Source organism: Melospiza georgiana, chromosome 5 (genome assembly GCF_028018845.1).
Source record: "Melospiza georgiana isolate bMelGeo1 chromosome 5, bMelGeo1.pri, whole genome shotgun sequence".
NCBI classification, from domain to species: Eukaryota; Metazoa; Chordata; class Aves; order Passeriformes; family Passerellidae; genus Melospiza; species Melospiza georgiana.
The window spans coordinates 35,331,851-35,476,029 of NC_080434.1; the positions used below are offsets into that span (position 1 = coordinate 35,331,851).

Below are 144,179 nucleotides of genomic sequence, written 5' to 3' on the forward strand. Positions count from 1 at the left end.
AGCCTAGAGAACTTGGACTCAAGGGCTTCCTTTCAGAAGCCATAGCAAATGCATATGATTGCTATTTGATGGCACAAATAATAAAAATACTATTTTCCTTTTCTCTGGTTCTTCTCCACCTTTATGGCACTCCATCCTACCAGGGTGTTTTCCTTAACTCCTGCAGAATTATGCAGAGCACTGAGCCAATCACTCAATGGAAAAGCACTGCTCCTGAAGACAAGCAAACTGCAAGAACATCTTGGAATTTGAAAGACTTTTTCCTCCTCTTCAGGCAGAACTGTTTAAACATAGGATCTGACAACACCCCAAAGGCTTAGAGAATGTGCACATATTCTAAAGTAACCCTTACCTTCCTTAATGAAACTTTATCCTGCTACAGACTATGCAGAATAGGGCCCAGTGACCCTGGTATCTTTCAAACTACATTTTCTTCTAGAAGAATGATTCTCTTTATCCTTTTTCTCCTGAAAAGGGCAGCACAGCCTCAAACACTCTCTTCAGAGCTCAGTAATTACTTCACAACAACACGGCAGCAGTTCCCATGCACTGGAATGAAACATGTTTTCAATTAAAATGGCATTATCCCATAAGTGTCTCAAAGTCAGTGCTAAATGGAACTTAATCACATAAAAATTGTTCATCATAGGTCAGTAAAACACACTGCACCATAACAGGCAGGTTTGTGTAGTGCTGAATTCACTGCAGTGAAAACACTTCCATAGAAAGATGCAGCTAATAAAGCACACCTTGAATTCTGCATTGGCTTATGGAATTTTCTGCCTCAGACCTTACACATAATTTGCTAATTTACTTTTTGCAAAATACTCCAGTAAGTGCAGACACAGTTCCTATTAAGTACACAAAGTTGATTTCACATTATGAACAGCTCATGAAGAAGAAGCAAGATCCATGCAGAAGACAAGAGCAACAATGACAAAACCAATGATTCAAAACATTGCTTAACCATTTTTCAAAAAACCCCACAAACCTTAGTATTCTACCCTTCCAAGAAGAATCAGAGCAGGCATAATTTTTTATGAAACATTTGAACATGGAGAGGATAGCAGTTGATTGAAAAGGTTGTTGTAAACATATTCCAAGCATTAGTAAGAAATATGAAAGAAATTAGAGAACAGGTGTTTCAGTACAGCTACAGGTATGAAAATGTTCATAAAAATGCACATAAAAAAAGACAAAATATAATTATTTCAGAGGAAGAAGTCAGAATACATTTACAGAAAAGCCACTGGCAACAAGATTAAAGATGACCCCAGGCAGGAAAATGGTAACAAATACCAAAATAAACCCTTGTGTGCATCTGTAAAACACAGATCTGTAGCTCAGTCAGTGATGAAAATGCTGTGTGACTCCTGCAACATTGAGGAAAAATATTTAATGCAATTACCTTTGAACATTTGGATGTCTCCTAACTATGTTAAGACTTTTCTTTTGGCATGTAGCTATCCACAAATGTGCTTTACCCTGGATGGACATGTGCAAACCCCAGTGCCCTGGATGTGCTCAAGGATCTGGACAAGTTTCCCCTCCTTTCCCTCCCAGCTTGGTGTTTTGTGTCACATCCTCAGTGCTCCTGCTTCAACCCCTCTCCATCAAATGTAGCACCTCTCCAGCTCTCCATCAACTCTCCAGTGTAACAATCTATTCACTAATAATACCAAAGTGTACTCATAAACCCACAGAAACATTCTTCTGCATCATGCCCAGCACATATCCTGCACTGCCACAAAAGGCAGCAGGAAATCATTTGCCCTGGTAGCATTGTTTTGTGCTATTTATTCTAATTTTAAAATTCTTCTGCTACCTCATTCAGGGCTTCCTGTGCTGCACCTGTGTCACCCTCTGCCTGAACTGCTCTCTTAACATTCAGTGCTAGAGAATCTTAAAATACATTATAATTAAAGCTCACAGACCACACTTACTCTGAGAGAAAAAAAAAAAAAAAAAAAAAAGGGAACAGAAGAAACCAATATAAATCCTAAGGGACTTCTAAAGATTAGTGGCAAAAACAAATCCGTGCTGAAGAAAGGGCAGAGGCAAACATGAAAAGCAGAGTTCAGGGAAAGCAAAAATATCAAAATGAGGTCATAATCCCACTTTGGGACACACAGATGCCTTTGCTTGACTGGCTTTGCAGAGAAGCAGTGCAGGGATCAAGGACTGAACTGACACCACCCAAAACAATAAGCAGAATGCTTTTTATAAGTGTACAATAACAAGATGCACAAACACAAAATTAGATTTTTAATTGCCATGTTAACACACTGACTTTCCACAGGTTTTTACCCTTAAATTTCCAGTGAGTGTCTCTCAATAAACAGTTAAGAAAGAACTATGCAAAAAAGTAGAGCCAGGATACTGTATAAATCTTGGAACAATGGATCAGATATTCAATTCCCTTAAAAAATCACAGATTCTAAGAAATTTTAAGAAAACAAGAGACAAAAAAAATTGTATCCATCAAAAACTAAAAAGAATCCAGTGAAAACATCTTAATGCCTCAAGAAAAAACATTTTATACAAATCCTGCAGTAAGCAATTCCAGTTTGTGAACATGACTCTACAAATCACTGAAAAATGTGGCTATCTATCTGTTGATCTATCTATCTAGCTATCTCTATATATATGTAAAGACAAAAGTCTGGAAAACTTAATGAAAATCTTACCAAAGAATCACCAAACCAAAAAGCTGCTGGAAAACATTGGAGAGTGAACCTGCTAAAATGGCTTTGCTAGTGGGGCTTTTACACTGGCAGTACAATGGAAGAAGCAGTAGCAAAAAGTAATCTGAGGAAAATCTATCTATTAAAAAAAAGGGGATACAAGAACAACAAAATGTACTATTTAAGGCAGTGAGCTAATTTGATGCAGTGCCTCGTATTCCACACAGTCATTTTGCAATCTGGATGACCTGAAGCAGATACAGAAAGGGAACTCTACAGGGAAATTATTTTATTTACTATTGCAGAAGATGCTGTTGGAAAACTGAACATGCTCTCAGGCACAGAAGCACTTTTTCATCCCTAGAAGACTATCAGAAAGACAATTGGAAGACAAAAAATACAAGTTGTAACCATCAGCATGTGCCAAGGACTGATGTTGGGTGTGGTAGCACCTAAAATACTACCGCTAACCTAGAAATGAACTGTGTTAGTGAAATCTACATGTTTATCCGGGGAAAAAAAACATAATAGTGGAATATAAAAGGTACTTGAGCAACTAGAAATATGAGCATTTGTGGATACGGAATTCCTATCTCAAATAACAAAAGGAAACACCACTCCCTGGCCAACATAATAGATTAGATAAAAATCAGATGGAACACAGCTTTGGGGCTATGACTCTGGGGCAGGTGATAGATAAATTAATAATCACATAGGACCTTTGTAGGCCGCATGGAAGCCAAACGCAACTGCGAGGGGGACTTATGCTTGTGTGGGCTTTGGCTCACAAGCCACTCCGTGCCAGCGCTATTGCACGGGCATCTCAAGGAAAGCCAACGTGCACGGCCAAATATCCTGGAATGAGAACTGGAAAACAATTGCTGGAAAAAACAAGCGCCGCAGCGCTCACTTGAACGGGTTGTTGACTCCAAACTCGAGCACCTGAGGGGCACCTGAGAGACTCCTGAGGGGCACCTGAGGGGCAATCGCTGTGCCCTGTCAACCGAGGGCGCCTGTGCCCTCGAATCGAGACCAGGCGGGGACGGAGCAGCGGGGTTGTGACAGCCCCTTACCCGGCCGCATTTCCCCCCTCACCTTCGGCAGGACGCGGAGATCCGGGATCCGAGCCCCGCTCCCGCCCCATCGCCTCAGGCGCCACCGCCGCCCCTCAAGAGCCCCCCGGCCTCGCACACCTTCCCGCGCGCGCATCGCGCAGGCGCGCCGGCGGAGGGCGCGGCCAAGGGCTCCAATCGCCGCTCCCCGCTCCTTCCCTCCCTGCCCCGGCTCGGGAATATCCGGGACACCGCTCCGGGAGCGCGTCCCGGCTGCCGCCACAGTGCGCAGGCGCGGCTGCGCCAGGCTGGGGAGGGGAGCTCGAAGGAGGAGCGGGAAGCGGGGGAAGTAAAAGTTGCCGCGAGGGCGGGGCCGCGCCCGGAGTCGCCGCCGGGAGGGGGCGGGAGAGGAGCTGCGTGAGGAGCCGCCGGTGAGCCGGGGGTCCGCGGGGACTGAGGCGGGTGCGGGACAGGGGGTAAACTGCGGTGGGCAGGGGTCGGCTTGCGTCGGGGAGCGGGCACGGTTGTGGCCGCGCTCCCGGCGGGGGAGGCGGTGGCAGTGCCGAGGTGCGGACGGAGTGCCGGGGCACGGGACAGCCTCCTCCTCCCGGCCGGGGTTAAATCCCTGCCGGGGCTGCGTGGGTGCGGGTCAGCGGCAGCTCCGGGGCCGCGGGCGGCGCTGCCCCCGCCGTTGTGTAAGCGGAGCCGGGGCCGCGGGGCGGAGCGGGACCCCCGAGCCGAGCGGCGGAGCGCGGTTAATGTTCAACGCGGGCGGCACATGCCCGGCAGCCAGCGAGCGAGCTCTCCCTCCAGGAGCGCTTCCAGAGGCTGTCTGCCTGGAACAGGAAATGCCAGTACAGGTAGTGCTGGGGCTCTTTGAAATTTCATCGCTTTGCAGCGTTTCGGTGGCGGAGTTGTTTGCTGTGTGTTCTCCTACAGATGGAGTTTCGGAGGCATGTGGGTAGGTGTATGGGAATATATGCAAATCATATGCTTAGCATCAGGTCTAAGTTTACCTATATCCTTTACTTTGATTTTCAATGCAAATGTTTTTAAATCAGCTTTTCAGAGGAACCATGACTTGTTCTTTCAACCTACATTTTTCCCTTCCCAGAATAAGCGTGAGTTTTACATATCTCTACTTAGTGCTTTATTTTGCTCATGCAACCCCCTACCAAAACCACCAAACACTGAAACACTTAAGCTTTTTTAACTTTGAAGCTACTAGGATTATTTTAAGAACAACAACTTAATCGTGCAAACAGCATTGTGCCTGATTCATGATGCCCTTCCACCCCAAGGCAATGGAAAATCACTTGACTCATTTTATGATTACCTGATCTTATAGAATGAAAGGGTGTTTTTTGGTGTCAGAATAGTGAGACCTCATGTTATAATCTGACTGTAAATTAGCCTTGTCAAAGTGTAAATAATCCTTTCTTCCCCTAACAAGTTGTTGGAAAGCAAGAAGTACTTACTAGTTATTTTTTTGGAGTATCAAATTACTTGCATCAAAAGTTATTATTCTTGACCAGTGGGATGTTGACATTAAAAACAGGAAAAATATGCACTTGACTTTCATATCAAGCCTTGATAGTGCAGAATCTTTTTTGGCCATACAGTATGCATGATGAGCTACTGACAAAATTATTTGCATGTGTGACCCAGAAGGTGTCAGGGTATTGGCACTGTCCTTGCTTATTCCTTGCCTCTTGATAGAGTAAAACAGTTTAGTCACTGTGGGATGTAGTGGTGGGAGCAAAACCCATTCACAGGGTTCCTCACAAGCTTCATGGTTGGAGCAGAATCAAGTAGGAGTTTGTTGGGGCCAGGTTAAATGATGTTGGGTTGAGGCTGGATCAGGATTTTAGATGTTCAGACTGAGCGAAGTGTTTGTAGGAAGGTTTCTACAGGATATGTTAATGAGGAAATATATGAGGTGTAGTGATTCAGACATTCAAACTCTTTTTTTGACAAATCTATAAAATATGTGTGGGTTTAAGGATGATGCTGACATTACCATTCCTTGTAACTCAGTTTTGCATTTTTTCCCTGGTGACTTAAGAAATCAGAAAGCTTTTTTGAGGCAGAGCGGAACTTGACATTTTGCACTTCTGTTAATGATGAAAGATCAAACTGAAAAGCAAGGCAATTAATCTGAGACAAAAGGGCTAGTGTGAGCATCACTGCAAAGATACATTCTATCTTTCTGAGGCTCAGGAAAAGGTACATTGTAGCCTTTGAATAATCACGTGTAAAGCAGTAGGAAGGCAGAGAAACAAAAATCTTCTCCGTGGTGTCTGTGTGATGATTCATTGTAAATGCTGGCCCATGTCATGGGCTGGGAATTTGTGTTCTCCAAGATCTTTACTCAGAGTTCCCATTGCAGCTATTTCTAAAGTCAGTTTCTCCTTGTGACAGATGAGGGAGGCTGAGCTGTGAACCTGTTGTTTTGCTTTTGATGCAAACAGGAAAATTTTTATTGGAACAGCTTAAAGCAAAAGTTGTGCACTTGCACAAAAGCTGTCTGGGATAGCATCTACACTCCTGGTTCTCCGTCCTGGAAGGGAACAGAGACGTGTGACCTGCAGGAGCAGTGGTTTGGAGTAGGAGGGACAGCTAAATAGGCAAGGGCTCCAGAAGAGACAATAGAGATCCTGAAAAAAGAAAAAGTCTGGGTTGGAAATCTACAGGGATTGTTTGGAGGAATTTCTAAAGGAGATACATCAAATGCTCCTTTGGTGTCTTGAGGGCTTGTTGAATCAGAATGTGTCTTTCTTGTTGAGAAAGAGTGTGTCAGACCAATACCAGCCAATGGTAAAGTACTGGTATTGGCCCTTTCTTGTAGTGTTTTTCTTGTTTCTTCTCATGTGTGTTGCAAGTGTGTGCTGTTAATGGAGTTTTTCTCCCTCTCCGATGTTTAAAATAGTGGGAATTTGCATTGCTGTAAATGTATTTCTGTGACATCTTCCAAGGACCAAGACTGGTGGCTACTCAAAACATTTACATGTATTTTATGGTGCATGAGATTAGTTGACAAATATATTTAACATGGTAGAAGGGCACAGGATCTGTGCAGGGGACAAAAAAATTGATTCAGCCTCATTGAGGTGGGTGTAAGAGATTATTTCTTTCAATTTTTGGTCTTTTTCTGCATTTTTAAAGCAGTTTCACTCTTTGTTTCTTTCTTCAAATGTAGGGGAAAATCATTACAACCTCCAGCACTGTGACAATACAAATCAGATTTTTGTTCAGTTAACAGAATTTGTCAATTTTAAATGACAACCTTTTGAACTGAGGAAAGCACTCCAATTCTTGCAGTGGCAAGTGGTTGACATTTTGATGAATTTCATTCTGTTAAGGAGGAGACAGTAACCCCAGTCCTAATAATATTGGCTCATTGCAGAGAATGTTAGTGGTTTCCTATCACAGCTTTATTCCCTCATAATATATTTCATCGCTCTCCTTCGCAATTTTTTTGTCTTGTGTGTAAATTCCGAAGTTACATCAGTTTAGGAACTGATTTCCAGAGTTGTCACTGTGTTGGGTGGGGTTGCCAGGCTCAGCACAGAGGCATGAACTGCAAGCAGAAGCAAAATGCTGTGTGGCTTAACAGCAAACCCAGCACTGGGCATGAGCAAGGTTTGCCATTAGTAATTTGTGCAGCACACTGAGAATAGTTCCAAAGTGAAGCTGAGGAGATCTAAATAACTATTCTTTGGCCAAATTTCGGGGATAGAAGCAGTCAACAACTTTTGAACTTGTTGGCAGGTTTCCACTCAATTTGACAGAAGGGATAGAAGCCTCAAAGATGATTATGTACTTAGAAAGTGCATGAATAGAGGCAGCTGGCTGGAAGAGAGAGACCTTGTAAGATGATGTGAGGAGCAGAGTTGGCTTATGCCCCAGCTAAGGAGAAAACTGCACGAACTCAGCCATGAGGCAGAAAATTACCAAGAGCCCAGGCATTGGTAGTTCCAGTGTTCACAGAGCCAACTGTTTATCCCATCAGTTTTATCTTGAGGGATATCAGGGGTGCTTAAACCCAAATGTGCTTGTAGAAAGTGATTGTTTAGGCAAAATATCAGCTGCGCTGATTTCTAAGCTTCTTTAGTGACACTGCTTCTGAAACTAAAGGGTCTGTGCCAGGCACAGCTACGTGCTGGGATGTACCAACCAAGCAGGTGATAACGTGCAGGTCTGCTGACAAGTGGATTTGTTGTTCTGGAAGCTGTAAAGGCAAGTGCCAGGAATTTTTGCCAGGCATGTGTTTGGTCCTGTAAGGCTGCACAGCTAAGGGTAGCAAGGTGCTTGATGAAATCACCTGTGACTGAAGAACAGTGACTGAAATTGGGCAAGGTGGAAGGAGTTAGGCTGGTAAATAGACATTGGTTTGAGAGCTTATAGCCCTTGCTTAGTGTCTTTGGTTGAAAACAGTTGTCCACAATCAATTCCTGTAGTCTGAAGGGTAAAAGTATTCCTTTAATTCTTAGCTGCTAAAAATCTTCTGCAGCATGTCAGTAACACTGTGTGAAATAACTCCTTTCCTGAAATACTGCACTTACTGTAGACTCAGTATGGTTCAATCACAGAATGTTTGGGTTTGAAGGGACCTTAAAGATCATTGTGTTCCAAACTTTCCACTAGACCAGGTTGTTCAGAGCACCATCCAACTTGCACTTGAACACTGCCAGGGATGGGGCAGCCACAGCTGACTGATGGTTTAGGCTCTGTCACTCACACTTTAAATAAAGATCTGGTAAACCCCAGTGATTAATGAGTGCTACAGTGCCCTTAGCAGCACTGGCTTACCACAGACAAGAAGTAGTCTTTAGGTCCTAATTATGGTGCTATTGACTACTGAATTTAGGTTATGGGAGTCTGGTCCAAGTCCCTGAAAGTAAACCCAAACTCATGGAAGGTGAAGCAACCAAAACTGATCAGCAGCATCACTTCTCTGGTTTACAGAGCCATCTGTGATGAGGACAGGTTTGTCAGCAGAGCAATCATGGGTTTTTTTTGGTTTTTTTTTTTTTTTTGTTTGTTTGTTTTTTTTTTCTTTTTTTTCTTTCTTTTTTTTTTTTTTTTTCAAATCAAAACTGAGATATTTGTCCAATATAAATTTCAAACCAAAATGCTACTCTAGCTTTCTCACCCTATGGAGAGGCTGTGATGACAAATTAATCCCATTGCTCCTGGCACCCTTGGAAGGCTCATCTACAGTGCCTCTCTTAGTGATGAATGAGAAGCCATGAACCTTAGTATTTAATGCAGTGGAACTTCTGCATACGAAAACTGCAATTAATGTGTTCTGCAATTGATTAGAGTAAGATTGTGTGATAGATGGAATTGTTTGTATTCACAGCTTTGTGGATGTGAAATTCAGCAGGAAGCATTTTAATGCAATGGGACAGTAATACAGAGCTAATCCAGAAACACTTTTTCATTAAATTCTTGCACTGAATATTTATAGCTTTTCCTCACAGCCAGTTCAACAGCTAAATGCTTGGTGCATGGAGTGTTGGTTGTAGGGCATCCTTGAAATGCAAGAGAAAATTACTTCCTGCAAGTTCTTAGTAAATGAATGCTCTTTGTCATTATCCTAAATTGTTCTGGATGAGCTCTTGTTTCCCAAACAGGTTGTATATTTCTAATAAGATCTGAAGCTGGTAGACATTTCCAGCTACGTTTTCTTTTCCTATTCTCTTTCTGGGTTAACTGAAGTGAACATAAAGAAAACAAAATTGTTACATGATGTTCTGTCAAGGTCAGTTTCCAGCTACATTTCAGACTCCTTGCTCAGCGCTGCCACAAATCACACTTCCTATCTCCAGTATTATTAAATCAAATTACTTACGGGTGAGATACAGTAACATCAGTAAACAAACAGAACTCATCTGATTATTCATGGGGCAAAAGAGACTTTTGGTTAGGTTCCAGTTATTGATTTTATTTTTAAATACAAGCAAGTGCCAATGTTTGTCTTAAATAAAGGGGAATGGTTTTAGGGGTGCAAGACTTCCTCTGGGTATTTTTGAAAGCCACATATCCCAGCTGTGCAGTATTAGAGAGCTGTAGAGTGGTTTTTTGTGAATGTGGTGTTGCTTGTTCTGAGCTAAGTTCTCTTCCAGTTTATACAGTATTCCAACTAAACAATTAATTTTTGTCTTTTAGTACTCCTCATTAATCTTGCTAAGCTTACCCTGTGGAAAAAACGGTAGTGAGGAGCTGCAGGTTTTGAAGCATACTGATGTGTCTTTAGTATCTCGCATGCTTGTGAAATCTAAGGTGAATATCTCTGTTGAAATGTGATGCCCAAATTTTACCCCCCCTTTTTTTTTTCTTTCTTTCCCACACATGTAACCCCAATTGTGTTGGTTTATTTAAATTTATTCTGTTCTGTTCCACCCAAATGTTTGTGTGGGTGATGTAGTAATGCCAAACAGAATAATCCATTGTTGTGTGAGGACCACAGCTTGGGCTGTACATGTGGTTGTGGGGATGTTCTGGAAATGGACTCATTTAACCTTCAACATGCTCCTTCAAGAGCTGGAGAAACAACCCTTATTGTTGCAATTTGAAAATCTTAGAATTGAGGCAGTGACCAGAATGTTCTTGCCTTGCTGCTAGCACTGTTTTTCTGGCTGCTTAGAGAATGCAGCCAGGTTAATGACACATTTATGTAGTGTTTGGTAGGCAGAAGAAACTTCTGAAAGCTGAGTACTAGCTGACAATCCATCCATAAAATTGAAATAAAAACCAGCATAGCTTTTTGAGTGTTGAATAAAATGACTTACTTCTTGGTAATGTTTTTATTAGACTTGGAGTTTCAAAGATTGAATAACTCATGTATTATATGGTCTTTTTATAAGCTGTTGCAGGTTATTAGGAGTATCTTTACAACAATTTTATTTTGATCTTTAGAGATGTGTAAGAAATTAGAAGATAATAGATTATGATAGATAAAATAACTTTTATGGCTTAAAAACAATTATTGGGTGGGGATGTTTTCTTCTCTTTCCTGGCTACTTCATCTTGCTTTTAGATTTAGAGATTGTTTTAGCCATGATCTTTTTTTTAATTTGGAAACTCTTTAGCATTTTGGATTTTTCTCTTTTTTTCAATAATTTCTGTTTTTTTCTTATTTCAGGTTCACTGGAAAGAGAATGCAATAAGCATGACATCTTCTAAACTGGAATATATTTCATGGGTTACAGTTAGAAGTAAAAAGAAGATGGAACAAAATGAGAGAACAGGAGTATAATACCTGACAAGAACTTTCCAGTCCTGTGATATATACACACACACACTCACACAAACTTTCAATATAATACAGCTAATGATTTATAGTAATACTTCATTGATATCCCTGGAAGAAGTCAGTTACTGTGCAACTTGCTTCATAAGAACTTGTATTCTAACAACCTTTAACATGTTTTAACCTTAACTGGACACCTTTATTTATTTATTTTTTTAAGACTGAAGGTTAAAAACATTGTCCAGCTGTATTTTTACTGGGAGACTGCTCCTGAGGGATGGCTCACAGCTGCTCATGGAAAATGGACTTAAGCCCATGGTTGGTTACAACTGCACAGAATTGAATGGAATGCAATGACTTTAGAAATATTATTGTAGAACCACCTTCTTTGCCTTGCACCCATCATATCCTTAAATATTCAAGTGTGAACATTGTGATTATAAACTCTAAAAAATAATGGCATGGGTGAAATTCCTAAGAAAACCTGGGGGTAACCTTGGAAAAGTTTATCAGCCTGGAAGTATCCTGTCCCTGGCCCCTACAAAAGGCTTATTAAATGAACCTGGACAAAACAGCTGCTTTCTTAATAGTGCTGTTCAGGTAAGAAAAATCTTCATCTATTAAACATTTTTTGAGTAGGCTTTCCTGAGTGTGTGTGGGAAGTAAAAATGGCAATTGTAGGAATAAGACACTGTTATGAAGGTAATTTTATTCAGCATTTAGCTGTAAAGAGTTGAGAGTTTTAATATTTTATTTTGCACAAAATTTCATTTGCATGCATCAAGAATATCTGAAAAACTGTCCTTTTGTATTTGAAAATGTAGGAGTAGAACTTTAAAACTTTCTTCTTGGATTTTAGAAGTAATGTTTCTGTCAAGCATAGCAAAATAACTTCGAAAATTTATATGACACTTTTTTATGTGGGTCAACAATTACTGCTTGTATTGACTAGGACACTATTTTTATTAAGCTCTCATTTTCTCAGAATCAGCACATGAGCAAGCCTGTGATGCTGGGATATATCAGAATATGCACATATAGTGAAGGCTTTGATTCTAATCTTAGCAAAGATTTGTGGAATTAGAGTAGGAGATACTCTTGGTACCCAAGAAATATGACTTGGAATTCTTCTTCTAAGAGGAATTCTTCTAAGAATTCTACCTTCTAAGGTACTTCTTTTAATGCTCAGATTTTGGATCTGAATGTTTTTAAATTGTGCAGAATGATTTCTCAAACCGGCAGAGGACTTAATAGACATGGACTTCCTAAAGTCTTCCTAAAAATTGGAAGACTTAAAATCGGCATGGATTTAAAACTTGGAGATGTGAGAGATATAGCTATGTGGTGTGTATAGTAGCTGTATGTATTTCAAATAAAATTGTACTGTGGTTTTAGTGGAGTGTTGGCTGTTTTGCATCCAATGGGAGCATCATGACCTATATTCTCCTGCAGTTCTGCTATTTTCACTTAGGTGCCCTAAAATGAAGCCCTAAGTAATTTTTTAGTTCTACTTTCAGACAATCCTACAATTCACAACCCAGTGCTGTTTATCAAGCAGGGGCAGATGGTTGGTGACTGCCCTTTTACAAGGAAGAATGTGTTCCTTTCTTTTCTTTTCACCTCTGCTCCACCTTCAGAACTGAGCTTTGGACTTTTGGTTTCCAACACATCCTATTTCATTTTAGCTTTTATATTTATAGATAGGATATCTTTTCCCCCCTGAATTTGCAGCTGTTGTCTTACTGTGCCTCTTGACAACTCATTTTTAGGGGTTTTATTTTTATTTCTTCAATGGACAACTTTCTGAACTGCTTTACTTCATGTGTACCCAAGACATTAGATATTGAAAGCAGTGGGTGTAGCCAAGCTGTTATTACATTTTTGTGGGATATTTACCCAAATAAGAGTAAGCACCTGGATTATTTTGATCTGTGGAAGAACAAATGTATTTCAGCAATCATTTTGATAAGAGACTGTAAGGATATCATATAGGACTTAACTCTTATGTAGAGCTTTAAGAAAACTGCTGCAGTCCCTGTACGGGGTTTACATTGCTGCTTGTTTCCTTGAGAGTACTTCAGCTCTTTCTCCAAAATACATTGTGTTAAAAAGTTTAAAAGGCAGATCTAAATTTTAAGTGCTGAATGTAAAACTTTCATTTCCACCTCCGTAAGTTACCAAATAATGGAAAGAACCCACATTTCCTGCAGCAATGCTGATAGTTAAGTTGTATGTTATGTGAAATTAAAAAACTATTAAAATCTACTGTACGTTGTGTAAGCAAAGAACCTTCAGAACTGATTACTGATTTTCTCTTTGTTTTTATAGGTATTATGGCAACTTGACATATTTCGACGAAGTTTAAGAGGTTTAACTGGACACGTGTGTCAAGGAGATGCCTGCATATTTTGTGCTTTAAAGGTAGATTAAAAATTCTGGAAAAATCATATTTCACAATGAGGGAAAATCAAATTTATTTTTTGGAAGTGTGTCTGTAACATACCTATCCCTGGGTGACCAAGTAATTCTTTTTGTAAAGAAGCAATTTAGATTTAAGGACATGTTTAACAAATGTTTGTTAGAGAAATATTATCTTGTATGTAAAGAAATTTTGCAGGGTTCTGGAGTTGGTTAGAATGGCATAAGTTATCTTTTTTAACAATGTATTTGTGATATTTAACTCAATGGCCTATGTACTCACCTCAAAAAAGAATACTTAAATTATTTGCAAGGGTCTGTCCCCTGCTGTTCTGTACACTACTGGTTTTGCTTTCTTGGCTCTTTAGGACGCTGACTGAGTAATTCTGTTTGTTCTGTGTTCAAAATCTTGGACATGTTAATTTCCATGCAATATATACACTGGATGAGGATAAACAGTGACTTGTTTGTGACTTGAGTGGATTTTTTGGTTGGCTTGGGGTTCTGTTTATGCTCTTAGGCTATTGTAACCCTTCTTATATGTTTAACAATGAAGGATATTTTATCTCTGTCAGCTTCTCCTATGAACTAAAAGCATAGCCAGTAAGTTCTGGAACTTGGACTGTGCAGGCCGCTAAACTGAGCATACCTGTCTGCACACCTCCTTATCTGTACTGCTTGTAATTTTTTTTTTTAAGCTGGACATATAAAGCTATGTTGCATAACAAAAAATGACCTGGCAGCCAAAATAAGGAGTGATAAATGCTTTGAAAGCAGATCTGTTAAAAACTTCATTTTGAATGTTTGCATGGAGATAGTAATGGCTGTAATTTTTGTCAGTAGTCCCTGCTTTTTGTTTTGAGAGGAAGGATTAAATACTTGAGAGACACCCTGGAAGGCATCATGGTTAAAACAATACTTTTTGTTAGCAGTGAAACTTTGCTTCTCTGTTTTATCTTTGCCTTCTATCCAACAGATTTTAACCATAGGAAGCCAATGTGAAGAATGCCTATCCTTATTTATGTTTTACATGGCTTCTCCTGACTTGCTTTGTCATTAGTCTCTTCGGTTCTCTCTAAAGTTTGACTTAGAGTTCTTGACTGGGGAAGACACCTTTAAATATCTGCAAATCTGTAATTCATTTAATAGCTTTTAACTTTCAGTTCTTTCAGAATCAACCTCCTTTACTTGCTAAATGATGAGCTCATTTGGATGGATATCCCTGCCAAAAAGAAAAGTAGCAGCCAGCTCTCTCTTCTGGGAAATGAATTAAAAACCAAGTGCAATTTATTATCATGTCCCAGAACTGCAGATATTGACCTTTTCTCTTGTGTTGTGTGCACTGGTTCAGCACTGAGCTAATTTCATAGCAAGGATTGTTGGCATTCTATCTAATTTATGGGAGGTTCATAACTTTAATAAAGATACAGTCCCCTCCTAAGCAGTAAATATCACATTATTTAGTGAATCATGAGTGGTATTAGATTATGCCCTAAGAAATATACTCTGTCTGTAGACATGAGATACATCTGGATGAACTGCTATTCCAGGGGCCAAATTAAAAAAGCTGTATAATTACAGAACAGGGCTTGTGATGCCTCTGGGAGCTCAAGTCAATCACTTTTAGCTTTGTATTTGTATGTTGTTGTTCTACAGGTTCAGTGTTTAGTTTGGTACCATAACTTCTTATAGAGGAATCAGCAGAATACAAATATAGTAACTTGAAAACAGTAATTTTGAAATTTATAAGCATTATATTTATACACATTTCACATGTTTATGCAAGAACTGATGCATTTGTGCAGAAGCACAGTGTCTAGCCAAGTGGTTAATGAAACTAAGTAAGCTCTGCATTTGCTCCTAGGCCATCTTTTCCCAGTTCCAGCACAGCCGAGAGAAAGCCCTCCCGTCGGACAACATGAGGCACGCCCTCGCCGAGAGCTTCAAGGATGAGCAGCGCTTCCAGCTGGGCTTCATGGATGATGCGGCAGAATGCTTTGTAAGTGTCTTCATGAGAGTTGAGTTGACTTCTAGTAGAGTTAGTTTAGGGGTTTTGTTAGCTCCAGGCTCATGGGTAGGATTTAAATAACATAATCCTGCTGAGCTTCTTTATGCCTGTTTAGGGCAACAGACACATGGAGTAACAGTGTCAGGTAAGGGAGATGGAGTACTCGATGGAGTACTCTTGCATTTGTTCCATACTTTGCTCCCTTAACTTCATAGCTGATGATGAACTCTGAGTCACTCTCCAAAATATTTTGATGGAGAGAAAAGTTGTCTTCTCAGGAGAAGCACCTATGGATTTGAATATATTGTCTGTTCCTTGAAGTATTGGGTCACCAGCTATTGAAATACAACTGGCCAGCGCATTGCTGAATTCTGCTGCAGAAGAGATTTCCATTGTCTTACCCAAGAGTGAACAAATACTGCAAGATTTTCCTGTAGTTACTTTCTGCTTCAGTGCAGTGTCTTACTGAAAAACACAAGCCACTGCTATGACCCTTAAAGGTGACTCCAGATGTCACAGAAGTCTGCTAAAGAAAACTTCCTAAAAGCTCCTGTGTTAGACAGTGAAAATGTTCACCATGAAACACCTGCAGTATTAACATTCAGACATGGATTTGAGGGGCAGGAAATATGGTTACTGCTTCAGTTACTTTTAGCTTTGGACATCCTTTGGGAGTATCCACAAATTAATTCCTACCTGCTAGAGGTTTCTTCACATATGTAGGAAAATCCAGTGCAGAACTCCTGAAAGAGGCTATTTGGGATCTTGCAGTCATGAAAGAGAGCCTCTTATTACTGTTCCATCTACTCAAAATGCATTTGGACTCCTGAACGAATCATCTATCTGATCTACCTGAATAGATTCACTTCTTTCCTTTACCTTTGATGTTTTTGACAAAAGGAAAAAATGGCCTTGCTAATTCAGAGGACAAGCTCATTGCAGCCACAGCATTTTGGAGCCAAGGGGCATAGTTGGAGTACTACATTGTAATGTTCATCATGTGTTCTAACTTCATCAGTTCAGTTTACATTTATATTATTATTTCTTTTTAGGAAAATATCCTTGAGAGGATTCATTTCCACTTAGTGCCAAACAGTGAAACAGATATGTGCACTTCGAAATCCTGCATTTCTCACCAGAAGTTTGCTATGACCCTGTATGAGCAGGTCAGGCCTTCATTTGGTTGGTTTAACAAATACCTTGTTTTCTCTTTCCTTAGTAAATTAAAGCAAAAGTTGTTTTTATTTTTGTTTTTTTTTTAGTGTGTGTGTCGCAGTTGTGGAGCATCATCAGATCCATTGCCTTTTACGGAATTTGTGCGTTACATTTCCACCACAGCCCTGTGGTAAGAGCTTTTATTCTTGTTACTCATTTTTCTATATGCACCCTTCTAATAATATGCAAAAGCATGCCCAGCTTTTAAGTGTTAAAAATTAATATGAATTTTTTTGGTTGCAATGTGCTTTTGAAATACTGTTCAAAAACAGCATTTGGATTTCAAATCAAGATGTAGAGAGGGCTTGACAAAAAAATTTGCATTTCTACTGTTTTACTGCTGTGTGTCTTCTTTTTAGTTATACAATACAATTAATTAAAATCTGTTACTCTTTAGAAGGGAGATCCATAGGTATGTAATTTATTTTTTGCAGTAATGAAGTAGAAAAAATGATGGAGAGGCATGAACGTCTCAAGCCAGAAATGTTTGCGGAATTGCTGCAGGCAGCAAATACTGCTGATGACTACAGAAAGTGTCCTGTAAGTAAACAAAAATGTTTCATGACTTGGGAATACAAGGGAGAACTTTTTGGGATGTTAAATCAGGCCAGAAGTATTCCTCTACAAGCAGGGTGGAGTTGCTGCTTCAGAGCAGTCAACTTAGGGCAAAGAAAGCTCTTACACTTATGTTTTATTGTTCCAGTTATAGAGATTTGTTTTGAGGTACTGATTAAATATAGAAGGTAAGCTGTAGTCTTCATCAAAGTGTTTTTATGATGAAGAATGTTATCCTTTAATTGTTGGGAACAAACACCATAACTAAATTTTGGGATTAAAGACATTGCAGAGTTGTTTCTTTGAACTAATTCTTGTGTAGTGATTCACCTTTGGACACTTTTGTTTTCCTTCCCATCATGGTTTTTGTTTCCTTTTTTCTAGAGTAATTGTGGTCAAAAAATAAAAATTCGTCGTGTTCTTATGAATTGTCCTGAGATTGTCACCATCGGTTTGGTCTGGGATTCAGAACACTCCGACCTGACAGAAGAGGTTATGCGGAATCTGGCAACACAACTTTATCTTCCAGGGGTATCTGACCTAAAATTTACTCTTTGCTTTTTCTAGAATTTCATTTTACTTTTTATTTTATGTATATGTGAATATATAAAAAATAGAGATATTCATATGTATTTTTTATAAGCGCAACTTAACTTGACATAAAGTAGATATAAATATATGAAGTTTATATCTACTTTTACAGTTCTTTATAGTGTGCTGCTTGATGTAGTTTCTGTGAGAGGAGAAGGTCCTGTTGGAAGTGTTTTGTCCCTAACTACAATGATTAATCAGGAGACTTCCTCATTGAAAATCTAGGAATATCAGTTTGAAATTTGTGGAATTATTCCAGAGCATTAATACTTTACTCTTTCAAATACAAAAAAACCCAAAAAAGTCAAAGTAGACATAGTAAGTGCAAAAATGAGTATTTATACTCAGGAACATTGTATAATACAACAGTACATTAAGTAACAGTTGCCTTGGTGAAATGCTAGCAGTAGGTCAGGAAATTGAGGCTGTGTTTTGCACGTGTTTTAAAATATGTAATCATTTTTACAGCTGTTTTATAGGGTTACAGATGAAAATGCCAAAAACAGTGAGCTCTTCCTGGTGGGAATGATTTGCTACACGAGCCGACATTACTGTGCCTTTGCCTTTCACACCAAGAGCTGCAAATGGGTGCTGTTTGATGATGCTAATGTCAAAGAGGTAACACGATCTGATTTTTAGCCCTTACAGTGCTAGTTCTGTCTTTTTGTTGCCATTTATGCAACCCATTGTGCTAAAATGTTGTATTTTCATGTACATTTGGAATTAGGCAGTTGGTGTCTCTTGCTTAATGAATTACTCTTTCCATATTTGGGTTCAGCACTGTTGATAAAGTTCTGGGATTTTGGTTTTTGTTTTTTCTTAGATTGGAACAAAATGGAAAGATGTGGTGTCCAGGTGCATTCGGTGTCACTTCCAACCATTGCTGCTATTTTATGCTAACCCAGATGGCACAGCTGTGTCTCCAGAAGATGCACCAAAGCAGATTATTCACTGGTCTCAATGCAAAGCAGCAGGAGGAAATGGGGAAGACCTGGGTAATTAGATATATGGGGTTTTTTAATAACAGTATCAGCTGTATTTCTGAAATGGGCACTATAACGGAGAAAAAATGGATTGGCTGCTTTGTTCTGAAATACTGTTATCAATAATTATCCAAAGAGTCTCAAAAGAAAAGAGATTAGTGTGTATACTTAGTATTAGACCTGTTAATAAGGGGATACAAATTGAGACTAATGGGTAATGGGAAAAAGAATCCAGTCTTTTGGTTCTGTAATTTGTACTGCTGTCTCAGGTTGGCTTTTTTAATTTCGTGCTAAGCAGAACTTACAAGGAACTTAAATAAAAAGAAAATTGCATTTGACATGTTATTCTTCACAACATGTGCAGCAATAGAACATAGATTACTTCAGGCAGCAGAGAATTGAGGACCCTGTTTCACTGCAGGCTACCACTATAAATATGGCAGTATATAAAATATTAGAGAACCTTATTGCCTAGTCTATTGAAATGTAGTGTGGTTTTTGGTGATGTTTCTCTTCTGGCTTTTTAATTCAGAATGAAAAAGCTGTCTCTTTTTAAAATTTTACATAGTAGAAATTTAAATTAGGAAGCTTTTTATTTCTAAAGAAAAATATGTTGTTTCATAGGATTTGAAAAGCATTTGGCTGCTAAATCAGACCACGTGAAAGAGAATGGAATTGGAGATTCCACTAATCAAAGGAATAATAAAAAACTTCAGCCAGATAATCCAGCATTCACTAGAAGCCATATTCAAGCAAGTGGTGGTAGAGGTCCAGGTGAGTATTCCCTACTACCACCCCCAAAAAGCCAAACCAGATGTGTTTTATATGAAACATTTCAGCTGATAGCATTTCAGGGGGGTTCTAACATCAGGACTAGAACTATTTCTAAGGGAAAAAATTCCATCACTGACTCAGTTGTTATTCAAAGATTTTCTCAATGTATAAGTAATATCTGAATATCTGCAATGGAATGTTAACTTTTCCAGAGAGGGCTGTAAATGCAGAATATTTATTACCTTTGTTATGCTTTAACTTCAGTGGCTCTTGAGGCCTTGTTCCATTTCTCAAACACTATCGAGCTTTCCAGTGATGTTGCTGATTAAAAGGCACATCAGTGACCTGAGGCTGAGGTGTGGCTCTGTTGGTCACTGGCTACTTGAGTACACTTTTCCGCAGGAATACTCTGATATCAGCATGATTTCTAGTCCTGGATGTAAATGGACTTGATCTTATGGTTGGAAAGAAATCACACACTCCTAATCTGTGTCAAACAATTCATTAGTCAGTTTATGTAGTCCTAACACTAAAACCTAAATCTTACGCCATAAGTATGTTTATGTGTTTTGGTGGTGAATGACTTTTGAGCAAGGATGTTTGACAAGAAGTATTTTTTGCAGCCAAGTTAGGATACAGTGAGCAGAAGGACAGGCTGAAGGATTTATCCAGAGAGTGTGCCCAGAAAGCTGCTGACATGAAAAACTTGACATCTGTACGGAAAGATGCAGACAGAGGACTAAGGAAAGAGTCTGGGAGACAAAGAGGTACATTTTAAAAATACAACCAGAGAACCAATGGATTAACTAACTTTTAGCATCAATGCTGCTTGTGCAGATTTTTTTCTCCTTTTAAGAGACTGTACTGTAAGATCACACTTTCCCAGTTTTCAGTATGCTAAAACACATACTGGATTTGTAGAGACACTGTAAGAAACATTAAACAATATCAGTTAAATGACTGCTTCCTCCCTGGAAGTGTTCAAGGCCAGGTTGGATGGGGCTATGGTGGAAAGTGTCCCTGCCTGTGGCAAGGCAGCGGGAACTTTGATGAACATTGAAGTCCATTCCAACACAAATCATTCTATGAAACATGAATGAGAACTGTAATGGAAGTTTTTTCCTTTTGTTCTTGTCAGACTTGGTTGGGGAAGAGCGTTCCAGTGCCAAGTCAGGGTCTCCTCCGGTCGGCAATGGACTGAGGCACTGTGTGGATCAGCGCATCTACGGCAGCCAGGGAAGGGGCCCCTACAGGCACGAGAGCCAAGCACCTCAGCAGGCAAAGCTTTCTGCACATGGGCTTGGATCAAGCAAACCAGAGCCTTCTCCTGCAGGGGACAAAGCAGTGACAAGGATTCGGAGTGATGGCGTCACTGGCTACGACACGGACACCAGCCAGGACTCCAGGGACAAAGGAAGTATGAGGAGCAGGAGTAAAGGTTGGAAACCAATGAGAGAGACACTGAATGTAGACAGCATTTTCAGTGACACTGAGAAGAAGCAGCACAGCCCAAAGCACAAAGCAAACCTGAGCAGTAAATCTAAGCACGAAAAGGAGCGGGGCTTTAACCACTGGCCCAAGGAGAACCAAATGCAGAAAGGTTTAATGACTATCTATGAAGATGAGACAAAACAGGATACAGGAAGTCGAAGTTCACTGGATTCTGAGGGAAAAGGGAATGCTGAAAAAAGCAAGGGATTTACAGAGAGAAAAATCCATGGTGATAACTGGCAAATTCAGAGGACAGAATCTGGGTATGAAAGCAGTGACCATATCAGCAACGGCTCTGCAAATCCAGACTCCCCTGTTATTGAAGGAATCAATACAGCAGATGCCAAGAATGTGAAGGAAAGTGCTTCCTGCAGGTAATGCTAGTTCTCTTAGAGCTTGCATAGGTTGTATTTATGGAAAAATAACCTGTTCTAACGTTTGTGTGTTCTTCAAAACCAAAACCATCCAGGAAAACATGCATTGAAACTTGCTTGAAGTCAGGTATGTGGAAAGCTAAAGTGTATCTAGAAATAAGGGTGTGGGCAATTAAATGTTCAATCTACCTTCACTCTGGTTCTCTTTGGGAGGCACTGAGCCAGTTACTGAGGCACTGAGCCAGAACTGCTAAGCCCTGCTGAGGGGCAGGGTGTGTTCATTTGTAGTAATTGCTACACTCCTTTACTTACAAGATTTTAGACTGTGTAACTTTCCATCCGCTGTGGAATAATACAGTGTCCCTTTTAATCACACCTGTAACATTGGTTCAGGCCCTGACAAGGAGATGGGAGTGGCAGCAGGTGAATTTTGGGTGCTGTTACCAGTCATAGTGCAGAAATTCAGTTTTCTAGATCACATCAGATGTGTATTGAACACTTGGTAATTGATTGACCTGTCTGAAATAAATCTTTGCTGAAAAGTGTAAAGTTACTAAAACTGGTTGATGATCTGAAGAGGTCCATTCCAACTTAAATTTATGTGATGATTGAAATAAGAAGTTATAATCCTTCTACATGCAGTTTTCAGTATTGTGTATCTCAAACTGTGTGTAGAATGCAGATCCTTCTATAACCCATTCTTCTTTCAAATCTAATTTGCATACATTAAATGGAAGAGCACAGTTGGGAGCCCAAGCCCAACTCTCTTTGATAGATCTGATTTGCTAGATCCGAGGAAATTTTCAAATTTATATTTTCATGGCAACTTATTTCACTGGAAAAGAGAAAGGTCAAGGCCCTTTCATATGCTGCTATTTGCCATTCTCCCCTTTGTGCCTCCCACCAAATTGTACAAAATTCCACTATGCAAAAACCTGATGGGCTTTCATTAGTTAATGACATAATTATGTATAAAGCTGCTCCAACTCATGGTTGTATTTTCAGTGTTTGATGGTTGCCTCAAACACTGATTTTGGACAGTTGAAACTCTGATTTTAAGCATGCCCAAGAGACAATGGGGCACTGAAATGTATCATTTTGTGAGAGAGAATATGATAAATTTCTAACAGTGTAGTTCATTAAGAAGCTGCTTACATTGTTGTTTCAACAACAATGTCAAAAAAAGAAAGAATCATACTTTATCAAAATAGAACTGACTTCCTGGGACTTCCAGACATGCTTTATATGACTGGTAATTTCAACTGGCTGGCAATACCTACTAGTTCCCTGCTAACCTTTCAGACTCTGTCTCATAAACCCCCAAAAATACAAATCAATTACTTGAAAGTCCTTTTAGAAAGTGGAAATATTACTGTTTTTCATTCCTCATATTTCTTTCAGTATTTTTCTTGGTTTTGTGTCCTTTTATTAAAAGTTTTTTTTTTTTTTTAAATTGAACTTTTGCCCCCATGTATCTTCTTCCCTGCCTTACTCCTGTAGAAGGTAGAAATTGGCAGTGTGTTTGTCAGCTTCTTATCTGGATTAGTAATGCATGTTTTCTGCTTATCTAAACCAGCAAGATTTAGTAAATCCTCTGATAATTTTTTTCCCTCTCCTTTTGGGTTTGTAGCTGTGATCTTCCAGTTCTATTCAACTTTTAGGGGAAAAAATCAAATGACAATCCCTATGAACGAGATACCAAGTGGCAATCAAAACTTGAAATAATATTTGTTACCAGAACAAAGAATTAATAAATAGCAAATTATCAAATTAGGAAAATGGACAAGATGGAATGCTGGTTAACAGGTTACACTTAAGATATTTATGCCTACAAATAAATTGGATTAGGTGACCAGTGGTGTCTGTTTAACAGTTTCAATGCTGTAATCACACATGTGCTTCTGTTACAGTGAACAGAGCTTGCCAACCAAAAAAGCTGACAGTGTGGTACATTCAGTACCCCAGCAGAACAGAAGCTTCCATGGTAAGAACCCATATAAAAATGAAGTTTTCAAAAACTATTGTAGATATACCAGAATTTCTCTTCCCCCCAGCCCCAAACCCCAAAAATCCCTACCAGAGATGACATGGTAATTTGGCTCACTCCCTGTGGTTTCCCCAGAAGCTTCTCCAGGGGATTTCTTGGTGGATACTAAGCAAGACTTTTTTTAAATGTCTGGGTGGACTGTGGCACCATTTGTTTTCCTCCTAGATATGAAGCAGTATCAGGAAGAAACACTTGTAATAAGGAAGTCTACTTCCTTTTACATACTAATATGTCTGCTAGGGTTTTAGAAAGTTGATAAATGCCTTGGCATATAAATATTATAGGTCAGCCTGAGGCCAGCCAAAATCATTATCTGCTGTTGTTGAAACAATGGGAGGGTGCTTGTACAAAGAGGGGCAATGAATATTAGGCCACTTCCTCAGGAAACATTTGATTTTTATAGATATCATACTTCTTTTCAAATAATGTATAGTATAGTTTCTCCTAGGACCTAAAGTGGGGGTGGGGATGTTGCCATGCCACTTCTACCTTCTCTGTCCTTTTTCTAATTTTGTTTTTAGTGCAGAAAGAAAAGTAATTTCATATTTGTTTATTTTGACAACGCAAAACAAGGAAACAAAAAAAAAAAAAAAAAAACAAAAATGAGTAGCATGGAATGCAAAGATCTGATTTGCATGAGGTTTATTCTGCTTTAGTTCTGTACTATACCATTTCTATCAAATACAGCTGGATAGGAAAAAGGGAAAAAAAAACCAGTGAAAAATACTTAAATACTCTTTAGGCATTAAAAATGAGTGGGTTAAAGCAATGAATTGTTCTCTGGAGAGAGTATTTAAGATTACTTAAAGCTTTCAACATGCATCCTACATTTTCTTTAAAAAAGTATAGTGATTCTATGTGATCCTCCAAGATACCATAAAGAAATTGATGATAGGATCCCACCTATTCAATTATTCTGATTCAGTAGATAGTTGTTAAAAAGCTTCTTATAAAAATTGCATGTATTGAGCTCCATTTTAGAAAATAGTAATTCTAATGGAAGTGACCAAAAAGAGATGTGAAGAATTTGATAATTTTACATTTACGTGAGGTTAAGAGTTTATTTGGACTCAGTTTTTGGGTTGTGAAAAAGTGTGTCAGGACACCTTTAGCAAGGACAACAGCAGTCATTTACAGGTATCAGTACATTACCTTGTGTAATATATCAGGTATATTACCTTGTGTTCCACCTCTGAATATGAAGAACTCCCAGAAAATAGAACTTTAAAAAACAAATGCTCAGTCCTTTCTGAGAGAGGAATGGAATGTAAGAAATCTTTGTTAGGCTGTCATGGCAACTCCAAAAAAAAAAATGTCAGAGTTGTTTTCTTGTGTGGAAAACTTCTTATGGAAATAATGTTGGACTTCTAATTATGCCCACTGTTTGTATAACTGTGCTTTAGTAGCTCCTTGTTTTTTACTGGAGCTGAATGAGGTTACTGTTCAGCACTTGTGGAATCCTGTCCCTGACTTAACCAAAATAAACTTATTGTCAGAACATTATAAAGATGGAAACACTGGATCACATGGTGGCTGGGAGAGCAAGTGGCTGCTCCTTACAGGGGCAGTTAGCAGTGGATAACTGTAGTACTGAAACAAAGGTCCCACAAAGCCAATCCCTAAATTGTGTGGTCAGATTTTGACAGGAAAATGTAAATATTGAGTAAGCAGAGGTAGTATCCATTATTTATATTAATCACTTTGTGTTTATAAAGTTTGGAATCAGTGAGCTGAGGAGGCAAAATTTTTTGAGTATGAAAAACCTGAGACATGAGCAGTGTGAGGGCAAGATTTCCAACCTCATGTTTTGCAAGATAAAGAAAGATTATTAATTTTGATGGTTTTCCCATTGTTTTTTAATTGTTTTCCCATTGTTCAGTTCAACAGCATGTGCCAACTCAAACTGAAATCTAGAATCATTCTGAAGATCTGGTTAGTGTGTAAGAAGAAGCCAAATTGCCTTTGCTTATGTGTCACATCAGAAAACCCCACAAACCAACCACAACTCAGGAAGACAGCTCATATGCTTAGGAAAACTGAACATTTATAGTAATAATTTAAAACATGCAACTGCTCTTAAGGAAATCCAGTTCTTACCCTTATGTGCAGTCAATGTACATTAATGTCACATTTTAAGACATGAGTAGAGAATTAAAGCTTTGTAGCTACTTAATTTACTTACCATGAAAGAGAAACAAATAAAGGCTTTACTAGGGTATCTTCAAATGATAAAATAAAGATACCTATGAAAGGTTTTGCAGCTGAATGTTGCTCCAAAAGTAAAGTTTCTAGAATAAAAGGATTTCTTTTTACTTTTTTAAAAATAAGATTGCTCACTGTATTTTTGAGATAATACTGCATTTTGGACAAGTTACAACATATTTACTTCCTTGACTGAGAGGCTGTTATTCCACATTTCCAAAACTTCCAATAAGTTTGCCTGTTATTTCAACTGAATACAGACAATATCTGGGCTAAGAGAGAGGAATTTGCCCACAAATATTTGTTACAATAAGTATTCTGCTTTGTTGCTGGGTTTTTTTACTGACAACTTAGGAAATCTTAAAAAAAATTCCAGGAAGCATGCAGTTAAAACCCATAAAGAGGAAGCTGAATTTAATGTGGAGTTGAGTTTTTGTTGGAGGTTTCCATTGGGGTTTTGTGTTTATTTTTATTTGGGATTTTTTTCCCCACAGAAGCTGGACTTGGTAGATTTTTGCACATGTTCTGTCTGTGTAAATGGAGATATATTAGACAAGACCTTGCTGGTCCTGTCTGTGGGCCTAGTGCTACCTGTAGATTGGATGTTCATCTCTTGAAAATCTGGATTGACTACCCAGCTGTGAAAATAGATGTCTGTAAATCTTAACAGCAGACTGGTTTATATATCAGAACACAATTACCTTTCGTTTATTGCTCAGCTCTTAATGACCCATTGATAAGGAGGCCGGGCTCCAGCCGAGCAGGGCTTGTGTGTCCCATATTTAGGTTTGCAGAGAACATAGAGCCAAAATTCCCAATCGAGCCGGCGGCTGGTTTTAGCCGTGCATGGCTGTCCTGTCAGCAGAAGGAAAATAACACATCTATTTTTAATTTGGCTGGAATTCCGCAGGCACGGAGCGCCTGGCGCGGCTGGGTGTGCCTCTGCTGCCCCCTCCCGGTTCCTCCGGGAATCGGGATTGCAGGGAAATCATCCCAGCCTGCGGCAGAATGAAATATTTCTGTGTGAAATACTACCTCAGTGCTGGTTATCTCTCTGCTAGGCAGCTCCGTGGCACACAAGCTGTTTTGAACTCTCAGGTTAATTACTTGTGCCTCGCATGAGCTCATTAGTAAGAATATTTTCCCATAAATGTTATTTCTAAGGTTGTGGTATTGTTTATTATGACTTTTTAAAATTTTTTCATCTCAAGACTTGAGGAAAGCCATATGGTGGCTTTGTCTCTTGAGCTGTGTGCTGCTTTAGCCTCCGCTACCTGTGTTCTTGGTGAAAGATTTCATGTCTTTAAAAGTCTCACATCACCTAAACATAGGGCAGATACTGACCCTCAAAACAAGTGTCACCCAACAGCAACACCCACAGTTTTCACTTCAGTTCTGCTCTGTTGTTGGGGTTTTGGCTCACATGTTCACGAGTCTAAAGACTTCCAAGACTTTAAATATTTAAAACTTAAGGAAATAACAAGTGAAATAGGTGTAGCAGTTATGAGTGTAGTCTGTACACAGCCAAAATAAGCCATTGTATTAATAATAATAATAATAAAAATAAGAAGCCATTCCTTTGAGTGACTTCAGAGCAGGTGACTGATATTAATGGGCTAATCATGGCATTAGGAAGATGTGGAGTGTCTGTCTCTAAACAAATAGACTGCTGCTTGTCACTTGCCAAGTGAGTGGTTTATGCTGTGTGATGTTGACACGAACACTTCAATGCTTCCTTTATTTCCTGCTCACTAGGAGCTGCCTTGCTCAGAACTTGTGTATTTTCAGGGAAGGATTCTTTGCCTGGGAATAAAAGGAGCTTGAGGAGTGGGAGTGCAGTAGTGCTGGCCCAGGCACTCAGTGCTGTGTGTCTGGGGCACGTGGGTGACCGTGCTCTTTGTCTGCCCAGTGTCTCTGTGAGCCTTACAGCCTGCTCTAGGGTTTGAGCTGCTAAAACCCACAAACAGAACAACCTAAACCACCCCCCATCTCTGCAGTATTCATTCTGTTTAATTACTGTAACACATAATGAATTTTTAGAAGTCATAGTTTTATTTTGTCATTTAAATGACTTTGGATGTTTGAATAAACACCCTTTTAAGAAAAGCTTCCTTTGAAAATGTGCTTTTCCCCAGATTAAATATTAAGGTGATCTTGAAAATATGTCTACAGGACTTCAAAATTGTGATAATTACCTATTTCCTGGTAACAAGAAAATGCAGAAAATTTCCTCCAAATTCTAAGATCTGGCCATCTGTGCAGATTATCTTCAAAATGGTTCTTTTGATTAATCTCAAATCTTGAAAGAGATTGCCCTGTTGTATTTTCTTTGTTTCTGTAATCTCTGAGGAATTACAAAGAAGGAATTGGATTTTACATGTGTTAACTATGAAATATTTTTTTTTCTAGCCCCAGATTTGAGGAAAGACCAGATCAATTCTGAAGTTAACTACAGACCTCATCCTCATGTTGGTTTCCCAACAGAATTACATTTGCAGGTGCCCAGTCCTCCAGTAAAGAGGTAAGCAGTACTGGCATATTCCTCTGTAATAGTTTAAGAAATACTGATTTCTGTTGTGTTACTATGATCAATATTAAGCATTGACAAGTTAAAGCACTCAATAGTTTTGACAGGCAATTCCTTTTGAATTTTGCATAATTGATAAGTCTAAACTCTGTCTTTAATTTTGATGCTGACAACGTCACCAATTGGCTTAGATGGTTTGAAACCATCTTACCAGAAACAGAGGGATTTAACATTTTCCTGTTTGGAATTTTATGCTACATGCAGTAATTAACCAATTTGTGATTAGTGCAGTCACCCCATAAAGCTTTGAAAGATTTGCCTGGAAGGGGGAAAAGAGTTTATTTGTGTTTAGAAGCTACTGCTGTATCTTGTTGTTCTAATATGAACTCTAAGTGCTCAATATCTCCTAAAAATGAGGAATGTAAATACAAATCTATCAACTTAAAGTAGCATCCAGTATTTGAAAAAGGATGTATAAGAGTCACAAGGACGTTTAGAAGAGAGTGGAGTCCTGAATGTTGAAGGAATTTGTCTTACCTTCTTGGGGCACATTTACATTTCAAATGAAAGGAACTCTGGAGTAATTTAATCCAACTCCAAGGGCTGTATCCTGTTGAACAGATCCTAACTCTTGTTGGTTTGAATATTTCAGCAGTTTTACCAAGAGTGTATTTGAAAAAATCCCTGTTATCTGAGCCTTTTCATATGTTTTTATGGATACTCACATCCTGTGTGGTTTTGTATTTTAGAGTTGAAATGCCTGAGACCAACAGGAAATTTTTCCCATCATCAGTTCTGCAGCCAGCTGTCAAAGAGATTGTGAAGTCAGACAGCAGGAACAAGGCAAGCGAGCCGAGCCCTTGCGAGTGGCTCCACACAGAGAGGTTTGAGAAGCTGAACGTGCCGGTGTTCTGTGCAGACAGCGTGCCCCACCCCTTCCCAGACAATGCCTGTGGCAGGAAGCCCATCCACAGCGACTTTCCCCCCCCTGCCCAGCCGCAGTCCCACCACCCAAGGAGTCTGTCCCATCACACTCTGGGCCCCAAGGCGGGGCTGGTGCCCTGTGCACCTCAGGGCCTGCAGGAAATCCCGGCGGTGCCGCCCGTCCCTCCCAGTGAGCACATGGGGCACCTGCTCCGGAGGGCAGATCCCCTCTGGGTGCCTGAAGCCGTGTACCAGAACGTTCCTCCCCCTTTACCCCCAAAGAAATATGCTCTGAGCACTTTGGCAGGATCAGAGAATAACTCGCTAGCAGATGTGAAATCAACAGAAGCGTTGCGAAATAGTCCCTTGAGGCAAACAGGTGCACCTTCAAAGTCTGCAGCAGAAGCAAGTGCAGTCCCAGCTGAACAAAGGCTCAAGGAGCCCTTTCCAGGGAACGAAGTGTTTGTTCATAAACCGGATTCTCCACCTCGCTTATCAGTTAATGAGTTCTGGACCGTGTCTGAGAACATGCTGAAGAAAGGATCTCGCCACACGGGACCCAGCCCTGCCTATGCGGATGGGAGTGACAACGTGTCCCTCACCACTTACTTCTCAGTAGACAGCTGCATGACTGACACCTACAGGCTCAAGTACCACCAGAGACCCAAGCTGTATTTCACAGAGAGTGGAAGCTTCCACAAGGAGAAGCATTCTCCAGCAGCTGCAGTAGATCTGAATGCCACATACCCCGCCACTCTGGAGCCCAGGCATCCCACCCCTGAACAGAGGTACAAGGCAAATGCAGAAGGAATACACTGCAGTCGATAGGTTCTTCAAGAAGCCCACACCTTGATGTGACTTCAGCGTTTCATGATGTCTGTAAAGGGGCACAACCTCAAATCTGTGTGTGTGTGTGATAACCAGGTACCCAGCTGGCTGTACTTGCTTAGGAGTTGTGACTGTTCAAACAAATATGCAAATAGAGGCAAAGAGAAGAGGTGCTAAACTTGTGGTTCTTGGATTTGTTACTCTAGTTGCCTTAATGCTTACCTCTGTTACTCAGCTTGTCTTCTTCAGTTTGTATCCATGTGGTCCCTTGGGCGTGCACACCTTGCAGCAGTGGGATCAGCTGGATGTCACTAACTCTGTAAGAAGATGTGGTTAGCTGCAGTGTATGAAGCGTTCCTTCAGGCTGTGGTCACTGTTCTTAGACTAACAAAAGGGAGAAGCATGCTACCACAACTAATGCAGTACATGAAGTCACGACAGAGCAGTATTTATCCTCAGAGGTAGCAGGAGGTGACATGGTTTTTTCAAGCGATGTCTCTCGTAGTCTGTGCTTTCACAAACCTTCAAGTGTCTTTAATGCAAGTTTACCCAGAGGATTTCTTTTTTATTTGAAAAGCCTTAATAATAATACTTCTTTAAAAACCATTTTGGTTTGCAAGTGTTAAATTAGACTTTCAAAGGGAATTGAAGTAAACTGCAGTAATGCTTTCCTATTAATACCTCTGCTCTGTTAGTGTACATTTTTAAACATGTTTATCAGATTTTTTCCTTTAAGCTGTATACTTTAACTTATTAAATTTAACTTCCTAAGTTACAAACCAGTATAACAGAATAGGATGCTAATTTTAAATACAGAGTTATGCAACTATGACAGATTAATTTTGTAACATTTTAGAAGTAATTCCTACTTACGTTCAGTTCTGACTTATTCTACAATTGCATGCCAAGTCAATGCTGCTATTTATTAAACTTCCCTTTATTTTCCAGGTTCATGGGGATCACACATTTTGACTTTTTTTTTTTCATTTTTCTTTTTTTTTTTACCAACATGTTTTCCCATTTGGATCAGTCCTACACGTGGATATGGTCTGCATTAGCAGGTCAGGCTGAATGTGCAGCCAGACTGGTGGCTAAGGGAGTATGGAAAGAACAAGTTCCTCTTTCTCTGCTCTATCACTCTTCTCCAGTTTTGGCAGCTCTGGAATTTACCTTGTCTTTTGTTAACCTGACTTATCTCAGTAACAAGGAGGAAAATTTATTTGGCTTTTATCTGTTTAGGTAAATCAGTGCACAGAACTATCTACTGAGTGCTGAGGCAGCATAGAAAAGCCTGGCACAACCTAAAAAGGTAAAATTTTTCCATTTATCATATTGGAGTGTTAACTTGGGGTGCTGCTGATTACACCTAAACATCAATGCCTTTTATTATGAAAATAATAAGAAATCAGAAAAGCTTTTTTTCATGTTCATAACCTTATGTACATGTGTTTTAGTGGTTCAACCAAATCATGGCAATTGTTTAGCACAATTATCCAAGGTAAACATTTAAACAGTAGTTTTGGTTATTCTGTGGCAAGGTCAGTTTTTTTTTTCTTTTAAGTAACATGTACCTTACAGTAGAACTGGAACATGATATATATGCAACAAACCAGGTATCTCAGATTAACCTTTCTACCTTCTTGATCAAAATTTGTTGTAGCACTTGGGGAAGAAATGAATTCTAGAATTTATAGTGAAAATACTATGCATGTTTCTGTATGGCTGCTAGTAAACAGCAACTTAAACAATGATCTTTTTGTAGGAAAATATATTGAATACAGAAGAACACTAAAAATGTAAGAACTTGGGTGATTCCTCTTGTAATATTTTTAAGAGAGATTTCAGAACCTGTAAATTAAACTTTTCTAGTTCACCTAGCCATGTTACATAATATACACAGCCAGTTAAGTACAACTGTCCTCTAATACCTGTGTAAAAACCGAGATTATTGGAATTTGTAAATAATGTATAATTTGTAAAATTATGTTTTGCAAAAAACAAAAAAAAATCTTGTATTTGAAATGACAGTATTTTTATGTATGGATAGTACAGCAACAACTGTGAATGATGTCAGAACACTTATTTTTAAACATGCATAGCAATGTTGATACTTCTGTACCATGAGCAATATGAATGCCTCTTACTGATACCAATGAACTCTGCTCCCAGTAAGCACAACTGGTAAACTCCTCTCTAAAGTAGCTGCAGTAACTTAGGTGTACTTCAGTTTCCTTGCTTAGCTTGGAGCAATCTCACCAGACAGCTTCCTCTGTGACCCATGTTTACCAGGTATTTCATGATTAAACAGACAGCTAATCAAGGCACCTTCATTTTTATATTTGCCTCTGCACTCCATGTATGTATGTATGTAATATTTGCTAACTAATATGTGATAACTTGTTTTAACTTACCTAGGGTGCCTATTTATTTTTTTATAAATGTCCCCTCCCAGCTATAGATTTGTATAAGAGCCTAGACAATTTTTGTAACAGTAAAGAAATTAATGAGTCTTGTAATTAATATATTTTTCAGTCTTTAGGAATATTTACTTGTAAAGTTCTACTTGTTCGAAATATCAAGATAAAAATTTTAAATCTTTATTGTCTGTTCTTTTTGTGTTTCTTGTTTAAAAAAACCAAAAAAAGTTGTCTGTCCAGAACTAGATTTTTAACATGACAGATAATGCTGCTAACTGATGGTTCAAAGTTTTTGTGGAGATGGTGGTCTGGTCACCTTTTCTGAACAGGAAAATTCATCTTCTGAAGTATTTCTACATAAAGCTGTTAAATAGATTAAACTTTTTAAACAGCTATGAAATGCATGAAGCCATTTTCATACCATAATCCCACAGATTTGGTGACAAGTGATTGACAGATTCATGGGATACCTTACTGTCTTTACTAGGGATAAGCAAAATTCACCTGGATCTCTGTGCTTAGGAGCTCCATGTGCCTATGGAACAGCTGGAGCCCAGTGCAGCACCAGCCTGCACTTTGATAGCTCTTATGTTTTCTGAGATAAGCAAAACTTTTCATGTCAGATCTGGCTGAAGGAGAAAACTAAATTAGTGGAAAATAGTTTGAAATTCAACTTCCTAAGCTTTAATAGCCTTTAAACCTCACCTGTCTCCCTTATGAAAAAAGAAATGCAGTAACATTACAGTCTTTTCCCAATAGGTTGTTCCCTGGGGATTTCATGCCATCCCATGTGATATCATGCCAGAAGGGGGATAAAAAAAGGTAGTGAATGTAGTGAGCTTGTCTTTTTAATGCCTGATAGGAAAAACTGCAACTCCCCTTGTGGTGTTTGTGAGAATGCAGTCACAGCTCAGGGCTCCTGTGCACCTTGAGTCAAGATCTCTGAAACCACCCTGACCTCACAGGTAGCTGCAGCCATGATGAGAAATGCCAGCAGGGCACAGCATCTCTGTTCTCACAGCACAGGGCTGACACATGGAACAAACCACTGCCAGCAGCAAAACTGTCTTCACAATTGAATAAAAATAAAAGAAAGAGCACCTGTCTATTTTTGCATCCCAAATCCTATTTAACCTCATTCTGGGCCATTTTCATTTATTGTGTGAGAAGACACTGAACCACTTAGCATTGCAAGTATCTGCAATCCAGTTATTTTGTTTTATGCACTCCTGGAAAAAAAACAACCACCAGGCAGGGACTGTACTTCTCAGAACTAGAAATTAGTATTCCCAAGGGAAAAATGCTAAAGAAAACTGAATCCCCTTCACCCATAGCTTGAAAATGCTTCCCCCAAATGTGCCCTGGCAAAAAGTTCACTCCATGTGCTCAGCTCCTGTTTCTTTCTCTGAAGACTGCAAAAGACTCCTTCCTTTAACACAACTTTGAAAGTCTCCCTCTAGTGAGACAGAGGAAATTGATGTTGAAACCTTTTAATTACCTGCCACTGTCTATTATACCATCCATGGGTGGGGAGGAGGAGGGATCTTTATGTGTCATCTGCCAGTGACTCAAGGCTGCTTTTGTAAGCTCCTCCTTCACAGTTTCTAGCAAGGAAAGCAGAACCTGATTTATCTTAATCAGAAAGTGAGGACAAGACACTGCTGCTGGGTTAAACACTGACATGTTTATATATGTGTATATTTATATCTATAAATACTGAGCCTCAGAGGGTGCAGTAACTGCTGAAAGTAAAGAAAGAAAAAACAGAGAGATGTATTATAGAAAACCAACCAGCATCAACCCATCAGGCTTAACTTTTTGGAAGCAGAACAGCTGGCCAAGCTTCATCTGTTGAGGGCACAGGTCTGAGCTACAACTTCAGTGTACAGAAGAGCTGGGTTTTATTCTCAGCCACTCTGCAGGGTGTTCTTTCAGTGGATTTTATTCACACAGTGCACACTTCCATGTCTGCCCAGCACACCTTTAGGCACTAATCACAAAGCACAGTCAGTCTGTCTTACGGGATCTCCAAGGCACGGCTCAGGACACAGGCCAAACCCAACAGTGACACTTGTGACACACAGAGCTCCATCACGGTATAGCACAGTACAGAAATGTGCCTCCTCCACCCACACTCAAGTGGAGCCGTGTTCCCTGTTGGTTATCCCGCACAAATTGTCCTCCTCTCCACCGCCGGTGTTCGTAAGGTGCGAAATAGGTGAGAATTCCCTCGGTGGCGATGGCCCTACAGGGAACAGAAAAGGTCTGGTTATGCTCGCAGCGCTGCACAGCCTTTCAGAGCACACTGACATGTAAGGAGCATCAATTACACCTCCTGAAGAGACGGCGGATAATAAATCTCGCAAACAAATAAACAAAGCTGGCTGTGGCTTGGAATCATTTCCATTTTCCTGAGAGGAATTTGTGCTCCTTCAAGGCGGGGCTGTGGGAATGCCAAGGCTGCTCCCAGGGGCTCGCTCCTGAAGCGGACCCTTTCCTCCAGGGGCACAGCCCGTCGGAGCTTACCGACCGACGGACCGACCGACAGACCGACCGCCCCCGAACGCGGCTCCTCACCTGGGCCGCGCCTTCAGGGCAGCAGGTAGATAAGCAGGAAAAGCGCCAGGTCGAAGAGGATGAAGAGCCACAGGTCCAGCCAGTAGGACTGTCCCGATAGGGATGGGGACATCACCCGCCCACCATCGTCCCGCTCCCGCCGTTCCGGCTCCCGCGGCCGCCGCCGCGCCGCCGCCTCCATCTCCTCGGCGGAAGGGGGATGCAGGGCGGCGGCCCCACCGCGCAGGCGCCAGCGGCCTTTCCGGGTACGGGGCCAATGGGAACGGAGCGCACGTACCACGGCCACGCCCCCAAGGTCACGCCCGGCGGCCCCGCCCCTCCCGCCTCAGGCACCGCCCCGGCCCTCCCGCCTCAGGAAAGGCTCCACCATTCCCGCCTCAGGAAAGCCCGCTATCCCCGCCTCAGGCAGAGCCCCGGCATTCCCGCCTCAGGAAAGCCCGCTATCCCCGCCTCAGGAAAACCCAGCAGTCTCCGCCTCAGGCACAGCCCCGCCACTCCCGCCTCAGGAAAACCCCGCAATCCCCGCCTCAAGCACCGGCCCGCTCCACCGGCCCGCTCCTCCCAGCCAAAGCTTCCCCCCCATTCCCGCCTCAGGAACGCCCCGCAATCCCCGCCTCAGCCAAAGCCCTGCAATCCCCGCTTTAGGCACCGGCCCGCCATTCCCGCCTCGGCCAAAGCCCCCACTATTCCCGCCTCAGGGAAGCTCCGCAATCCCGGCCTCAGGCACAGCTCCACCGTTGCCCCCTCACGCACCGCCTCCCCGTTCCCGCCCCGGCCAAAGCCCCGCAATCCCCGCCTCAGGCTCTGCCTTGTAGGGTGGGCTCTTGAAGTAAAGGCGCTGGAGGCGGAGAGTATTTCTGCTTGTCCGTCTGTTTTTGGGATAAGCGGTGCTTAATGTGGATTCCGCAGTGCTGGTGGCTGACATTCCTTCCCGGGCGCTGCTGGCTGCCGCTCCCTGCCAGGTGAGATGCGGACACTGGGGAAGAGCAGGCGGTCAGTCCTGTCACCTGCGCCGGGGCTTGTGTGGAAATAAACATTGACCAACTCCTCCCGATGCGGTTTCATGGAGAGCAGATGATGCTCTGAGAAAAACTAGAAGACCTTTTGGGAATCCTGTTGTGAAGAAGTTTAGGAAAATTAAAATTGTTTTAAGATACACTCCTTAAGGTTAGTCGGAGCTTGTGCACCGGACGAACGTGGAAAAGTTCATGTAAATAGTGTATTCTGTTGTGCTTTATGTGCCCAACACCCAGCTGCAGGAGTAAATAAAAAAAACCGAAGTGGCACAACGTGATGCCACCCTCAGTCCTTCCAGTGCACTCCATATTGAAATCAGGGCTATCGTTTTTGTGTCCAGAAGAATTATCAGAAACCCAGGAGTGTGTGAAACAAAACCTTTCTCTTGGTAGCTATTACCCCTTTTTAGCTTCAATATTAGGAGATATTAAGAGATTTTATTAAGAGATTGCAAGCAGGTGCTTCTGAACAGAGCTTACTTTTCTTAAACAAGCACTTAAGGGTAGCAGCTTTCCTTTATAAATTCTGTCAATAGAAATAAGGATGGATTTGTCTTTATATAGCAAGTATTGATTAAGCATGTGTAGTAGATGAAGTATGTTAGACATTTGGGGCAAAACAATGACAGTACTTCCCTTTTAAGCCTCGTCCCCATCTGTACTATCTCATTTATTTTTGGTTTTCCCACAATTTTGTGCAATATTAGATGCACAGAGAAACTGTTTCTCAGTATAAATGCCTTTGCAAGGAAACTAAGTTTCCATTTGCGAGCTTGTGCAAAAAATATTGTAGTTCTGCTTATGCAAAATAATTTCTGCAGCCTTTGTGGCGCTTCAGTAGGACTTGGTACAGAAGACATTTTAAAAAGCGTTTGGTAATGGGAATTTGTTCATTCGAGGCAAAACAGGAACATGAAGAACTAGCCCACGTTTTTAACATAGGTAACTGCTGCTAGGGAGGTGCTGTGAGGGGATGGAAAGGGAAAGGAAACCACGCAGAGGATGTGTAGAAAATGGTCTTTTATTGTTCCTTCATTGTGGTGCAGTTCTGTGTGAAGTGCTCAGCCCCTTTTGAAGAATCTCTTGGACTCAACTCCTTCGTATAGGTAGGTCTGTTAAAAAATTAGGAAGGAAAAATCAGTGGCTGGAATTGCAAAGTTTCATTTCCCAGTTATGGTTCAGAGAGTTTGAAATTCTTTATAGGCAGCTGAGAATTTTAACTATAGATAAATGAAGTTATTTGGTTTGAAGAAAATATTTTCTACTTTTAGAAAAGCTTTTAAAACTTCTTCTGTTGATTCTATTGCAAACTTGTGTGTAAATGACTTCTTAACTCACCTGAACGAGTTCATCACCCACGATTTCTCTGGTTGCTTTAAGCACTTTTCCATTGTCTTTTCTGGTAAATGTGGCCACAAGTTTATTTCCTTCCAGGGTCCAAGCACCCTATAATGGGAAAAAAGCCCAAATGTTTTGCAACAGTTAGGACACTGATTTGGTTTAAAGGCTGTAGAATGCTTAAAAGTGAAAAAAAGATTAAAACAGTGTAACAATGCTTTTTAGCAAGGCTGTAAAAATGAAATTTTAATGAAACCCTTGGCTTATTTAAATGCATAATGGCCAACCTAGGTGTTTTTTACTGGTCAATACACTTAATTTAAAATAATTATATCAACAGAGATTTGTAATTTCTTACAAATACCCACTCTAGGTGGTGAACTTGAGTATTAGAAGAAGTAAAATTGCAAATCACCTGGATTTCACCTTATGAAAATTGCTACTTGCTCTGCTTTTTGGGCTCTCTGGAACCCTGAGATCCATGGTACAGTCTTGAACCTTTAACAGTGAAGACTCCCTTATGCTTTGCTGTATAAGCTGCAAGCATTCCTGAACAGTCACGTTCAGGAAAATTTCATGTAATTCAGAAGGAGAATTGAAATGACAAACTCACAAGACACATGATTCATTTGGAAACTGCATGTTACAGAGTCATTGTCACACAGTGAATACTGAACTGTGCAGGAAGGCCCTTACAGTGAGCTCGGTCCCATCCGCCAGGCTGTAATCAAAGCTGGCTCCCAGAGTAAATTCAATCTCGATGGTTCGGAAGTTGCTGGCTTCTTTGACATTAAATTTGTCCCCATTTTGCTGGATGGTGATCTTCAGATTGTCATGGGCTCCCAGCTTTCTCTTCATCATGCCAATACCTAAAAAAATCAGTTAACATAAATCAGAAAAAAACCCCCCAAACCTCTGGAGCATCATATTTGTCTTTTTTTAAATCAATTTTATGTGGCCAAGTGAGTTTATTCCAGGGTTCTGACTCAAATATTTGTCCTTCAGTTTTCATTGAGGCCGTGTTCACTAGTACACATATAATACAAATCACTGCCTTAACTGGAGTAGTTAGGTTTATGTCCATATAATGCACACTTTGTACAAACTTCAAGTAAATATTAGGATGTTAGAATTACTTGAATCAAATGTTTCTCTGAAATTGTAGAATGATGATTTCCTCCCTGTTGAATGTTTAAATTGGTTTGATGTTTTCAAAATAGTAGTCCAGCTATAGAATTAGATTTAAAGTTTATCCATTCAAGTTGTCTGAGCCTTTTCCTCAAATCTAGACATAGAGATTTTTTTTTTCCGCTGAAATAAATTTGGAATTGCTTAAGATTAATGCAGAGTAATTAAAACCAGAATATTTCTCAGCATTTTCCCCCCGACCTCAGAATATTTTGAAATTACATGCAGGGGCAGAGCAGAGAAGAGTGAAAGGGCATGATGGCCCAAAGGTAGTTGTCAGGCAGTCTGGGTTTGTATTCAGCTGAGTGACGTTCTTCCTGCAGAAGGGATTGGAGAGCTGAGCCTTACCCATAGCCTCCATGAACTTCTCATAGTTCTCGTTTCTGTCCACTTTCCACGTGCCGTCGAAAGCCATGGCTGTGCTGCAGGAGAGCTGCTCTGCAGGGCCCAGGCTCTGCTCAGGGAATTTATCCTCTGCCTTATCTTGAGGGCAATTTACTGCATGACGAGGCTGAGTAAAGCTCAACTGATACACTGACCTCTCCAAGGAGAGGTTTCCTGTTACTTAGCCAATTCCCAGTCCTGACCACACTGCTTGCTGAATCTCTCCTCTTGCCCCCAGATCATGACAGAATCTTAACTGCTCATCTCAAATAAGAATTGCTAATCCATTCATTCTGTCTACAATGTGGGATAAAAATCAGGTGTCTAGTGAAAGTAATAATTAAACTAACAGCATTGCTTGACATTTTTTATCTCAGTTGCACCTTCCAGCTTGTGGGAGAGTCTTCAGGCAACTGGAGATGATATTATTTACCCAACAAAGCAAACACAAGTCTCTACTTTGTCCATTATAATTTGTTTGTGGCCTGCTCTGCTCAGCACAACAAGCATGGGGCAGAGGATTTACTGAATGTCTGCAGGTTGATTCAGAAAACTCTCCTCTTGCTGCCTGTCCTAACACTGAGCTGTGAAAATTGGGATGGTAGTCTCTATTCATGTCATCGCTTTTTTATATATATTGTTTAAATTCTTAGCAGCATCTGCAAATTTTCTTCATTATAACACATTCAGTGAAGAAAACAGCCAGATGGAAGGTGTTCAGGCTGTTTGCTCCTAAGGGTGATGAGGGAACTACCTCACAATGTGCATTTCACAACATCAGTTAGGTCTCTGTGTGTAGTTTTCACATCGAGGTTTTCCCCACAATTTCATGCAGTTTTTGATCACCTGAATAACTCAAAAAATATTGTAGCTGATGTCCTGTGCTGTGCCAATAATGCATGCCCATCTGCCAGCTCAGAAAATGGCCAGACTTTATTCTGAGAGTCAGATTATCTGTTTTTATTGCACTGGTGTGTATCTTGACCTTTGTTGTTATCACTGGCTGTCTTACCTGAACTGTGCAGTGTATGCACCTAAACACCCAGGGCTGAGTTACAGTTCATCCAAGGTGTTACATAACAAAACTGGTAACTCTCCTTACAGTCTTTGCAGAAAGGTTCCTTCTGGCAGTGCTTGTAGTGCAGCTTCTGCTGTATTTAGTAGAAAATCAAGGTCTAAAATAATGTGAGTTGCTCAATATGGCAAAATATGACTTTGGTTTTTCACATGTATTAGAATCATATAATCTACACGTCATTTAGTGTTCTTTTGTCCTCCTATAGTAGCTGGTTTTCCTTCTAAAATCACAATTAAAATTGGTTTTGTAGATTTTCTTAGTTGGGACATTCCACAACCTTATTCTTACTTCTGTCTCTCTCTTCCTTGTGTGGTTTGCAGAACTCTAGCATTTTCTTTGATGGTGCATTGAAATCTTGTTGTCTAGTATTGCTGTTCCCATGACAGTTTTAAAAGCTGAGGGTGTGTTCTTGGCTTTGTGGCTTTCTCCAACATGCCAGCTTCAGAACACTGCAAATGGACAAACGTACTGACTTTGAAGTTTGATCTTTAGATGAGGTGGATGGCAAGAAATTATTAACTTATATGGTGATGCCAACCTCATCGTGCCAAGCTGTGATCATTGTAGCAAGGTGTAGTGTGATGGCAGTGCAGTTCCAAAGATCAGGGTGATAAAAAGTCTTTTGCAGTGGGTTGTGTTCATCTCCCCTGTTTATTATTTTGTGGCTTGTATTCAAGTTGTTCTGACTAAAATTAGCCAGGCCAGTAGAACTGTTGGGTTGGTTAAGGCTTGGTGCCAGCATAAACATGATACACTCATGGAAATATTGATTTCTATAACAGGAGACTAATCCCTGATAAAACCATGCAGATTGTGCAGGATTTATGAGTGTTTTCTACTGAATGAGTCTTCATTATGTCTTGCAAAGATGGATCCCTTGCTGGGAAGTTTCACTAAGCATTTGAACCACAATGCTCAATTCCATATCGATGTGGTAAATAGTCAATTCTATGCCAGTAAAGCCAATTTAAGCCTAACAGTGGGTGGCCAAGCAACCAGGAGCTTGATGGAGCCTAACTAATGCCTTGTCTTGGATAAATAATTTCAAAGTACATATTGCAGTTGAGTGTTGCATTGCAGCAGGATTAGATCCTGCTTGAGCTGGATGTTGTCCTGCTCCAGCTGCCTGTTTGCTGAATTTCTGCTTTTATTTTGGTTCAAGGAGAATCTCCTGGATGCTGCTAATGTGAAATCTGTTCAGCATGAGAATTGAGCATTTGAGGATTGCCTAGAAATTTCCAGTGAGTATAGATCCATCTGTGTGATCAGTTAGTAGTGGGCTGTGGGTTTTAAAGCTTGCTCTTAACTGTCTGTATCCATTGCTTTCTAATTCCTGTGTAATGGCTCTGATCCATAAAGTGCTGCATTTTTGAGAGTTTTTAATTGGAGAGAACTGAAGTGCAGGAGTTAATAAGATCCAGGCTGAAAAAATCTGGAAGCAAAATTCAGGATTAAAGGAGTAACAACCCTGGTATTTACTTTGTCAGTTTCTGTATGCTAAAATGAATCCTAGGATTACATAGAATAATGGAATCTGGCCTTGTTTCAGTGAAAAAGGGCGACAGTGAACACCTACTAATAAAAGTGAGTGTGCTTTTCCAGAAAAGGTGAAATGAATCTCTGAGTATTAGTGCCATTTGACACTTGCCACACAGAGACTGATATGCCAGTTGTCCTGTGGGGCTTTTTGTCTGGCTTTTCTAAGGGTATTTAAATTTATATCTGAATATTCCTGTATTACCCAATTTCTTTTTTATAGAATATGAAATGTGATCATAGAGTGGGGTCAAGTTATAGTCCAGTGAGTTCAGAATGTACAGTATTGAAAGTCTGCATCAGTCATTTCAGTTTCTCCAAAATCTGAACTGCACTTTTAGCTCATTTCAACATAACTTTTTTATTAACTGTGAACTTTTTCTCTTGGTTATAATATAGCTCCCAACCCCACAAAAGTTTTTTGTGGATATATCGAATCTAATTTAATCTGTAAAATAGTGAGCTTCAGAGTTCTTCTGAAGTGCAATGTTATATATCTTGCTCTTGAGCAAGGGAGCACCCTGTATGGCTAAGATATTTAAATACTTGTATTTGCAAAAGGAAAAGATGGTTTCAGATTAAAATTCCTTTCTTAGTTTGGGCATCATGTGTCTTATGTAAAAGCAGAACAGACACCCAGGTTCTGGTGCTCTTTCCAGCTCAGAAATGGACTTTCCATGTGACCTTGACCAAATTAATCCCTCTACTTATCTGTAAAATGAACTTTCCTTTCATTAAGAAGCTCTATATATCATAAAATAAATTGCCAGTGACTTCATTAACTACTACAATAAAAGTGTCCTGAATGCTTCTATGCAAATGTATCACATGTAAACCATTGGTATGACTGAACCATGGATTTTACTCCCAGAATTTGATGGTGGTGCACAAGAGAAGCCTGTGTAAACTGTGGATTTTTCAGCCATTATGAACTGGGGTATTATGCCAGTGACCTGGGGTATTTTTCAAATGAAGTGGTTCTAAAGTTCTGTGTGTGCTAAGAAATGGTGCTGTTCTAAAGCACAGTGACTGTCAGATTCCATAAGTCTGTCCCTAAAGCTTACTGTGGCAACAAACTCGCTCATGTGAGACTTTTCCTACAAGTCTTAAAGGGGAGGTTTCATGGGATTGTGGAATGCAATAGCTGTCACCACCTGCTGCTGAAAATGTGGCTGGAGGAAAAAGCTTTTGTCTTCTCCATTTGTTACTGAGGCATTACATCTGTGCAAGAAAGGAAAGACTTTGTGTGATGTTCGTTCACCTCTTCAATAAAAATGCCCTTGCTCAGGGCTGGGTAAGGAATGGATCCCACTGCTCCTGCTGCAAACATTGCCACTTCTCAGCAGGGAGTTCAAGCCTCCAGCAGGCCAGGAAGGCTGAGCAGCAGCAGACTGGGCTGTGAGGGGGTGGAAATGTTGGAGTCACAGCAGCAAATGGTGACCTGATGTTTGCAGATCTGCACGGGCACTTGTGCAGTTTCACTCATAAACTGCAGTTGGTTCGAGCAAACAGTGCTTGTGTTTTGTGCTGAGCTAAATCTGGCCCTTCATAACTTCTTGAATGAGCCTGCTGTTTGTCAGGAGTGTACATAGTTCTTGGTTTTGCCTAGAGCTAAAAAAAGTCGAGCCAGAAGTGTTGCTGTGAAGGACCTAATAGGCAAAGAAGAGAAAATGCCAAGAAGCCCACTGGTCCAGAATTACTTCTAGGATCAGCAGTTTGTGCAAGATGAGGCTTTGGTTGTAGAAAAAAAACTTTTCCCACAGTTTGGTTGGAGTCACTGGGCTGACTATTTCTATCTCTCTTGCAATTGTTATCCCCCAGGAACTGATCTGTGGGGGCAGAGGATCAGGGATCACTCTGTGTAACTCCTGCATTTGCTGGTTCTGCTTTCTATCAGAAATGAACGGGTTTCTGACAGCTCTCAGGAGGTGCAGCTCCAGTGCTCTCTAGTGGTCAGTGGCACTGAATGATTTTTTTGTGGTTTTGAAACAAGAACTGCTTTACTGCTGGCTGATCTCAGTAGTACTCAGAAGTATCTTGATATTAACGGATATTTTTCTCTTCAGGATTTCTAGGACCTAGAAAAGTTGCTATGAAATACAAATTTACAGAAGCAATGATTTGAATCAGGCATTAAAAATTACACCTCAGTAATATAACAAACAGTAAAATTTGACACAATCCTTTTTATTTTAGAAAGCATGAAAACAGTACAAAGAGAAGAATGAAGAAATGAGTTATAAGCAGCAGTCTGACCACAGAAAATTAGCTGACCCTTACGTTCTCTAGCAGCTGTACGGTAAGTAGGGCTAATGATTCTCTTAAGTAATGTAACTAGCTTTGTTCTAAGTCAATGGACAGAAGCAAGAGAGAACACATGACATTCAGAAGACTTTAATAGTGTTTAAAGGCAAACATAATATACAGAGAAATCCCTTAACCTAGTACAAAAATACTGTGCCCAGAAACTATATATTTGTTCAGGTATTTTTAAAAGATAGAAGAATACAAATGGACAAACTCAGTGACTAGTGACTGTGATTAAGGGTTTTATTAAACTATAATGGGAATGTGTGTTAAAACTATTTACAGTGCTTTTCAAACTACATTCTTTAAGAGACACATGCAGGTGTCTGCCATGTGAACACAAAGAGGACTCAAATTCTAACTTCAGTTACATCTGTAAGGTACCTTGGGCATCGGTGGCAATAGCTGAACCAGCAAAGAGCAAGTGAGGCAGCTGTCACCAAGGATAAGGGTTTAGTCCCTCTTCACAGGTAAGAAAAGATGGATTTGACCCATTCTTTCACTTTCTATACAGCACAACCCAGCTCCCCTGAGGTAAATGGGAATCACAATACTGACTTCAGGTGGGCATCTGAGCATGCGTGAGGCCATGGCATGCCAAGCTCGTGCTGTGGGAGTTAGTGGGAACCAGCAATTACAGAGCATTGTCACATAAATACACATTTACAAACACTGGTACTCAGATTTGAGTTTCTGTATGCAAACAACCTTCCTTATGTGGAGAAGAAACATGGCATTCACCTCGCAATGACCAAGATGAAATATCCTGCTGTCACAATTTGCTGCATTTAGCAAGTGTCACTCATTACCAGCACAGAGTCTGTGGTGTTTCTTCTTCTTCTTAGCAAAGTCCAAACCAAAAAAACTCAGCCCTCATTATTTACCATACTCTGCCCAGACTCATTCTGCCGTTCAAGCTTATGTTTTAAATTAGTGCAAGCCCCTGAAAAAGTACAGCAGGGAACTGGGAAATAAAGCTGAAACCTTGTGGAATGTAAACTGCATGTAATTTAACATGAAGAAAACACCCGCAGCATCACAGAGATAAGACTCTGAATTAATGCTACTATATTAATTTGCTTGAAATATGAGGTCTTTATAAAAACCTTTAAAAACATGTGAATTTATTATAAGCAAGGCAAATATTTTCCATAAAAAGTCTTTGCCATGTTTTTATGCATGACTGGAAGGGACAGCAGCTGGATCACTCCTCTAATTTTAAGGGCCTAGACCTGATTCTTCATTATCTTTCTGTATAATGAGCTGGAAAATCAATTACCTGCTAATTTTGACAAACTTTATGTATGAATTAGTTAAGTGCCCTGAACGTGTCAGTTCATACCACTACCAGGTAAAATGTGTGGGGTTGGAAATCAAAAGATGCATGCAATTGTCAGAGGGTGATGCATATAAAGAGGCTTTGGTTCTCTCTTCTGAGGAGAAATCAGCTGATCATCAATGAAATTAATTGTTTCCTTTTATCAGTAGCTCACTTGTATATGTGCACAGTGAAGATATGAGTAATCTGCTCTTAAGTATAAACTGCTTCTTAATTAAAAATTCACACCATCTCCAAAGTCAGCATTACATTATTCCCCCCCTCACTTTCTTTAACTGTATGATAGAATAGAAAACCTAGGCCCTCAGCTAATATTGCATGTGTGGCTAATTCCTTGGAAAATTCAGTTACTTGGAATTAGAAGAGGTAGGGTTAATCAGTAATTTTGTGTGTGTTAACACAAGTAATTTTTTTCAGAACAAATCCAGAAATAAAGTGTACTTCAAGAATTAAACTGTGCTATGGAATGAGTTTGAAAGAAATCATGTTTGTGTCTGAGATCAAGTAGGATACTGACTCAGTTGTCCTCACTGAGAGACGTAATAAGAATTAGTGGAACAAATTCTTGTACCCAGAAATTGAAATCTCAAATGCGACAATGGTTTCAGGCTGAACTGTCAAAGGGATAAACTCCATTTCAGCTGGTTTCTTGTGTAAGCCACTCTGATTGTTACAGCTAGACAGTATCGTGTCTTTGAGATCAGACTGAAATATTGAGATACACAGCTCATGATGAAATAAATGACAGCTGCATAGCTGTAATCCACCAGCTGGCTTTCAAAAGGTTCAATTCTGCAGACAGTGAACTTGTAGCAGGAAACCTGCTGGAGCCAGGTTAGGTTTGGATTTTTTTCCCATATTGTCCCCTATCTACATTATGAAAGGAGGGAGCGGTTTCTGCAATTGAGTCACACAAAGCCATGACATACTTGGATTTTGCCTTCAGGCAGAGTAAAACACTATGTAAAGGCTTTGAATCTCATGAAATACAGCACTCTATGCTTTTAAGGTACTTAAACCAGTAGTTTAAAGGCTTTGGTTTTGTTTAAATATATGCAGATACAGGTGTGTTATGATATTTAAATGTTTATTTACTAGGAACTGTATTTATATGTGTGTTCCAACATTTATGGTGGAAAAGATTCTATGGGATAAATGTGTACAGATATATAATTAAATATATGCACATACTGTATAACTGTTCATTTTAAGTGAACCTTTAAAAAAATGTAACATCATGCCCTTCTTTTCAAGTCAAAGGTATGAATCCAGCACTCCTTCATAGCATTTATAAATTCAGTTATAATAAAGCTTTGCTGAACACAAAATATAGCAAAGAAATACTGGAATATTCATGTCAAAGTTACATCACTACACTGTGATATCATCATAGTTATCAGCTGTGTTGTCACCATGAGTTACTAGTCCAAACCAATAGTAAGAATACACCTTTATATACATATATTTTATTCCTATTTATATTAAATATGTATCTCATCAGTATAATAATTATATTTCAGTATCTCAAGCACTCAAGAAAAAGACTATACAAGGGCTATGCAAATCCTGAAGCAAAGTTTTCTATTTATCCAGAAGTACCTAAAACCTTTTTGGGGGGGTGTGTGTTGGCAGGGTCAGGCTGCTGTCACCTGCATACTGTGTATGCACAGAAATACATATACAGAGTACTGCAAAACAGCAGAATTCTGAGTGAGTGTTGCAATCCATCCTTTTTTTTTTTAATTTGTTGGGACAGAATAAGGAGAATACTTCTGTACTAAAATGTTTTCAAATTCACAGCTGCAATCATTTATTATTGGTCCTCACTACACAAGTCTGAGATAGGACTTAATCAGTGACAAATAATTTAGTGTGTCAGAAATACTGCTGACTGTCAGAATACCTTGTTCTATATTAAAAAAATATCAACTCTAACTTAGTATCATCAAACATTTTGAAACATTTGCTTCATCTTTTCTTAGCTTGTGGCATTGTTTGTCTAAATGAAGAAATTGAAAGGGTGAGTTTTTCCTTTTTGACCAGATCTTATGACTTGGGTTGACAATCTCCTGGGAAGAAGAATTTATTGCAGTTTCTAACTAGAATTTCCTGGAATATTGTGATAGAACTAAATTCCCACACTTAAAAGTCCAGTGCCAAATGTGCTGCTTTTGCCAAATGATGATTTTAACTAAAAAATAATGATTACAGATTAAAAAAATGGAACATTTTGTGTGTCTCTGTGCAGCCAAAGTTATGTGTGCTGCTAATGCATTTTAGACTACTGGCATGTATCTCCTTATTCTGTCCATCTAAATAATAGTACTCTCCTTGTATTCCTCTTCTGGGATTTGTCCAATGTGTATATTTTCTATAATTGTTTCCAATTCAAAACCATTTTTATTACTTATCTTCACTTAAATAATGCACCAATTTTATTTTTTACTAGTGCAAGTTAATTGATTTCTTACTTTACAGAACATTAATGCCTCACATACAAATGGCAAATAGCACTCTTGGCCATTTTTGCTTTTGGTATTATTATTTTCCTATTTCTTCAAGACACTATGATTAATCATTTTAAACTAATGTTAAAATGATTTTTAAGAGATGTTAACATAAAACTTTCTTCAAAGTGGTCATAGCCATTTCATAGTAACACTGGCCTGAAGAATCAGTCATTGGTGGTCACCAGGAGTGTGCCCTTCCTGCATCATTCTGATTCAGCTTTTCACCTCTTGCAGTCATTCTCTTCTGCCTGTGATCCAGTCTGTTGGTTAGATGATGTTAAAATCAACTCCCAAATGAAGTTAAAACCAGCGAACAAAACCAATCCTGCTTTGTTTCCATTTCTCTGGGTGCTTCTTGCAGCTTTCCATGGCAGCCTGTCAGTTATGTTGGGATATTTCATCTGTCTTCAAGCAGTTTCCATTGGGCATGGAGAGCTCGGACACCTCTACCACACCTGAGACTCTGGCTGCCTAGTCATTCACAGGGGTCTTAGACATTTCTTCAGCTGCAATAACACATTTGCTAAGGCATCCACCTAATTTGGAAAAAACCAAACTCTACTGGGTGCACGGATTTGGGGGTTTTTCACCTCAGAGCCCAGTTCTGCTGTCTGAGAGAGGTTAGCAATAGTTTGTTTTGAATAGGCTCCCCAGAGTGAGTCCCAGTCTTTCCTCCGAACCTCTGGAAATAGACCAGGCAAGACTGCTCAATATTTTTATAACTTAACACAGCAAGATGGGAGGAGGGAGAGAAAAGGTGCAAAATGCAGTAGTCTTTCAGATACTGGCCACAACATGATCACTAAACAACTATGTACATCTGTAAAGCAACAGGCTTTCGGGCACAGTCAGTGCCTGCACCAGTACCTTCTTGTGGGCTGGGGTAGCAAAAACCACCCCTGCAGGTCATCTTCCATCTCAGTCAGATGTAAGAACATATTGTCTTCAGATAATCTTGGGATCTACACAGTCATGCTATATCTTGAAATGTGGAAAAAATAATACAGCAGTGGCAAAACATAAGCCAAATTCATACAGTGTTTAGCAAAATGCAGTACTCTCTTATTACTGTGTCTCCTACGTGAACTTGAGCTTATGGTGGTGAAATCAGCACATCAGTTCCGTTTGCCTTGGTTGCTTTCTCCATTAATCAGGTTCTCTTGCTGCTCAGCCAAGGCTTGCCATTTCTGCCTGTTTTTTCTGCAGCCATCCAGCAAAGGGGAGCAGGCCTCTGACACATGTGTTAGGGCCTGAAATGCATTGAAAACATGGAAAACAAATTGTATTCAATTTTTAATTTAAAAATGGCAAATGAAACACATCTCATATTTTTTTCAGATTTCTGAACTTAGAGGAAGGCTTGTAGATCATTAAATGCACTGGTTAGTTAACACAAGAGCTGGGTAGAGTTTGGACTAGGATCACTTGGTAACTGTAGATATAAGCAGCAGTGCACATTTTAGAGTAAATTATTCCAATTTTCTGATCTTTTCATAAATAGAAAGGCAAAGCTCCACTCTAATAGGAAGAAATATAGATGTTCAGGCTCTAGAACTGTGGGCATTCAAGTCTCCTCAGGCGTTCTGTTAAAGTTTTCTGTTTGTCCAATCTGTATCTTTGCAGAGACACTCAGTCTTGTTTCAATGGCCTACCTCCTACTGGAGACAGTTTTCTGAGGCTTCAAAGCAAAGGCTGCCTTATTTTCCTGACAGTTTCTACAGCACAGAAGCACTTGATTTTCAGGGACAGCAGCTAGTAGCTCCCTTTCTCTATCCCTGTTTCCTTTGAACTGGTGAATGTGTGTTCTTTTCAGAAAAGCTAATTGTGTCAGAGGGAAAAATTCAAGTAATCATCCTGTTCCTTGCACTGGAAGGTTCTTAAGTATTCGGTTTTCTGTTCATCTCCTTTCTTTTTCTCACCTTGGTTTCTCTAAAATACTCGGTACAGGTCAAATAAACAGACCTTTGCTCCAATGTTGTACTGGGTTAAAAAACCCCCAGAAATCATTATGTTGTTTTTCACACTGTATTTGACCAAGCAGCTTCTCATACAGTTTGTGACCAGGACAAAAAAGCATTTCAGTGGATTATCTCATGCAATGCTTTGGTGTGTGATGAGAGAGAAAGAAATGAATGGGTTGGGAAGTGTTAAAATTGGTAAAATTGGGTCAATTTCCTATACATAGCATATCACATTTTGTATAACAAATTCTGAATTCTTAAAAACTTGTAAACACTTTCTATCAATGCACTACCTGGATACCATTCTTTCCCTAGAGGTCAAAGCATTAGTTTTGTGACTTTCCCTGATAATCCAGAATATAACCCAAGGACATAACATCAATTGCAGAGAGCACAGCATTTTAACTAGGTTTAAAAAAATTTTGACAAAACATATTAACCAGACAAATTATAAATACTAAAATAATAATTTCTTCAACGGAATAATGAACCATGTTAATATAAAAAATATTTTCTAACTAAGGGGCTAGTTTTTAATTTGATTTTTATTCTAATGGTAAATCTGTGTCTACCAGTGAGCAGCTCTGGTTTCAGATATTTCCTGTTCTTCCTTAGGCACCATACCTCATACAGCTGCAAACAAACAGCATCTATGAATCCAACCTGCATGCTGGGAATTTTGTTTTTCTTCTCTCTGTTCATTAGATCCTGCAAATAATAAGAGAACAAGTTCTGTGTTTAAATGCATTCAATATAAAACCCAACCAAAACCAGAGTCTGGAATTAAAAAGCAGCACCTTAAAGAGCGCAGCAAGCTCAGCACAGTGGGGTGTCATCACAGGTGTTAGAAGGAAGGGAATTGGACTGCATGACTTCCCTCAGGAGACTGGCTTTGGGTTGACAGAGCCCAAATATCCAGGCAAACTTACTGGGTTTGGATAGTTACATATAGGTACCAATTTAGGAATGCATTTCCTAGCCAGTTAGTAATAATGACTTAAAGGAAATAATCCTGTCTGTTCTTCTGGTTCAGAAATAACGACACACTATTGGTGTTTTGGAACCACAGAACAAAACTGGCTTCTAGGAGGCCAGGGAAGGAGCTAGTCCTGCAGTGTGGTCAGTGGGAGAAATTTTAAGTGCTGTTTCCAAAACACATTGAGCAAGAGGTGCCACTTACTGTGGGTTCTATGTTGAGTTCCTTCCGCTCTTTATCTCCTTGATCAAAGAACTCAGTAGCCACAAGCTCAGCAATCTGTAAGAGATTTCACTCATTGAGAAGTGTAAAAGTTTGTTTGCTACCTACAAACGAGTAGTTCCTATCTCTCCTTAGGATATATCATATTAGCCCCCACACACATCATGAGACTCCAGTTCAGGATTCCACCACTGCTTTGCAGTAAGGACTGGGTGGAGGAAACAAACTTTAATGCAGTTTGCATTTAGAAAACCTTAAAAATTAAACACATACCCGTTGCTGAACTGGCCATGGTTTGGTTATGGCTGATAAGTCACAAGCAGTCATCAGCATTGCTCTGCAGAACAAAGAGAAAGAAAGGCATAAATTACTCTCTGTGAAATGTATGTAGCCACCAAGTCAAGTGACTGGTAAAATAGAATATAGAATTCCAAGGAACATCAAGTCAGAAAAACAAGTGAAATTAGAGCAAAGTTATAGATGTAACGCCACATGCTATTTAACAAAGTTTCTTATACAGGTTGCACACTTAGTACTTCAGACCCAGGGAGTTCAGTGATCTGTGTGACAATGCCAGGTTGTACAGGCCCAGGGCAAAAAGATCTGCTAGGTTTAATCAAGTTCACAGCAACATGGCATGGGAAATTGGCTACCCAGTAATATTAACTGATTTCATGATTATTCTGCTTTTACTTACAGAAATAGCTCCTTTTGTGAGGGATCTTCCATATTAAACTGCTTCTTCCTTAGAAGTTCAAAAAATTCTCCTCTCCTCCTTAAAAAGAAGTTAAAACAAAAGATTTTGCAGGACACTGACATGATGCTAATATCCAGCAGTGATTATTCAGCCAAAGTTTCTTCTGACTTACTTGATGTAGAGTGCCAGGTCTGTGGCAAGAATGGCTTGTTTTATCATTTTCAGTGTAGCCTTGTATTCTTCAATGGAAAGGCTGCTGAGAATCTGATTTCCCTTTACAAAAAAACCCCAAAACCAGTGCTATCAGTAAAAAGGGCAACAGCACACCAGTTTGCTTAAGTATCTCTAAGTCACCAAATCATTATGAGTTACTTGCTGATATCTGAGGTCATTCTTTTACCCTCCCTCCTCTTGCAGATTGCCTAGTTTAAAAATAATACTTCCAGTCTTCCCAAGTAATGGCAGAAAGCTGCACAGCAGCAACCTCATCACTCATCATCACTGACTATTACAAAATGAAACTGCAAGCAGAGCAACATCAAAGCCTTTAAGTCCATTTTATTCATTAAAATTAAATTTGTCACTGGCTGTATCACAGCTTCTCTTTCCTCATCGTTCCCCTCCCTGAAGCAGAGGAATTATTCCCATACCTGCCCATACACCTCTAGTAAATGAAAATATTTTCCTTTTATGAAGCAGCATAAATAAGTTATTAAGTAAAAGTATGAACTCAGCAGCCCCCTACTAAACCAAAGCACTACGGAGCAGGTGAAATGGAACTCACCTCAATTGTTTTTCCATATTCGCCTACATGAATAGGAAAGGATCGCTATACTACAAAGGATGCCAGAAGTACCACAACCTGTGACACAAAAGGAGCAGTCCTTTGGAAGGATTGTGAATGCTAAATAACTGGTCCTGAGTATTAGTTAATAGCATCAAACAAGAAGAATGTAGTTTTATTTGCATATTTACTAAACTTAGGTTTGGCTTCACTTTGGAATGTCAACACAAGCAGTGTTTGGTTTGGTCTCATCAGGGCTGCTTTGTGTATGTGTAGGCTGGAATGTTTTTGAAACGAGAAGGAGGACTGGGGTTTGTTTGATGGTTCATAAGAGGTCCTGAAAATGGTACAAAGCCTTTTGTTTCCTTTGGTGCAAGGAAGCAGGTACTCAGAAGGAGTTAGCAAGGCTTCCCTTATCAGGCAGCACTTGGAAGGCTTTGGTAGCACTCAGCAACAGAACTGTGATTTCCCTGTTGCTGCATTTGCTTTCTTTACCCAAAAAGGAATAAAGAGCACTTTAGAACATATAAGGGTGGGATTCTATCCAGAAGCTAAAAATAGAAAGTAAAATAGTTTCCTTCAGCATACACAGCAATGTGGCACTCACTGGACTATTCAGGATCATAAGGCATTGATCAAAATGATGATGCTCCATGATTGAGTGGCAATACAGCTGAGCCAGTGGATGTTCGCTTCTGAGGAGGAAAGAGATGGAGAAGTCAAATTAGACAAACATACTAGTGATCCAGATATAACTTCCCTTTTAACATTCACCTTGTAGGAATATGGATAAAAAGATAATGCTGTTCCTTTGTCAGAGCACTTGCAGCTCTGGTATTCTGCCTTCTCTACCTGTAGAGACCAGCTGCATGTGAGGAGTGACAATGTAATAAAAAGTTACATAAGGAGTGAAAGTTCCTCTAGAGAAAGCAAAGGCAACACGAAGAGTTCATTCACAAGCACAGTTTAGGAGACAGTTTTGGTTTCTGCAACATGTTCTTAAATATTCTTAAACCAAATGTTCTTAACCCACCTGTCATATTTAGTTAGCTCAGCTGCTGAGCTTGTAAGTAATATGCAAACCTAATAGGAAACCCACCGATACCAATGGAAAAATTCCTGCAGACCTCAGTGCAATATGGTGCTGGGCCCAAAATGTTGATCAAGTAATTTCCTTGTGTTAGTAACTATACTGGTGTTTCATCACCACTCTTATCATGACCAAACTACTGCAACATTGTTACCTACCCTTTGCCCAGGGTAAAATCCAAAAGGGAAACTGCTTGGAGGCCAACAGTGATGTTGACTGTTCTACAGGCAGTGAAAAAAATCCAGCAGGAAACCAAACTGTGTAGGTACAGAACTTAAAAATACCTTAGTGCAAAACTTAAAAGCATCTTAAATAGCAAATTCTATTTTCTAAACTGAGTAGCATTTGAGTAGAATTTGAGCAGCTTTAGTCAAAATAGAGAGACTCCTCTCTTGAGGATTTCCAATTTCTCCCTGTTCCTTGTTGCATAATACAGTTCTTGGTTTTTGCTGCTCTGTCTTAATTTTCAACCCCTGGTCCCACATTGCTCATGTAGTCTCTTCAACTAAATCTGGATTTTTTGGAAGTCTATTTTGCTGATGGTCCTGGATCTATTACTCCAACTATAATCTGATTTACAAATGTTTATCATGTCAGTAGCTCTTTTAGCATATAATTCCATGAGATTTTCTGTATGGTTAAAGACCATTCACAAGACTTAATGGCTGCAGGATTGGGCCCCCGTGTCAGTGAGTGCACAGAGGCTCAAATAAAAGTCATAAGAGAAGACTCTGGGGATTTAAGAAGCACAAAAATGCGGAGAGAAAGATGGAAAGACAAACAAAAACCCAGAAAGGAAGATTAAAGGATGCAAGCCCCTGAGGAATATGGGCTGGCTGCCCAGCACCTCCTCTGAGACCACCACAAAAGGGGCGTAGAGCAAATGTACTCTTGTATTTCTTTAAGGAAACAAACCACAGGATGGTGCCAACACATGCTGGGTGAAATTCCCACTGAATGAAGTGGGATGCATATTCTGTGTCCCAGAGTTCATCCTCACTGGAGAGAGAAATATGTGAGAAATCTCTTAGGTTATCTTCCCAAGTATTGCTCCAAGCTAGAGCTTGCTTAGTACTCGCAGACCCTAACTGGGGCTGGAAATAAATTCAGCTCTGACTTCTGTAGAGGCACTTCAGTCAAACCCCCACTCCAGGCCAAAGGACACTGTGGCTTTCTGAGCATAGGGATTTGGTTATGCAGCTTTCTGTGCTTCCTACTTTGCATGTGGGATTGGAGCAAAAAGAAAATAACCCCCTTGCATAAATACCAAAAGGCTTTCAAGCAGTTTCCCTTCTGTAACTTCTACTGCCAGGACCATTTCAATTTTTGAAACTGCTGCTTAAGAAAAAAATCATACACTGAATATCCACCCTCCCTGCTTCAAAGGAAAAAACAAAAGGGATCTGTTCCTAGAAATAACTTTTGTATTTAGGTTTAAAAAAAAAATCATGGAACTTTCTGTTGAGAAAGGAATTATTAAGCTATAGTCATCTCAGCTTTACAGCATGTGTAAACGTTAGATTTTGCTGTCTATGACACTTTCCCAGGACATTTTTGAGAGGAGATGACGCATCTCCAGATGTCTTCCAGGAAATTTATTTTTAAATAAATAAAGCAAAAAATAGCTAACTATTTCCAATCGCTGTGAGGCTACAGTTACTGCTGGAATCCTCTATTACCAAGCTAGAAAAAGATCACTATTCTAATGTTGTGGAGTTTGGTTTTTTTTCCTTTACATATCAGTCAGTGTTACTCCAAACACATACATCTGAAATGCAAGAGTTCTGCTTCAGCTTACTTTTTTTCTGCCTTTCAGTATTCTGTACCTAAACAAGTTTTTCCTCCCTTACGATCTTACTTTACACATAGCGAGAATGGCAGACCACTTCTTCACAGGTCACTTCAAGACCATTCTCCAGCTCTGCCAGAAGATGATGCACATTTCTGGGTATCTTTTGCCCATCTCTTTCCCAGGACACACTGCCATATCACAGGAATCACCTTAAGCCACACTTGAAATCAGCTGAAGACTCATATGTTATTTGAAGTGTTACCAAATTCACTTGATTGGGCAGATTTCAAACTACTAATAAATTTTAAGTAGCTTTAGTTAAAACTGAAAATATGGGGAAAATTTTAGTCTTGTTCTGATATTTCATTCTGATAACTTTAAGCCAAAATATTTTGTTTAGTAAAAATATTTTTTCAGTGTTTTAAATATATTTTGCCTTTTTGTATTGTAAAGGCCTTTCTGTAATTCCAGATTGGATCAAAGTTAAAGAGTACAGATAACCCACAATCAATGCAAAACAACCATACATTTTTAATATGATTTTAACTATGTCACTTATTCTAAACAACTTAGAATTCTGGAAAAACATGACTAAACCAAGAGTAAAACAATCTGAATTCAAAACAATGGGGAGACCCCTCTGTACCAGAGGGGTGCAGACCTCAGTGCTGTGTGGGCCTGGACAAGAAGTGAGCAGCTGAGTAGGGCAGGGAGTGATCTGAAAAGCTGCACGTTTCCTACACACTGTCACTTGGAAGCTGCAGCCTTTTGCTGTCACTTGATGGGAAATCAGGGAGGGGACTTTGGGAGCAGGAAAACGTTGTCCCTGCACAGCAAAGAGTTCACTTAATCTGCCATCATAGTCAGCAACAGAGGCGGTGCATCTACTTCAAAGAAGTTGGGAATGGTTCTGCCTCTTCTTACGCTTTCTGCTTTGTGAAAACCTGCTCCTTTGCACAGCTCCACAGCATCAAAGCAGTCAGGGTGTACCTAATTTAGCTCTGTGCTAGTGTTTGTTCACTCACTTGTTTTTATTTAACTTCTCTCAGACCCACTTACCTTTGTATGTAAGAGTTGTTCACTCCCCTGTGATCCAGATCATGGCTCAGAGTTGCTATCAGCAAAGCCAGCGTTTCTAAGTCAGTCAGTTTGCTCTGTATGCAAAAAGTAATGCCACAAGTGAGTTGTGGATTTATTTACTACAATGTGTTTTACATCTGCTTTCTGAATAATGAGAACTGCTCTTAGTACACAAAAGACAACTCAGTTTGGAAATGATTGATTTTATGTTTCTGCTAGGAAGATGCATCTCCCAGTGCTTGCCTTTCCCTTTAAACTAGAAAAAAATTGAATTATGTTCAATGCTGTTCAGACTCCAGAATCTAGGACATGAGAATCAGCAGGGAGTGAATTCAGTGTAGTTAAGAATAAACAATTTATGGAAGTTGCAGTGGAGACTGTCAGGATTCCAAAAATAGCAGGCAAACTATCAGGATCATCAGAGATTGCTCGACCGCACACAGAGCTAAACTACCTCATGCATTCCAACAGGGAGGGAAGATGGATGTCCTTGCCTTGGTCTCTTTCAGCACCTTTTGTCATTTTCATTAGTGAGATAAAGTTTGTAGCGGAAAGAAATGCCTCTTTTCCTCATTGGTATTGGATTTTGACATACAAATGTATTAAAGACATGTTTATTCAGAATGAACAGAAACATTCTGTTTCCTAAAAGAATATAAAACCAAAACATATAGCCTGTTTTGCAAGAATATAGAATCAGTATTTTATTTTAGAGAATCATGTAGCCCTAATCAGAATGATTACATTGTTTTTTAAATTATTAGGTGTCTTTTTAAGTGAAAGGTTGAAAATTTGTTCAAAAGCTTTGGAAGGAACATTTAAATATTTCTATGTTTTTATGTACTGTTATGTATCTAAAGCTGTACTCAGCTTTGCATTTGAACTTTAAAAATTCCTGTAGAAAATTTTAAGGAAACATCCTGAAAATGGGTCAGCCTTTTTTTCTCTCTACTTTTTTGACTTGCTTGTAGCATAAGCATTAACTTTAAAAGGACATAACCATGTACATGCCTTATTAGAGATATTCCCGTTGGGAACATCCCGATAACCGCTTCCAGAGGATTTAACTGAAACAGGGAACCAAAAATCACAGCAGCAGTTTCACAAACCAAGCCCTCATAGCCAGAAGTCTTCAGCAGAAGATTCCACTGACAATACCATGGAATGATGAACATCTTACTGACCTGACAGTCAGAGCTGTGCATCATTAGAGAATTTGTCTTAATAGAGGAACTGGAAATGTACCTGAATTTTCCCAGATTTCAGAGCAGCAAACATGCACTGTGCTGTGTTGAAGGCATGTCTCCAGTTGTGATAAGCAACATTTTTCCGATAGTTTTTCTTCACACTTAAAATCCATCTGCAGAGAACCTTTAAGAAACAGCATCACATAAATGTGTTTTCATAAGAACAGATTTCTAATACATTCAAACTTTCTTAATCCCACTTGAAAACTCTCTTATTAAAAAGAAAATAAATCCATTTAACTCAATTTCAAGTTCAACTGTAACACGCTTGTAACTGTGAACATTGATAAGAACAGGCTTACACCCACTAGTACAGCACCTATTTGAGTGTGTCATACTTGTGGGTTTGGGGTTTTATTGCTAAGGGCTAAATATGAATGTCAGAAGCACTGCTGTTAATTCAGAAACTGTATGTTGAGATACCCGGGAGAAAAAATCCTTGATTATCATATTTGATGGAGAAAATTTATTTAGTTATTGAATCTGCTTAAGATCTGTTTTGAAAATAAACAGACAGCTTTTCCCTCCTATCAGTTTGCCAAAACCCAAGCAGAATTGGACTTTGGAAAGCAAATAAGTATGATAGAAAGATTACTACATTGCAGGGTATTTTCTTTTTTATGCTGGAGGAAAGCATGTCCTGGATGTTTTATTCAACAGTATTAGAAATTATGGGTTATATACTTTTTTATATATATATATATATATACACACACACACACATATACACACACTTTCTTCCTACCTTTTGTTTGTAAGGAAGTGACAGTATGAAGGTCAGGTAGTAATTTGATATTGGGATTAAGGTTGTTCACCTTAGTACAGAGGTGAAGCTAAGTACTAGGACCTTCAAGGGATCAGATTAGATAATACAGCACTTTTGGCCCTTGGACACTACTAATCTAAATTGGTCTATAAACTGGTGATCTAGACAATAAATATATGCTTTCTTTAACTAATGTTAAAGAAATGTTGTAGGGCCTATGAAGCCCTACAAACTGATCTTGCATTTTGATATAAATTTTGATGGCTTTGTTGAAAATGTTATAAAGCAAAAATAAGGTATTTAGAAATGAAGGTTTCTACAAATATATGTTGTGTGCACTCAATGGAAGAGGCTGAAGAGATTTTTCTATTTTACTTGTCTTGATCACCTTTGACAGATGTGTTGGTAAAAACCTTTAGGGAAATTCTCACAGCTCATCTATGTAATCATCTGCTTCAATCTTTACTATCTCCATATCCATGAAATTCCTCCTAATCTGTAATCTGTTATTTTGTAGGGAAAGACTAAGGTAATTACTACCTCATATGGACATAGTGAACAATGTTATTGTCCTCTTTGTAAGAGTTTTTCACTTCCTGAGAAGTTGCTATCCTCTCTCTCCTCAGTATTCTGTTTTCCAGTCCATTAATCATAGACTGTAAAATTATTTATCCTTCAGTAGAACCAATCTCAGGACAGACCCCAATTCTTCATATGCCCTCCTGGTTTGCTAATTACTCCTTAATACAGATGTCCAATTCTATTTACAGTGAGATCATCTCACTACTCTGAATTCCTAATAATTAAGGTGCCTCTTTCTGTGGGGCAGTATTTGGCAGTAACCATACCTCGTGTTTCATTTGGAAATTTTGCACCAGGTTGAGGTCTGTGAACATTCGAATTGTGCACAGTGTTGTTTCAAAGTCTGACAGCTCAAAGTCACTGAAGTAGAAGTCAGTCAGGTTGAGAGTTTGTGCAGATGGCACTACAGCAGCCTGGAGAAGAATGAGAGAACACAGCTTAGTGCTGGGGCAGAGAGCAGAACAAATACCTGTTTCTTCAACAGGCTAATTAAAAAGAGACGCCCAATTTTACCTTCATGTGATACTGAAAACTGAGGATTGCTTCGCATTTACTTCTCCATGCCTCTCTTGTTTAACATTACCTTGGATTTAACAAGCACTTTTCCATAGATCAGGAGAACAAGGGTAGAATTACCTGGTCAGTCTGGTTGTCTAAATCACCAGAGGCAAATTGTAACCAAAAGTATTGATGAAATTGGGAGAAGGAGAAAATAAGGCAGTGGAGTTACATGTTTGTTTTTATGGATATGCAGACAGCAAAATCTGTAACTGTTGGCATTTTTCTAAAAATGGTGAGGAAAGAGATGTCAGTAAAACAGTTTTGCTAACAGAATCCACATTCAGCACGATGGGAGTCAGAACACGTCCACAGGCAGAGCTTTCTCAGGGCTAGAAACCTAAAAAATGAGAGTTCATTTGTGATCAGTAATCTTTAAAACCCGTGGTCAGTGGTTTTGGTGCAGTTTGCATACAACCATAAACCTTCAATGTGAAATTTGAAACTACAAGGTACACAATACACCTGCTATCCTGCGTATTTTTAAATCTGGGTTTTTCATTGTCAGTAATATCTCCACGTATTACATCCCACTTCTACTTGCAAAATACCGAGTATTTATATCTGTTGCCCTTCAAAATACCAGGTGGAGATTATGCTAAGTCTTACATTAACTCTCATACTAACAAAATAAATGCTAAATCTTATACTATAGAACAAAATGTAGTGTCATTTTCTGCAGTAGAATAAAAGGTGGGCTTCTCAGTGCTACTGCTATAGAGCTATTTCACCTCAGTATGAGTGTGTCCAAAGAAAATCAGGTAAATCTGAAATGGTGAAGGAAATAAACCTTTGTGTTTATCTTTCTCTTTGTAATTCTGGGGGAAAACATTTCTCCAGTGTGGGCAGCTGTGTCCCAGAAGGTGAGGAACTGAAAAGGAAGATTTGTCATAATCTACAACATTAGTACATGTAACATGCAAATCCATGGAATTGTGTCTGCCAGCCTCTGTTCCATATCAGTTCACTGTCCTCTCCCTTGTGTGTCAGAATCAGGAAGTCACAGAAGATTATGAAAAAGAGTATCGACACAGGGAAAAAATGCACCCTTTTTGCACATTTCTTCTGCCACTAATTTTATGTCCCTGTTTGGATTCATGTGGGATTTCAGCTGTGAGCACATGAAAGGCCTGCATGCTCAGTGGTAAATAATGCAACTGTTCAGCAAAGCTACTGACATAATTTTGAAAAACTGCAACTGCAGGCTGGTGTTTCACAAGGAAAGGGGCCGCAAGGACACAGAAGGAGCTCAAAAGAACACCTCACACCTAACTTCATTCATAATTTATCTTTCCCTTCCTTGATCTTCTGCCTTTTACAGCCACAGCAGTAAGTTTCATTTCAGCTGAAATATAAAAACCCTGCACTCTATGACAGTTTATAGTGTTGTTTAACCAGATTAACTATTTCCTTTTTCACTTAATGAAGCCACTAGAGCCTTCTGCCTCCTGTTTTACAGTATGAAAGTTCATCAGCTATTTTAATTTCAATTTATTGAGCTATGGTTTCTGTAAATACATGGGCAGCAAAAAGAAGTCAATGGAAAGTGTGGGACCACTGTGTGGCAACTACAGAGAGATTTGCTTTGTTTCATCTGCTTTGGATGATAAAACACAGGTTGTAGACAGTACCCAGGCTCAAAGGAGGTGACTGATACAATAGGACAGTTCTGTAGTATTTGGAAATGATGATTAAAGAATTGACTGCAGCCTACTCCATAAGGCAGATAATAATAGAATAGAATAGTGCCAGTTGGAAAAGCCCTACAACCATCTTCTAGTCCAACTGCCTGATAAGTATATATGTTCAGATTATTTAGAAGCAAAAGGTATATCCAGAAAATAATTCACCTTATTTTGGCCATCTTTATATGACAATATGAGTGCAAAAAATAAAAACTAAACTAAAAATTTAATGAGTGCAAATAAAAGGCCCATGCTTGTGCTCTGGTATCACCTTAGAAGCAGTGGCTGACACAGGCCAGGACTGTGCTAGGAAGCTGTGGACAGTTAAGCCATGCCAGTGGACACTGCCCCAGTTCTAGGTTTGCTGTGGTCCTGTTTCATCGAGCAGTAACAGTGGAACCACAAAGGTTTCATCACAAGCCCTGAGGAGAAAACCTTAGGAGAGGAGTTGCACTCTGGTCTTGTCATGGCCCATTATTGATGAGCAGCAGTGTGGTAGGACGGAGGTTCAAAAATCCATGTGACACCATTCTAGAAATATTCTTATTCCCACACCTTGTTGTGTCACTTGGCCAGACCATCCCATGCTACTCAGCTCGTGGTCACCTATGCCTGCCTTCCTCTCCATCCCTCCTGTTTGTTTTCATGCAGCAGGGGTGATGCTATTTCCCTGGAATAGCTGCTGAGGGCTTGGAGAACCTAAGCACATGCTGTGCTTTGAAATGCACTTGAAATCCTAGCTGTAGTTATTCCTTAGGCAGTGGCTTCAAAACACAGAATTAAACATGAGCAGAACAGGACACTGCACAGAAAAGCAACTAGAAAGAAATTTAAAATCATTGCATTAAAAATTCAATACAGAATTTATAGGTAAGGCCATAAAGCTGCAGCCGTACTTGGGATATTTGAAAGGTACCAAACCTGTAAGATATACAGCGTTCAGACTTAGCTGCAGAAAGAAGAGTTCTCAACATTTTGCTTCTGGAATACTTAATCATTATGAGTTTGATACTGACATTGCACCAGTGACTGTCTCAAACTCCCGAGAAAAATCAGTTAGCACAGGTCTGGGTCTCACAGTGCTCTGGCCAGCTTTTGTCTCTCACTGTAGACACTATAATATTTCCCTTTTATGTGATTCAGCTCAGGAACCCATCAGTATGGGCTTCAATGTCATTTTTATTTCTGGAACATATGCTTCTGCCCCTTTAAGGTTGACATCTATGTACAGGACTGCTCTTGGTTGTTCTACTAAAGCAATATTTCTAAAGTAATAGTAAAAAATGCAATTACCACTGTTACCTGCAGCTCCCTCGTTTCCTCCTCAGCAGCAGAAGCATGGTATGAGAGAACCTACAGGAAGAAAAAGCAGCCCTTAGTACAAAGAAAAAAGCCATGAGATAACAAGGTACTTTTCATAGAGCAGACTTTCCAGCATTCCACTGGATTTGATGATGAAATTTTCTGTCCATGCAGAGCCTGAGCCAGTTTTAGGGAAGCTTTCTGAATGCATATGGGGAGATATCTGCATCTTTCACAAATCTCCCACAGCACAGAATCTTCTTGAGATAATTAGGCCAAGAAAACATAAATAGCTTCTATGAAAGAGCAAAGAATCTGATTTTCTCTTTGAAATTTTTTCATGGCCCATTTTCAAAGGCAAATAATGCACAAAGCAGCTCTTATTATGAGCCTGACATTATAGCCATAGTAATTCTTTCAAGAGTTTATTCAGACATGAAAGTTTTACCCTAACTGAAACTTGGCACAAAAGTCTGAAAGACAATACATTCATTTTAAATTAAAAAAAAAAAAAGCTCAGATTTTTAACTATTGAGAACATACAACATGAAAATGTTACAGAGTTTTATTTTTTTTTAAAGAACCCGTTTAATACGCTAACCTATAATCTGGCTGGAACTTCTTATAGCATCTATGAAGTGCTATAGTTGGAGACAGAATTGCTAATTTGCCATATAAGCAAATTATTTGGACAATAGTTTTACAAGCTTTTTATTTAACGTGACCTAATACAGGTTTATTTGAGAACGGTAATGTTTCTGTTAGAGGCCACAGGGCACATAATCCCATTTTAGGAGCTCTGCAAACACTCTGTTTACATAATGGATGTTAGGAGATCCAAAGTCTACACATTTTTCACTTTCACCTTCAAGTTATCACCCCTGAGTATTTCAGTTTCTCAGACTAAAGCCCTCTTCAGCTGTGAAGCTTAACAGGAACCAATTTAAAGGCTGTGACCAGATATGGTTTGATGGAGTCTGAGGGAATTGCTGAGAGCCTACAATAATGCTGCAGTTAACTCCTCACACTGCTTTGTCTGAAGGACTGAGCCAAAATCATCACCAAAACCTTCAGACAAGAAGAGGAAACCCCTTAATCTGCCAAACCATTTCTCCCTTCCTACGCAGCAGAACGCACCCACTGTGCTGCCAGCGTGCAGCCTCGTGGAGAGCAAGAGCCTCCAGCTCCTCAGTCAATCTCAGCAGTAAAGTGAGGACACAGTACCAAATAAAGAGTCTGCTGGCAGAGTCAGAAACAAGCAGAAAATTCCTGAGCAACTCAACAGTCCAAATGCTGCTCTCCTGAGGGATAACAATCTCTGTTGAGTGTCCCTGGGAGTAGCTGCTCTTACATGCAGAACAGAGAAGATCTGGGGAACATTAGGATCTGTTTGGGGCTAATTAAGGACCACCTAGATTTAGGCTCACCTCTAGTGTCACCATCTGTTTGGCCATGGCTCTTTCTACAGCCTCATACATCTGTGTGTTCTGGATCCCCAGGCCACAAAAAATGACAAATGCTTCCAGAAACTCCTCATCATTTCTGTTGAAAGCCTTGATTTTCCCCAAGTTGTCTTCCATCTTATTCACAAGCTGGCAAACTCCTATGTCAGGACACAGAAATGAAAGGAAGTAATACAGAGAACATATCACTATCAGGAATTAAGTTTAGGCCAGATAATCCTACAGTATAAACCACCAACATGCGACACATAGGAATTTTGTAGGATTTTCCTTTTTTTCCCCCCAAAGTGCAGTTTCAATGTATTATAAAATAAATGTTAAAATTTTATATATACATAATAAATTCAAAAGTACTTAATAGGATTTGTAAACCAAAAATGTAGGGCTTTAGAGGTTTGATTGTCCTGTCAAATTCAAGGGTCGTTTTCATCCTAACTTTTATTATTAATACTATTCTAGATTGATATAATCCCTAAAGACAATTTGTCCTTTGGAGGCTAATTAAATTTTTGCAACCATGCCAAAAGAACATTTATCAAAGTCAGAACAGTGGTACACAGAGTTTTCACTTCCTCATTTGAGCCAGTACTAGGATTTTTTTCAAGTAAATGAGCTAAACAGGGAATACCCAATATGAGGTTCAAAGCTGAAGTACACTCAACCTTTTTTTGAGGATGTGGTTGAATTACAGCCTCTTGCAAACGCTACTGAACTCCTTGAGAAACAGCTGACTGAATTCAACTTAGGTTCAAATGTGCTGATATTTACATTCGTTAATTTTGTGTTAAGAATTTCTGGGCCTTTCTGCACGCATGTCATTGAAGAAGTCTGACAGGTAGCTTCTACCACACCTTGCTGCAGTTTAAAGTGAGCAGGGAGAAATTCAGAAACACACCTGCCCTCAGTTTTATCTGCTAAGATCACAATATTAATTAAAGCAGCTGAATTACAAGAATATGTTTTCTTTGGCAATGAGTATTGTCTTAACAGACTCCAAATGCTTTCTCACTGCCATGAGCAAAAAAGTTGCATTTTCCTGGCCAAGTGCCAAGATAGCCCAGCTGCAAATTAAAAATTCTGAAAAAACTTACCATGTGTGCATCTTCCCTGTTACAGCTGATAATAAAACTAAGGAAAAAATGCAGCACACACAAACTGTGGTTTTAGAAGAATGTTAGCCTCACAAGTTTTGATGTCTGGTGACAATGGAACATTGTCCTGTTTCCAAATTGTATTCTGTTTGAGAAACTTAGTATCAGAGTCTCCTCTAAAGAGACCAAGACTGTAACCATTGAGTGTAATGGCAGGGATTGGGGTATCTGAATATGGCAAACAGAATTCTGAACCTTTATGGAATGAGATGGAAAGGAATGGATCACTGAATCACATAATCCCATTAGAAAAGAATTCATTCAAATAAGAAACAAGATTAACTTTCCCTGGGAAAAAAGAAGCTGATTTGCAAAACTCTTCAGGAAAATCCCACGAAACTGACCTTCAGATTTCTGTTTAGTACAGTTTATGAAATTATAATTATTTCCATAGCGACTGTGATGCAAGATTAAGACAGTGAATATGCCACACAAGTAAATGAATTCTTAAAAGACACAGTATTTGCACGTAAATGTCTCTTTAAAAAATAGAGAACTGCAGTAAATATACTGTGTATTACTTAAAACTCTTTAACCTCTTTCAAAAGCTTCCCCAAAGCACTGAGAGGTCCATTGATTACAAATTAAGGAACTCCAAAGTCTTTCACTGGGACAGAGTTATAAAATCACAGCAGGATTCTGTAAAGCTTTTATCACATACCTGAGAAATGTACAGGTCAGGAGAATAAAGTTCTTTTCATCTTTCTTGCTAGTAAGATTTGCTTGGGTTTCATGTGGACAGTTTTTCTTACCCCCATCCCACTTCCTAAATTCTGGTTTGGGGCATCCTAATCTTAAAAATAATTTTAAAAAGAAACCAGACTTATAATAATAGTCATACATGCTTTGTAGTATTGTAAAGGAACTTCTGAGTACTATCCCAAAGAAAACTTCTTGACCTTGCCCTATTAAATAATTGAACATGAAGTAGCTGTGAAACCATAAAATACTTCAAAGAACATTTCCCAATGAGAATGACTCAGATTTGAAAAGCCCACCTAAATGGGTGGCCTGACTGAAACTTTCAGTTTGAACTTCAATAGACAATCTCAATAGAAAAAAAAAGCAGATGCAACTGTTTTATCAATAGCTCGCAGCATGGTGAAATATCCCTAATTAAAGCTCTACAGTTCAGTCTTCATTTTAGTCTTCTAGGGATTGTTGGAATATTTAAAGTAATAAAAGAACTCATGACAGAAGCTAATAGCAAAAGAAATTTCAGAGAACTCCATTAGATAAAGATGAGGTTTCTTGTACTGCTTCAGATGTTTAAAAGCTAAATCTGTCTTCACAAAAAAAGACATCAAATTTACTCTATAAATTGGGCCATGCAGTTTAGCCATCATTCTCAAGGAAAATTATTTCAAGATCATTAAAAAGTCATTCTTGGAACTCTTAATATTTACTCGTCAATTTTTTTTAAAGCTGATGAAATTGGATCCATTCTCCTATCTAAGAATGAGTACATTTTATTTTCTGTTTGTGGGGCTTACTGATCCCATAGGCTGACACTCATTTTCTACTCTTTAGCAGCTTGTTAGGTGAGCAATTTATATTCATGGTTGCAATAGACTTACTAGTTGAGAACATGATAATTAAGGATCTTCTCTCCTGTCTTCAGATTGCACGTTGCTGTGATTTTATCATGGAGCACATAAATTTATCTATAAAATGTACAGCATTATTTTTGTTAAGATACCTACCTATCACTTTATTCTTTTTCCCATTTTTTATTGGTGTACACAGCAAACTCTTTATGTTCCGACTTAGATTTTCTGCATTGTCATTCTGTTAAACAAACAGAAAAATCCAGTTACAATTTTAAAAGCTGCTTTTCAGGTGGCTGAAGTGAAAAAGCTGTAGAGCTGGGCTCTACAACTACTCTAGGCTTACATCTTCCTTTGAAGAGCAACCAGGTGATCAATGAGTTTGCCCACAAACAGCAGGCAGGAAAAGTACTACAGCTGGGTCAGCATTCTGCACTCTTCCCAGGACTTTGCAGCATGTCCCATGCTCCAACAGAAGGAGATGAACTCATTTGGGAAGAGGAAGGATAGAACAAAGAGATAATGCCTCCTTTTCAAACACCTGGGGAGAAAAGGGCACAGCTCTGCTCTGACTGCCCCGGGAATAATGTGGCAGTTCTTGAGCAGTACATTGGGTCTGACCTCCAATTGTGTGTGGCACCAAAAGAAATGGGCACACGCTAATATTTCTGATCAAAAGGTTATCTTTTTTTTATATTGTTGCTTTGTGCTCTGCTGCTGTGCAAGGGCTATAGAGAGTATCTTGGCAGGATTTTCATGAGGTAAGTGTGCTGTTGAATGTCCTCCAAAGAAAGAGGCAAGCCAAGGTTTCTAGGGCACTGGCAACACCTGGGATTTCCCTCATGTCAGGGTGCATCAGCTTTCAAAACATTTATCCTACTGCCCTGCTTCTGCAGTAGTGCACGAGCAGTGTCTGTGTTGCTGAAAAACATTTCCAGATTCCTTCTAAAAGCACTAGTCCTCTTTTAATACTTAAGGTGAATTCCAGGAAAAAGAAAAGAATCAAAATAACTCTAAGTCTACTGGACAGCCTGTTTCCAACAAACAGTTGTTTGGATGATTCTCAAGGTATTATTTTTAAATGTCTTCAAAATCATCATCTTGTTATTAATCCATAAAGTATATCCATTGGATTCTGTCTGTACTTCCAGTCCTGCTCATAAGACAGGCTTAGTCTGAGAACTCAATTCCTGTGTTCCTCAATCTGTCACAGAAACCCACTCCAGAACATCCAAGAAGCCTTGCACAGGAAAAGAAAGGGAAACAACCCAGCTCCCCACCAGGAGCCTGCCCCTCCTTTCCAGTTACTGGAACAATCACACTGAGCACTGTCTTTTCTGATCATTTTGTTGTGTATCTCAGAACAAATTTTGGTAAAAAGCCATCTGCTGGACCACAGTAGCTCCTCTCCCCTCTTGTCAACAGGCTTAAACAGGAAGAGCAGACATATTTCTAATTTGTGCATTGAAAATATGGGAAAATACGTAATTAAAAATTTGCTTTTTGTGGATGATGACCATGAAGCAAACCTCAATGGAACCTGAGCCTTGCCAAGTGACCTTCCCTCCTCACTGTCCAGTATCCCTGTGCTCAGTCATCCACTGCATCACCAGCTCACACTTGAGGAAGTGTTAGGCAAAAGCTCCCAGAGAAAAGTGAAGTTGATCCATCTCAACTACAGCAAAGAACTTGCATCTATAACATTCATCTTTGCCAGAATGAGAAGGGAAAGGAAAGGATAAAAAGGAAGGAACTTCTGAGAGCCTCCCAACACTCACTCTGTGTTTACACCATTTTAACTGGAGCCACCCTGCCAGAAATAAGAGGAAAGCAAAAAAGGTTTAAAAGTTAAACAGAAAAAAAAATTTCCATTTCTGAATTTCAAACTTAAGCTTATTTTACGTACTGTCCATGGAAATCTTCTGTCTTTGCAGACATCTGGGATGTTGAGCGGCTCCATCGTATTCTTCACATACTGAGCGTACATGTAATTGATTTTGTTTGTGTCATAGTCCCTGAAGGATACAACATTATTATTATGTGCTTTGCATAAAAGTGAGTAATTTCATTAGGCTAAGCAGGTAATAGGAATATCTTTCCTATATGAGAGAAGGATATATAGATACAACCAGTAGATATATAATGGAGTTGAGTTCAAATCCTGTATCCTAATCCAGCTGTCATCACAAAAATGCAGCATGGATTGGTGCATGCTTTCCACCATGTTTTAGTGTTCAACAACATTAACACTGAACACCAAACTGAAGAAATAAACAATTCCCTACAGTTTACACAGATGAAGGATAAAGAATGAACAGCTGGGTTTATACAGAAATGAACAGAACTATTTGAAAACAAACTGCATTCACAAATCTGGTACTCCTGAAAAACCAGTGTTGGGTGAAATTCACATATTAGTTCAAGAGAGTGCATCAGGTGTCACTTGTGAATTTTCTGCTGCTAAGTTAATTTCAAATTTGTTCTAAAAGTAAAGACAGTCACATGGAGGTTCTGTTACTGAAATAGAACTGTCTATTCCAAATCAGGACATAAAGCATCTTTACAGAATCAATCACCTCCACTTTTTTAGCCACGATTTATTTAAGGTATTTTAATTCTCTTGGACCCTTTGCCTGCCTTGGAGGAGGACATATACCCTACTTATAAACCTATTCCCATCAAGCTCCTGTAGTTTCCCTCCAACACTTGGCTTGATTTTTGTTATCCTCCTGGTGTAAGGATGTTCCAGGGCTGGAGGAGAGGAATTATTCTTTTGTTATTTCACACATACAAGGCAATGCCCCACAATTCTGAAAAACAATTTGATTTGGGGCTTGATTCAGTGTCCTTGATTGCATAACAAGCCTGAAATGTTATATTATGTAAAGTAATACTTCCCATCTAATCCATGTCATTGTATTTCTGCTCTTGCCTGAAATTGTGCCCTTCAAGCATAGCAGAAGTTCTAACTGCAGTGGTTGACTGAATGCAGTCCTAGGCATTTAATTGTGCTGTCTCGTGAACAAGCATCTGATAGGCAGCTAAGCCTCCAAGACTCCTCTTCCCTATCAGATGTGAGAAAAGTTTCTGACAGCCCATGCAAGCAGTAAATAATATTTTAAGTCCATTAACAAGTCACCATAAAAGGGGTAATGAGGAGGAAGGCTCCCTTCTTATAGAGAAGAAGAGGACTAGAGAGTAGTTTTCTTTTTCACCTGTGATCTTACCAGGTTGTTGTACCTGTGTACTTTCTGGTGAAACACTGTCTAAAACTGTAACACAGCTCAACAGCTTTTAGTTGCTCAAATCACACACTTTGGACATCATTCTCTAATATAGAGAATTAAACTTAATATGATAAATGTTTACTGCAAAACAACATCAAAGGGGCTCAAAATCTGTTTGCTCCCTGCACAAAATAGCTGTAGTAGAGTATTTTATATCCAACCGTCTCTCTTTCTGACAGGATTTGAAACAACTGTTTGAGTAATTTTCAAACTTCAAACTAGAGAGGTTCAGGCTAACTTTGGGAAGTATTTTAGCTGGGTATTTTAACTCAGCTCTTTATCTCTTTTTTTTCCTCCCAGTTGAACTCCTTAGGGGTTTCCCAAAGATGAGTGAGCGTTAGAACTTTAGGACTCCAGTCTTGATTTAGTCAGACATATTCTTTGAGTAATTTTCCTTATCTATGAGTTGAGGATAATCATTAAAATAATTGATTAAAAGCATTATTTTGGTTATTATCTACTAATTTGCATATGTCTCCTTTATAACATAGTCATCCACACAGATTTCTTTGAAATCAGTTTTAGGGCAGCTCCTCTGTGCATTTCCATAGCTTAGTCTTGAAATACAAATATGTTTTTAGACTAGCAAAGTGAATTGATCAAGCCCTACTCCTGCTCTGCTCAGTGGGACCTTTTTAAGGCAAGAGAGTTGGTCTCTGCCCACTTCAGGGGAAAAGCTGCTCTATAAAAATAGCAGTAATACATGGGATCCAGCAGAAATAATTCTGTTATTATGAAAAGAATATTAAAAGCCTAAGTTTCTTCAGAATTCTCCTAGGATGAACAAAAGTCAGAATTAATTGGTTTACCTCTTCAGATTTTCAGCTGAATCCTCTAATTCATCAGATTCCATGTGAAAGACACTAGAAAATGTATCCTGGAATATCAAGAGGATGCTTGAATACACAGGTGTATAAGTTTGTCATTATTTAGAACAGTATTACTCATTAAAACTTTGTTGCAGTTATCAAGGCCTATTCTGTACTACAGACAAGTGTAAAAATTAGCTTCATCCACATCTGTCATCAAGCGTACTGGATCCTACCATAAGGGTATCTTTTGATACAACTTTAGGTATCACAGAAGTGTCTTGAATCTCTACTCATGACCCAGAGAAGATTGACAAGCTGTGCCAAACTGATACGTCAGAACAGAAATTCTATAATTACATAAAAGCCAGAACCTCTCATGTCAACACCCAACCTGAGCAGATGCCACAAAGGAAAAGATAGAAAATGAAATGACAAGAGAACATATGAGAATGGAGGGAAGCCAACCTCACTGCCAGGGAATAAACACTTCTGCCTTCAGACAGAATAAACATACTCACTGGACAATCTTCATCCACTATGAAGATGGTACACTTCTGCACCTGCATGAAGGATATTATAGTGGCTGCTATCTTCTTCAGGATCACCTCCAAAGACTGCTGCTCTTCAAAAATCAGGCTGGCAAGGTCAAGAAGCACCTGAAGAAAAGGTAATTTGTGAGGGTTTGACTAATTTTGATTTATGCAATCACTGTTGTTACTAATGTCTTTAAGTCTTCTTCTCTTCCCTGAATCAGGAAGTCAATGTTTATGTCTGTGACCAGAAGTAAGTTTTGGCTCTCACAGATTTCAAGGTAACAGTCAGTATTAGCCAGTTTGACACTTTTTTATAATATCAGAAATAGAAATATCAGACTATCAGCTGTCTGATATTTTCAGTCAGAGAAGCAGAATAGATTTAGGTCAAATGAAACCTGTGAAATCTAGAAAACAATTCCTTGCCCTTAGGAAACCTATTTTCCTATGGCTCACGTGCACATTCTCAAACCACTGAGTTTTTAAGACTTCTGAACACAGTTGTTCTTGGTTGTAATTCTAACAGATCCTAATTAACTTATTTGGTGAAAACATCATTTAGATACACTCTGCTGTTTTTCAAAGCTGCTGTTGAAAGATTTAGCTGCTCATATATGCTCATATTTTTTTCCTCACAAGAAACATGAAAGCATTTAATAAACTGTCCAAATTTGTACCAATTTACAGACACTGATAGTTGGAAACTCAGACCTACTAGGAAATTTTAAAAAGAACTGCTGACTAGTCTTTTCTTTGAAACATTATCACATGATACAGGGCAAGCATATTCATCCATAAGGGCTATGGCATTAATAACCCATCAAAACCAAGTTGGCAGCAAAGTAGAGCTATAGCAATCAGAAGGAAATTCAGTTTTCCAGTTGATCATTACTGAAAACATGGTTAGTGACTGTTATACTAAAGGAACAGTCTGTATGCCCTCTGCCATTCCACAGGGATATTCCTCCCTGTAATTTCTGGAGTCTGACACCTCTGGTTGTTAAATATATACAGTGAACCACAGGATAACTACAGGCAATATAAATTATATTAACATGGAACAAATTTTCTGACATTTCACTCTACCTGCTTCCCCTAGACAGGCCATTTCTCACAGCCCAGCTGGAATGCACCCAGCCTCTTCCCAGTGCAGCCCAGGAGAGCTTTATCAGAGCCACCCAGCATTCAGTCACTGGGATTAAAAGCAGCCAAGGAATAACTACCACATCACAAACAGGAAGAGGAGGTGCTGATGACTTGCAAACCCTCCTGATTTGTGTATCCCTGGACAAACCTGTTGGCCGTACCTGATTGCGCCTGTTCTCGAGCAGAGACGTCTCGTACAACTGCGCATTGTGAAGAACGATTCCACAGAATGCCAAATATGCTGCAAAATCCTGGAGACAAATGAACATCCACATCTCACAGAGATAATGTCCCACAGCATTTGAACTCTATTAAAGATAAGCTACTGCAACGTTTTGTTTGCACTCTGAAGTATTAATTGATAATTTTGTTGGTTTTGGCAACCGCACATTCAGGATCTGGGTTTTTTTCAGCTACTCATAATTTCTTATTTCCTCAAGAATCCCTTCTCCTTTTATTTAGCTAGAATCTGAAGATCATTATCTTGGTACAAGTAGGGGTCATCTGAAAAGCAGCTTCAAGGAAAAAAATAATTGTGCAGCAATGCATATTTTAGCAAGAAAAACTGACCACAGAAAACCAGCCTCTCTGAGGGAATTCAGTCTCTTGTGAAGTGGAAAGAAAGATTTTCTAACATAGCAAACCCACAGGTTTTTCCTCATTCAGGATGGGATTAATTCTGATATCCTACAAATACTCAGTGTACATTTTATTTGAAAGGGGGATTTTTCAAAGAGAAAGGATAAATTCTGATTCTTTTATTGCTGATTGTTAAGTCAACTTCTTCAGCCTGAGCACAGCCTGGGCTTTGCCCTGCCAATCTGAACGTGAAGTCTGGAAATTTTTGGAATGCAACCACACTGGGAGAATTAGGAATCCATTCTATTGTCTGCTCTCCTGATTCTCTCATATATTCATAATTTATCTGAAGCTTTTTCTTTTCCTGCAAATGCTATACTGAGAAGTCACATGGTATTTAAAAGACAGTCACTCCACAAATGTCATTGTTCAAATTGTGTTTCTTGGGCTTGCCAGGAGAGTTAGAACCAAGTAATTAAAAATTACGTCCATTGAAATTTATGAAAGTGTTTTACAATGCATTTCAGTAGAGTAGGCCTGTGTTTCAGAGATACATGACATGTGATCCAGAAATTAAATTATTTCACAGCCACATTTCTCATGGCCGCATAAAGAAAAATGTCTGCAGTATTTCCAGGAACGTTCTCACAGATGTTTAATTTTAAATAACTTAAAAATTTCTGAGTAGCAGGAATTTGTCTCTTCCCCTATGAAAACAGAAGAGACAGACATGCAGCTTTTATACCTTTTCATCTTGTTCAGTGAAAGTGCCGCCAATTCCAGATTTCTTGTTGATTGCTTGAGCCACACCAACAACCTAGTGCATTAAAAATGGAGAAATTAGCTAATTTTAGGGGTCTGGCACTGAATTCCATTTCCGGGCATAATTATGTAAGATAATAAATGATCATTGTAGGTATTCGCTTGGTTCACTATTGAATCAAATTGTTGGATAATAAATGTTACTCTCTCATGCAGAAACATTTCCTAGATTACGGGATTTGAAGACCTTAGCCTTTCCCTAATATAATTCTGTGTTTTCATTTCTTTTGAGACAAAGTATAATGCAAAGCTTTTAGATATTTTCAGATTTTTAGCATGATTACAACAACTGATAGAAAAAGCTGCAAAGAACTTTTTTGTTTGAAGTGTAATTAGTGTAAAACCAATGCAAAATGCTAATGAGTTTTTTTAATCTTGCTTTTTTAGGATATACACTATCAAAGGAAAACTGTGTGGTGAGCATGTTTAAAAAGTTGCGTTTAACCGTTCATGGTGAAGCTGTAACTGCTGAACTGATGGAAGACATGTGGTTTTATTTTTGTAATGGAAAAGAGGACAATTTACTATCTCTCAGTCCAGCATTCCCAAAATTCTGATGCTGTAAGTAAGGCCATTGTTCTTTAACATGAATCACTGCCAACTGTGGGCTCAAAAATGTCTGAAATAAAGTTCAGCTGTCAGCTCCATTCCATACAACCCCAGTTTTCCCACAGTCAACCTCTTACTTCAGTGAGGAATATTTCTTATCCAGTGGACTTCCTTTCTGTAATAACGGTGTACCACCAGCCTGTATGCTCCTCTGGCAGACTTTGAATGAAAGAGTTATTATGCTTTTATGTTCACCTACAAGTGAAGAGGTTAATGTTTAGGCCTCTTCTCATGCTACTGTCTCTCCTGGGTGTGGATTTAATTTTTTTTTTCCAGTTTTGATCCAGCATGAGCTAAGACAACTTTAGCAAGGCCAGAGGCTTTTCACCCAAAAGATGAGTGCTTTCATGTTGGTTGTTTAAATACATCCCCTCCATGAAAGGAAAGTCTGCAGTGCTTAAAAAAAAAGCTATAAGAAAACAGTAAAACGACCATATTAATATAGAAAAAAAAGACTATTTAGGCTCCTTTCATCAGCATTCCAGGTTTCAGATACATTAACAAAGGCAGGTGTTCCAAGAGCAGTGGCCAGTTTTAGATCTTTGATAAGGTCCTTCAGTAAAGGATTTTAATGGAAGGGGAAGGATGTAATGAGGAGAAAAAAACCTAAAAATCCATGTTGACTTGATTAGGATGAAAATTTTATGCATATACAAATGTTTCTCATTTTAGTTGCTGTTTCAGTGGCATTCTAAGCTTCCAGACAACTTTGTGTTGTGCCCATTTCTTTTTCATACAAAATGAACAGTTTGAAAAATTAAACTGTCCCAAATTCTGGCTTCATTTGCGTCAGTTAAAATTTCAGTGCACTTTTCAGAATTCCATAGAATATAGTACAGAGACAGTAATGAGAAAAACTTCAGTGGGGCATTTTTATGCCATTGGAGTCTTGCCTGCAACCAGGTAATTAGGAGAAGATGTAGGAAACTCGAGAGGATCTGCTCCTGTTACTAAAGTAATTATGTAATTAGGACAAAAGTCAATCATGTGGTAGCATTTGGGGCTATGGAGAACATACACTTGCATTTTAGAGAATTCTAAGCACAACATGAAACTCAAATCCTCATTTTTAAAACTTATTCTACACAAATCACAAATAATAGGCCAAATCTGATCTCCAGCTGGGAGTTATGATTGCATCAGCAGAAAAACTGAATCAAAGGTGATCAAGTGCTCTAGGCTCAGCTAGACAGGGAACTAAAAAAGCTTTAAGATATTACTCTGGACTGAAGAAAACCAAGGCTAAGGAAAGACTGAAGTCATTAGGATCTGCTTATGCTTTGACACTTGTGAGTTGATGGCCTAATCACTGAAGTGAGCAGTGGAGTACTACAAGCTCCTTTTCCTGAGCTTTCCCTCCAGTTTGGACTAGGCAGATGGGGTTATAGAACCCTGTCTAGAGGAGTCCTGCAGTTCCCAACAAGAGCCTTCTTCCAGGTTTGCTCTGTTGAAAGAGCTTAAGGGGTGAGCAGAAGGAAATTCCCCTTGGATCAGAAACCAAGTACTTTGCTCTTTTCCATTCAGATCACACAATACAGACATAGACCACAAAGACAAAAAGCAATTTTGATGATGGAATTGTTCCCTTACTTTCTATTCCAAAGAAGAACAAACCTTTCAGCAATTGCTGATTCAATACCCACCTGTGTTTTACCACATCTGAACACAGCTTTCCTGATTGTATTCTTGCTGATAACACAGGTGATCTTCCAGTGCTCTACCTGTTCTCTAACCTTTTCTAGTTGTGCTACTTTTCCGATTTAATAAATCCTGATCCACATTACAAGGAGAGATTTCTTCTAATTATCAGATAGCTTTGTAAGAAAACAGTAAAAATTTAGTTGAGTGCTGCCTCTGAAAGTAGCAGGCTACCTTGAGTGCCCAGTAGGTGACAACTGATGGCTTTAATGCTCATGGCTGTGCTCTGGATTTTCTATGGATGGTTTCATGCTGCAATATTGTGCACATTAAAATCACAGTCCTAACTGTGTGAAAGCTGTTCCAGCTCTAAAGGCAGGTGGTGCCTTTTTCGGTAGGTTCTTACTTAAGCTGACTTCTGATGTAATTAATATTGCTTCTTAAGGAGATATATATTTTATTTACTTTACTTTACATTAAAGCCAAAGAATAGTAACAGAAATGAGAAAAATAACATTTTTGATAAGAGAAGATACCCACTACAGAAGACAAAGCAGTGTTGACTTTACTTTGCTCTCCTGGTTTTGTAGAGGTTGGATTCAAACTTATAAAATTATCCTGCAGTGACAGAACTGTATTTACAGACTTTCATTTTTTATCAACAAAAATTTCACATCCCTTTCTATCGCTCATGCCAGCATCAGCCTCCACGCTTTGCAGCAGTCTGGCTACTATAATGTGTGTCTCAGCATAAGCTGAAAATCCATCCAAGAAGCAAATTACTGATCTCCATAATGCTGCAGCAAGATTGCTGCTGGAACTGAGTTTGTTTAAAGTCAGCTTGGCTAGACCTGCTGTATCCTACAATGATTGGGACTTGCTATCTGAAGGGCTTTCTGAGGGAGAAGATGACTTAGCTGGCTAAAGGTGACATACCCAGTCCCATTTTACACCATAAAATTTAACAGGGGATTTTCAAAGGCTGTTGTAAGTAGCAGGACCCCTGATTTTTTGGGAAAAGCTTCCCTGTGACAGGAGATAGGTCCCAGTAAGCAACAAACCAAACAACTGAGTAAACATTGCCCGAAAAAAACCGCCAACATTTCCCTAGACAATTACTAGGAAATTCAGTCCTACATGCTCACAGCATGAGAGAGGTGTCTCAGTTAAGTCAGCTGAAAACTCCATATGAGAAAAACCCATCGATTTTAGTATTTTAGTAGAATATAAACTGAGATTGCTTTTTGTGAAAATTACTATGCCCAGCTCAAAGAAAAAAAAAAACAAAAAAACAACAAGAATACCAGCAATAACAGAAAATTGTATCACTCCTGGAGATGTTGTGTGGTAGTTGTGGTGGCTCTGTGCTTCAGAAACCATCCATTCTCTAGGTATCCCAAACCTGCTGGAAAGCTCCACAAGTTGGTTTAAGCTGAGGAATGGACTAAGGACGTCTATTCCCTATCCAATCTTGTCAAAATGACTGTTTGTTTACAAGTGTCTACAAAACTGTATCAAAGGTAAAGTCCTCTTACTGCACTGCAATGTGTCTCATTGTTGCTAATTCCTGGGTCCTTTCCCTGAGCTCTTCTGTGAATCAAATTGTTTTCATTTATGGAATTTCTTACTAGCAGTTATTTTTAAATGAGACCTTGGTTTCTCACATGCCTCGTAGAAATAGAGGCAAATGTGAAAAACATCTACTGGAAAAATCTCCGTACTTCAGCAGGCCCAGAGGATTTAGTAATCAGCATGAGATTTTCCTCCTCTCAATTACTGACTCTTTTGTTTGAAAAAAATAGCACTAATACTAAACAAACAAACAGAAAGCCCCAGTTGCTCCTCTTTCTCAGCATTTATTTTTGGATGTCTTCCAGAATCATCTTTTAACTGTGATTGCTAACATCCTGGGCTAAGGCAGCATTCACAAGCCTCAATATTTCTAGAGGGGCTTTGGGAATTTTTAAATTTTATCTATTTATTTTTTTAATAGGGAGGAACCAATGTTCTGGTTCTGTTGTTTGGGGGATTTTTAAACAGAAAAAGCAGCAGGATACAAATGGAAAATTAAGGACTGATTGACTGACTCCAGTGTCTCTCCAAAAACATGTCAGTCATTTGTTACAGTGAGAATGAGAGAAACGTTCTGGTAGAGACTGTAGAACTCTGAAAAAATTTAGTAACTGCCATCCTTCCCTGTGAGAAACCTTACAGTTTAACACCTTCAAGTTATTGCTTGTGAGTATAAGACTCCTCAAATTTCAGGTTGGCTGAACTTGTCAAAATAAACAAATTCCCGCTTCATTTCCGCTTGCTGATGCACTCAGGAGGAGGAAGCTGGCCGAAGACACGGCCCGTTGCAGGTTTATTCAGCCCTTCAGTCATGGAGGACTGGATAAACAGACTGCAGCTCTCATGCCTTCCCCACCCACCACCAGCACCTGGTGAGAGCTGAGCACTTCCACACTCCCCAGGCAGCAAGGCTTTGTAGCTCATTTCTGTACCCAGTTCTGTGGGGCATACCATCTCTTTCCATTTGACAAAAAGAAAATGGCATGGCTTGGGTGAAATTGGAAGCCTTGCTTCAGCCTGACATGGACCACTGATCCCTGACAATTCTTCACATGGCATCTGCTTTGTTCATCTTCTGGCCCAGGGCCAGCAGTGACTGCTGCCAGGGGGAAAGAGGAAGACTTTTAAGCAGGAATGGGAGGAGGAAAGGATCAAGTGCTGTCCTTGGAAGAATGGAACAAAAAATTTAAGCTGAAATTTGCAGAATGTGAAGAAAGGAAATACCAGCTGATCATCTGGGTTGGCTAGAATGAGATTCAATAAACAAGTTAATGCAGGAGTTTAATAAATTTACTTTGTAAAAAAAAAGGTTCAATGCAGTAGAAGTCAAGGTGACACTCTAGAAGAGGAGTGAAAGATGGAAGAGCAGAAAAAAGGTATGATGCCTTCAAATCAATCTTGGCAACATTTCTTTTTGGGAGCTCGAGCTTTCTGGAAGCAAACTATGAACACTCTGAAAAATAAATGAATTCCAGGAGAGAAATCCCCATTTCAAACCTCTGACACACTGTGTGGAGGGCCTTATATTTTATGAGTATTCTAGAACTGATTAAAGGCCACTGCAGTGAGGATCAAAGAAAATCCAACCAGACTTTCCTTACTCCCAAAGAGTGCATCTCCTCTTTTCCCAATTCATTGGCTTTCATGGACTTCACTGAATTCACTCTTCAAATAGTCAGGGTAAGAAGGTGTTGTTAGCCCATAGGAAAAATTCTTCCTACTGCAATAGGATGAGACAGGATGAGAGAGCTCCCATGAGATGCAGCATGGAGAGGAAATATGGGCAAGAGTTCAGTGAGCAGATTCACATTGTTTCAAATTAGGAGTGATTTAGGAGTGATTTAAGTTATGACTTGAGGATGACTTTTCTGAATCACATTGACACTGTGTTTTTCAATGCCTGATGTCAGGCTCTTAGCTCATAAGTAATAAATTAGGAACCATGTTAAGAGAGTGTAAAAATAATCAGGTTTTCAGAAAATTATAAAACCCAGTTTGTGCCCTCTGAATTAAGCAATATAGATACAAGCTAAGCTGAAGTACAGTAACTTAATCACAATTTGAGATAGACCAGTAAGTGTGCAGAGAACTTCAATGCTGACAGATACTGAGTACAGGAAGTAGGAACAGCACTTCTGGAGTTAAATATATATATATATATATTCTACTGCTGCTTTTGGGAATTAAAGAATTAAACTCTTCCTGACAGTTGCCTTTGGCTTACATTACTCAACTAGATAAGATAAAATTACAGTCTAAACAAACATAAGCAGTCTTGTTAAAAAAAAAAAAAGATGGTTGGTAGATGATGACTGCCAGCTAATGAAAGTTTAAAGCATCAGCATGGAAACAGTGTTACATGAAGTGATCCCAAGATTACAACTTACCTCTTCCCTGTGATTCTTTATTGGCATACAGAGAATGCTCTGAGTCTTATACCCTGTGATCTGGTCAACTTCTGCATTGAATCTTGGATCCTGATACAAGAAAAAAAATGCTATTTTTAGACTACTAGCTTAAAGACCGGTTCTTTTCCTTCCTTGGTTTATGAATTAAGAAAAGTTTAATATTTTATTTGACTGTAACCCAGGATAACAAAGGTTCCATTACCAGCCAATAGTTATATAAAGTTGTTCCTATCAGTGTGGTAACAACAGAAAAGCATTTGTGTGGAACATGAGTGCCAATAGATTAAGACTGTTGCTATAAACAACAAAAAACTCAAGCCCTAGGAGAAGCCTTGTTTTTGAGCCTAGACCATCATTATAATAAATATGCTCATGGATTAACCATCCCTAGTTTACCTTTTATCATCAAGAAGAAATTGCAGTAATACACTAAAAGATCTGTGCCCACAGAAGAACAGTCTCATAATGTGGTTTGTGGTTTTGTTTTTATGAGAGATTGCTTGTTTCATTTTTTCACCTCAGTATTGAAAACTGAATAATGACCTCAACAGAACTGATTTCTTTAGTCCCAGCTTCATGTCTCTGTACGCACATGTATCTACAATACATGTATTATAACCAAAACCAGTGTCAAGTTTGCATCTCAGCCACTTCAAGTCAATACAGCACCAAATACAGGCACTAAAATGGCAATATTCCAGCAGCTGATGATGTAGCAGCTTCTACTTTTTCAAGAGTTGCTGAAGACCAATTTCCTTGGCTTACCTCATAGGCATTCTTGATGTTGAGAGGCTGCCCTATGGCTGCCACGTGACCCACAATGCCCTTGTTCCACTCCAGGCGAATGCAGTTGTTGGAAGCTTCTTCCAGGGTGGATCCTTCTGCCACATCAAAGAGCCTGCTCACGAGGAACTTCTCGTTGGAGCTGTCCTCACACACCAGGAACAGGGAGTAGCGATCGGCTGCGATCAGCTCGTGGATGTGTAGGAAGATCTTATGGCAAAGAGCTGTGACATCTAAGTGACTAGAAATATCTTTCACAAGTTCTAATAGTCTGGAGCACTGATCCCCTGCACTGGTCTCAATCCTTGGAGATGGCAGAGGCATCTGTTCCTTCTTGTCAGAGCCAGAGAGGAAGCTCACTGCTCCTACTGAGTCCTTGACAAAAATAGGCCTTAAGGGTCTGTCAAATTCAGAAGCGGAGATTTTCCTCGCTGGTGTCCCGGAGTTGGTGGTCTCGGCACAGGCAGGCTGGTGACAGGCACAGGCCTCACTCTGGGACTTGTTTCCCTCCTTGCAGGCTGGGATGGTGTGAACTCTCTCAGCAAACCATGCATTAACCATTTCTCTGTCAAACAAAACCAAAAATACAGCAAATGACGTGAATTGAAAATCCTCCAGCACATACTGGAAGCTAGCGCTGTGAGAGGATAACTAAACCTTTTCACACAGAGGATACTGATGCACCTTTAGACTCCTCTACATCAATATTCCCCAGTTTTATGCAGCACTTAGCCCAGATTAAGCAGTAACATTTTCTGCCCCGTAAAAAAGCTATTTTTGCCTAGAGGAAATACCTGAATAGGGCAGAGAACGACCACTTATGCTTTGGCTTTCAGAGTACAGATCAGAAGTTTGCACCATCATTTTGTGACTGAAATGTTCCAGTCTTTTCCATTCCCAAGATTTGGATTTCTGTATAAGATATATATATGTTCATATTCATTTGAAGACAGAACTTTCTGGTTTTAACCTCTAAAAAGAATTTCAAACTTTAATTCTCTCAGTCAATCACCTGCAATCACCAGCAGTCCTTCCTATTTTTCTGTTGCAATATACTGTTTCTAAAGTTAACCTCCTTGCCCTCCAAGTTAATAAAAAATACTAGTTGGACTCAAAGCATAAAAGCTTTGCTTAAAAAACAAAGAAACTTTATTATTACCAATTCAACCCCTTTCAAAATAAGAACAGACTATTCTCATGCATCTCTCCTATTTCCTTTCCTTGCAGATGACACTCATTGTCTAACTCAACCCCAAATACTGAATAACCCTAAAACTGTATTTTTAAGTGTTCACCACCAATCAAAAAATGCCATGCATTTCTAGTATTTAACTGTGCTTCTCAAATTAACTTAGTACTAGAAAGCCAACCTTAAAAATGTCCTCACTAAATACAGCATATCATAACATGAGTCTACATTTTTTATCACAATATCATTTTCTCATCCAAAATCTGGGGGTTTTTCTTTCAGGCTTTTTTTTGTCTTTTGTTTGGTTGAGTTTTTTTTAAATACTGGGCTTTTTATTTTATTTGCTTAGTGTCAAGGATTCCTCACAGCAAATGCCCTAATCTCAGAAGAAATGGGTTTTTGCTATATTACATAACATTTGAGCCTCAGAACAGCAAAAATCCTATTAACAAGTCTGATCTTTTGGAAACCTTTCATGGTGGTCATGTTTTAAATTTGGGATATTTTTTATTTACTCAGCAGACCACAGGAATTTGAAGAGTGAAGCTGAATGAAGCCATGGAAGTGAGTCAGGTTAGTCAGCTGCTGATCAGTTACACACATCAGTGTACATTACATATGAAAAGCACTGTCTTATTTTCGTTGGAGCACACCTTTATCTTTGCTGTAAGATGCAATGCTGCAAACACAATTGGCCCTTAACTCACAGCAAAGTGATCAATTAAAATCTAAAGTCCAACAATATTATTTTTAATAGCAAGCCATCCACAAAAGGAAACTCATTTGATTTCTGTTAGGAAGGCTTGAAAGAGTTTCTTCCATCGCCATTTGGAGACCTCAACTATATGAAAACAAAATGCTATTAAAAAACTGAAAAAAACAAAAAATGCTATAAAAAAATTGAATTCATAAAAACCAATGATCCTCCTTTAGTTAAAGCAGTGATACCTATTTTTGTGCAGTAACCTCATGCAAGTGTTTCTTGCAGTGAAGAACAACTAATATATCGTAACAAATTTGACTTCAACAATATTACTTTCCATTACTTAAACAGGATAAACATTAAATGTGGGAACTGTGACCATTCATTACTGCAATGCATAATATGATTTGCATAGGACAGTGTCACATGTGCAAAAGTTGTTTCACTGAGAGCCAAAATAAGAACCTAGCATTTGGTTACACTTAGAATTTTCATTTATTAGACTGAATGAGAAAGAATAAACATTTTCAATTAAAATGACCCAAAATATCCTTAAGAAAATTAAAAAGCTAAAGATAGGAAAATCTGTATGTAAATACAGTACAACCTCTAAAATCAGTGCAGCTAACTCTTGTTAGCAGGTGCATTATTGGTGGGTCCTTTTTGTTTTACTCTGATCACCTCAAAATAAAAAATAACCTGGAAATTTTGGCTTCTCCGAAACAAAACTATCATCCAGCACTAATGCTGCAGAAAGGAACTTGCAAATGCCAGCTGGAGGCATTTAAACCTCAGACAGAAGTAGGTAGGTATAGAAAATTGATAGTTTTAAAGAAGATTGCTGACTTGACCCAGATTCACGTGTGTGCTGACTTCCTTTCTGAGCACTGAGGACTGGCATTAATGGAAGGTAAGATTGAAAAGTAGCAGTAATGACATGGTACCAGATGGAGGGGGTTCTCCAATGACTGATGAGGCTCAGAAGCTGTGTAATTGAAAATGCACATGTTTGAAGGCATGTCTGGAAATGAACCTGTGCTGTTGTTGGGCAACTGCAATTTGCAGAGCAATCTGATTCACTGCCTACTGACTCCTGAGGAAAGGCGAATATAAAAAGCTATCCTTTTCCCTTCTCTTGATGTACACTGAATTTACATACACTGATGTGTTGATACAAGATGCAAGGCAGAGAAAGAGTCTGTTACCCTTCATGCATAAAAAGAAAAAACTACAGCAGAAATTTAATTTATCAGTAGAAACCTGTCATTTTGTTTATTCTGCAGTGTTGTGTTATGATTTCCCCAGGCCTTAATGGTGTAGCAATAGCAATCAGTAAGAACAATGTACTCTGAATGCTAATACCTGTTCTCAAACTGTGGCCGTGACAGCATTAATTTTTTACCCTCTTGCCTTTTTACTGTGTAAAATAACCTCCATTTCTTATGGAGGTTATTGAGGGATGTGGAACACAGCTATAATACCTTTCACATGAAAGGAATAATGTTTAACAAGAACTGAACTACTTGTTGGGTATCAGCACTGTTTATGAAGCACTTAAACATTGAACAGAGCTGTATGTGAAGCTGCATAATTATGAGTAACATATTCATGTCCTTTGATTTCTCTTGGGTGATGGTTCAATAATTTGCCAACATACTGCATGATTCTCAGAAAGCTCTTTAGATTAACACCAACAACAAATCCTTAACTAAACCGGTTAAAGCATGGCTTTCAACCTCAAGCCTGTTAAGTATTTTACTTTGGGCAACAGGAAAGCCATTCAAATTCAACTGGAAAAAGAACAGTGTTCAGTGACCTTTACCAAATGCCTCTTCTAACAAGGAAACTATTTAGCTCCTTTTACTCACCCAGTTACACACAGGGGTGGAAGAACCAGCATTTCGCATGAGCTGACGTATTCTAACTCAATTTAAAATCGCTAGGTGCCTTGACATGCGTCCGCTTGTTGGCACTCAGGCCTATTTAACAATGCATGACAAGAAGGGTATTATGGCTAACACAAGTACTCTCAGAGCACAGAAATAGCACAGCAGATATCTGACACTAGACACGTCCTGAGCCACGAGTGAGGCTCCTGGAAATTAGCACCGAGTTCCATGTACAATTAAGATGTTATTTGAAAGGACTGCAGGAAGAAACCAACACTTGGGACTATTCATAGGAAGAGTCTTCAGTAAGCACTGGCATTGTCAAGAGCTGATTGTAAGGACAAGACTCTGGCTTTAGTTTAGAGGTTTCAGGAGCAGATACTGATCCACAGTGATCCATGCAGTTAAACTCAGTGCAATGTCTCTATCCCAGCATGGTAATCACTGAGTTGAAGAGCTACAGGACCCACATGCCTCACAACTGGAATGCATCCTTTACTGCACTGTGACCCTTTAATATGAGCCTTCACTCAAGAAAGACAATTTATTCCACAGCTCATGAACAGGAATAGTAGAATATGAAGTTAGCAATTTTTAGTCATTCCTATCAGCCAAATCCAATCTTTCCTCTACAAAGCATGACAGTAGTGACTGCTGAATTTGGCCGGTGACTTCAGCAGATGACAAAACTGGAGAGGAATTTTTAAGTGATAGTGCTAAGAAGGGGATAAAAATGCAATGGCAGGCAAAACATTGAAGAAAAAAAGAAAAAAGATGGTGTGATCCTCCCCTCTCTGTCACTGCTTATATACAAGAACAAGTAATCTGCAGTACATGAGACCTTGCAAGCTTCAGAAGAATTAAGACTTTGGCCCTGAATTGTTAATTGCTGCACAGATAGACCTGTCCCTAAAGCAAGAAGTTTTCAGTATTAATAGGCAATAAAAGAAACAAAAAAAAAAATCAATGGTTGAGAAAACACAGACACAAGGAAGCAACATGTCTTGAGCCAGATCATGCAGGAAGGCACGTGTAGAGCTGAAGAGGACTTGGCTGCATTTCCTGTGCCGTGTACATCAAACCATACTGACACAACACTAATCACTATGCTACTCATACACCAGGAACATGAAATAATTTATTGTACCCATCTTTGCTTCATTGTGATCATCTTCAAAGTACACAGCAGACTTCTCAAAAAAACCCAAAAAACAACAACCCAACCTAGTGGAGACGTTTAATAGCCAGGTTGCAATTGTCTTGCTTACATATAGCCTATGTAAGAACACACCAATGTGAGCATTCAGCACAACTACTTGGCACCTTTGGTGGAAACGTACAAAAAACAGAATGCAAAGATAAATAACGCTGAGGTGCAACAACAACAGTAAAAACTGAGTGCTACTTACCTTGCACAAAGAATGCATAACACTCGCAGTTCCATAACAGAACACAGTAATAAGTAGTTTTCAATGAAACAGCAAATAATTCCCGGTTTTCCTTGTCACTCACAAACCACTCATATTTACCATGTATGATGTTTTAGTAGTTGTTTTAGCTTCTCCAAACTGTTCTGCTAATTTTTCATTCAAAGCAGCAGTTATTGGTAACACTTCAGCAGAGGGATTACAAACTTGCCTACCAGAAAATGCCAGCTTTCAAGTGTCTGAATTCCTGTAGCCTAATCCTGACAATGCTGAAATCAATAATATTTCAAGCTAAACTTCATAACTGTTTTATCAATTGCCTTCCATTAAATAACCACTAGATGTCTTAATATTTCTCTCCAGCATCTTGACATAATTTAGTCACAGAAATCATTTAAAGCATTAGCAAAAACTCCAAAACTATTCAGTTTTAGCAAAGGAGTTTGAAATACAAAGCTGCTTGGTTATTATACTTGCCTTCCCATTTTCTTTCTAGTATTTCCAGTTTCACAATCACATTCTAAGTGGTTTTGTCTCTTTTCTAGCAATGGAAAGATTTAAAGAAATTGTATAAGGCCTCGTTAGATGAAAACAGCAAACAGACTGTAAACTGTAAAAGGAATGTTTTCAAACTGACTAAAATAGTAGATTAACAAAACACTAGATGTTTTTCCTTAAACCCCTCCCAATTACAGTTACTGGAGGTGTCATTTCTCACAGTGGTAGGCAAGCAGTTCTGGAATATGAAATACAACAGTGCCAGTTTTTTAGCACAACTTGGTCAAATATATTAGCATACATTTAGCTTTAAACATTTCAATTGGCACAAATGACTTCTGTTTGAATACAGGTCTTAATTTAGAACATTAATGCCTGATTCAAACCATGCTCATGAGAGACTGAAACAACTTTTTAGAACGACGGAATTTTCATCTTGTCTGAATGCTCATTTTTAAAAAAATAGAAGGCAGAGGTGGCTTTACTAGTAGCAAAAGTATTCAAATTGGAAAACTAACACTGATAGGCTATTCTTGGCTATTTTCAAGTTTTCTTTAATAACCTAACTTCAAGCTTCACTTTTTACAAGAAAGCTTTCTTCCACTAAAGAGACTTTCTACTTGCACTATAAATAAAGACAGAATAAATCCTCAGGGATTAAAGTTAAAATTCTAAAACCTGACCTTTATTTCTCCTCCCTATGTTTGCTTCTTGTTCCCAGCCCATAAAAAAAGAAAAAAAATAACAATAACTAGGTACAAATGATTTTGTTGGGAAAGCAGTAAGACAATACCAGTAATTTCAGTGAAAAATGGATTAAGAGTTAACATGTGCTTGGAGACCTCACATAAATCTTCAGCACTGGTTAATTTCCACCTGAATTCCTAAACCAGAATTTAAGTATGACTGAAGTGCAGAGGCTCTGGGATGGCTCTCTCTGCTGGGGTGAGTGCACATAATGCACAAATAAGTGGGAAAATACATATCTTTTACTAAGCAAATATACTTTGTGGCGATATTTTCAATGCCAAACCCAATGTGAAATTACACTCATTGTGTTATACATGAGGGCTGTTTGAATAGGGCTTCTTTTCTGGCAGTTTACAAATAGCTCCTTCTGTATTTAATGCCCTTTTTAAAATATAGTTTTCTTCAAGTCAATCGTATAAATGAGAAAGCATTCTATATAAATTTATGTACGTTTCTTTTCCAGTAAGGAAAAGAAGTACTTCTATACTGTGCTTTTATTAACTATATTTTTCAATGACAAAACCAAAACAATTTAAGGGTGAAAATGAAAGTAGGTGGTAGCATATTAGTTCACATCAAGAATGTATTGCCTATATCCTCTTTACATGAGGGTTCTTCAGCAGATACCCAATACAGAACCTCCGTGATCCTCTATAACTTAGAAATCAAAGAAAGCTGTCGAACTTTCATGAGTCTCCTGCAGATGAGATCAAAAGATCAAAAGTACTGTAATATGGTAATGGTTAGCCTGAAACAGAAAGAGGCAAAAACTGTCAGAGTGGTTTGCCCCATCTTATTTTCTACCCATACTCTAAGACTCACCAGTGTATTTTAATTAATGTGCACACCCATTTGTTTCTTTATTGCACAGGGCAAGTGGAACTGAGTGAAAGCACATTCTCCTTGTAGCCACTCAGTTTCTGCTGACTTGTTCATCACCATACCAAAGATACTGTGTAGGAGTTCAGTTTAGAGCTTTGGGGGAATTTAAGATGTAAATTGCTAGTAAGTCATTTCTTATCATTTCTCAAATGACAATTTCTTCAGTCTACAGTAATTGCTGTTTTAAAGATTGTTTCCAAAATACTCCAGCTTTCACCTCACTTTATTTCCAACAACAAATGCCAGATGTAGTCAATCACATTTGCAACTAGGTGAATACTGGTAACATTCCTCAGCTTCCTGAATCAGTAGTTAAAATATTTTGGGAGCATCTTAAAGCTTTGCTGTTATCATGAAAGGCATAAGGAAGGATATTGATACATTATTTATAAGTGGGATACTATGAGCATCATTATACCAACAAGAAAACTTTCCAAGACTCAAACAGAAATTGATTTTTTTCCCCTGTACTTAGATCTCAGAAAAGCTTGATAAACATCCAATAAAACCAAGTAAGTGGGAGAAAATATTCTGACCCCCTGCATTAACACCACTGCTTCCTGTGGGTTTCAGGCTGTGGTCCCAAGAATCAGTGGGTCTGCAGCCCTCTCATTAATGCTTTACACTGGGTAACTTAGAAAATGCAGTCCCCTTGCAGCATATCCCAACTATCTGCACAGGATTCTGTGCCTCCATGAAAGCTACTGGGGTCCTTCAATCATGGAACTTCAAAGCCCACTATCTACTCACCAAGCTTATGTTAGGAGTGCTTATAAGAGTTCATATCTGTGCATTTTTAGGATTAATACTTTTTTTGGTATGCAACACCTTTTAAAGAAAAAACACAGGCTACAGCACATTTCAGTGCAGAAAACATCCAATAGCTTTATCTTTGAAAATCAGAAATTTCATTCAATTAGAAAAAATAAGCACACACTCAGTACCAATGCACTGAACACATGTGACACATAATATTTAGGAGCTTGAACTTCAGATAGCTGGCTCACACTGAAAGACATTTTTAAAAGCCCTCTAGACAGAGACTAGAAGGCAAATGTCCTGACTAATGCAGTACCACAGGCAGCACACTAGAAATTGATTGTCCACTAGCCATCAAGAAGAAAAAAAAAAAAAGTCCCAAAAAACTGTGCTTGAGTTTTCTCCAAGTAATAAATGTAACTGATATATTCAAGTAATGCAATATCTGAATTTTAGCACAGTTTCCCAGTAAACACCAGTTCTGGAATCCTCGGGGAAGTACTGCGAAGTACCATACTGTTAAGAACATTTATTTTTCCAAATACAACATCACCTTAATTCATTTGTAAATATTTCTCAAACCTGCTAATAAAACAAGATGTATTTATAACAAATTAATCTTATTTCAACTGAAGGGCATGTAGGATTTGGGTCAATAATTTATCTTCAGCACACCATACATTTAGGGAATCAGGTAAAATTCTGCCTGTAAGAATACAGTTACCTCCAATTGAGAGAAAAAATACTTTTGCTGTTTTGGAGTCTGCTGCTTCTGAGAGCCAAGAGCACTAAGAATCACTCCCATATTTTTAAAACAGGGACAAGCAGGAAGTCAGAAGTACAAAAATATTCCGTAGCGGGTTGAAATAAGTGTGATGTTATAGCATGGCAAGGCATGCATTGTTTTTTTTTTAAAGGAATGTAAAAAGACAAAACTTCAGAAAGACAAAAAGGCTAATGAATTTAGCCATAAATGTGACCCAAACCCCAGCAGATAATGCCTTTATATCATCTAGTTAGAACAACCATAGTTGCAGCAGCAAAGCAGAATCACCTTACTTGAAAATGTTTCTGCTTCTCGGAAGCTGGAATACGATAAGCAATTCTAAAACTGTGGGAAGGGGAAAATAAAAAGACACAGGGAAAAAAGAAAAAAAGCTTCAACTTCATAGGAGCAAGGCATTTGAAAACTCTTGACCCTTAGGTGTGCAGTGCCAAACTCTCCAGCCAGAAGCTTTGTCAGCCACCCCAGCCTCACTGAGTGAACCAAATTCATCCCGTCCCCAAGTGTGCCGGTGACACACTTCCCCTTTGTTGTGCTGCACTTTGATCATCTTGGAACAGCACCTCACAGATAAGAGCTATTTATATTGCCTCCACATGCCACTCACCTGCCTGGTACAAGATAAAGTAATAAATATCTGATTTCATACCTTCCTACTCATGGGATCCCAGTTCATTCACCTCCTCAGAGGAGGGAGGACTCCAGCTATTCACCTGGATTACAGGCGTGTAGGATTGCAGCCTCGCACTGCTCCCGTGGAAGTCAATCAGCGCAGTTTTATCGGACAATATCCATAAAGGGAGCCCAGCCTGGAAGGAGGCCGGGATGTGGCCTTCCTGCAGCCACTGCCAGCCTCGAGGCATTGCAGATCAAAATACAAGGTGTGAGCCCTTGGAATGTGCTCATCTTCTGCAACACATCGGAGGGGAGAGAGAAACACAGGTGCAGACTTGTTAAGCTGACAACCTGCAGCCCTTCTCTCCAAGAAGCCAGCACATGGGCTGGGGAGCACAGTGACTCCAACAGTTGTCACTTTATGAACATATTGTGAATAGAAAGAAACATCTTTTTAAAGTGCCACCTCACCAAAAAATACAATTTTTATTCAAACCACAACAAGGGATACTAATATAAAACTGCCCTATGCAAACTGGATCAGGAGGCAACTATTCAATTATATGAGATGATAACCCTAACCCCATACTTAAAAAATCACAAAGCATACACCTTCTAGGTATTTTTTAGACACTTAATTAAAACTTCTTTGTGTCTGGAAATTACCAACAGAACTAACATATCAAACACTGTGGGAATTAATTAATTGCAGAAAAAAATATATTAACTACTCAAACTCATTATAAAATTTCTAAATTAGGTTCTAATTCAAAGCTCATTAATGTGAGTGGAAACAGCTTGTATTATGCAGTCAAAAGAGATGAAGCAGGTGATCTTTTCCTATTCCTATGTAGAAATATTTGAGAAACAGATACAGAAACTATCTTTATCCCTTAGCAATTGTGCCTCACAACATGCAGCTGAATATGCCTCCATGCTCTGCAAAACACCAGATTAACTAACTTCTTGGTCTATTGCTTCCAGGACCTGTGAGAACTTTGGCATATTATGAAACAAAACAAAAAAAAGAGAAGCAGTAAATTATGATTAGAAAAGTGTTGAAACTAGTTCAGGGAACCCTGCTTTACTTGAGAGAGTAAATATAATGCTAAGTAGCAAAACATTAACAGCATAGTCTTTGTTCAGTGTTTGCTGCACTGCAAAGATTCAGCTAAAACAAAGCACAGTATTAAATGCTAGGATTTTCTTTTTTCAAGCCCCAAATAACACTACCAAGTGGAACACTAAACCAATTTAAAAAGTACAGCTGTTCTTTCAAACCACTCAGGTCTACATGTTACCATCTTTGTATCAACATACAGTGAAGTAATTTGTCATTTGTCTTTCTAAATACAAACTTACATATAACAGAGATATTCCTTATTAAATATAGTTTTCTACTTATACAATAAGGACAAAGAACATTCTATGCAAGACAGCAGAGAAGAGAGTTTTGACACAATTGCAATGTTTCCGTCATTTCAGAAACATCACAGAATTGTTGCCAAGCGAGGGCTCAAAAGTCCACAGTGTTTCTGCAAACCCCTCTCTAACTGCAGAGGCATTATCTCGGAGACTCACTGAATTGTTTTGTCTGAAGTACTTGCCTCTCTCAGAACGGCACAAACGCAAAACTGTGCCTCAGAGTGGAAAAAAAAAAAAAAGCTAACCCATCCTGCCCATGGGGAAAACAAATCTGACACAGTGGTTACTATTAATTAGCATTCCTATTTGTTCAATACTACATCCAGTTTCCAAAGGAGGCGTGATAGGCTGAACCAGGAAAATGTTACTTCTTAAAGCTGCTAGTACCCTATTTCCTGGGCAAACAAGCTGCCCTTCAGTGCCACACCATGCACTGGTGCTCGGGAGAGCAAACATCAAGGTTAACGACTTCCATCTATGCATCCTGCACCAATGTACAGCCTTAAAAAAAAAATAAATCCACATTTAAAAAACATTTCAAAGGTTTTTCCCTCCCGGTTGAATAAACCTAAGAGAGCAGCAGCAGCAGAAAGGGGACTGCCTAACAGATGGTCACAAGCGAGCAGGTGACCCCTGAAGCTTTCTAGCTCTCTGCGAGTCAATTATTAATGGGGATTTCTCTTCTTACCGCCCCATCCCATGCAGAGAGGAGCAGCAGCAGCAAAACCCCATTCAGAATGCACCCATCCCCGCCAAGTGACTCGGGGAAGAAGCGGCGAGCAGATGGTGCGAGCGGCTCGGGAGCGGGAGCGCAGCGAGCCCGCGGAGACGCCGTGTCCGAGGAGCCAACCGCAGGACTTACTAACCCGAGCTCCCGCTAAGATATACCGTGGGAGTGCAGATCGCCCGGGCTCTGCACCCCCACGGCTTTGTTTATCGGAAAATATTCAAAATGGAAACCTGACTCCACTTCTAAAAATAGCCGAATTTACTCCAAATCAACTTGAAGTCCCGCTCTTGAAGTGTGTGACAACAGTGAGCAAATACCTCGTCTTATCTCCAAAAGGCAGCATGTCAAGTCAAGGGGGGGAAATGCCCAGACGAGCTCTTCAGGTCCTCAATATTGGGTTCTTCGTAAGAACCGGCACCGAGAAGGGGCGAGCGCGGAGCGGCCGCCCCCGAGCAGCGGCGGCGCCCGCCGGCCCCGCGCCGCCCCCTGCCGGCAGCGCGCCCGCTCCCCGGGCAGCGATCTCTGCCTGCCCGCCGCCCTGCCCGGGCTGCACCCCGCTCATCCGGGCAGCGATCCCCTCCCTGCCCGCCGCCCTGCCCGGGCTGCACCCCCGCCTCCCTCCCGGGGGAAGGCGCAGCGTCCCAGAGGCGCTCTCCCCACTGGACGGGCTCCTGAGCCCCCTCCTCGGGCGGAGCTCCGGTCTCGAATACTCTGCCCTCGGCTCAGCAGCGCTTAATCCGTGGCCCTCGCTGCGGGGGCCGCCCTTATGTCAAAAAAGGTGATGAACTCACAGGGTGACGGAGCCCTGGAAGAGCAGCCCTTTGTTTTGAGATGACTGAGCACTGACATAACCCGCCCTCCCCAAAGACATCAGATGCTCCTTGAGGCTTCTACCTACTTCGCAGGGCGGGGAAATGCCTAGTTGCTCACTACTCACGAGAAGTTAACTATGTCTGGTTTGAACCGAGAAGAACACAAAACAAATAACTAAAAGCTCAGAACGGGGAGCTCTGGGGCTGGGGCAGCTTCCCTGAGCAGCTCGCGGTGCCGGGCGGGCGCTCCCCGCCGCAGAGCGGCCGCGAACCGGGAGCTGAAGGCGAGAGCCGGCGGGGAAGCGCCGCATGTGCCCTTCGGTGGCAGCCGGACGGAGCTGCTGCGTGGTGGTTTCAGTTCTTGCTCTTTCGAGAGCGGGGGCGGCGGGGGTGGGGTAGGAGACGCTTCTTTTTATTTTCTTTGGAGGCAGCAAAGTGAAATGGAACAGAGCGAGGTTTTCCTGTAAAAAAGGAACTGCCTCTATCCGCCGCCGCTCCGGTCTTACCTCGTAGCTTTTCTAACAAAGTAAGAGCGGGTGAAGTCGCCGTGATCGTCCAGCCACGCTTCCACCGCTTCCTGCTCCGGCGCGGGGGGAGAGCAGCGCTCCATGCTCCCGCCGCCGCCGCCGCCCTGCCGCCTCCCGCCGCGGCTGCCGGCCTGGCCCGGCCCGGCCCGCTTTACAGCTGCGGTACCCCGAGCTCCCGGCCCCGCTCCGCTCCCAGGTGTGCGGGCAGCAGGAAGCCCGGCCCGCGGCACCCCAGCGCATCTCCGGCCCAGCCGCCGGTCCCGCAGCGGGCAGAGCCGGCTCCACCTCCACCGCGGCCCCGCCTGCTTCGAAAAAGTGTCTTTTTGACAGATCGAGTGTCGCTTTAGAGGGTTCCGCTGTCGGGTGTCAGAGTGTGGTCTCTGACAGACCTCAGCCTGGATGCGAGTACTAAACCCCTGGTTTTACAGTCGTTCATGCCTACAGTGCGGCTGTTAGATCCCTTTTAGATTCTGAATAAGCACAGCCTAGCTTTGAGGATGCTCAACGCACAGCTCCTACTTTCTCAAAATTAGACAGCTGGGACTGCAATTTTGGTTGACACTGAGCACCACTTTCATGTATTGTAGTTCAATTCTATGATGTGCACGTGCACATGTTCATAGCAATCTATCCTCTGCATTCACAATGCACCTTTCACAAAGGCTAATGCATATCTATGGCTTCCTGTGCTGCCACACGTGCAGTGTCTTTGAAGGTAAGATAACAAATAGCAGAATGTTTCCGGGGAGGGGAATCTACAGAGTCCTGCAAATTATTCTCCTCTGTAGTCAATTGAGAGCTATTGTATGAAATATTTTCTGCTGCTCTTAACCCCCTTTCAGGTGTATGTAGACTTCTGATACAGAGATCTGTCTCCTGTATGTAGAGAGGTGGGGTTCTGCAGCTTGAGAAGGGGCTACAGCAGGAACTTCACAGCAGAGGAATTCAGAGCCTATCCATGAGCTCGAGGGAAAAGTTTTATCTTCTATGTCTTTGTGTCACATCTCTGTGTAGCACTGACTTGGACACATGTATCTTTTGGCTGTCAGAGTTTGTGTGTAATATGAGGCACACAGAAAGGGAGGTTTTACATGAACATTACTCTGCTGTAAAGAGAATCTCAGGGGAAATGTTGTGCATGGCGACCAGAGAGCAAATGTGGAGGTAAAGCATAAGCCACTTACGTGCAGCACAAGTCAAGCTGCTGTTCAAGGCAAAGACAAATCTTTGCCTTCAGCAGGGAAATGCAGAATTACCAAGCAAACTGCATAAACAGACAACATGGCAATAAATGAAGCAGATGTTTAGTGCCAAAACCTGGAAAGAGTGATATGTTAGGAAAAAGAATAAAATAAACCCGTTGTGTAAATCATAAATTTCTGCATTAACCATTTCAGAAAAAGAGTTCTGAGGTTACAGTAGACATGGCAGTTAAAGCTCCTAAGCTAGGCAGAAGTTTTGGAAAATGACACTGTGTTAAAATGCTTAAGTATAATAGCAATGTAAAACATGCAATTATAGAATGCAGATTTTATAAATAACTGAAATGGCCTTCCCTGAATGGTCTCATATGGAATATTGATCATGGTACTGCTCATCCAGTCTCAAAAAGCAATTGCAGAAGAACCAAACACATGGAAATATCTTCTTTGTTAAGAGCAGAAAGAGTTTGTTTACAAAAGGAGAAATACAAATGTATAATTTAATTACTGGTATTTAAAAAGTAGGACAGTATTTTCTCTCTGTCTCATAGGAGAATAACAAGGTAATGGTCAATGCAATTATGTCAGCTGCAATAGATAGCATCTCATTTCATGTAATTAGGAGTAGCGCTAATAGAAATAAGCATTTATCCTGTGGTAACATCCAGTAGGCCCCTGTCAGGAACAGAGGTTGCACCAAGGAGCACTGTAAACATGTACCGTTAAATACCAGGCCAGCTGAGGTGCATCCAGCATCCCTGTACTCGGTGCCGCAAGGAACTGGGACTGTGGCTGCAGCTGCTGCTGCTGGGGCCCCTATTCAGCCTGCAGATAAGAATCAGTGAAGCCAAATGATCATCGTCCTGGTGGTCAGTGCTGAACTCAGTGGCAAAGCAGCAGCTCCAAGGATTGCTACCCAAGCAAAGAATAGCATAGTCTTTCCCAAAAGAAATAAAAACTGAACAGCTGGGGGAGAAAAAGGGATGCCTTCCTCGTATCCGATGAATTTCCATGAATAATAATGAACATGTTGTTTTCATTTTCAGGGTGACAGGAGGGGATGAAGGCCAAGCATAACAAAGAATGAATGGTCAAAGTGGAAAAAGTCTTCCATAATTTTGGCTTCCAAAATGCTCTGAAAAAGCTCCGTGTATCTTAGCTCTCTCCCAGCTTTCCAGTTTGTTTCCAGAGCTCAGAGGATAGAATTGATGTGGAGTAGCTCTAAACATGAGAAGGGCTTGTAGTAATGTCACACAAATAAAAATGTCCAGTTCAAGTTTAGAAGCTGCCTGAGAGCAGCTCAGTGTTGAAGCCAGGAAGCTTTTCCGTCAGTAGGCCATGCTATTGCAGGACTAGTGGATGGAAAAATTATTTGGCTGAAATCTTTCATCTGATGTTTTGCAAATATTGTCATGTAAGGAGATAAAAAAGTGGGGTTGTTGTTTGTATGCTCAAGGCACATAAATTAGAAATTCTGCTAACTCAGGATAATTAGTAAGAATAAGGAAGTATGTAACCAGAGGAAAAGTATTTATGTGATAATTTATGCTCAAAGAACTCTATATTTATTTAAATTTATTTGAAAGTAATATAATTCTATTTCATTTCTCTTTAAAAGAGAAAAAAATAATGTTTCAGATGTCTACATTGTTAACTTGCCTGACTTATTCATTAGATGAATTGGAGCAGCATTTAGCTTTGCTATGAAGTGGGAATTGGCTGTCTTTCTACCATCTCTTAAATCTGGAAAACAGTTGGTCCATTTTGGCTCCTAAATCAAGTTTAGGACTGTACTATATGGCCAGTGAGGCTAGAATATGATAAGGCAGAGGAAACTATTCCACTTCTTTATTAGCCAGCACTTTCACACATATGCAGTGGAAGAATCCTAATACTAGTGTGGCAAGTTTCCATTCTCCTTCCATTCTGTTGCATAAGGAGAGTGCAATAATAACCAAAATTCAATTCATTTAACATCTAATAGTTATTTAGTGATGAAAACACTAAATGATGAGAATGTCTTATAAATTTATTCTCTCAGTCCTTTCCAAATAATTGCTGGAAATGTTTCCCCAGAGCTGCTCAGCAATTGCATAACCTGCCCTCTCCTCTGGGATAACAGTGCATATGTCCTACAGGAAGCCATGGAAAATAGTAGCTTCCTCCTATTTTGATTTAAATGTGACTGAGCATTTGCGTCAATCAAAGTACCAGGCAAAATTATTGTTCACGTCAGGAAAGCAGCACCTTCTCAAAGCTGTTTTTAATTCATGGATATTTGTCTGGAAAACACTGTCAGACTTTTATCTCCTGAAAAATGTAAGTTAGGATTTGAGTTTGACATATTAGCATTTGATATGTAAATCTATCAGTCTGCTCAAATTTTAACTTTTTCTGATTCCTATTGGAAGTCTCAGGATAAGTTGGAAAGCTGTTAGCAAATCTCTTTTCTCAAGCCTTCTCTCCTTTAAGCTAAGTAGTGCCACATCTTTCAGTTCTTCCTTGATCATCATGCTTTCCAGCCCTCTGATCATTAATTTTCTCTTTGGGCATTCCCTAGATCGTCTCTCCCATTCCTGCAGTATCTCACCAAGCTAGGAATAAGTAATCCATCTGAACACAGATCAAATCCCAATTAAGTGGAAGGAGTATTTTGGGTTCCTTGCAAGCTCTGTTCCTGTTCATACCATCACCCTTGCTCGTGCCTTCTTGGCAACAGCCTGATATCGTTGACTTCTTTACTCTCTGTTCCCTTTTTTATACACTTCCCATGTACTCGGGTGCTGCCTGTATGTTCACCTCTGCCTAACTGCATTTTCTTGCTCTTGAACATTTTTAATTTCATCCCGTGCTTGCAATACATCTCCAATTTATCAAGCTGAATTCTGTGCCTGTCATGCAATGTGTACTTGGCCAAGCTGAGTGCAGGGTTGCTGAAGGACACTGGTCTGTGATAGGGTTTGATCACTGGGAAATAACTGGATTTGATGCAGGTAGGTGAAAATGTAGGTGAATAATGGATGCATAGGGTTTGGTGGATTTTGCTTGGGAGATGGAGGGTAAGTAGGAAATATGTAGGGCAGATTCATTCCAGGCCCTTATCAATGGCATATCAAACTCTTTCTTCATTTACAATGGTGCTTAGCTTATTTTTAAAGACCTTCTTAGCTATTACTTAGTAATTTTCAATTAGCAGTTGCTCTTACTAGTACTTTTACTAGTAATTGTGATTTCAAATTGAAGTGTTTGGTTTATACCTAGTCTAACAGATAATATTGACTCAAATAATAAGGGGCTTGTTTTCTAGTTGTGGTTGTTTGGAGATGGAGACTCAGTGGAAAATGATATAAATGAAAAATTAGTCAGATTTTTTTCAAGTACATACCACTGCAATTTGGGCATTCACTCTTCTGTTTCTGTACTCATATCACAATTCTCTGTTGAACTTCTCACACATTAATCTAACAACTGGAGTTTCTGAAGGCCCCTTATCATCACAAATAAGTATAATTTCTCTCAGTAAAACCCTCGGGTTTCTGGAGCTCTTTCTTCAGTACATTCTCCCAGTAATGATCTTTTTGAAACCATAGAGAGGTGTAGTAGCACCAGCTCCTGTGTCATGGTTGATTCCACCTTGGGTAATAAGAATAATTTTGCCTACACTTTGCCCTGGGAATGTGTTTACTTGGACCTATTAGTACTATTTCTTTCTTTCACAGTAACTCCTTTTCAAAAATAATTTCCTATCTTTTAAATGAGATTTTATTTGTCCCTTTAATGTAAAACGTAGATTTCTCTATGTTAAAATATAGGCCAGACCTCACTAAGTATTCTTAATTGCTCTATATTAAGGGTCTGCCCTTCATGTTATTTATATCTCTATAACTTTTAGTAATTTGCAGCTTTTTCCATCAATAATTTTATATTTTTTGTTCAGATCATTCAGTATGATTTGGGTCCATTTAGTGTGGACCAGACTGATGATATACATTGCTGGGGCTTTCATCAAAAGCCCTGTAGACTTGTGAGCCAAAGCCCTAATGAAATCTTACAGGAGTTTACTTTATCAAACTAATTCATGGTCTCATGGGAAAATAGGCAGGTTTTTTTATTCCTGACAAAACTAATTTTCAGTGTAGACTGGCGTTAATTGTACTATCATCCTTTCATTGTACACTGATTTCTTCCTGTACCAGCCTCTCCATCAGTTTCCCTGACGTTGATGTCAGGCAAAATGATCTGCAATTTCCTTATTAAATAATGGAACAATGCTTGCTTCTTCTCTGTCTTGGGGATCTTATGTGGAATTTCAGGACATCTTTTGCTTTGTTTGATTCTTTTTAATTTTATCTTTTAGTGTTTAAGTTTAGGGTTCATACCTGTTAAACTGCTATTATTTTAGTTCTGATATTTTGGAATCTTAGTAGTGAACATACGAATTTCTTCTTTAATGGATTGCATGAGGAATATTTTAGGGGCGCAGAGCTGGTGAAGTATTATGCAGTGGACTATTATAAAAGTTGTTTTTAGGAGATTTTAGGAAAGCACAGACATATTCTGGTATTGAAGGAAAATGTTAATCTCTCATTGTGGAAGAGCAACAAAAATATTGAACAGTAAATACAGTGAATAGAGTTTATTTATGTATAACATTGATATTATAACCTAAAGGTACAACCACTAAATTTTCACTGTTCTGAACAATGTGAAAGGAAAATGTATAAGAGATTAGTTTGTAACTAAGGCTTACTGCAGCACTGCTAAATGAATATGGAGGGTTTGTATAGAATTTTAATTATACTCAAGAAGAAAATATATGAGAACAGCCAGACTGAAAAGAGGTTGTTAAACAGGAGTGTGTCCATTTCTGACTATCCCATTTGATTTTTTTTGGAGGGGTATGGCACAGTCAGGATCCTTCCATGTTCTCCTTCACTTTTCATACCTATCCCCAGAGACATCTGTGGTGTTGATGTTTGTTTGGCCAAGGGAATCTGAATGAGAGTATTCACAATGAGAGTATTCACAATTTGCTGATCCCAAATCATCAGCAGGCTCCTGGAGAGGTTTTCCCCACAGTTCATTGTGGGGAAATGAAATGCCTATTCATTCCTTCTCATCTCTTTTCTTTTAAAGCTTTGGCTGATGTGAATACCTGGGGCTATCAAAACCCTTTGATATGTGGTAACTAGTTTCTCTCTGGTAAATAAAAGAAGAAAACTATTAGAGCAAAACAATGAAATGGTTTTTTAGATTCTCCCATCAAATAGCATGGGGTCAGCATCACCCTGCCTTCCTGGAGAAGTGAAGCTGTATTTCTCAGGAAATTAGTGAGTATTACAAGAGCTGCTGGGTCCAAATTGTGATAAGAACCTAGCTTTTCACATTTGGTTCCATGTGAGACTGGGTGACAAAGGTGAAAAACAGACTGAAAAGCAGGATTTTGTGTGGGGGACATCATATCTCTTTGCCATTTTGCTTTCCTTTGTTAATGTTGTACAAGAGTTTCTGTGTTTTATGAGAATTTTATGGGAATTTTTTTGGCTTCACAATCACTTATCACAATAACTGTGATACTTATCACTATTTCTGAGATTGCTACTTACATTTCATCACTGGCAGGTTGCACACTGTTGAGTTTCTGAGGCAGGGGCTTTCCATGGCCATGTGTTTCTGCAGCCCTTAGCATAGTTGGTACTTCATGTGAGGCTGTAAAACCAATGCAAGGGATGAATTAAATCCATTTTTGTTGGAATCCAAATATCATTTGCATCATCTATGAGCTTTTTTATTAAATTTTTGTCCCTCCATTAGATCAGTGAGGACAGCAATAATTGTCACTCGTACTGTACTATAGGTAGCTATAGCAAAATAGAAAGTTTATGGGATTTCACTTAGGTTGTAGAAAAAGTTTCTGTCACAGCTGAAATGACATCAAATGAGTCCCTCGGTTTTAGTATTACATTTAGTCTTCTGAATCATCAGGGAGCTGATTTTTAATCTATTTTTCTACAGCCATGAGGGTTACACACTCACTTCTGGCAGCTTACACCAGGTCCTAGGAGAGGCAGGAGGAGTTGTGTCAGCAATGTGGCAGACTTCATTTGGCACTTCTGCTCCCAAATGGATGCTGTGAGCATCTGAAAACAGCGTGTACCTCGCTGGTGGCTGCCTAATCTGCTGCCCTGGGTTCATGGTGAAGGAGAACCTCAGCCATTCAGCCCCAAAAGCAAGTAGCTGGTTCAGCCCTGCCTGTGTACTGCTGTGGCACCCCATTTTTAGGCATTCACTGCAGATTTTAAATCAGGGCAGAATCAAACTGTGTGAGAAGAAAGCTGCCAGAAAGAGTGAGGAATATGGGAGCAGCAGGATGGAAATAAGCACATAATTTTGCTAAAGTGTTCCAATATGGAACAATATTAAGGAGGCTCTTGATGAGCCTAAAACTTCTTCCAGCTGCATGTGAACTACCAGTTGTGCCTGACATTCCTGATTTCCGGCTTCTAAGCCTGGTCTCTTTTTAGAACCTTGAAAAAAACACAGTTTTTATTTGAGCTTATTGAATTTATTTTAATTTTATTTATTTCCAGAGTAAAATGTTTATGTGGAAACAGGTTTGTGTGGTGTTCTCATGGCTCAAATAGAAATACGAGCACCCCTGAGGAAATGAAAAGTGACACAGCATGGGCCAGCCTGTGAGGACAGCTGAGTGCTTGAAGGCTGCAGCCTGGCTCCTCAGTTCATCCTGCACTGAGCACATACATATTCCCTGCTGTTTTCCTCCTTTCCATGTGAGACTGGGTGACAGAGGTGCAAAATGGACTGAAAAGCAGGATTTTGCGAGTGAGGGACATATCTCTGCCATTTTGCTTTCCTTTGTTAGTAGATGTAGAAGAGTTTCTGGTTTTTATGACAATTTTATGCTGCCTACACACTTCCAGTATAGTAACATTAACAGGTAAAAGCATGGAAAGAGAAGTATTGCAATGCTGGACTTCAGTACATTTATACAGACTTCAGATTCATTCATACTGTGTTATCAGAATTTGCAGTGTGTGCCTTTTGATCAGAGCTGCCAACATCTATTTTTTCTGTGGCAGCTGAATTATGGGTTTTGTGAGGAAAACCTCACAGCTGATTAAACTTGTATTGACAGGACTGCATTCTGTATTAAAAGGAAAACAGCTACTTCAGGCCCTTAAATCCCATCTTTTCCTCTGCTTTTACTTTAAGGCCATGAAAACCCAGAGTAAATCAGGAAGCATTTGCCATCACAGATTCTTTCAGTGTAAAGGAAACCAAACATGTCATTGCCAATTGACCAGAGCAGCTCTTTTGATACCTTTATGTCTTCTTTTAATCTGCTCTCTGTCTTTCAGATGTGGATTGATTTATCCTTCCAGCATTTCTGTCTTAGCCAAAATATTTTTGTTAGTTTGTAGGAGATAAATCACAGCTCTTCCTTCTAAGTACTTCGTGTCTGACTCTTAATTTCTTGATCTCTGTGTGTGAATAAAAGTCTGACCTTGTTTTGCTACTTAAAAGTACTCGGGGGAGGTAAGGGAATACAGAACTGTACATAATGAAAACCATCAAAAGGAAGAAAACAAGACAAAGCTAAATCAATCTTCTTGGTGGTTCTGAATTTTTTGTGAGGTTGAAAGATGTTGATTTTCTATGGACTAGTATTCATTTTAACTGATACATGGAGTTTAATATTGCAACCAGGTAAAACAAATTTTAGCATTCCTGTAATTTTGTAATTCTATTGCTTGCTGGAGGTTGAATTATTTAGAATGAAAAGTGTATAACAAAAAAGGATATAAATATGTCTATAGAAACAAAAGGAGCAGGAACTGGAATTCTATGATGTTTATCATTACTAATAAGGAAAGGAAATAAATACAAGTTGTTCTTAAACAAGCTGGTAAAATTGAAAGTGAACGCTGCAAGTTCTCCCAAGTGCTTTCCAGCCACAAAAGCTTGCAGAAAGTAGATTTTACCACAGATCCAGCCCAGCTGAGCATGGAGCTGAAACATGCACAGTGCTATTGTTTCCATTTGCTAACAGGCCTTACTTGCTTCAGGGGTCCCTGCACGTTCCAGCTGCTTTTCATTCAAAGTAGGTCAAAGCTCTAGGACAGTTTGGTCCCTTCATATCTCAGTAGGAAAGCTTTGGATCGAAACACCCTCATTCAAAACCAGACCTTCTTTCTTATTTATTTTTTTTTATAATTCCCCCAGGATTCTTGCTGTTTCAGCAGAGTTGTGCTCATGAATAGTAATATAAAATAAAATAATTTCTAAATCTCTTACTACAATGTAATTAAAAAAGAGGGTGAAACAACTGAAATATCTTTCAGATTGTGTGTTTATCTGTGTCTTTGACTCTCTATCAGTTCCTGTAACTCCAGGACCCTTCAAATTCACTAGCCAGCATCAAGCACATCTAGTGGAAAGATAAATGTAGCAAAATACTGTGAGCACCTCCAAAAAAATAGGTGTCCTGTTGAGAAGAGACAGCGTTTTCATGCCTTCATCGAGAGTCAGGGTGTCAGTGACCATCTCAGGAGGGGACAGCATCCGGGCAGCAGAGAACCAGCAGCTTGCTGGTGCTGGAGCTTCAACTGGAGCTCTGTCCCACAAAGGTGTTAATATGATTAATATTAGCATAATTAATATTAAAAACTTGGCAGCCAAAAAATACAAATAGAAAAAATGCAGCTGGGTTTATTCTGATGCTCCCAGAGCAAGCAGCTCTCTTGCTTCAGGCTGGACTCTGTCTGCTCTCTTGCTCCTTTTCCCCTGCTAACATCTTACCCACTACTTGCAAGAAGAGTGTGGAGACAGCATAACTTTGTTACCTTGCCTAATTTTGCCCTCTTAGTTTTAGTTTCTTTTGGAAGAAATTGGGGAAATGTCCCTCTGCACGTCGACCTTGCAGCTTCCAGCTCTAGAGTCAAGTTCTTTTCTGGTGTGTCTGGTGTCCTCACCACATTTCACCATATTCCCTTTTGTTCTTGCTCTTATTGTTCACCAGCACTTGCAAATACCTTACACTCTTGTGCAAGAGCAAAATACCCTGTCCTGTTCACATGTCCCTGTTCTTTGGCAGCACTCAGACACAAGTCAATAGGAGCAGCCATCATTATCTGACCATGCTGCTGCTTCTGGTTTGTTGCTCCCCTTTTGATCTCACTGTCTTCTGTTCACAGATCTCTGCTGCTTAAAAAGGTCCTTGGGACACGGACCAGGCTTTGTGTTTTGTACAGGGTGTTTCTGTTCTCTGGATGAATGTCTTGACCTTTAAAAGGCAAGTCTAAGGCTGTCAAAATGTGGTTTATTTAATCAAGAATCTAATTCGGAGATAGCAACTCTCTGTTACAGGCCTGAAATTCTCTCTCTGTATTGTTCATGCCAACACAGCTTTGCCCACCCAAATGTTCATGGAGCTCAAATAAAAGGAGCTGTAAATAGAGAAGAAAATGCCTTCAAAATTATGAGATAAGCTTTGTTAATACTTATGTTCTTCCTTGTTGGCAAAATGGGTCGTTTGAATCTCTTTTTATTTCAAAAATGAGAAAAATACAACTGATACTTTTTTTTCCTCAGTGCAGCAGATTAGTGAGCTCCAGTGAGCTAAACAAAACACAATGAAATGAAGCAATTTAAAGAAAACCATTAAAGGTAAAAACATTTGAGTAATCAACAACAATGTTCCCTTCAGAACAGGTCATTACAACAAAGCTGGTTGTGCTGCCAGTCCTGTTGATTTTCACTGACTACAAAGCAGAATAGAAACTTTCTCCATAAATCCCTGGGTGCTAATGCAGGAAGGTGGCTGTGTAATCTGAGCTGTCTGACCCTGGCAAAGGAACAGACTGTAAGCTCAGTGCCTAAAGAAATTATTAAAAAATTCAGTGCTGGGAGGAGAACTTGCTTCTTTATTAATGTTTATCAGATTAAATAAGTTAAATAACTGAAGCGATATGAGCAGTGCATAAAAGCTGGGGAGTGAAAGGAGAAAAACTGGTTTGGGAGTGTGCCATGGTCTCTGTCACAGAGCATCTCATTGATCTGCCTTCCAATTCATCCTGTCAAACAGCTGGCATGGCCTGTGGTCCACAGGCAGAGGAGCAGCACCATTCATTCACCCTGCTGTCCTGAGCACAGATGCTTTCCCTGGTGCCTGGTAGTTCCAAGCCAGCTTCCAGAGCTTTGGCAGAATCGTTCACAGATGTCTGACACACCAGGATGACACAGAAATTCATACAAAAGGGACCTGAGGTTAATGCATAGTTAATACTGTTGTCTTTATCTCTGTAAAGTGTATCTCCATGACTCTCATAGGAAATAATATGTGCACACTGCACTAAAATTCCTTCTTGGAAGGTATGTATCCCAGAAGTTAAGGAAAGAAGCTTTTTTATTTGCATGTGAGAGTTTGAATGTGCTTTGAAAGGAATTGATCTGTCAGTGCTGGGGCCGAGATCGTTACCCACAGAGCTCAGTGCACAGCTCGCTCTTCAAAGAGCCTTTAATGTGCCCATGCAGGCAGCTGCACAGCCCAGCAGAAAGGGGAGGCTGCAGTGGCATCCTTCTCTTCTCAATACCACACTTCTGCTGCGGCTGACTAAACCTCCCCAGTAAAAGCTGGGACCCTCAGGCCAGTCCCACAGCCCACTGCCATGTCCCTGCTCCTCCTCAGCATTGCTGTCAGGCTGGTAGGAAAGCTCAGGATTAATGCCAGCTCATGAGAGCACAGAATTTAGACCTAAGATGTTTCTCAAAGACTCTACAAGAGTCAGTACAAAACTGAAGTGGCCATAAGTATCCATTTATAGGAAAAGTAAAAAGCAAAGTAGTGACAGACAGCGAGTATTTTTCTCCTTTTACCACTTGTTATGCAAAGGACGACGGTGAGCTCTGTATTTGCTGGCAGTGGAGGGAAGTCTGGGGAATCTATTCATTTTCCTCCTCATTTAAACAAACACTCTCAGAACCATGACGAAGAAAGGAAGTAAAAGTACTTAGCAAACTTATATTAAGTGTTCTAACTCAATGTTTGTATTTTGCTCCTGAAAAATATACTGACTGTATCGATAGCACAGTAGTGTCCAGCTCCTGCAATCTGATGTGGGAGAGGTCTCAGGGAATAGTTTTAACCTTGTATGGAAACCTGGTTTTATTTTCAAAATACCTGCAGCTCAGAACAGTCTGAGCTATTCTGAAGCAAAAATTGTGTCCTTCAAAGAAAGTTCATGCAACTCCCACAGGGTAATCCTGTCTGGAAGAAAAAGCTACTGGTGCCCAGAGACAGGAATCCCTCTGAGGAAACCTGTCTCTTCCCCTAACTTTCTAGTTAGGGAATGTGATTTCTAGCTTTGGGAATGTGATTGTAAAACAGAGGTCTTGTGAACACCAAGAATATTCCTGTAGAAAGATGATTTCTTTCCACCAGATAGCTGTCTCAGATAATATCAGCCTGCTACATAATGCTACTGCTAGCCAAGACTTTATAGATTTTAATTTGATGGATAAACCTGTGACTTTGCTTACTAATCTGGAAGATTTTTCATATAAGCAACAATATTTATGGAATTATGCTCCATTCCCATAAATCTGTACTTTTGGCTATTGAGCCAGAAGTTCTCACTTCGGGGATTGTAAAGCAGATTTTAAATGTGATTGAAAAGATAATTTGGTCTTGAGAAGCCAAAATATTTAAATTTTGTTAACTTTTTATTCTCATCAGTTTGAATGTTTCATGCTACAATTACCTTGTGTCTAAGTAAAATTTTATTAGTTAAGGATGAGCTGTAACTCACAAATGCAATCTCCAAAGAAAAAGGAAGATCAATGAAGAACTGATGGGGGTTATTTAAGGATACATCTGAAAGGTTTGGATGAAAAATTTTAATTTCTTTCCATAATTTATCACCTCCGCTATCAAAATAATGTCCCTCCTGCCACAGAAGGCATAAGTCATAAACTGCATTGGATGGTAGATGTTGTGCTTTTAATCAACAGTGTTGGGACTGCATGGCTTGGTTTTCCTTAGGAAAATCCCACATCTTTTGCAGATTTGAAGCAAAATGTTTTGTGCTTATTTGCTGCCTTGAAATAAATTAATCATAGTGACGGAAAAGAGATGGAATTGTGAAAGGCAGGTATTTTATGGCAAGGAGTGGCCCATAATTTCATCTTTCTGAGATCAGGACAGGATATGATGTGCAGATTTGTGCCTCTCAGTGACCTCACTAAGTGCAGAATGCAGTAGAAGCATCACAGGCTTGGGAGCAGAAATAGCTGCAGAGGTACCTGGATACTTCTTTGCTGTGCCTTTCACCATCATATTCTCTTCATGACTGCAAAAGTAATTAAATCTGAGAAGCAGATTTTTGGGTCAAATTCTCCTCTTCACCCTGTACTGTATGTTTAGAGTGAGTAATTTCACCAGGATTTATTTGTATTTATGGAAACATACTATGAAGGAGAAGCTTGTTGATGATGACATTTTGCCCTCGTTGGGAGATTTGCACCTGAAGTGGTATTTCCATCAAAACTGTGAGGAAGCACCAAATCTGAATGATGATAATGTGTTATTTCACTTTGGCAATTTTGCTTTAAGAGCTGTTACTGTTTTTCTTGAGCCATCAGATTCAGCTTTTCCTAAATTTACACATTTACTGCTTCTGTCCCACAATAGTTTACAGAAATGGTCTTGTCTCTGTCTCCAGTGCTGGCTTGGGAATACTTAGAGGTGTCCATCAGTCTGAGTATCTCTGAGTGACTAATACAGTGGATGAGCCCTAAGAGCAGCCCTGAGAACTTTGCTACCATAGAGGAAGTAGTGATGTCAGTGAGAGCTCAGTATAGATGTGTGTTATCCATGTGATCTAATGAAGTAGGTAGATACCCTCTGGAATCAAGAATATTTGTTCTGATGCTTCAAGAACCTTATTCTCCATAACTCTCAAATTCATAACACCAGGGCAGCAGGAAGAATGCAGGGTGAATGGCTTAGTGTGGGCCTGAACTCCAGTCTCGCCCTGCCTGCTCTTGTTCAAAGGCTTGCTCTTTGAATTGGCTTCTTCATGGAAAATGACAGTTTCCACCTTACAAATTGGTTAACATGGCTGCTGTGCACAGACCAGAAATAAAACAGCCATGGAAAGAGGGGGGAAAGCTGGAGCTGTGAACCAGAGAAAGACACTGAGTTCTCTAGTGGCTCGAGATCTCAGTTACATGAGCAGGGCTTCCAGCAGTGCAATTCCTTCTTGGATGTGAGTAGGGATTTAGCTCCTTCTGATTTACTGCCATTTTTATCTAATTGGCTACTTTTACTGGCTTGATAGACAAAGAGTCAGAATTCCTTAGGATTATTTTTGTTATAACTAGTTATTTATTTCTTACTGAAAATATGTTGTTAATTCATAATAAAAATTCAGAACCCCATATGGCTGAAACAAATGAATCACACATGTACTGAACATGGATTTGAAACACCAGCCTGTCAGTGTCATCCAGTGGAATTTAGCCAGAAGTTGCACTATAAACATGTGGGATCTACTTTGTCATAGGTTATATTTTGCTTGCCTTCTACGCTAGAACACTGATGTCTGATTTTGAATCATTATTTTTCCATTTATTCTCATTTGATTTATGCAAATATGTCAGTGACTGGAAGTGGAGAAAGTTCGCAATTTATCTTTTCTAAGAGATCATCTAGGAATCAGCAAACTGTCAAACAAGGGTTTATTCCTATTGCTGAAGTAAGAAGGATTGCACTGCCTGCTTTGACATTCCCAGCAAGGACAGTTAAAAGTGTATTATCCACCTATGGCTTGTACAGGAGAGAACTTTGCTTGCTTTTGTAATATAGGTATAAAAGAATATAAGGGACATTAGAGAAAGAGGGAAAGGGGTTTAGCCTGTATCAGTTGCAAACAGCAGGAAAAGAGAGGCTGTTATTTCATTACCAGTGAGTAGCATGTGATCTCTGAAAACGTCCTTAAATCTTTTAAAAAGTCTGGAAAAGCTCTTATCTATATCATCTATATCTATATCTTTATCTCAAAAGTTTTTGAACACTGCTCTAAAGTACTCAGTTATTAGGGCAAGTTCAAATTCCTTTTACCCACTGCAAGAATGAAATTGTCACTTTGGACCTTGTCTTCTATGAAAAAGAAAAAACAAAACACCCTATAATTCTTTCCAGGAACTTAAGCAAAAAAGGTTTTCAGAGAAAATGTTCTGTTTAGGGGGAAACAATGAAAAGCCCCACGTGGCAGAGCCTCAGCACACATTTCATGTAGAACATACCCTGGTGGCTGTGCAGCAGTGGAGAGTGCTCGTGGGCACTCACAGGCCCTGCAGGGTTCAATACTAATGAAATGGTTAATGATGGCAAATCATCCAGGGGAATAGCCTGTATTCCATGCAGCCTTGTAAAGGATGTTTTCCTGACTTGTTTCACATCCCATTTTGCAGGGCTTGTTTTTGTCAGCCAATCCTTAGTGAGGCTGCTGAGCTGGGCCCTGCTCAGGCTCCAGCAAACTGCAGCAATGAGGTTAATGCCCCCCAGTGCAGCTCCATTAAAGTTTCTCATCCGGACTTGTCTTTTCTTCAGCAGAGGTTACTGATCCCTATAATTTGATGACAAAGGTATTAATGAAATTTGTGCTAAAGAGCATTCATTTAGAGAAGAAAAACCCAAAACCAACAAATACTTTTAGTAACATTTAAAGTAACCTGTATTATTTTGAAGTACTGGTTCTAAAGGTTTAACTACCTTTGATTTATGTCAAAAAAATATTAGAGGATGGTAATCTAGAAGTGTGATCATGCAGAAACTTTTTTATCCAGTTGATTTTCAGCCGAAAGGAGACCAGTGGCTTCTCCCCATGTCTTTCTTTTTCAAGGCCGTATGGTACTGTTTGTTTGGGAAGTACGGCCTTCTTGAAACCAAAGATAGCCAGGAAAGAAGAACAATTTAATTTAGATTATAATTTGCAATTTAATTTGAGGCTGAGAAGACATTCTGAGAAGCATGGTAGTAATCCAGCGGAGGGAGAGTGAGATAAATAAGCTTGCACTAATGTCAGCACTAATAAGGATCCTGTTTTCAGCAGCTGGGGCAGAGTGGTCAGGAACAGCTCAATTATGGCCGTGCTGTACCACGGCTTGTGGTGCAGATAAAACCAGAGAAACCTCACAGTGTCTGGCTCTGAAATTTGGCAGCAAAATACAGGAGACTATTCCAGATGTGCTCATTGGGAATTTGAACAAATTCTTACTTTCTTTCAACTTGCAAGGAGATGCAAAGCTTTCTTTCAGTCTCCAGACTTAGCAGATAGTTTTAAACAATGACTCACAAGTACATGAGTCGCACTTCAGAGGCTGCTCCTGTTTCCACGATCATTTAAGAGTTAACATGTTCTGTTGTGCATTTGCTCAATTGGAATTCAATAGAGCTCTAACATTTCATCTCTCAGAGCTTATTTCTCCTCCTACCCCCAGTCTGTTAGGAGCTAATAACCTAAACCTCTAAGATAGCCTCGGATTACAGATACTGCTCAGTTCCTAAATACAGCGGGAACAGTTATTTGGGTTCTCAAGTGCTGCTGTGAGACACAAATAATATTGAACATTACCTTGAGATGTCACTTTTCATTTTTGTGGTTAGAACAGAGATGAGAATGTGGAACTCTGATGAAGACTTTGGGGCTTTAGAAATGCTGTTCATTTAAAGCTTGATCTGTGAGCTTAAAGGCATTTTAAATGAAATGCTTTATTCTTTCAGGGGGGTTTTGCATGGATGTAAATTGTTAAATACGTACAAAACCTGTCTACAGGCCTTGCCTCTGTACCTATTTAGGCAAGTAGACACTGTTTCTATAAATTATAATAAAATGTACAAATTGTATAGCAAATGACAAACATTGTAAAATGTTGTCTGAAAAGTTCAGCCAAGCACTAGATACAAATTGAATTTGATTTCCAAGATTCCAGACAAACATATTTTTGTTTCTCTAGATTTATGAGCCGTTCCAGTTCTCCACTAATTTCCTCTTAGTTCTTGGAGCTGTGTTTATATTTGGTTCATTTGGCCTACTTGAGCATCCTTTTCTATGCCTGTCCTTAAGTTTGATTTTCCAGTCAAGTACTCTTCTGGGGACACTCAGCACATCAATCCCTTGAGGGCTAAATTTGGAAAGCACAGCATCAATTGTTATCATTAACTTCCTTTAGAGTACATTGGAGTAGTGGAAGAAGTGATAGATTTCCCAAAGCATCCTAAAGAACAATTTCCTACTTCAGACCAGGACACATGCTCTGCTATCTGTTTAATCAAGTAACAGAAGGAACAGTCATAGTCAAAAGCCAGAAGAGGAACAATTATCTAGTCAGATAATTTGAACATCTTTAAAATTTGACTCCACAATGCAGTAGAGTATAATTTCATTTTCCTCCAGACATTAAAATTATTAATAATAATAAGAAGTCACAATAAATTATGAACAGTACAAAGTGTTCAAACCAACTGAGTTGTAAATTTCTTTTGGCAAAATTCCAGAGGTCTTCCAGGGAAGGTTTTTTTCCTGATACTGTGCTGCCTTTGCATTTCTTTTCTTTTAGTACCAGCAAAGAGAAGCAGAAGGCTGGGCCATGCATTCTTCTGGGCAGGAGATGAAGAGATCAAGAAAGACTCATGATATTATCTTGAAAAAGGATGTAGGCTACTGGCTAAGGTTGGGAGTAATGGAGGTGAGTTATTTCATAACTAGTTTGGATAGTTTCCATGAGCTTGTTAGAGAAAAATGATATAATTCTGAAACTATAGCAGAGAAAGCACAAAGAGCAAATTACTGTAATGAAAGCTTTTGTGAGCAAAGCCTTTCATTATAGCTATTCCAAATGTGCAAAAGGGCAAAGTAACAAGTCTAAATACATTTTGCTTTTCTTAAGCAGTGCCCAGTGAGCCTTGAGCTCCATTTGTTCAAGTAAGTAGGAGTATGGTGATACAAAAGCAGATGGTGTTTGCTGCTATTGGATGACAGATGTTCCCTTATCCCTGAGATTATGCAGTTAAGTGTAATGCATTTATAGCTGGGTAATGCAGAATACTGAGCACCCTCAGCTCACATTAATGGCCAGGGCAGCTGGAGAGGCCCGGTGCCTCCCAGGAGGTGCACAGCTCTTGGGAGTCAGGGACCTTCTTAGCTGAACTCTTCACCTCAGCTCTTGATTTGGAGATGTCCTGATCATAAGTGTTCAGCACCTTTGGGATCAGCTTGCAGTCACTCTGGTTAGACTTGAAGTCAAAGACCTTCCCTCTTTGCAGGAAATGGATCAAATGCTGAGGAACTCGGTTGATGCAATTGTGTGAATGTAGCAATGCCACTGACAATGACCGTGTTGAAACACACATCTCTATGTTGCACTGAGGTAGAAAGGAGATAAGATAATCTCTGTGCTCAGTAGAAAATGCTCACTAAAAGCTAAACAGTTCCAGATGCTGGGCAGCCTCCCCTTTAGCTTTACACTGCTGCAGTGTAGTAGCATCGGGTGAGCCCTCCAGTTAGCCCTGATCCTCACTGCCCCTTGAGCATGGCCCTCCCAGGATTATCAAATAGGGCTCCTTGTCCTTCCACTGAGGTTTTTTTAGAATGACCAGAAGCATTTTTATATTTATCAATATGGACCCTGAGATGAGGCTGGCACATGTATGAAAGTCAGTCATATTGACTTTCATATATTAAAGAGATGCCTGAGGAGCGCAAAAGGGGATATCCTACTAATGAGAATTCTATTAAAATTCATTAGGAGGAATTTCTCCACAGTCATTATTTACCAGTTCAAAGTCAATGAGAAACCAAGCTCTTTCTTATTTCAGGGCTGATTGTGTAGACACAAAGTACAATCACCTATCTGTAACTTCTGGATGTTACTGCATACTCTAGATGGATATAGTTACAAAGCAATCATTTAGGACAACATGCCACATGAGTTAATTCATCCTTGCCTTAAAAGTTCCTGGATTCCTGCTGAACCTTAGCTTTGATCTTCTCTGAATAGAAACAGGAGATAGTGACTTCAAAGCTGATACATTTCCTGGGTAACAGAGTGCACAACCAAATTTCTGTTAGCGCATATTAAAATAAATTTTCAGCAGTTAATTCCAATAGTATTTCATTTTATATTTTAGTGCTACAAATAGCAGTGTTCCTTTGTATAAAATGGTAACTTTTATTTCACTTGATGGTTTTCTTTTTAGTCTATGAAATACTGTAATTTGAAAAAAAAAATCATCTCCAAGGAATTGCTGCTTTAAAAAACATGGATCCCTTATACCAGTTCCCTCTAAATTTTCTCTTTCTTAAACAATGCTGTATTTTTATGTAAGCAATACACATGCCAGACACTTGTGTGAAAAATATGATGTGTACAGTGCACTTCATTTATTTCTTGACATAACAACATAAGTTGAAAAAACACAGCAGTTTGTAGGAATTAAGTTAGGATATAAAACAGACTATTTATGTCAAGAGGAGGAGACAATTTGCATTAAAAACGGGGAGACGAGGACTCGCTACATAGTTCATGCAAATCTTATGTGAGCTTTATGAAAACATGAGAGGGGCTCACTGCAGCCATGTGACAGAGCACAGAGCATTGACTCCAGGACAGTCACACAAACAGGACAGAGTTTCACTGTGGAGAAACTCACATTCTGAATCTGAATCTAGTAAGTGCACAAACCCCATTGCTTATGGAAGTTTTGGGTGTGAAAGTGCCTCACCACCTCCTGTGACCCAGGAAGGGTCTAGGGCAGCACTCCCTGGCAGCACAGTTTCTATCCCACTCTCTGCAAAGGGAGGAATTTGTCACTTTGGAACTTGTCTTCTTTGGAACCAGGACTTCAGCAGGCACTGGTAGGAGTTACAGTGCTGTACTGAACAAAACATGTTGTCTGCCTGAAATCACAACACAGTTTCAGGACGAGCAGGCTGGCATGAAATAAATATTTGAAGTTCAGTCCACTTCAGGCGATCTGCCCAAAATAATAGGTGATGGTTAAAAATTATATTTGGTTTCCAAATACCCATCTAAATACATTTTGCTTGGCAGCTTGACAGAACAGTAATTTTTAGAATTTTATGCCATTAAAATCAGAGGTCAGTTAAAGTGTAACTATCCAAACATTAGACTAATTATTGCTACCCAGTGTCTGTCGAGGTCTTTGTTCCTTGTCAAGATGCCTGCACACTTTAGCATAAATACTGTAACTCTCCTTCCCTAGCATCCCTCTTTTCCTTCACCCCAACCCACACACAGAGTGGCATTTAAATAAGATTCTTCACACTGTGTCATAAATATTAATGACATGAAACTCAGAGCTTGGCATTTTTCACTAATGGTCCTCTTCATCACAGTTTCACCCCTGGACTGCAGCCAGCCCCTGTGTAACTGGCTGACATTTTTAAAAAACATGTTACTCTCAAAGTGAAACAAAATACTGAGACAATTTCTCACAAATTAAAATTGTTGGCAAATCTCTCCACATTGTGTGCTTGGGATGTCATTTGGCATGACTTTCTGAACAATGCCCATGTTGGCTTGGCATGGTTTGTCTTGTAATTACATCTTATGCCTTTCACCTAATCCCTGTAATAGCTCCAAATGACCTGTGGATCAACATTTGATATAAAACTCCACCTGGTTAAAAAAAAAAAGTACATATTTCCCTACAGTCCAACTTTTCTATGAAGCTTTCAGAAAATCTCCACAGAAAGATTGATTCCGTTGTTGGCATTTCTTAGTTCTTGTGATTATTTGCATCATTTCTGTCCTTTCAGTCTGAGCTGTACCAGTCATCTGAAATTGTAAATTAAACAACAAACAGTGTTTTGGAGATATTTATGGCAGCGTTCAAGATTTAATTTTCTGTTGTCTTTCTGCCTGAATGAAACACGTACAGCTCAGTCTCTCCATAGAAGATAATGAGCCTTCTGAGCAAGCTGCCAGACACTGACACACTTCCTGAAACAGCAAGTATATGTTTGCTTCTTCTTAACCTTCATTTTCTATCTGGCTTAGGACAACAATCCCACAGGACATCCCACAGGCTTGAGCCTTTCAGTTTCTAGAGAAACTGAAATTTCACTAAAACAATTGGTGAATGAGAACAATAATAATTTGTCTTTTGCCTTCAGCAGAAAGTAGAAGTTGAAGGTGGATAAGAAACGTATTCTGGGCTCATTGAAATCAAATGTATTTCACAATGTGGTGTGTGTCAGAGCTTTTAGTGCTTTGAATTAAACAGGATAAGGAGAAAACAGAACCACAGGGTTGTAGGGCGGGAAAGAATAAGAAATCACCTGATACAAGACAAAAGCAGAAACTTTTGGGTGCTTCCTGGCAGACATTTGTCAGCCTGCCTTGAAATCTTCAGTAGAGATGCACAAAACCTCAGTCAAATTTTCCTGCTGTTCATGACCCTTTCATTACAAAATGTTTCTGATGATGTAAGCTGAGTATTTCTTGAATTTTGTCTTGTTACGTCTGCAGACACATAAAATAGCCTCTACATATCTGAGAGACTGTTATCGAGGCTTTCCTCAGTCTGTTTGGCTAAATATCCCACTATTCCAATATTTTACCCTAAATCATAATTTATAGATCACTTCATCATTTTTATTGCTGTGTTTGGGACTGTGTCTGACCAGTGCATGGACTCCCTGAAGTGTGGTCCCTGACATAGCCACAGCAATCCAGCTAAAGCTTTATCAGTGCTGCTCTAGCAAAAGGGTTCCTCTGCAAACATTCCACATTCCAGATTGACACTCTGTGTTGGCAGCAGCATGACATTGTTAACTCCCATCCTGTCTGCTCAGTTATCATTTCTATGCTCTTTTCTATCTGAATTTCTCCCTCCTCAGCTAGTCCATATTTTCTCTCTGTGCAGGTTATTATTCCTGAGGTTGTGGCTCACTCTCGTAGAAGTCAAAAAATGTACAAAGTTTTCCATTTGTATCTCCAGTTTGTCACAACTATGTGACCTCCAAAGTACTGAGAATGTACCAGACTTCATTTGTCTCTAGGTCAAACAAGGCTGTTCTGTGATGTGACCTTTGGGTAAGGAGTGAAAGCACTGACCAGCACTGGGACAGACCCCAGTGGAACATCCATTTGCTACATGCTCCCATTTGATAAGGAACATAACTCTCCAGCTCTGCACTCCCACTGCTCATCCTTTTTCCCTAATTTGCTGTGATATGAGACAGTATTACAGACATAACTAGTGAATGCTAAATATCTAAGATTCATAGTTTTACTTTCTGCTTTATTTCTCAATAAAACAAATTTGAAAAAAAAATTTCTTAATATGCAGTAAACAGGGGAACCTTTGAAAGCACACATTTAAAATAATATAATTTATATTGTTTAGTTTCTTCTTAAACATATAGAATGCTTTTGTTCAGAATGCTCTGGAGGTACTTATTATAAGTTTGTGCATTTTAAAAGTCTGCATAATTTAATGGTTGAGTACCAAATGCAACTTAAATTGTCTCTACTGTATGAAGACAAATTCATTATATACTTCAAATTCAGGTAAGTATTTGAGTTTTAGAAACTTGGAACATTTGCTGACTGGATTTCATCCACTCTGAAGTCTCCAGCCATCCAGTAAATTCAAGGTCAGTATGAGAATGCTTGGATCCGGAATGCAAATTCTTTTAAGATCTCAAAGTTCTGAAAATTTACAAGTGTTTGCATTTGGTGTTTTGAATTGCCTCCTGCTACTTACATCTTTGTTTTAACATGTAAAGTGTTTTTTTTTTTTTTTTTTAAGTGCAGTTATGTAGGGGTGTTTATCAGATATATGCCCAACTGTACATAAAATGGTAATGGACCAGTCCAAAACTGTGGAATGGGCTGTGGTGTCCACCTATTGTTTAAGGTCTTGAAGTATTTTATAAACTCCTACTTTTAATTTATGCATGTACTCAGAGATATGGAATGCTTTGATTCTTAATTTAGAACATTTATACCATGCTTTGACTCTGGAAAACAAAGGCAACTCACCTAGGAGTTCACAACTCGGAAGGGCTGTTTCCTTTCATTGCTGTCACCAGTAGAACTTCCTATACAGCAGGAGCCCAAGTGTGAAGTGCAAAACTCCAAGTGTTCTGTAGGGTGGAAGCAGAACCATTGCTGTACTCAATTCTTTTCAAAGCAGAAGGAGTGGAGGATTGTCTGGCTGAAGTACGAAATGCAAGGAAAAACCTGTGGTGTCTGTTTTTAAGGATATCGTGGAATTACACTGGAACACAGTTTGACTTGTAAGGAAATTGCCACTTTTGGATGATAAAATATTCCATTAGAAGGGGATCACAGCACCCTGCATTTCCATGGTACTTATTTTCCTGAAACCCTAAACACTTTCTAAGTGTTAACTAATTCACTTTGTAATTCTCCCTTTAGGGAAAAATAGTGCTTTCGGACCTTTTTTGGCAGATATTGAAATTTTGTCTCTGGAGGACGGAGTTGTATACCCCAGTTCAAAGCAGAAATAGAGATCTCAGCTCCAGGTTGTCTCCTATATGAATATCAGATTTAGTCCTACAACTTGGCAAGCCCTTAGAACAGCCAAGAGGTGAAGGAGTCCCAGACTTTGTACAAATGCTCATGGCCCTTTTACAAGTAATACTTGTGTTTCTGTCCTGCAGAGAGGTTTAGGAGTGATACTGAGTGACCTGAACTAAATTTTTGTGTAACTTCATCTATTGGTTCTCACCCAGGAAAATCCTTGTGCAAATGAGTAAATTAGCAGTGCTGTTCCCGTTACACAAGTGTCACAAGCTGAGCTGGTGAGCTCTGCACTTCCAGCACCAGTGAGCTGGGTCTGTTACCATGCTTCTTGTGACACCCTTGCAAGGAAGAGCTCTTTTAATCTAGATTCTTTTTGCAAAGTTATTTGTTCAAACTGCTTGAAAACTGTCCCAGTGTGAAAGGCTGTCAGCATGGAGCCCTGAAACCTAATGTATTCCTAGGAGTGTTTTGAGGGCCAAGCTATTGCAGTGAAACACAAACCCAAAGCCAGCCAGATTTATTTTGTCAGCCTGTAGCTCACTGAATTTTGAGCTGAAATCTGAGGATTTCAGCAAGGCTGGAGCAAATAGAATTGTAGGTAAGCCCATGTGGAGTTTTGGTGTTTGGAGCTGGTTCTTGTGCTTGCTGTTATGGCCCTACAAGATTCCTGTAAGCCCCAGCCCAGTGCTGTGAGCTCCTCACAGAGCTGGTTTCAGAGAGCAGTGTGTGTGCAGGGAGCTATGGCTTGGCATCATGCCCAATTAACTTCCACAAATAGGGACTAAAGATGAGATCTTCTTGTGTGGCTGGATAAAATACATATCCTGCCTTACAGCTGAGGACACATGCGCAGTCTTAATCACAAATCTTCACCAAGAAACTGTTTCTAAATAAGTGGATAAGTGTTGGCCAATTGTTTATCACTTTTTTACTGCTGGTATATTTTATGGGAGACAGGATGATGGGAGCAACGCAACAGCATTACAGGAAAGTATTTATCCTTTTCCCAGCAAATGCTTGCACTCATTTTTATTTGCATGTCATGACAATGTGTTTGCAGAAAGTGACTGTAGGACTTAAAACTGAGATTAGTTTCATGATGAGGTGGAGTATGTTTGAAATTAATTTAGTCCGGAAGGCTATCCGGTCAGGAAGAGGAAACAATATCAAGGAACTAAGTTGAGCAAACAACTCAGATACTGAATTGTGAATATTGAGCACAGAAAAATTTCATATGGGCTGACATTGGTTATCTTTTTGCAACAAAGAGAAGCTTTCTGTAATATAAAGGCTGGGTGGTATATTGACCAACAATTCCTCAGAATGAAATTCAGCTGACTCCATCACCCCTCTCTTCTCAGTCATGAACGCTTCATAGAGTATTCCAGTCAAAATAATTGTTTCTATAAAATAAATTACTACATTGCTAAGTAAAGAATAAAGAACATATTTTTGACACAACTTTTGTTACAACTCTAACCACAGAAGTACCCAATTTTCTCATTTTTGTGTAAATGAAACTCCAATAGATAATCTTCATGTTGCATCTTCCCTTGGTCTATCTTGCAAATACCATTAGGGCCCAAATTTTCCACAAAAAAGAATGCAAAACACTGTCTGCTTGTGAGTTTGTGATTCATGCCTCCTGTCAAGACTACCAAACCAGTAAAAACACTGGAATGTAAGAAAATAAGCATGATTATGTATTTCAGGAAAACAATTTTCTCAAGAATGTTTCTGGAACAAATTTTCAGTGTTTAGCTATTTCTAGTTGATATTTCGGTAATGGAATGCCTACTGGCACCAATTTGTACCATGGAATTATCCCACAGGACAATACTTTGCTGCAGTGTGTTTAAGGTGTCTTTTTTTTCAGATTCTTGTAGCAGCAAATCCTTTAGCAGCTCATTACTTAATGGAAACTAAACAAAGCTTCTTCCAGGAAAAAAAATGTTGATCTCTATCACCCCACGGTGAACTTCTTTTCTTAAATACATAACACATGCTTTTGGAAAATATCCTTAGTTTAATCTGAGCAGTGTAAACTCCAAAGACAAGATCACGTCCTCATTCATCCATCTTACATAGCTCAAATCTCCAAACTTTCTGGGAAAAAGAAAAGGAAGCGCAGAAGATGCTTTTGTGTACACAAATCTCCTTGTGTGATATGACTAGACCTTTGTCTGTCATTCCTATTAAAAACAGCCACCTTCATAAATGAGGACTCAGGGGTAGGCTCTTATAAATAGGGATCTTAGAGACCCTGGCTGACCTTCTTTGCTCTCTGCTAACAGATATTTCTTTGGGAGTTTTTCCATTTCCTATGGAAACTCTTTCTGCTTTTTACTGTGCAGCAAGCCCAGTGCTGGCTGCTCCCTGCATATATTGTGACCTTATTGCTGTGTCTGTTTCTGCCAGAGCTGCTGTTCCACAGCTTTTCCATTCCTCTGGAACTACCATGACCACTGGTATTAATTGTTCCAAAAGAGGTATAGAGTGTAATTTAGGCACAGAAGCCATCAATTTAGCAGCTGATAAGTTATTCATGGGTTTTGAAAAATATACAATAACGATTCCAAGCTTTTACCATAAATATCATATACCTCAAGTACAATCTCAATTCATTTGAAGCAACGTTGGATCAGGAGGAAGAGTGTTTATAATGTTTTACTGCTGCTGTCACTTGCAGAGATGCAGTGCACTGTTTTAGTGGATCCACGCTGGAGATCCTTTCCACACTGGCTTTGGCTTATGCTTTTTGCCAAAAAATTTGCCTGGTTTTCAGCAGGAAAATATTTGTGCCTGGAGTTGAGCAACCATAAAACATAGTGCCATGAGTCTCATGGAACAATGAATAAAAGAAAAGGACAAGTTATTTTGCAGATGTATTTCAGAAACATGCTTTCAAAATGTTTGTTCTTTCAAAGCATTAAATTACAAATTTTTATGTCTAGTCATTACTATTCTGACTTTACACTGTAGGAAGACATCTTGCTCCTATTGTCCTTACTGTATCAGTGAGCTATTCCCTCAGGAGAAGTCTCAGCATGTGAAAAAGAAACTATTCCTGAAATGAGTGGACTCTATTTTAAACTGGCAAAGCAAGTTGCTCCTGTTTCTCCTCCAACTTAACCCATAATTCCTGGAAGTGTACAGTTCCCAGATATAAATGTAGAAAACCTAAAATTAAAACCAGGTCACTTGCCTTTTCTTTTGAGGATTGTGGAATTGCATACTTGGTGTTTATAGTATAGCTGCCATGTAAACATAGAATGCAGAGCAAAATACTGCTTAGGCCTTATGCCTCATTTGTGTTTGTGCCTTTTTTCTTTAAAGTAATCTCCTGTGATTTATGGCTTTATTATAATAAAGTAGGACAAAATATTGTCTTCTCTAAGGAATATATGCTTTGAAATAGGTGAATGAACCAAGCTGTTAGATAGTGAACAAGGTCCACTACCCAAACTTTGGAACTGGCTCTTGGAATTATGTTCAGATAACTGGAGGGCCATTTTCTCAGTACCTCTAGCAAATGCTTGTTTTTTCAGAGGAGACAGTTTTCTTTCTTAACCATTTAGGGGAAAATCTTCCACAGGGCATATTTCTACTAAATAGCAAGGACATCTCTTTCAGAGGATCTGGAAATACCAAATAAAAAAGAATATTATATGGCCTGTCTGGCAATGCTTTCGCCATCTGCTGAGAGTGAGAGTACTGAGCATCCAGTTTGCATATTTAATCTGCCAGAATGTAACTTCATTGTAACTTACTGCTTTTTTCATGGCTTTCAATAATAGAAGGTGCTGAAAACTCTACTAAATTGGGTGCATTTTACATAGATTTCCTGTCTGGTCCTGTCCACTGACATGACCTAGATTCATTATTTCATACTCACTCTTACGGCCTTGGGCACAGATTTAAAGCCATAGTCGTGGGGACTAATGAAGCATAAAAACATGGGAAAATACCATGAAAAATTAACCAAATGGTCCACAAGGTCAATTCTGCTTTATAACTTTTGTAGATGTTTTGTATTCTATTCTATTTGTTTGGCAGAAATCTTCCATAATCAGGATCATTCCATAATTTTTTGATCGAGGATTACCAGGTTTGAGTTACAGAGTTTTTAGTATTATGGTGAACTATTTTGGATTTGTTTAAAAAGGAACTTTGAATGCTGATCATGCTCCATAGATATTCCTAACAGAGTAATAACTGCTCAAAACATTCAAAAGGAAAGACATTTTTTCCATTAATATTTCAATGGTTTTTTCAAACCTCCAAGAAAATAATACATCTTAATGAATTAAGGGCATAGACGGCTTTTTAATATCCCAAATAGGTTTCTGTAATTGTGAAGTCAGGTTGTGCTGAATGTTCCCTGATAGTTGGTCATAAGAGACAAACTGATAGGGATATGTGCTAGAAGATCCCTTATCAAATCTAGGGCTAATTAGTTAGTTGCTGGCCTACAATGTAAGGAAAAGTTATTAAACCAAAAAGAATAATAACAGCTGATATTTCAAACCTGGTTACAAAGGGGTATTAATACAGAATGAAGTCCTTGTCTGTGCTTTGATGTCCTTTACTCAAATCCATTCTTAAGAAATGAACTCATATTCCAGCATTTCACCATCCCTGTAAAAATTTCAGCTGCTGTTGTTGCTGAAAGTGCATAAATAATTTGTTGTGTAGTATGTGCAGTGTCCTGCAGCACTCAGAGTTGTGCTGGTCACTCTTCCAGTGCACCATTACCTCATCCCCAAGCTTTGGGAAGTCTGTTACTAATTCTGCATGGGTTCACTCATTAGGCAGGCAATAACACAGCATATAGAGACTGAGATAGATTAACAAATAAATATCTACAGAATTGTTCCTTTCCTGCTGATGGTGAATGCCTTTTGTTTCTCTCACCACCATCCTTCCACACTGTATATTTTTCAGAGTACACTGAAGGTGGATGTGGAAGCAGTGTCATTCAGAGACCATTACAGAGAAAAGAAGGAGCTGTAAGGCTGATTAGAGCTGTTATCTAAATGCCCCCATTATCCAACAGGCATCACATTGGAAAAAAGGTCAGACTAATCCAAGGAAAATAATGTGAGGAGAATACTGTAGGTGTTCAGTGCAGATGCACTAGACTGTTCTTTGGATCCTCTGGCTCTCTACAGGACTTTCCAGCACATTCTCACACTGCTGTGCCTCAGGTCAGGCAAGGACTGCACAAACTCCAGTGATCCCTCTCTGTTCCATCACGCTTCCCAGCAGTGGCCAAAACTGGAGAAATTTAATTACATCTCTGGAATGTCAGGTGGAAGCTAAGGAAAACCACATGGCTGCTTAATATTTCTATTACTCTGTTTATCTTTTTCAGGTCTTACGTTAAAACTTGTGATCACTCAGCCCCATCAACAGCAAGGCCAGACAAACCCCATTAAGGGTGGGGAGGATAAAATTTGCTTAGGAAAGTCAGGACAATAGAGAGCCAACCATGCTGCCCTTCTACATCCTCTTCAGTCACTGAGGAGGCATCAGTCACCTGCCCTCAGGACTAGTCCCACTTTTTGAAAACAGAAACAAATACAGAAGAAAAGTCATAATTTGAGTCCCATCTTATCCTTTCCCTCTTATATCCAGATAAAAAGAAGGAAGGAAGCAGAAGGAGGAGGAAAAATCAGCAGAACTGGAGGAGTTGGAGAGGAAAAGGGACAGATGCAAAAGCTATGTTTTGTTAAAAACTTGCTAAGCTCAAGCCTTGGTCCCAAAAGTATCTTCAGCAACCCTTGATTCATAAAAAGCCTGATGTGGTAAATATTTCTATTCTCACCTTCCCTGATTTTCAGGGTTTATGACTTCTTCAGGGCATTGTGCTATATTGAAGTTCATCTCTCTATAAAGAGTTCATGTATGTGGCTGTGTGCAGCTTTTGTAGAAAAGAAGGGAGGAAGCCTGGGGTGCTGGGTCACTCTGTCACCATGTTTAGCTATGTCACTCACCCACTTCAGAGCGAAATACTTGCAGGGTGTAATGACATTTACACTGCATTAGCAGCAAAAATATCTCTTCCAATAATTTGCAATTTCTGTCTGCTGTAAAAATAAGCCTCCGTTAGTAGATAATGAAAGGAGTAACTAATCCTTTACCCAAATTTAATTTTATTGCAGAACTCTGTAGGTTTGTACTAGTTTAAATATTAAATTTCCACCTCAACAGCTTCTTTACACAGGCCAGGCCAGATGTGCATCTGGTGTAAATTAGCATTGTTGCTGTGGATGCTGTGGGAGACAGGAAGATTTCTATCAAGCAGTGCTCAGTTCCTGTATGATTAAACATATGTTATGTCAATCATTTGGATATAAAATACTTCTGAATCAGGATGGCTTTCCTGCCAATCCATTTGGTAATATTTTCAAATATATGCAGCAAAATAATGTCAGGGCAATGAAAAGATGAGGTAACCTCAGGCTGTTTATTCAAATAGTTTTGACCCAAGCAAGTAGATTTCTCTGAGACTGGTCAAAATGTTTTTTTTCAAAATTTAGATAGTGTAATTTTGAATACCAAACTATGCTTGAGATTAGGTTTAGGTATATTCACTTAATACTTCAGTGACACTAAGTGACACAGTGTGATCAGTTGGCCAAAAATTCAGTTATTCACACAGTCCTATTCAAGCTATACAAAAACTTGTTTCCTTGACATTAATTTCTCCATCTTTTATGGATTATGTACTCTGTGGGTATAAATGGGCATTGCTCAGCTGAACCCCTGACCCTATAACTATTGGTTCTGGTCTAGAGGAGTGGTTTCAATCCATCAGAAATGGAAAAAGTCTTTGTTTAGGCTTAAGTTGAAAAGGATTTTTGTATTGCCCTGGGAGAAGATTACTGTACAAAATGGCACAACCATGCATGTAAGATGGACAGATTTCTTGAGATCTGATTTATAACAAATTCAGAAATTTAAAAACTTCAGATTTCTGAATTTCTGCGAAAAATGTTTTCTCAGAAGACTTTTTCTGGATTCCTGGATTTCTGAGAAAATGTGGAACAGCCCAGTCCACACCTTTCCATGGATTGGACATCAGACATCTGAGACTCTTCAGAGCACCATTAATCCTTTAATTTTAGCAATCTCTGGCAATAATTCAGGTCTAACCTTTTCCCCTGAAATAACTAAATATAACTTTTCTAAATAAGTATTTTAAACAGACATTATACCACTCTTTCAAAAAGACTCTTTAAAATGCTGAGGCTCTCCCTCTTTTGGAGTTCTAGACCTTGATTTAATCTTCTTGTGTTTTTCATTACCGAATACTTACTTCTGCTTCATTTCTTGTTTTTCCAAAAGTTCCTGGTGCCATAGCACATTAAGGGTTCCCCTAGCAACATAAAAACACACTTTTCCTCAGAGCTGCATCTCCGTGGTCTAAAGCACTTAAATTATGGCCTTTTAGCTCCAGCTTGTTCTGAGTTTAATTAAGAGAATTATAAAATAATAATGACAAGTTTAGGGCATTCTTTGATCTGCAGAAAACTGGGCAAGAGGGTCAGATCTTGAGTGGTTTGTGCCCAGATTAGCAATGAAATATTTGCATCCAGAGTTTATTTATACATTAAAATGTAACTGGATCCTATGTTTGGACTTGGCATTCAGTTTTGTTAAATGCTGTCTTTATTGGGGCTGGCACTATGTGGATACACGAAAGCTTGAGCTGAGGACTACCAAGTGCAATGAAATCTGTTTATACAATTCTTTATTTGTTCTCTGTCACAATATTTCAGCTCTCCTGGAGTTTTACATTCCATAAGCAGAAGGGTGTGTGTATGCACACACTTCAGTTTGCTCAGGTTTACCCAAGCCTGACTGTAATGAAACATAAAGAGAATGAGTTGACATTCGAGATCTGTTTCACTTGCTTCTAACTCTTTCCTGCAGCACAGCTTGAATGCCTGCACTAAATCCTTCTCAAAACAGTCATCTCTTTCCCCCTAAATAGAAAAAAAAATCCTAAGAAAAATATCTAATTGGAATAATTTACCTTAATTTCTTAAAGCACAATGAGAAAGTGCAAGCAGGGAAATGCAGTTTTTCTTTGTTATGATAAATTCCTGAAAAGTAACTTCTCAAAACATTTTCAGTACAAAAGAAAAGCTCACAACTTTGCTTCTTGCAGCTTTGCTTGAATTTGTAATGGGAGAACTTCACTGTGCTAGTGCCAGTCTGAGATGGAACTCACTAAATCCTGGTAGAACACTTGTCTTTCATTACTTCCCTTCCACATTTTTCCTGGCACATCATACTGTTTATTTACCATAGTCTATGCCTATCCTGCCCTTTCATTACTCTTGCATCATTAAAGCTTAAGTACCAGATTTGGGAAGTGTCTTCAAGCCAAATTTCAAATCACTGATTTCAGAATGAGATCTCATACCAATGAAGCAAAAAGCATCAGTTGTTTGTGAAACTTTCCAGGATGGGGAAAAGGCACCAACTATCAGAAAGCTATGAACTATATTCTCCTTCTTTTATCTCCTTTGTCTTGTCCTGTGTTACTAGGCTGTAAAAATTCAAAGCTCTGGATATAAATAGTGTCTGATTTACTCCCAAAGCAGGCAGATACATTTGTGGTGATCTCATTGTTTGAGGTGGGTAAATGTAGCTGAAAGATAAGTTTTCTTACACAAAAAATATAAAATCTCCCAATATGGTTAACTTCTATCTTTGATCCCTGTTTATGGGCAAGCCCAGTTCATTCAAGGCCACCAGACAAAAAAGGTTCCTAATTTTACACATTTGGGAGCTCTTTCAAATTTGGAAGAGTTATGTACATGTGAATGCCTATCCACACAGGTCTGGTTCTAGAAAAGCACTCATATTTGTGACCTTTTGACTATCAAGCTTTTTATTTCCAAGCCTGTGTGCTAAAAGCAAAAAAAGTCTGGATTTAGTCTGGGCAGATGTGCAGAGGAAATCTGCAAAAGCAAACTCTCACCTTCTCTTGAAATGCTGTTTTAGTTAAACTGTAGAGTAATTGAGCAGACATGGAGCTGCTGCTGCAGGATTTGTGAACTATGGAAACCTTTGGAAATCCTTTCTGTAAGAAAGCTCAGTTCCCACAGCCAGGAGAAAGCTGAGAGCTATAACTAAGAAACATAAAATTACAAAATTAATTTCTGTGAGTTAATGCTAATTGACTGACTGTAATTAACAAAATAAAGGCCATATACCAACACTGAAAGCTACCACTGATACTTAGATTTTATCTTTCTAGTAGCATTTACCTTGTAAATACCCCTCCTGTTCCTGCTGTATATGATTTAATTGTAGAATAACCAATTACAATCAGAGAAACCTTTTCTTTAAAACATTAGATAAAATTTGGTTTTGTTTTTACCTTTCTGTAACAGTTCTTTCTATATGAAGTTTTTAAAAGTGACTGAGTGAATTTTGAGAATATTCATTCCTTTTGGTAAAAATATCTTTGAGACCTCTGTCTGGAACATAAGTTTAGGATTAGAAGAGTCAGTAGAAATAACTGAATGTACCTACTCATCTATGACAAATATGACAAATATTACTATTAAATCCTAAGCCTCTCTCTGTTTACCATTCTTCAGCCTTCCCAGTAAATGTTTTTGTGATGTTCTGTTGCAGTTTTGTTAAAAGAGGATGACTGACTCCATTAGAATAACTTCAGAGAAGAATAAACTGAACTTTTTTATTGTACTTAAAAATACACAGCAAGTTACCATGGCATGGAGACAGATAAAATAAATTAAGGTTTCTAACAACAATTCCCCAAGTCTGTTCTGGAGGCAAACAGCATTTCCAGTTTGATTCAATTTGTTGTGTGTATTTCCCCAAGCTCTCTTTCTTTACAATGCAGCATGCTTCAAACATTAGAAGAGCAGTGAGGAATGCTCATCATTCTCACCCGTGTTGGTATTGGCTTTGTAGATGGAGAACTGATTATACAATCAGGATTCTTTCCTTCAGCCTGTGCTCATCTATACAGCAGTGGGTTGTCAGCTCTGAGAATCAGTTCTGCTTTTGATTTTGAACTTTTTAAAAAGTTTTTAATGACACCCAAATCTGAGGATGCTTTAAGCTGCTACACAAATGCCAAAGCAGGCCATTCCATCTCTGAGAGGATAAACTGAGATAGAACAAAACTCAAGAAGGTTTCCAGGAGAGGAAGCAAAAAGCTGGCTGTTTATTCCCAGCCAGATGTACTTGTTTCTTTCTCTGTATGTTTGACTTAGTCCTGGCTCAGCTCTCTCCTTGTTTGAGGTTTGCAAGAATGAATGGATATTATGACATGCTGCCTCCTCATGGTTCCATGTAAATAATTACAAGGAAAGGAGAGGCGGATGGAGTTACTCAGCCGTTTTGGGTTTTAGCAGATATCCTGAAATTTCATAGCCAGACAAAACATGACACAGGGCTTAATATTGTCACTGCCTTCATTCATCCTGCGTTTCTGGTGTGTCCAAGGGGATTGCAACAAGCAATCACCAGCTGGAAAGGAGAGATTATATCCGGGTTGCCATTATGAATACAGGTTTAGTAAAAACAAAAGATGCAATTCCCATTGCTCACTGGAAAAAGAAGGAATAAAAGGCTCTAAAATGAACATTTCAATGAATTAGTACAGAACTTCATGCTTTCAATTAGGAGCTCTGCAAGGTGCTTGAGAGATAAATGGAGAACTGAAATTTAATGATCAGCAGGTTCTTTCTTCACCTTCCTATAATATTCCAAAATAGAAGCAGCTTCAATCAAAAGTAAAGTCCTGCCATACAATTATGGACACATCACCTGCCAGTAGCTTCTAGTGGGGGCAAAAGGCACAAGAACCCCTGCACACACTGGGTGAATTTGCACAGCCCCTTTCTTCACATACCCCTTTCTTCAAAAGCCCTCCCTACCTGGGAAGTAATTTAATTCATGCTTCTCATGCCTCTGTGATGTAAAGAAAGCCATTTTGCAGATGGGAAATCCGAGTAGTGCATATTCACAGCCTGGTCTCCAGAGTTAGTGCAAGAGTTCAGCCTAATCTGAAGAGAATAAAGCTCGTGAATATTCAGGAACTTTTCAAACCGATTGCAAGGAGCAATCCTCATGGGCTGACCTGGGAACAGGATGTTGCTCTGGTAATATGCAGTGCTTTAACCACAGTGCATTTCCACTAACTCCAAATGAACCTCAGGCCAGGATCAGGGGAAAAAAAAAAGGCTCCTTTATTCAACAGATTACAAAATTTATTGTGTTTATGTTTGACTGAATCATTTATCCATCTCTGGACACTCAGGGATGACAGAAAAATAGCTCGGGCTCAGAGAACTGCATTTGGTGAACTTACTATTAAACTCAGGAACGTTTGGGTCATGTTCTCACAATCCCCTTTCCCCCAAAACTGCTTCTTGTCCCTGAAACTGATATTGCTGAATGACAGGAAGATGAGCTAAAACCTCTTAGCAGATCTCAAAAGTTTTCTTGACAGTATTGGCAGCAACAGGGCCAGCTGTAAATGAAGGATGAATTAAAGTCAGAGGAACAAAAACCTTTTTGCCCTTCTCTCTGGGTGGCCCTGCCTCCCCTGGGTGCCATCCCTTCAGCCAATGTAAATGAGGCAAGTATTGAAATGAGGAGAGTCTTGGCTGATTTCAGAAGGAAAGAATATTGTCCGCAATGGCTTCAAGTCTTCTTATTGTTTGACACAAAATGTCTGTTCTCTATACAGGAGTACTTCACACCTGATGAGCTATAGAATGGTGTTCCTGAAGAGAATCAGAGCTCCCATTTGAAATTATAATAATTGAAAATATCACACAGTGATTGCATTGCAGCAGCATGGAAGACATGTTCTGTTACAGGGAGTAGCTGTACATATTGCTGTATTTTGCACTTTCAGTACAGGTTAGCTGGATAATGTTCAATAGAAGATATTTTGATGCAAACCTCTGCTGATTTTACCTTGTAACTGATTCATTAACTAAAAGAATTTTTAAAATGTGGTAATTTTTAAAGTTCACATATACAGCTTGAGTGTATTTGAATAACTCTGAAATAAAACATCTCTGTACACAGAAGGGAACAAAAATATGCCTAGAGCATACCCAGACTTCATTTACTATGCCTGCAACCCAAACTTTTTCTCTGAGCAGAGCTATGTAGCTCCACAGAGTCATGTTAATAGTGCCATTAATCTTCCCTGCAGTAATCTCTACCTCTCAGCTTTTACACATTCAGCACCTGGGGCAGATTTGACCTGACAAGTTTGTCCTTGAATCCTATCATTTACAAAGTCCACATTAAAAAAACCCTCATGTATTATCAGCACTGCTGTGTTTTATCAAATAACTGCCACCAGCTCCTGCCTGAAATAGTTCATTTGCAGAGCTGTTGCCACCAAACTATGGAAACCAACCATCAGTCAAGAGCTTGTTTTGGTCCCTTTTTCACAGGGAGAACAAATAAACTGCAGATGGAGCACTGTTTATACTTTCCCATCATCTCAGAGTGCCAGGAGCTGTTGCTGTGATGTCATTGCACTTGGGTGGGACACAGAGACGGCAGCAAGGCTGGAAATATTTATTTATTGGGTTAAGGCTAGTTGGACTTTTACTATAGAAAGAAGACCAAGAGGTTGGAAGTGCAAGGTACATCACCTCACTTTTGGTGTAGACCTATAGGCGAGATACCACGCGGGGGAAAAAGCTTGATGCATCTACTGATGAAATTGAAAATTGTTCTTTGATTTTATGTAGCTCAGTTTCAGCAGGAACTTTTGGTTGGTTGGGATGGGGTGTATGTCTGAAACCTCTGTCACAGAAATACTGGCCTTTCTGGCTGAGACAGGTGAGTTTTGTCTGATTAAGATAAATAGTATAGTCCATTCTCACCCTCAGGTGTCTGCCCATCTTTGGAAGCAGTTGTTTACTGACTGGCCTGTGTTGGGCATGAAACAAAGCAACATAAATTGAGAAAACTGATGATAGACTTTTCCACTTCCTAAAGCAGGCTTCATCCATGAATCTGTGCTTACAGCAGGAATGCTGTAAGTCACACCAGTCATTGGAAAAGTCTGATAACACAGAGCTGCAGAGCACACAAGCAGTGATAAAGCAAACAAATCAAGGTTATGGTATCACAAAAGGAACTTTGTCTACCTGGCCGGAAAACCATATTCTTTATGGTATTACTTCCTCATTGTCTAGCCGGTGTTTTGTGCTGCTAACTGGAAAAGCTGCAAACAAAGCATGTAAACATACTACAATATTCTCTATTAGGCGAAGATCTCTCCTGCAACTTCTAAGAAGCTTTATACATACCTCTGCTCTCCTAAACACAGAGGTAATTTCAGCTAAACCAGTGTCTAGCAGAAATGTGGGAATGAGGTCTTTGTATGGCACCCCATGTAGAGAGAACAAATGTCCTTTGTTTCTATTTTAATAATGAACTTTCAAGGCATCTTTGCTAAATGATTTTGTTCTGCCTGTGGTGTTTAGTGCTCAATTTCATTGCTGTCTCTAGGAAAGTGCATTATTATGTGTTTAATGGTCACTTAAGGCTCACTTAAAGTTTTTATTACAATATGCTTATTAATAGTGCACAGCTTATTTCTGGAGAGGTTCCGTTCCGCTATTTGTGTTTAACTAATGCTTAAAAAAATGTGAAATTTTAAGATGTTGGTAATATCTCTGAATATTTATATTGGAAGGGATTTCAGGAAGTGATTTAGTCCCATTCCTCTGCTCCAGGCAGGGCTAATGTCGACATTAGAACAGGATGCTCATGGCCTTTTGCAGTCATATTCTTGGTGTCTGACTCGAGGTTTCCCAGCCTGTCCAGTGTCTCTCTGTTGAGCCCCAGGGAAATGTGCTCAGTGCAGCCACTCAGTTCAGCTCCCAGGCAGCCTTCAAAAGGCTTTGGGACCAGAGCTGGGCCCCAAGTGCTGTGACCAACAATTGTGCATCTGCCAGTGTGTGCCTGAAAGCCTTTTTCAGCACACTCAGCTTTCCTGCACTGAGCTGGGGCTTCAAGGCAAAGGCAAGTAAATGCTCTGCGTGGTTCCACAGGGAGAAAAAACACTGTGGGATGTAATTTAATAAATTATCAGCAGGGGCAGGTAGAGGAAGGTATTTTGGCAGTCAAAAACAATAATGAACTTGCTTTCTTTTCACTTGATCTAGGGAGTTTTTCTACTCCTACTTCATCACCCCTTCTGTCACTAATCTATTCCTTCCCTGAATAGTTAGGCTTGCATTAATTCCTCTGGCTGGCAGGAGAATCCAGATTTTCAAGATCACCAAAGTAAATACAACCTGTATCTTCATCTCTCATATTTTTTTACTTCAGAGCTACTCACTGACTTTCCAGACTTGGAGAAAATGTAGGTTGTCCCACCCAGTGGGTTTCCCTGGTTCTGCTCAGCTGAAGAGAAGTAAGTTTACTTCCAAGTAAACACTTGCAAGAGAATGCAGGAAAAGGGGATCATATGAAAAATCTGTAAGAAAAGCTCCCTTCACTGTCCCATGATAACTATGACCCTGAGCATCTCTCCTGCACTGTGATCAGGAGGAAACAATGAAATACTCAAAGTCACAGAAAGAGGAGAACAGCCACTGTGGTGGTGCAGCTGCAAACCTGCACGGGGGAGGACTAGCCTGGCTAATTTAAAAGACGTTTTTATCCCCAGGCTAGATTCTAACTTTGGCTAGGCTGGGGTAAATCAGGCATAACTTCAATCAAAGGCTCTGCTCCACATCATCCCTTGAAACTGAGGTCAAACCCATTAACTTTTCTAGGCAAGTTCTGCCCAAAATGAATGGGTGGAGCAAGGTCAAGCCTATGATTTTACTATTTTCACTTGGACACTTGCACAATTTAGTATTCACATCTGGCTTTGTCTTTTAAAGGGCATTTTTTTGGCATCTGAACTGGCAATTGTCAGGCCACCACAATCCAGCTGCCCAGTTTTGGATGGAGTGGGTTAGGGGTAGGCCAGCTTGAGAAATACAGATGCAAAAGGGTATGTAGAAATTTTTAGGATGCTGTAAGAAAACTGTATTGTATTCTAAGGGTCAAGATTCAGGCTATGATAAAAATGGAGCTTATTTTTTGCCTGCATCAATTTTATTCTTTCACTTCAATTTAAAGTTAGTGAGCCATATGCAGAGCAGAGATGAAAGTCTCTCAGTAAATGCCTGTGACCTTATTTTGAACAATCTATAACATTTTTCAGTGAGAAAATGCAAGCATGAGGCAACTGCTGAGGTGCAAGTCCCAGTTCAGGTGGCTGTGCTTAGCTACACGTCATTCCTAGCTGGAAACTTACACTGTTTTCACATTGCTTTGGAAGCAGGGAATCACTTTAGTAACGTGCTATCTTAGACATTTCTAGTAAACAGAAATCCAGCTGCTGTGGGTGTTTAATGCATTCCCATGCAATACCATGGCAAGGCCCTGATCTGTAAGAGGGAGTAAACTTAGAAATACCCTCCTGAAACGCTGCAAAGCCCAGGAGTCGAGGTGGGCTGTATTGAACATTCTCAGCCGCCAGGTGGCAATGAGCCGTGGCGCTGCGCCTGGGGACGCGGCAGGACCATCCCCTGCTCCCGGGAATTGCATGGATGAAGCCATATTCCTATGGCACACATGCCTCAGGGCCTCTGAAGGATCTCGGCACGCTGGCAGTGGCTGCAGTTTTTTCATTCCAGTGGTGTGAACCAGTTTCCATTCCCCTGGTTGTCTTTTGTCTTTTGCCACTTAGCAATGTCATGTTTTAACACTCTCCGTGTCCTTTGGGAAGCAACTGCATTCTGTTATTTCAGCTGTGAGCCTGATAATCTACTGAAGTGGTGATGGATGTTTTAAAGAAAATGGCAATTATCATGTGCAGTTATGCTGAGCTTGAAATCTCCTGGAGCCAGTGTATCCTGTTACCAGCAATAAGAAATAAGAGCATGTGGAGCACTGTGCTCACCTAGAAGAGAGATGGTGATAATTTAAGAATGAGTTCTGTGACATATTTGCTTCTGGCCTATGCTGAGGTTGTAACTTTTTCAGAGAAAAGGGGTAAAGTTATTCACTAGTTTTTGGTTTGTTTTTTTTTCTATTGAGGCAAGAAAATAACATTCAAGAACACCAGCAGAGCTCAGCAGCCCTTCTCCCAAGTTGCAGTAAGGTCAGCATTAGGAATTCCTCATTTTATGGGACGCTCTGGGAACCCTTTATCCATTTGCAGGAAGACATTCTTCTGTAGGTGTCACACTTAAACTGAGCACTTTCATTAGTTGTGGAATATTTCTTCAACAGCGCTCAGGGTTTCACAGGCATGTCCTTAACATTTGAGAGGAAACTGCTTCTGAAGGAGCCTCATGTCGTGTTCTTCACAGATCCTAGCAGGGCATTCTGAGCCAGCAGAACTGACAAATGTTCTGCAGGAATCTAGTGTTTGGTTGTGCTGCAAATGCCTCCTACAAAAACGATACTGGGAAGAAGTTGCTGCAGCAAAGCCAAACACCACAGACACGAGGCAGTGGTGTTGCAGCCACTAATGCAAGTTTAATTTCTTCTGTGTCTGTGATGGTATCAGTCTTTAGTTACATGGCAGTCTTACAGTTTTCTCCCATTTTCTGCTGATTTTTTTGTGCTGCCAAAGTATATTCAGCTAAAGCTCTGACTAAAACATCTTAAGATAATGACACTTGAGCATAATTTCTTGTATGCCCAGGTACAACTCCAGTCACCATTTTGTAAGTATATAACAGCACCCTGCCTTTGCCAAAATGGTGTGATCTAAACAGGTAAAGATGAGAAAACCCCATAGAAAGTTCAGAAAGGACAGGGAATTAAAAAGGCAGGAAAAGACATGGTAACAGTGGAAAGATTGAATTTCATGGAACACGCAGCAGTCTCAGCATGCTCGTTGCCTGGCCAAGGTAAACCACACAATAAGTTACTGTACAAACAGACAATCATGTAGTGTGTGATCCTTTAATCTTGAGGTGGCATCCCTGTAGTTCTGTTCTAATTACCTTGTTATGGATAGAAGAAACTGATGTGGTTCCAGTTCCTGAAGAGGCATGGCAGCTTCTAATTGTTGGAAAACAGATTAAGACTGTTCCATGGTTTCACAGGCATGCCTAAAATCCAGCTGTCAGGCTTCTTTCTATTTAGCTATGGTTTGGAAGGTGTTTAAGGGGAACAGCAGTTTAATGGAGCATCTGGATCTCATTGCAGGCCTGCTTTTTGTTTTTGTGTTTCTTAATTTATTATTACACTTTCCAACTGGGCTCATAGAGGCACAAAGGAGACAAGACATGGCCCCAAGTCACAAAGCAAATTTGTATTCCAACTTAAACTTTAAAGTTTCCTTTTGCCTTTTACTTAAAATATTAGATGTTAGAGCTTCCAACACTCCTTGATGGTATTTTTACTTGAAGTTTAACCTATGATTAATGTATTAACATTCCTTGTTTCAAAAACAATTTTAAAATATATTATAGAAGGCTTTATTTTCTTCAGCTTTGTTTTGGTCCACTGCTGCCGTTTTGTAGGAATAGAAATAGAAATATTGTCCTTTATATAGAATATATATATATAATACATAATAATATAATAGAAATAGAAAAATTGTCCTTTTTATTCAGGACAATGTCAGGGGTATGTTTGTGATGTGAGGACTCCTGGAGCTACTCTGTAAAATGTGCTGTATGCTACGGGTAATCAATACTGGAATGTTAATATGGATAAAGAAATAGCAGAACATGCTGGCTATTGACTCCATTATGTTGTTTATCCTGCTTATGAGTCTTCCTGCAGGCTGTTCATCCTCTCACTATCCATTTCCCAGCTATTTCTGACAAACTTCTGCTTTGAAAAAAAAGGCAAAGGGCTGCAGTCACATCCATGTTCTGATCGTTGCCTGCTGTATTCCTCCCTCACAGAACCCAAGTTTGTTGTCCTCCCACTCTGTTAAACTATGCCAAAATACAGAATGTAATTGAGAAATAATGTATTAGTGCTTTTGTGAGGAAATAAGGAAATCCAAAAGGAAATTCCACTTGTGTCTTCAATTCTGTTAAGGCAAACTGTGTATTTGGTTGTGTGCTTGAAGGGGAAAAGTGAAGGCAGCCACTTAAGTTAAAGGTGTGTGTGACCTTGGCTGGGCTGGTGTTTGCTACTTAGGTAAATTCTTGCCATTTCTGATATCTGTGGATCATGTCCTTGGAACTGCTGTGTAATGCAGCTAAATCATTTCCATGGGTGTGAAGTGGAAAGACAAGGAATTTGTCCCAGGGTTTAATCTGAGTGAGATACACAGTTTTAGAAGAGATTAAAGAAGGCTCTTGAGACAGTAAATAGAAATATGCCCAGAAGCAGCCATTTGAGTGTCAAGTCTTTAGATATATTTTCATGCTCACAGATCTAATTACTGCTGGTGAACTGGAAATATCTATACTGGCTCCACTCTTCCCTAACGTGCTGCTGATCACAGCTGTATAAAGCCAGTGAGGGAAAAACCAGCAAGTGCTTGTCAAACCTCAAACACTGGCCCAATTTCTTATTGTTCATGATCCATGCAGAAAAAGGCAGGGGTGATTCCATTTACTTTTTATCACATCAATGAAATGGGATCATTTCACTGAGTTTTGTGGAACAAGATGTTATCTAATGCAAATTACAGCAGCTACATGGATGTTTTCTCAGAGGGGCTGTTCTTCCAGCTGGAACCATTAGAATACTTTCTGCACCCCTTCCTCCTGCCTCACCCTTGAACTGCTCCTGGGGTCAAGTAATGTGGAGGTAAAGCAAAAAACCTACAGAAGCCCATAGGAGAATCATGAGAACTGTGGTTTTTATCCACTGAATTGGTGACAAAACCTGAAAGATGGATGGCACCTAATTGTAACAGTGATCCTGATGGTTCCTTCTCAAATTTCTGCATTTATTCCTGCAGCTCTGAGTATTGCAGTAAAATGCCTTGTCACTGTGTATCTTTGTTCACTAAAATTCTCATGCCCTCACCACATATTCACGTGTTTCTCACTCACCTGGCACTTAGGGCATGGTCAGGATCTGAAACTCTCATCATTGGGCAACCATCAGTAAATGCACAAGCTCTCACTTTGGAGAACTCCTTGGATGCTGTTGGGATGGATGTGAGCAATTCTGGCTGTGTCAGCCAAAAAGGCAGCAGACAAATGCAGAGAGAAGAGCATGCTAACAAATTCTGGAAAGCTGCAGGCTGCCAAATGAGAGCATGCAGGGCATGGTGCTTTAAAAAGTACTGGAATTTGTTACTTAATTCTAATTTCCTGTGTTTTGAAGGTTTTTTGAAGCTGTGATGGCACTGGAGACATAGTGATGATGAGCTGGAGAGAAGCATAGCTTGTGTGCAGTCCTCAATCTCAGAAAATTTTGAAACCTGAATCATTTTCTTCTGGGAAAACTTTTAGTGCCAATTATGTTCCAAAAGAATTTCTGAGGCAGCCTGCCCAACCAATTTCTCTGTTTTCCAGCTTATAAAATAGCAAGCTGATAGCATGCATCTATCCTTTTGACCCTGTGGAGCATAAGGCAGCTGAAAAGTCACTGGGCTGCCCCTGGAAGCTGGGTTATGGATTCTGGCCAAAAGCGTGGAAGCTGTAATTGGTGTGGAAGATTTTTCTTCTCTTAATCATGCCTTCATATTTGAGCTCTTTCCAGTCTTCCCAAAGAACAAGTCATTAGCCACTCCTTTGGAAGCAGAAAGGCTTGAGGCAGCATAGTTTGAGATTTGTTTGACCTTTCAGCTCTGCTTTCCTCTGAGCACAGGATTACTTTTGCTCTGTGCAATTTGGATTATGTAGGGATTCAAACATCTGAGAGAGTGAGAGAAATGATAATTTTAGGGTCAATGAATGAGAGTTTTGGGGAACCTCTCTCTATTGGCTGGTATGTTTTTCAGGAAGTTTGGTGTTATCAGAGTAGTTGCTAAAGCTACTTGCATGAAAATCTGAGGGGTTTGAATAGGATGTGAAAGTCTGAAAATTCCTTCTCCTAAGGACAAGTCTTATCCTGTGATGTGTGTTGAAGGCAGAAAATATTTCACAGCCTGTTCACAGCAAAAATATGTGAGAAAAAATCAGTATGTAAAAGGAAGGAGTTAAATTATCAAAAAACATCAGGAAATGGGTTATAGTTATCTAATTTTCTGTCCAAAAGAAAGAGAACACTGCTTTCCCCAGGCCCAAAAAGAGTTTGCAGGACTGACCCCTGAGAGAAGCTGACTCAATATGTATGGAAACAAGAGATTCCTGAAGGAGCTGTCTCTGCCAGAAGAGCTGCTGCAGAGATGTTCCTCTTAAATGAAGTAACACCATTCCTGTAGGAATTAAATTCTGACTAAAATCATTAACCTTATGGAAAATACTCCAAAACTTACACTGTGCTGTTCTGAATGCAGTTGCTCCAAAATACCCTTAAGAACCAAATGCTGTAACTTAAAGCAAATAATACCAATTCAGTAGGCATATAACATCTGCCAGTGTATGGAAACAAAGTCAGGACGGCTGATTTAATTCACAGAAAATACAGAATTTGGTTAGTATCCTTCAGTGATTGCTTGTCTTACTGATGGTAGGATTTGTTTGATTATAGCCAACTGTAAATTCAATATCATTTGTGCCATGTAACCCCGGGTTACTGGGATTCCCACCCTCCCCCTGGCTGGGGGAATTTGGGTCTGATCCTGAGTAACTGAGACAGAAGTACCAAAGTACAGTAAATCCAACATAATACTTTCTTACCCCAAAATACACATTCCAAAACACTGGAAGAACACAGCTTTTTTTTTTTTTTCTGTATTATTTACTCAAAAAAGAGATGAAAAATAGTACAGTTCAGGAAGCTTATGTGTGATTAAAGGAATGTACTGTGCATGCATCTTAATATGCAACATACATATAGTTCCAATTGTATTAGTGCATGGAGTCAGAGAAGAGATTTCTACAGGCAAAGCAGGAGTTACTCCCAGAAACTGAGAGGGAGACAGTCTCAAAATTAGCTTTACTGGGATTTTATTTCAACTTTGCATGAAGGCTGTAGCATGTTGGAATCTCATCTGCGTTCATGCAGTATTTATCTTTTAAATATGACTAACATTCTGAGAAAAAGGTTTAATATGAAGTTGGAGCCTAAAGAGCCTCTTGGAACTGAGGGATCCAAGTCCATGGCGTACAATCTGTCCTGGAGCCTGGATTTCTTTTTTCCTACATGTAGGTGAGGAGACCAAGGCTTGAGCAGAGCTGGCTGTTGGAGGGATGCTTTTGGTGACAAAGTGGCACTGTCCCTCCTGGAGCTGCCGGGCTGTGCTGATGTCTGTCACCTGCTCTGAATGTGCCTCTCCCCTCTACTTTCTCATCAGTTTGAGGGGTCGCTGCCACGCCAGGCATCTGTGTAGCTGCTGGGGTGCACGGCTTCTTTTGAATTGTCTGCCTCCAGCTTGCATTCTCAGGTTGCTTTTCTTTCAGGGGCCTGCAGAAGAGAACAGGCCTCTGCCCAGTGCCAATTATAAGCGCAAAGAAAAGCCTTTTTGTTTGGGTTTGCCTTTGATGTGTGTCGAGAGGAAGCGTGCAAACCACACTGCTGGGTTAGCTGATCTCTCTGCGGTGAGTTCCAATTGCATTTACTTTTCAAATAGCTATAAAAAGTGAAGGCTTTTCAAACTGTAACTCCCGAATTGTTCCCAGCACAAACCCCAACCAGCTGCACTTTGTGCTGGGAAATGCCTTTAAGGCTGAGGGAGGGAGCCTTCCCTCCAGGCCATGCGGATGTTTTACAGCTGTACGTGTGGCCTTGAGGTTAAAGTGACTTCCTTGGAGATCCCATCAATAGATGGGCTGGCCCGGCAGCCTTGTGGTTGTGAAGGATCACCTTGGCCTGTTGTCCTGAATGCTGCTGATGGGAGATCTGCACATCCTCACCTTCCAGGGGTGCCTTTCAGCACCCTCACCTCTCTTGGCACACACTGCCTGCATTTGGGGCCCTCCTCATCCGTAGGGACAGGTCTGAGGATGGGAGGCAGCACATTCCTGCCAGCCCGAGGTGCTGAGTGCTCCCATTAACTCTGTGGAGAAGCACAGGAGTCCTGGGCTGAGACTGCTGACACCAGGGCCTTGTTTCTGCTCACTCAAGCAGAGTTTATTTTATATATCCTGAACTTTCTGAAGCAACTCTGGAAAACCCAACTCCAATGTCTGCTTTACAATTATCTGACAACTAATTTAATAAAAGCTTTGCAATTAACAGGCTGAATTCATGTAGCTCATGTTCTTCAGAGCCTCGTCTGGAGGCTTTGCAGTTCTTAATGTGCAGAACTTTGCAGATGCTGCACTGATCCACTAAGCTCTGCTCTAATATTATTTAAAAGTAATTGCCCTCACCATGTTGTTTCTGCTTTGCTATTTCTGAACTATGTAAAATTCAGGAAGCTGCCTCTTGCACATGATTATAAATTGCTGGCTGGGGTGAGATACCTAACAGGCAGCTAAAATATAATAAAACATTAAATGCATTTTCATATTGTGCACATTCTTATTACGTATTATTCACAAGGGACTCTGAATTTGCCTCACAATAATAACCATGAAAGGAAAAAATTCTTTTCTCAGTAATGAACAGATACAGCAGAATGGTTTTGGCGTGTAGTTCTTCCCTCAAAGAATTTTGCTTGAAAAGGGTATGAAGAAAATCTCAATAAAATATTAAGATTTGACCTATTGCTGATTATGTTTGAAAAGCACAGGAAAGAGTCATAGCAGGAATGTAATAGGAGGGAGAAGGAAAATAGGGTGCCAAGTGTATCCCTTAAAAATTAAAATTTTCTGCTTTGTTATTAAGAAGAACAGCAGATTTTATTAGTGGCATATAAACAGCACTGAAACCTGGAAGTGACAACTACCAGCAGCCCACGGCTTGTTAAGTCCATGATAGAAGGCTATAATTCATATGCCATCTGGAAATTTTGTTGAGGGCTGCTCTCAACATGAGCTCATCAGTTGGTACAAAATATTCTCCTGCAGGAACATGTCTCAAAGAACAGCAAGAGAACTGAGGGGCAACAATTTTCAGGATAAGACTTGATAAATTCTGTAAAGAAAAGAGATTACTTTATTTTCACCTCTGACTTATTGATATTACTCTGAATTCACTTAGATCCTGAAGTCTGAGTGCTGTCTTGTTTCTTCCTGACTGGGACTGGTGATCTTTTTATACTCTGCCATGTGCCACAGACAAAAAGTCCTGCCACAGACTTTACCTACAAAACTCATTCTAGATACCTGGCAGGAAACTGAAAATGGTAGAAAAACTTAAAAATGAAATATTAAAGATAGCTTGATGGAATCTACCAGCTCATCTGACAGCATAAGAAAAGATGGGAAAGCTTGTTATATTTAGGCTAATAAATTAGAAGACAGGTGATGTGTCATACGTATTACACACCAGAAGGTAAATGCTATGAGAAGAGATTATTTAAGTGATAACATTGGCACATTCCTGTGACTAAAAGCCACTTTAGATTTTAAGTAGGTGAGGCCATTAATTTTTAACACAGGGAAAGCCCAGAGCCTTGCAGAAATTTAGCCTCAGGAATTGTCTGAAGCAAATCAGTTTAATTTAGCATTTAACAGAGAGAAAATGCATGTACAAGTGGTAGTGCAGTCAAACTTTCAAGAGGGCTTGCAAGCAAAACTGAAATCAATGATTATGAGTTAAGTTTGTTAAACAGAGCACATTCCTTACAGAAATGTTAAGGGAAGTCATGGACCCAAAATAATCTGATGTGGATATCAATTATGTGAGCAGTCTGTAATTAAACCCTGACTTTTCTGATAGCTGTGGCTGTCTCCACATTGTTTCAAAGTGTTTGACCTTGAATAATATTTGCTGAACTGGATGTCTATGGCCACAATATCACAAAACATATTTTGGAGTTGTGGAAAGATGAGCTCACCAAGGGCACGCACAACCCACAGCCTGATCCACGGACAGTGACTGATGCCAGCCCAGAAAACAATCTGATTTTCATATATCCTGAAAATGCTCTCTGCTTGCATGGGCATTCAGAGATGTTTTTGACAAAGGAAGTCATCAGTTTTCCTGCTCTTATCAGTCACCTTTAAAGTGGCACTTCTCAAAAATGTGTTCTCCTCTGAGATTCACACCATTAGTCATGTTGTTGATTCAGTCAGGCTTTCCTAACCAGGCCTGTGTCTCCTATCAGCTTCTTCTTTGTGCATCCTTTTCTTTGAATTGTTGGTGATCCAACTCTGTATTACAGTAATTCTGTGTACACACAGTGTATTTTATACTAACAAAGACATTTGCATATTGTGCTAAAGACCCTCAGGAATAATCTTTAATTTTTAAAAATTGCTGCATTAAAATTGTTGCTTCCACTGAAAACACTGTGACTCTCCCAACAGGCCATAAAATGACATGATATTTAGGTACTGTAGGATCCTTCCCTTAGCATGGGAAAAAAAGAAAAGAAACCTTAACTAGTTTCACCCAGTTCAAAATGAGACTCACTCCAGCACCAGCTCCATAGTGCTGGTTTTAGAATAAAAAGCTGTGAAAATCAGAGCTGGAGATCTCAAAGTCAGTGAAGCCATTCTTGAAGATTTAATCATTGCATATATTTGGAACACTGACATTTTTAGTCTTATGAGTACTGTGAGAATCACAACTTTAGTCATGCCTAAATGCAAAGCTTATAGAAATATTCCTTACAAATTGATTTAGGGTTGGGAAAACATCATTCTGTTTGGGATTCTGTTTGGTTTTCTTTTTAAAATATGGTCATCACAGAAACAAGTTTTCTCCTTTGATTTGGCAAGAAAATGGAAAAAATTATTAAAAATACTATGCTGGTAAAAATACTGCTCTAATATTTTAATCCTCCTTATTTTCTGCTATATTCTGTTTTCTATGAAGCACAGTCTGCACAAAGAAATTCAGCTGCAGAAACCATTGTTTGAAGTGGGAAGCTGAGACTTTCTGACAAATTGCAAATAGCTAACTTGAAAAAGTGTTCCCTGTTATCTTCCTCTGAATGAAAAAGAACACGTCTCTTCTAACATGTGTTCTTGCTATCTGCTGATCTCAGCATTTAAGAATGTTTAGGGATAGGACAGGACTGTATTAAGGGAACTTGGATGAGTAAATCCTCTTGTGGCTCTTTAGGAAGTTATAATCTGCAAAAGGACTTCACTAGAAGGAATCTCTTCTACTTAGAAGGCAAAAAGGGAAAATTAAAACTCCCTATTGCACTCAGCTTGCTATCTGATTTTTCCCCTCATGTGTAGCCAGATTTTTCTGAGGGAAAAACTTTAATGATAATTGCTTTTTTCCATAGCAGAGCAAGGATTTTTTGAACAGATGCTGACTGATTCCGTTCTGTGCAATTGGACTGGCGGCTCTCAGAGTACTTGTTCAGGGCTGCCAAGTTATGAAATGTTTGAGGTACAAGCAGAGTGTGAATAAAGCTTTTATTGCTTTGAACAAGACATCTCGGCTCAAAATTCCCTTGCTTACATTTGTGTGGATATTAATGACCTGTTAGTTAAATGTGGATATAAAAATGTCAGATGGACTAAAACGGATCAAATCATATTTCTTCTTAGTTTTGCCCTTTAAATGTTTTGTAGTTACTATCACTGGGCTTCCCTCCTCTTCTCATGTTTTTTGTTTACTGGCTGTTACATGGTCACCTTTTTAAATACAAATACAGCCACAAATCAGCAGCTGCTTTTATTGTCATACATACCAACAGAGTTGTTGTTTCTGCTTTCAGATGAGGGAATAATTTCTAAATGGAATGAGTGAAGAACTCCTTATATTCTTCTTTATATTTGAGATGATATCTCTAGAAAATAGCAGGTTTCCCAGGGTCTAAAACCTTTCACATATGCTAGGAGAAGCTTCAATCAGTCCTCTTAAAATCTGTCTCAAGTCTTTAAATACTATTGTTGTTGTATTTTCAAATTCTAGATTATACTTTTATGTTTGCCAGTCTTTTTTTTTCCTAAAGAAAATTTTATCTTTTGATCTGATTATTACTAAAGAATTAGTGATAGAACAGTTTTAAAATTTTCCTGTATTCTTTTTCTCTTCTCTCAATGTGGTTTTGTAAGTGAAGACAAGTGGGAAAGACAAACATAGAAAAATTTTTTGCTTCAGAAAGGAAATTGATGTGTTTAAATACATTGAAAGAGAAAATGCAGTTTCACTATTTTATATAAAATGAATGTATCATTTTCTACCAGACCTAGCTACTAATACTTACTCATGATATTACTTAAGTAATTACACAGCATTTCAGGAATGATAACTAATGCTAGAAATTACACAGTGAATTCAAAGATTGCTCCCTTTGTGGTGCTGCAGCACAGCCTGATCTGGACAAGATCCTAGGCAGTAATACTGAACAAGTTCCCTGTTACAACAGCATTGTATTTTGCTCTTCTTGCCACTACAGATTCCAAATTCTGTAAAATTCTCCCATGCTTCTGAAACTTCTCATAATATCATTGTGTGACACTCTGATGGTGCAAGAGTTGTGTCAGCACCCTGTGAGCCAACATCTGGAAACCGTTAGTGCTTTGTGGGGCACAGGATGG

At 39.5% G+C, this 144,179-nt stretch overlaps 3 protein-coding genes across 7 annotated transcripts; 1 reads left to right on the forward strand and 2 right to left on the reverse strand.

The window, feature by feature from the left end:
* Positions 1 to 4,123: 4,123 nt before the first annotated feature.
* USP53 (ubiquitin specific peptidase 53) lies at positions 4,124 to 34,362 on the forward strand. Of its 2 annotated transcripts, none has more exons than XM_058024063.1 (16): positions 4,124 to 4,167; positions 10,887 to 11,594; positions 13,323 to 13,415; positions 15,277 to 15,411; positions 16,473 to 16,586; positions 16,683 to 16,765; positions 17,070 to 17,175; positions 17,575 to 17,721; positions 18,250 to 18,399; positions 18,605 to 18,776; positions 19,389 to 19,538; positions 20,162 to 20,305; positions 20,677 to 21,403; positions 23,314 to 23,387; positions 28,062 to 28,173; positions 28,929 to 34,362. In XM_058024063.1, the coding sequence occupies exons 2-16, from the start codon at positions 11,451 to 11,453 to the stop codon at positions 29,929 to 29,931; spliced, it is 3,354 nt and encodes a 1,117-aa protein (XP_057880046.1). In that variant the 5' UTR covers positions 4,124 to 4,167; positions 10,887 to 11,450; the 3' UTR covers positions 29,932 to 34,362. The 2 variants fall into 2 exon arrangements, with proteins under 2 accessions (XP_057880046.1, XP_057880047.1); XM_058024064.1 differs by lacking the exon at positions 4,124 to 4,167 and adding an exon at positions 4,541 to 4,697.
* A 2,584-nt stretch (positions 34,363 to 36,946) lies between these two features.
* On the reverse strand, positions 36,947 to 38,901 carry FABP2 (fatty acid binding protein 2). The gene is made up of 4 exons (XM_058024549.1): positions 38,816 to 38,901; positions 37,976 to 38,148; positions 37,280 to 37,387; positions 36,947 to 37,053 (listed from the first exon to the last, which is right to left on the reverse strand). The coding sequence occupies exons 1-4, from the start codon at positions 38,880 to 38,882 to the stop codon at positions 37,003 to 37,005; spliced, it is 399 nt and encodes a 132-aa protein (XP_057880532.1). The 5' UTR covers positions 38,883 to 38,901; the 3' UTR covers positions 36,947 to 37,002.
* A 4,730-nt stretch (positions 38,902 to 43,631) lies between these two features.
* Positions 43,632 to 93,764, reverse strand: PDE5A (phosphodiesterase 5A). Of its 4 annotated transcripts, none has more exons than XM_058024546.1 (21): positions 93,683 to 93,764; positions 80,696 to 81,278; positions 79,910 to 79,999; positions 73,627 to 73,698; positions 72,464 to 72,553; positions 71,142 to 71,279; positions 70,621 to 70,688; positions 68,431 to 68,539; positions 66,681 to 66,765; positions 63,791 to 63,966; positions 62,364 to 62,414; positions 59,085 to 59,231; positions 57,469 to 57,594; positions 56,203 to 56,297; positions 52,869 to 52,956; positions 51,650 to 51,750; positions 51,478 to 51,555; positions 51,054 to 51,117; positions 50,763 to 50,837; positions 50,207 to 50,290; positions 43,632 to 48,871 (listed from the first exon to the last, which is right to left on the reverse strand). In XM_058024546.1, the coding sequence occupies exons 2-21, from the start codon at positions 81,272 to 81,274 to the stop codon at positions 48,737 to 48,739; spliced, it is 2,451 nt and encodes an 816-aa protein (XP_057880529.1). In that variant the 5' UTR covers positions 81,275 to 81,278; positions 93,683 to 93,764; the 3' UTR covers positions 43,632 to 48,736. The 4 variants fall into 4 exon arrangements, with proteins under 4 accessions (XP_057880529.1, XP_057880528.1, XP_057880530.1 ...); XM_058024545.1 differs by having other exon boundaries at positions 62,355 to 62,414; XM_058024547.1 differs by lacking the exon at positions 93,683 to 93,764 and adding an exon at positions 92,682 to 92,727 and having other exon boundaries at positions 62,355 to 62,414.
* Between the last annotated feature and the right edge of the window lie 50,415 nt (positions 93,765 to 144,179).

What these genes read in the sequence shown, in the direction of transcription:
- FABP2 (XM_058024549.1), bottom strand. Translation starts at nt 38,882, where the DNA reads ATGGCTTTCGACGGCACGTGGAAAGTGGACAGAAACGAGAACTATGAG. An exon ending in GAAGTTCATGGAGGCTATGG is followed by an intron (nt 38,149 to 38,815) that starts GTAAGGCTCAGC and finishes TGATTTTTTTAG; the next exon opens with GTATTGGCATGATGAAGAGA. An exon ending in CGGATGGGACCGAGCTCACT is followed by an intron (nt 37,388 to 37,975) that starts GTAAGGGCCTTC and finishes TTCCCATTATAG; the next exon opens with GGTGCTTGGACCCTGGAAGG.
- PDE5A (XM_058024547.1), bottom strand. Translation starts at nt 92,707, where the DNA reads ATGCTGCCTTTTGGAGATAAGACGAG. An exon ending in AACAGATGGTGACACTAGAG is followed by an intron (nt 62,415 to 63,790) that starts GTGAGCCTAAAT and finishes TTCTTCCTGTAG; the next exon opens with GTTCTCTCATACCATGCTTC. An exon ending in GACCTGGCACTCTACATCAA is followed by an intron (nt 51,556 to 51,649) that starts GTAAGTCAGAAG and finishes CTTCTTTTTAAG; the next exon opens with GAGGAGAGGAGAATTTTTTG.
- USP53 (XM_058024063.1), top strand. Translation starts at nt 11,451, where the DNA reads ATGGCATGGGTGAAATTCCTAAGAAAACCTGGGGGTAACCTTGGAAAA. An exon ending in CACAACTTTATCTTCCAGGG is followed by an intron (nt 17,722 to 18,249) that starts GTATCTGACCTA and finishes TCATTTTTACAG; the next exon opens with CTGTTTTATAGGGTTACAGA. An exon ending in AAGGAAAGTGCTTCCTGCAG is followed by an intron (nt 21,404 to 23,313) that starts GTAATGCTAGTT and finishes CTTCTGTTACAG; the next exon opens with TGAACAGAGCTTGCCAACCA.